The sequence below is a fragment of the Tyto alba genome, unplaced genomic scaffold, assembly GCF_018691265.1.
Source record: "Tyto alba isolate M040663 unplaced genomic scaffold, T.alba_DEE_v4.0 Super-Scaffold_18, whole genome shotgun sequence".
In the NCBI taxonomy this organism is placed as follows: Eukaryota; Metazoa; Chordata; class Aves; order Strigiformes; family Tytonidae; genus Tyto; species Tyto alba.
The window spans coordinates 11,584,971-11,726,107 of record NW_024881280.1 but is presented as its reverse complement, the minus strand read 5'-3'; the positions used below and the strand labels follow the sequence as shown (position 1 = coordinate 11,726,107).

At 44.2% G+C, this 141,137-nt stretch overlaps 4 protein-coding genes across 7 annotated transcripts in view; 3 read left to right on the top strand and 1 right to left on the bottom strand.

Moving 5' to 3' along the window:
• The window catches only part of GALNT16 (polypeptide N-acetylgalactosaminyltransferase 16), an 82,439-nt gene extending 37,279 nt beyond the window's left edge, over positions 1–45,160 (top strand). For both annotated transcript variants that reach the window (XM_032984673.2, XM_042791088.1), the window contains exons 2-15: positions 5,416–5,591; positions 8,545–8,643; positions 15,296–15,363; positions 17,815–17,880; positions 18,938–19,059; positions 21,123–21,210; positions 22,244–22,328; positions 23,369–23,472; positions 27,562–27,688; positions 28,653–28,745; positions 30,872–30,955; positions 31,982–32,123; positions 33,459–33,575; positions 41,305–45,160. In XM_032984673.2, the coding sequence (XP_032840564.2) occupies positions 5,416–5,591; positions 8,545–8,643; positions 15,296–15,363; positions 17,815–17,880; positions 18,938–19,059; positions 21,123–21,210; positions 22,244–22,328; positions 23,369–23,472; positions 27,562–27,688; positions 28,653–28,745; positions 30,872–30,955; positions 31,982–32,123; positions 33,459–33,575; positions 41,305–41,442 (1,509 nt within the window). In that variant the 3' untranslated portion in view covers positions 41,443–45,160. The remainder of the gene's footprint in view (positions 1–5,415; positions 5,592–8,544; positions 8,644–15,295; positions 15,364–17,814; positions 17,881–18,937; positions 19,060–21,122; positions 21,211–22,243; positions 22,329–23,368; positions 23,473–27,561; positions 27,689–28,652; positions 28,746–30,871; positions 30,956–31,981; positions 32,124–33,458; positions 33,576–41,304) is intronic.
• Positions 45,161–63,405: 18,245 nt separating this feature from the next.
• On the bottom strand, positions 63,406–71,453 carry ERH (ERH mRNA splicing and mitosis factor). Its single transcript, XM_032984706.2, has 4 exons — positions 71,330–71,453; positions 67,714–67,801; positions 66,491–66,611; positions 63,406–63,900 (listed from the first exon to the last, which is right to left on the bottom strand). Exons 1-4 carry the CDS (start codon positions 71,330–71,332, stop codon positions 63,798–63,800), a joined length of 315 nt encoding a protein of 104 aa, XP_032840597.1. The 5' UTR covers positions 71,333–71,453; the 3' UTR covers positions 63,406–63,797.
• A 191-nt stretch (positions 71,454–71,644) lies between these two features.
• SLC39A9 (solute carrier family 39 member 9) lies at positions 71,645–94,487 on the top strand. The gene is made up of 7 exons (XM_042790593.1): positions 71,645–72,152; positions 77,425–77,533; positions 82,406–82,597; positions 84,952–85,020; positions 86,234–86,319; positions 88,234–88,368; positions 90,089–94,487. The coding sequence occupies exons 1-7, from the start codon at positions 72,057–72,059 to the stop codon at positions 90,317–90,319; spliced, it is 918 nt and encodes a 305-aa protein (XP_042646527.1). The 5' UTR covers positions 71,645–72,056; the 3' UTR covers positions 90,320–94,487.
• A 10,175-nt stretch (positions 94,488–104,662) lies between these two features.
• Positions 104,663–136,229, top strand: PLEKHD1 (pleckstrin homology and coiled-coil domain containing D1). 3 transcript variants are annotated; one of them, XR_004405969.2, is made up of 14 exons: positions 104,808–105,402; positions 114,134–114,227; positions 115,135–115,224; positions 115,759–115,835; positions 120,719–120,810; positions 124,139–124,191; positions 126,157–126,251; positions 127,084–127,177; positions 128,574–128,752; positions 129,489–129,621; positions 130,805–130,949; positions 132,974–133,123; positions 133,728–134,554; positions 134,677–136,229. XR_004405969.2 is itself a non-coding variant. In XM_032984783.2 (13 exons), exons 3-13 carry the CDS (start codon positions 115,186–115,188, stop codon positions 133,886–133,888), a joined length of 1,218 nt encoding a protein of 405 aa, XP_032840674.2. In that variant the 5' UTR covers positions 104,663–104,759; positions 114,134–114,422; positions 115,135–115,185; the 3' UTR covers positions 133,889–136,229. The 3 variants fall into 3 exon arrangements, 2 of the variants coding, with proteins under 2 accessions (XP_032840674.2, XP_032840672.2); XM_032984783.2 differs by lacking the exon at positions 104,808–105,402 and adding an exon at positions 104,663–104,759 and having other exon boundaries at positions 114,134–114,422; positions 133,728–136,229; XM_032984781.2 differs by having other exon boundaries at positions 133,728–136,229.
• Positions 136,230–141,137: the final 4,908 nt, after the last annotated feature.

Below are 141,137 nucleotides of genomic sequence, written 5' to 3'. Positions count from 1 at the left end.
ATGGAGGGAGCCCACAGAGAAGAATTTCACACCACGAGGGCCTCAGCAGCTCCAGTGTGGTTTACAGAGGTGGCTTGGCCCTGACCTTTGCTCTGAGGGAAGAGAATTTGCTCAGCCAGCAAGGTTGTATCTCAATCCTATGGGCTGAAGCTGGCATTAAACCAGTTCAGAGGGGAATCCTTTGCTGGGGGGCAGGGGAGAGGTTGGACCTGCAGGGCTGGTGGGAGGAAAGTGCTGGTAGGGTTGGGGGTCATGTCAGGGGCAGTATGTGAGGCTGTGGCAGCAGGATAAATCAAAGGGGGGCCTTGGAGGGAGGGAAGGTTTGGTGAGGTTTTTACTCCCTGGCTGGCTTTGTGTCCATATTAATCAATTAGACCTTCCTGGTCAGTTAGTCCTTCCAGGGAAAGACACTTACTGGGAATGGCTTGTGATTGATGCTTTTCTGTCCAGGGATTTGACAGAGCTGATACAATCATAAAAATGAGCTTAAAACAAAAGAGAAGCATAGCAGCCCCTAGTTTCTTTTGTTGTACTAATGCTAAACACTTGTAAGAAAGATAGGCAAGAGCTGCCAAGTGTACATCCTGTCACAGAAAACTGCTGTTGGACTAACTTCACAGTAACTGTAAGATGATTTAATTGCACTTACCTTTGAGAGTTTTGCATACCTTACTCTAGTTAAGTAATGATTCCTTATGACCCTTGAAGTATGGTTATCCTTTTTGAATTTGGCCAAGCCTGCTGTTGAAAAAAAAATATCTTGGGACCCTGAAGTCCCCCACTGCTCTGGTTTTAGTGGCTGTTTATATGATGTTGGAGCTGGTGTGCCTGTGGCTGGTGGCAGACAATGACAATGTACAAAGGTGAGTTGCATTGCCTGTAATTGCCTTGCTATTTCACAAGTGATCAGGCCTAGAAGATTATCATTGTGCTTGTTGAGAAGTTTTCATTGATGTGCATGGCATTAATTTATTTCCCTTATTTGCTTGCTTACAAAATTAATTTCACTACTTAAATAGTTTCTGGTCTCTTGAACCATGTCAAAATGCAAAGAATGTGCTTTCAACAGCAGAAGAGTATCTTGGTCCATTCTGCCACAGAAAGGGAAAAGCATATGTGCAAATGAGAAATGGTGAAATGAGGTTAGAAGGTTCACAGTATTTTCTGAAATTTTGGTATGCAAATTGTGTTGGAGGTCTCAGCAATGTTTGGGACAAACCTTAATTTGTGTAAACTACTTTCTTAATCCTGAATCTAGACACTTACATTTCCAGTGCCTATTCATCTTTATTTCTGCTTTCATGCTGCAAATGTTTTTGGTCCATCACAGAGCATCAGTCAGAAGGAACTGAGCTCTTCTGCTCCCATAACTCCTCTCACTTGTAGTTCCAGCCTCAGGCCTGGGGATACAGGGTGTGTAACTACTTAAAGGACTTACTGGTATGAACTGTCCTGTTGACGTGGTAAAAGTCTTGACTCTGCACTCAGCTGTACATACTGTGCCTTTAATATAACTAAAGCTCATATGTGCTGATAGTGACTTCTTCCTGAAGTGAGAGGTGTTAATGTAAAGGGAGGGGAAAGAGGGGGTGGACGTCAGTCCGCCCTCCTCAGAGGGTTTGCCAGGGGACTGACTATTTCATTGAGAACCTGTGCTGCTCCTGTCAGTATGTTTTGAATTAACAGTGATAAATGTCTTGTAGTCAAACATCTATATTTTAGGAAAAGAATCTGATAAATCAAGAGAACCCTTAGAGATAAGATTTATATTCACTTTGCCAGGCTTGTTCATACCTGTCTGGGTTCCACTCAGGATGTTTCCTCTCCCTTTTTGATCCAACTTTGCTGTTGTGTGTTTTTTAATGAGCTGGGGATTTTCTGAGGAGCTGATACCTTGCTGTTTCTTCCATGTTTTGTATCAACACAGACCTGGTGAACTGGAGAGGTCTGTGGTGCCCTTATTGAATTGCATTTATTGTTTTTAGACATTTTTTCTTCCCCATGTGTTGAGAGAATTTTGAATTCTAATCCTGTTCCCCAACGTGTCTGACATTTTTGCTGGATTTCTTATGGATTTGACCAACATGCTCTGTGTCAGTATCCAAGGTACTTATGAAAATACTGAATATCCAGAACAAACCCCTAAGACCCGCTCTCACTATAGCCCCTCTGCTCTGACAGTGACATTCCAACCAGCTTTACCCATTCTGCAGTAGTTTTGTCTAGACTATTATTTCTGATAGCTTGCTAATGACGTTTTACCAGCCCCTACCAAAAACCTTACTGAAGTCATGATGTCTCTCCTGCTTCTCCACACCTTTAAGACTGATTACTCCATCACAGGAGAAAATTAAGTTGGTCTGATATAATGTGGTCTTGGCAAATCTCAGTTGGCTCCTGTTTATTATCTTGTTACCTATTTGGTGCTCATAGATCATTGTTTGATTGTTGATTATCTGTGGATTAGCTGTCTTTCTGGAAGCTGAAACCAGGCCCTCTGAGCTATCGTCCCCTGAATCATCCCTTTTTCCTGTTTGAAGAGAGCATAAGGAGATATTGGCTGAGATAAAAATGAGAAATGTTCTCAAATGACAATTAGTTCCCAGTGCTTTTTTACCGCTTTAAAAATTTTATGTATAAGTAATGTGAGAACTGTGGTATCTAGAGGAATTACCCCTAGTAGTTCAAGTTTAAATGTGCCATGACGTTGAGGGCACTAATGGGCCTTCCTGTCCCTGCCCATTCCCCGGGGCTCCCCGGACCCTGCCCACAGCCCAGAACTCCATGTCAGCCCCCTGGGCCATAACCCAGGACCCCAGGGGCTCTCAGCCCCTGCCCCAGCCTTACTGCAGCTCCCCACAGCCCTGCCCTTCCCCGGGTGGACACACATCATGAACTGGTCCCAGAGAGGCTGCCCAGGGCTGGGGCTGCCCCCGTGTCCCCCTCCTGCTCCACTCCTGGGATGGTCCCTGGCTGCCAGGTCCTGCCCTGAGCCCCCAGCCCTCGCGGTGCCCTGACAAAATGGCTCCTGAAGACTTGTTGCTGCTTTCAGCATTTTGCAAGACGTTCCTGGCAGTATAAACCAAAACCAGATGTTGCTTTTTCCAGGGTTTGGAGACAGAGATAAGTAGCAAAGGCCAAGTGACCTGAAAATATTTAAAGGTGCGTGATAAGCCAGGCTTCTGCTACAAATCAGTGTTGTTTTCTAGGGCAAAAGCAAAAAGAGAAATGGAAGCTGAGCTTGACAAAACATCTAGGATGAATTAAAGGAGGCAAACACCTCAATTTTTAGATGTACAAAAGTAATTACTTTTCTTGTCATACTGAAAATATAATTTCAAGAGAGAGCCTAGGGAGCAGGCTGTGAAACCAGCCGTACAGAAAACTGAGCGGTTGCTGTAGCCCAGCGACGTGCCCAGCCAGTGCTGTGGGGGGTGGCAGGGGGACAGGGAGCCGGTGGCATCCCTTGCAGAGGGGTGACATAGCAGGGCAGGATGCTCACTGCCTGGAAGGATGGCATGGAGGCAGATTTATCTGCCCAAGCGTGCCTATGTGAGTCCTGCATTAGGGTAAATCTATGTGCAGCAGCTTAGTTGAGCAGTGGTTGAATAAGTTTATGTTGAAAATAGTGGCGCTTTTCTTTTTTTCTCCCCTATGAAAAGAAATATCCCTCATTTTTCTACAAGAAGAAAGGGAAATCTGAGCATCAGGATGACCTTGGCTGTATTAAGCATAATTTTATGGGCCACCTTCTTTTTTTTCTTTCCTCACTACATCCATCTTCTCTCTAAATGGAATAGTCCTAACCTTTAACTTCTCTTCATTCTCCAGTAACTTCCTTCCAGAGACTGGTTTGACAAAACTTGTTCTCTGGCCAAGGCTGCTGAGCTGCCACTGATTTTGTATAATGTGTTCACGACGGATTCAGTTTTCCCTGTCCCATTTCCAGTGCACTTGATTTACTATATTTCCCATCTCTGTGGACCGAGTGCAGGGTTTCATTGAGTTGTCCACGGGCACGCTCAGATCTGTAACACGAGTGGTCATGGTTTGTTTGAAACCTGTCAATGTGCATGAGTAGTTCAATTTGTTTCTTCTAATGTTCATTACCTTGCACTTGTCTACGCTGATTTTCATTTGCCATCATGTTACCCAGCTGTCTAGTTCTCCTAGGGCTGCCTGCACTGCAGGGTAGCCTTTCTCAGAGAAAGGTGCAGAGATATTTATTCTTCTAAGCACTCTCCTGCTTGAGGAATTTGCAGTGGTGCTGGGTTTCTTGAATTGTTTCCCAACCCATTAAAAGGGCTCAACCAAAACGCTGTGTGATATTGGGGACCAGTCGCTGGTCTCTTGCTCTCTAAGACTCCTAGAAGGAGCCTTATAGCAGAGAGAGAAACGTGATCAAGCCTAGTATTAGCAGGTATCCAAACTTGAGAAGGATCTCAAGAATGGGGGATTGTCCAGTGCTTTGGATGGGATATGGATGTGCCAGAATTTGCTTTTTCAAGCAGTTTTAGGGAGCTCCAGCACTCCTTTGTACAAGACTGGGAGCATTTATAGCTTCTTCATGATTTGGTCTATAAAATGACTACCATAGACAATTTATTAAACTATTTTTATTGTATAAACAATCCTTACTGCTTTATTAGCCAATATTTTACAGTTTCTATGTTGTTTCCAACCAAAATCTCATATCTAAGAGTTCAGGACGGGCTAGAACAGTGCCTGTCCTCTCTCTTAGTGGCCCTAGTGAATGGTCTTCAGGTGCTGGGATTGCACTGACTCTCTGGCCTAGGAAAGCTAGAGGAAAATTAGGAGAGGAGAGGGATGGCCCAGGTATTTTAACTCTTGTGTGGGACCATGGACAGTTAGGTGCAGCTTCCAACTTTATCACAGACTTCTGTGAATACTGGGCAAAGCTGGGCAAGGCACAGCAGGGAGCCTGCTAAATCAGCTCGCTCTGTGTTTGTATGGGATAGTGATTGTGGAAAGGCTGAAACTGTTTTTCTTCAAAATACTGTGTTTCAGCCACATTGGCTGGAGACTGCTCTCAAACTGGCCTTGCCTGAAAGGGTTTCCAAATGGCAGCAGTGTAGCACATCGTGTGTAACAAGCGCTAAAGGGAATTTGGCTCTGCCTGTGCTATCAAGAAGGGGCAGCTTTCATCCCAAGCTCAGGTGGTAAGGATAGCAAGGCCTACAATTTTCCTCAGAGAAAGCAATTATAACACTCTATCTGTGAGGGTTTCCTGCTTTCTTTTCCAAGCTCTTGCCTGTCTTGCCTCCCTTCATACCTGAGCCACTTCCAGATGTGTGGCAAACAACCTGCCGTAATGTACACGTCTGAACTTATTACCAGTGTATAAACATGAGTCAGCTACTCTCCCTGATGCTCTGATGCTTCTCTCTGCCTTAGATGACAAGGACTCCCCAAGGAGAGAAGAACAGCCGGAGGAGTTTTGACGAAAAGGCTTACTTGTCCTCAAAGCTGCTGAAGGCTGGAGAAGACCCCTACCGCCAGCATGCTTTTAATCAGCTAGAGAGTGACAAACTCAGCAGCGACCGGCCCATTCGGGACACCAGGCACTACAGGTACCCTGCAGCCCTTGCCCCAACCCATGGCTGCTGCTTGGTGTGGGGAGGTCACTGCCCTCCTGTGTTGTCCTGCAATGTTGACAAAGGATGGTTTGGGTTTTTCTTTGCCAGCATCGGTCCATTACTTCACTGTATTTCATGGTTAATCTGGAAAGGTCTCAAATGTGAGGAGACCCTTGACTAATTCAGCCCCAGCTTGTTGCTTTTCTAGCAATCTCTTCTCCCAGGTCCAAGCATCATCTTGTTGTTTCAGTACAGCCCCTCCATTGCAGCTCAAATTGCTCATCTGGCAGATTTTCCACAACTCCCCTCACATTCATGGCTTCTCTTAGTGACCCTCTGTCCTGGCTATGAGGTAAGCCATTGTTGCAGCCTTACTTTATTCTGGTGTTCCTCACCTGCTGTGCCCTGGCTGTCTGAAGCTGGTTTGGTGCCTTCTTTCCAGACTGAGGCATTACAGTTTGGATGAAGACTGCTGGGGCAGGGATGAAACTAATGTGCAAATAAAGTGAAAATTTCATGGCTTGCAAAATGCTCATCGTTCTGTCCTTGTTTCATTGCGGCTGAATTTATTCTGCTGACTAAACTCATCCTTAAATTGCTAGTAGTGCTCAAGTAACTATTTTGTATTGTCTGGAGTACAAAAAGATAACGTGCCTTGAGAACTGTAGGTTCGATAGTGATAGGATAGTGTAAAACAGCCTACTTCAGTGGATAAAAATCAGAAGCAAACCAACCATGTTTGAAATGCTTGTCTATCTGGGCTGGAACCTAGACCCTACGCAAGGTTGCAAAGCAACATTTCACAGCTGCTGGGAACAGGAAACCAGACATCTAACTTGACTGAAACTGTAAAAGGGATGTCTGGAGACATGGAGCTTTGTGAGCCTGCCAGCACTGACAGCCATCAGGGTGCTTTGTAAATGCAAGCAGTTGGGATCTTGGTTGTGAGATCAAAGTCTTGTGCTCCTGTTCCCCAATATGGTATTTGGGATTGGCTTGCTAGTGACTCAGAGGCAGCAGTGCCATGTCCTGCGTTAATGACAAGTCTCCCTGCCATGCAGGATGGGTGTTTTCTGTTAATCTGCTGTCATGTTCTGGCCTAAAACCAGCTCACTTCAAAGGTGAATTATTGTTTATTTTGATCTGTGGTAGAATGCAGAGCATGCTTTTTGTGAAAAGCCTCATCTATGCACTTCAGTCTGAAGAACAACATGTATGTGATTCCCTGGAAATGCATGGCCATTTCAGCCCCAGCTTTGCAAGGATTCCCTTCAGCAATGGGGAGTCCAAAGTAGTGTATAATCAGAGCAGATAAACCTATCTCTATGTTTCTCCCCTTTGCAGGGTTGGCAGTTTGGGAATGAGGGAGCTGTGTCTGAGTAGCTTTTAACAATATTGAAATGGTTGCTGGGATGGCAATTTAGGATGAGGACTTATTTCAGCTGATACAAGTTAGATTGTGGTTTAAGGAGAGCCCATCCTTGTGTCACAGATGGACCTGGCTCCCTGATTAAGGAGTAGGGGGTCAATAGGTTACTAATGTCACTTTTTCTTCAGGCACCCAAGCAGAGCTTGGACATACTTGACTCCGCATCCTACAAGCTCCCTCTGACCTAGCATGTAGCTGTATTTTTGATCCAAAGCAAAGAAAGGGCCGACTTTTAAGCACAAACTTGTATCGTCTTCTGTGATGCTGTAATAATGCTGAGATCTTGGGAAGACTTTCCCAAATAACACATACCCCAGCATCTTCTGCTTTTCCACTTCCTGATGCCTTAATACATTTTATATGCATTACATCATAGAGTTATTTTGAAACAGTAATAAATGTGGTATGTCTCCTGTCTGGTCTCAGGTTTTCCACTTTAGTCTTTATCAAGGTTTCTTTATATGTTTGAAAATTGCTATAAGAAGCTGCTGTCTTCTTAATAAAATATTGGAGTGAAAAAGTCACAAACCAGTAGGATTGACTGTGATGATAAAAACAGTAACAGTTTAGTGATAGCCATAAAAGAATAGTAAGTAAATGTGGAAGTACAAGTAGTGGCTGTAAGAACTGAATTGTATTCCATCCCAGGAGGGACTCAGTCTATGAGCGGCCTTGAGTTGTTAAAAACACTAGGCCACAATTTCAGGTGTGAGCTCTTCATTGGGCAGAGAATTAGTACAGACTCACTGCTGTTTGACACTGGTTGGAGATTAAGGTGGCAGACACCCTGGAGGAGCAGATCAGCCCAAATCTGCCATTCCTAGTATCTGCCAGAATTGGATCCAGGATTCAGATCTGTGAGATGTTCTCCTCCAAGAATCCTTGTACTCCACAGGGTATGAGCAGCCCTGGTGAAAGTTGATCCTGCGTTAATCCTTGATTCTGAGTATGAGAATGAATATATGTACCTAACATTACAAATTCAGATGAGAAGATGGGAGGAATCGCTTTCCATTGCCAATTGAGGTATTAGCGTTGAACCTCAGCAGCTCCCTGATGAGGATCACAGCCCTATCCAGTGTTTTCCTTTCTGTAAAGCCCAATGTCCAAAGAGTTTGAAGTGCTTTATACAGCGATGCCTGGTTGTACCAGCTCTGTGTATCCTTAGCATGTGTATGTCCTATGCATGAATAAACAAGATTTTACATGAATCACAGGCGAACCCAGTGCACAGTGTTGAAACTTTCTTCCTCATAAAAGCCATATGCCCTCCTCAGCATGCAGCATTGTGAGTTTAGGTATTACAGCCTCAAAACTTTGCCTTACAACAGGCACAGTTTTTTAAGCTCTGCCAACCTTGGTGCAGGGGCTGCTGAGGCCTCCCTTGCTGCAGCTTAACTATGCTGTTTTCTGATTTTAGCATATTGTTCTCTTCTCTTTCAGAAATTCTAAGTACATTGCTGCAGTGGCTGCTGCTGGGTGATGTTTGGCTTACACTTCTGCTCTCCCGTGTTGCAGGTGCACTTCTGTACGATATGACACAGACTTGCCAGCTACCAGCCTCATCATCACCTTCCACAACGAGGCACGCTCTACCCTGCTCCGCACGGTGAAGAGGTGAGTTCAGCAAAGGGTGCTGGGCCCAAACAGTGGTGCCTGGAAGGGCACTGGTGGACGGTTAGGCATTTTCCAGCAGTTAAACAATCAGGGTGGCTGCATGTGATCTGCCCCTCAAGTTGGCTCACTAGGACAGGTCAGGGGCTTGGATTGGCAGTGTGGGTGTATCTTCAAAACCAGAAAATATCTGCACTTAGCCACTAGATAGCCTCTGTGAGGGGGGAATCATCAGCCAGCAGGAAAGAGGCTGTTGGGCCTGCATCCACATGTGGGAACAGTCAATATAAGCTTGTTTTGGAAGAGTGAGAGGGGGGCAAAGGGGACACAGTGTGTTGCTAGATGCAGCTGAGGGATGGGGCTTGGGAGGGACTGTGTTCCACAAATGGGAATAAGCAGCCAGCTCCCTGCTAGGGCACATGTTACAGGAGCTGGGGCTGGCTCAGTGAGGGCAGCGGGCACAGCTCTCAAGTCTTTCAAGCAGAAGGTGATGAACTCAAAGTCTTGTGGAGACCGAGCTCTGTGGTCTGAGCAGGTGCTCAGAGTCACTTGCTGGTAAACAGCTGCTGAACCTGATGGCCTACCAAATCCTCCCTGGGGCTTTGCACACAGACCCTGCTGAACCTGCAGGATGCTTGCGATCTTGTACCAATGTCTCCTCATATCTGAGTATCAGCAGTGGCCACGTCTAAGCAAGTAAATAGGTGACACAGGGCCTGTCAGCATCCCCAAGCAGATGGAAGCATAGAGTTATCTGTACCACAAAGCAATGTTCCAGCTGCTACATCACCCCTCCTTCCGTCACCCCTGCAGAACCCAGGAAGGTTCTTTTCATTTTAGTTTTTACACAGAAAATGCCCTCTGCCCTCTCTGACTTAAGTCATTTCTCAAAGGATCTCTGAAGCCTGCAAGCAGGTCCAGGAACAGCCTGTGGAGGCTGAAGGAACAGTGAATTGTCCGGGTAGAAGGTTCAGCTGATAGTATGACTAGCTGGAATGCATTATTCATCATCTCACTACTTCTTCCCCTGACAGGTCCTGTAGGCTTAGAGAAATGTGCTCTGTGAATAAATATCAGGCTTTTTCAAGTTGGCCTCATGGCTAGAAGGCTGGGTTTCTGTCTGCCAGGTTTGGTGCTACTGTGTTTCCAGAGACCTGTATATATAGCATTAACACATTTTGCCTTTTTACCTCTGTCATTTCCTTTTCATTTGAACCATAAAATGAGTTCTGCAGAGCCACTGTTCAGAAAATGAGCAGATTTGTTTGGAGCCACGGTGCTGCTAGGGCAACGAGAGGAGATTTTTACCAATTACGTCATATGTCAGACAATGAATGGTTAGGTGCTCAGAAACCATGGTAGTAGGATCCTTAAGAAAATCTCAAGGCACCTAATCAAATAGCCAGATGCCTTGATAGTTAAAACGAAGAGAAAATGACATTCAGAGCAACAGTAACTCATAGAGAGAGGAATTGATATCCAGATCCTATAGAGGTGATGTCTACTAATGAGATGAGTGATGCCAATGTGTTAACGGGCCAGGCTGCCCAAAGCAAGGTCAACTAGAGTAGGTTGCTCAGGGCTGTGCCTGGTCAGTTTTTAGTACCTCCAAGGATGGAGACCCTGCAACCTCTATGAGAGGTCTCTTCTCAAGGCTAAACAAACCCAGCTCTTTCAGCTTCACCTCATACATCTGATTCTCCAGTCCCTTTATTATCTCGGTGGTCCGTCACTGGACCTGCTTCAGCATGTCCCACTTTTTCTTGTCCTGGGAAGCCCAGAACTGGACACAGCACTCAAGATGTGGTATTACCCATCTCTCAGATGTGGTCTCTTGCAACCCAGAGCCCACAACAAAGACCTTGAAAAATGGATGACCCATCTGTTCAAATTGGTCCCTGCAATCCTGCTGCCACTGGAGGAGCGCTGTTGTGAGGAACTGGCTGCGCTCTGCTGTGAATGGTGGGGTGGATGGCATTTCCTCCCAGACCTCTGGCTACAGATGGAGTCTTCATTGCCAGATAGTTCACAGCCAGTGCATATGATTGATTTATTCCTTGCTTACATCAAAAGGCAGAAGTGTCCATGATTTATCCCTGTCTGATGAGGGATCCTAAAGGCCAAGTTTTTCTTGGTCTCTACAGTATTTGCACTGTCACACAACCAAGCATTGTCTGGTAGCCTTGCCTTTGAGGCACGGGAATTTTGGCGACTATACACAGGGGTGAAGGCTCAGGTCATGGCTGCACTGTTAGAAGAGGCATAGAGCTAAGTCCCACTTGCAGGCTGACAGTGATGTTATAGAAGGAGTTGAAGATTTCACAGTGCTCTTAAAGGCCTCTCTATAACCTGAGAGTCCTGTGTTTCAGCAAAACACATCTGAACGTGCCAGGCTGAGTTACTGCTGTGAGTGTAATTGTTGCTCAATTCGCATACACAGTCAGTGCACCAAATACTGTGCAATTACTTTGTAGCACTTTGGGAGAAGTCAAGTATCAAAGGGACAGGACTGTTCTTTTCAGTTGGGTTTATGACCTGACTATGAGACTGCAGAGGACCACAGTGATTTTAGGCAACAGGAGGCATAAGATTGCACTGACTGCTTACCTGCTGACGAGCCAGGCTTGTAGTCTGTCATTATTTTTATATCCGTAAGAGATTTCTTAAGCCAGGTAGGGTGTGATTATTTAGATAATTAGAATTAACCATTTAGGATGCACCTGGTGGAAGTTAAACATGATTCCATTGTTATTATGGGCCTTTTCCCAAGTTTAGTTATCATAATTACACTATGGGGATGCTATAAGAGAAGTGGGGGTGGAAGGGGACAACTGATGGAAATGAGCAGTACTAAAAGCAAAATTTTCTATGGCTGAAAACTTTTTTTAGAGGACCAGTCTTTAGAGGTGAGTAGAATATGTACTACCAGTTGAAGTTTTCATACCTGAGATCTTTGCAAGCCTGGCTGTTGAGTGACTGAATTTGCTTCCTCAAAAAACCAGCTGTAAAATGTGGGAAAATCTAGGAAAAACTATATTTAAAAGGTACTGGGATTGAACTGATCTGCAATTAAAACTAGAGGGAGCCTAAATGTGCTCCCCTGAGCCAGATACAGTCTTACTGTGTTATTCTGACATCTCTGCAAGGTAACTCAGCTACGTGGCAATGCTGGTACCAAAAAGTCTTGGGAAGTGACCCAGGGATGAGACTCCTGCATTACGGTTTATTTCAGGGTAATCTAAACATGGCAGCTGTAGGGGCCAGATCCTGATCTGCAGACCCTTTTTGCTAACCCCACCGGCACGTGTGCACACACGGACTTGCACAAGCACCTCTGGCAGCTCAGCAGTTACCTGCTGCCCTTGGGATCTCTGCTGCTGGATGGAAGCAACAGGAGTGATGAGCTGTTGCTGCCACTTGAGAATAGGAGAAATGTTTGTGTATGAGGGAGGGGAGGAAATAGAGGAGTGACTGTGGGGAGGAATAACTTCTTCCCTCTAGCACCCTGTCACTTGTCCCTCCTGGTCCCCAGAGGCAGCATGAGCTGCATGCCTGCCTGCTGCTGTGGGCTCTGGCCATTTTCCTCCTCTGCCCTATGTAAAGGCAACAGGTAGCTGGACCTGCTGCCCAGCCTGCAAGCTGCCAGAGCAACCAGGCCAGCACACCAACAGGCAATGCTGCCCCAAAGCCTACTGGTCCCATGCAGGGAGTTCCTCAGACGAATTTTGTTCATTTGTTTTCAGTGTAGAGAGAGGCAAGTGGTTAAAAATATCCAGCAAGAGACTAAGAAGGGGAGTAGGGGGGAAAAAATGGGAAATGGGCTATCCACCAGAACCCGTGAACATGCCAGTTCAAATGGCTTGTTGCTGACATCCTCGGTCCTGCAGGAGATGAGTGTCAGTCAAGAACTGCTTGCCTGCATGATATATCTTCCTCAGCAGGACATAACTGTCACTCTCAAACCAGTTACTTGCTTAGCATCCTGCTCTCCTTCAGAAATAACTGTCACTCAAAAGTCATTTTGCATGATTGATGTCTGTGCCTTAATTAATTATTAAGCGATACCACCACTTCTGCTGCAGTGACCATTCTTGCAGAAGGGAAAATCAACTGCTTTGTTGTCTGGTCCCTTTCTTTCTCTTTATTTCTGATTTCAGTCAGTATTGTAGGGACTGTCTGGTTTTGGTGCAAATACAAAGGTGAATAGCCAGGCTTTGAGTCAATGGACTTGAACAGCCGTCAGTGGTTCAGTGCCTATGCAGAGATCCTGTATGAATTTTGATTAAAAGGATTCTGTTGTAATGTTAGAGCATTTGGTATAGCAACTCATTACAATGACGTTTTAAATAATGGAAAAATAAGATACTATTTTAGAGCAAAGGAAAAAAATTATGCTCCTCAGCTAACATCTGGAATAAATGAGATTATCTGTAAACTGATGAGGGATGGACATAGCAGAGGAGAGAAACTCATTGGCAATGCTGATGTGGTATTATGCAACAGAGAATGACACTGATACTAAAAGAAGAAGGAAGCTGTGAGGAAAGACAAAGGATGTAGGGAATCCATGAGGTGAGGAGAGAGCAGTCTGTGTTTCTACTATAGAAGGCAATTGTCATTTGGATTTTGGAATCCTAATGATACATTTTGTGCCTAAAAGTAATTGACTGTCATGCCAATCTCTGAATCTCACTGAAGGGAAATACTAGGATTACTGTGTTCTGTGTTAAAAAGACAAGCAAGACAAAGTGCAAAAAAAAATTAAATACATTTCCCAAGGATCCACAGCAGATTATTGCAGAGCCAGGAGAAGAATTGGGCATTGAACAATGAGCTGTGAACTCCTTGAAGAGTGTTTTCTCTTGCTGGGGAATTGGTAGACAGGTGAGGAAAACAAAGTGATTGCTTATTTTTTCTCAGTTATGTTGAGTTGGAAGACCTGAGAATTTTGGAGAAAATGTGAGCATTGCTAATAGTGGGGGAAGGTGTAGAATACCATTTTACAGCCATTATACTGCAGGATGGAACCTGTCTGGATTGGCTGTGTTTTGCTTTGGGTTTGTACAGACAAGAATTTCAGTGCAGGGCAACCTTGTCTGTAAAATATGCAGATGATGACTATGCTGGGAGAAGCTGCACTTATAAATGCAAAGAGCAACATCCTGCACCTCCCACCCCACCATGCTAGAGGATCCAGAGAGGTACGAGCCAAGAGAAGCAAACACGATTCAGCTTTGAAAAATGCAAGCTCAGTCATCTAGGGACATATAAACTCAAAGTACAAATGCTCTCAGAGACATACAAAGCAGCATAAATTTGAAATAGAGTGGGATGTGGTACTGAGCAGCAAAGCAGTTAGGATTTTGCTGTGTGAGACAGCAGAAAACTCTTCCAAACTGAGGAAACTTTGGCTCTGTATGCAAAGCCATCAGTGATGCTACTTAGCAAGATGGTAATTTATTTCTCTACAGCTCCATTCCTGGGAGTATGGGATTATTCTCATTGTCAGTTTCCTGTATAAAACAAAAAAAGCAAGAAAAAAAAAAAAATAATAATAATAATAAAAAGCCAGCAATCTTTCTCCAGAATTGCTCAAAATCAGAGGAGCAGGTGCCACTGAAATGAGATGGGTTGCTAGAACTAGGAGGACAGTGTTTACCTCTGGTTTTAATATTAAAATTTGCATAATTGTCTTCTTTATTGGGGTGCCTCTAAGTGTTACTGAGCAGTCTTGTTGAAGGCAATGAGGACCTGCCTGTGCATAGAGGCATTGGAGGAGTCTCAAAGGGGGAATATGCTGTGTGATTGTAGTAAGGACAGGGGAGGGACTTGAAGAAGTTTGTGGAAAATTAGTTCAAGCATTTCAAATAAATGAGAGGGACAAAGAGGTCTGAATCAAACTGCTCTGACTCCAGGGTACCAGAGAGCACTGACTTCAGAGGAGGGCAGAAGCTTTTATCTTTCCTCCTTGTGTGTGAAACCCGCTGTGTCCTGCAGGCACAAACCCACTGCAGTCTCAGGGCTATTACAGGTATGGTGCAATGAGCCTGAGGAAAAGGGGGTGCTCTCAGCAAGCGTGGGGCTGATTTGCAAGAAAGACAAGTAACAAGCAAAAGAGAGAAAAAACCCATCCAAATCCAGAATATTGCCAAAGCAAATTGCCTTTCTCCCAAAGAAGGGAATCGGTGAGACGTCCCCAGCAGGCCTCATCTGTGGCATTGAGACAGGCCTCCTTGTTGGGATAAGCAGCAGCTCTCTTTCCACTGCCCAGCAGTGATGAGCTTTGCCCAGAGCCTGGCAGAGGGGAACGGCTGCCTTGGGCCAGGTGGTGCTCTCCTCTTTGCCTCTCTGTTTACAGGCAGAGAGCGCGCCAGCATCCTTTGCTAGCTGCCCCCAGGCATGTCCTGCAGTCAGCTTCCTGGCCGTGGCCCCCTGTAAAGTCTGGCTGAGATGCCATATCTCTCTGAGATATTCCTGCTTGCAGTTTGGTTCCTGCCAATGAACCCTGGTACAAGGGCAAGGTTGCCTCTTCCACATTACTGGAGTTTGGTATTCCTGCTGTAATGCATAGCATGGCAGATTTGTATCAGTCCTACCATTGTTGTTGTTATGGCAGCTCACAAAGATTTTCTTCTTCCTCCCTGGGTTCCTGCAGCGTCCTGAACCGCACCCCTCCCAGCCTCATCCAGGAGATCATTTTGGTAGATGACTTCAGCTCAGATCGTAAGTATGGACCTATTTCCCTTTCACTTATCTCTTCCCTTCTGTTTTCCCGCTTTTTGTTTGCTCTGTGCAGTCCCCCTCCCTCACAGAGATTCCCTCTTGTCTGCACGCAAGAGGCAAAGAAAAGGGAGGAAGTTTTTCTGTGTTTGATTTACATCCATGCATGGCAGAGGCCAGAGCTGCTTCTTTTTTTTCTTTTCATTGGGTCTTCCCTTTCTGTCAGCTTGGCAGTTTTGGCCAGGTTGCCAGAGGTCTCTGTCTAGTTTCATTATCCACCATTCTGTGAGCTGTTTAGCACAGATATGTATGTGGCAACGGTGTACATGGGCAGAGTGGGTAATTACAAATCAAGAGAGAACAAGAGGATGCCATGGAACCTACAGAAAATTGTTGCCTGGGGTGCTGCAGTCAGGCTGGGGTGAGACTGTCTGCCTGCCTCAGTGTGCCTGGGATCCCAGGTGTCCCCATTGAAAACCATGAAGTGTAATTGTGTTGGGCAGCACCATACCTTCTGCAGCTTGGCACAGGGATAGAGTGTCTTCTGCATGAGTTCCACCAGATCTGCAGACTGGAGGCTATGGACATTTTCCATCTGTACAGTTGCTTTTGCCTCTGGTTGTTGTATATCAGTGGTGAGGTGGTGGGGACAGAAGACTTGCTTCTCCCATGACGTGTGCTAGATTCAAGAACAATCTAGTCATGTGCTACTTATAATCATTGATAATTACTCCTTCAGAACACTTTACAGATAGCTGAGAATGCCCACCTTGGCCTGCTGAGGTAAGGAAGCATTGCTCTTTTTTTTTGCAGCTAAATACTTATGTAGCTTCGGCCAAAACAAAATTTTAATGGTGGATGCTGAGATTAGGGTTTTAAGTTTCTAAAGGCCTTAGAGTGTGATTTGGATAAGGACTGAGTTGCGGCCAGCTGTTGGAGTTGGGTGTTTCTGAGCATTTCCAACAAATGATTCTAAGTGTTCCACATTCAGCACCTAAATATTCAATTCTCAATGGCCAAATTGTTCCAGATCAACACTGATGGATCTCTGGGACCTGTCCTGCTCAGGGCTCAACCAGAAACTCCCACTTAAGCTCCAAGGCAAATAAAAAGATTTTTAAAAAGCTCCATCCTATGATAGCTCTCAGTTTTTAAGTGGCAGCTGGGTATTTGTAGATACAGCTACTCCCGTGAGGCACCTGCAAGGAGGCACTTTATCACGTTTGAGGTCTGACACTGCTTTAATATCCGCCTTGGTTTCTCCAAAGATACAGGCAGTCTGTCAGCTCTGGCAAGAAGTTACAGTCAGAGTGACGTGCTCCACTGTTGGAGAGTGAATGACTTAATAAGGTTTTTCATACCTGAAGTTGTGACTTGGCCATGATGAGAGTGTTGCCCTCCTATAGCAGATGTCCAACAAAATCTTGATACTCTGCAATTAAGAGCACCTGCCACTTCACTCGGGTGATGCAGCAGCTGTCAAAGTGCCCACACAAGAGCCGTATTTCTGGTGAAATGTGGCCTTGAGAATGGAAAACCCTGCGCCGGAACATGCCGAGAGATGCACTTTGGCTGATGGTCTTTGCGTTTTCCCGAGAGTGCTCAGTCTGCAGGAGGACGACAGCGGGAAAGGAGGGGTGTGAAACATGAAAATGAACATGGAATAAACATGGAAACTGAGGTGAACTTTGTGGAGTAAGGAAAAAGAGCAAGTTAGGAATAGTTATTCCTATGGCCTCTGCTAGGACAGGAATAGAGAACTAAAGACCCAGAGCTCATAGGTACAGCTGGGCTGGAGCTGGTATCTGTTCCTCTCCCTCATCTTCCCTGGGCAATGTAAATGAGGGATGCTGTGAGCTTCTGGCAAGCTGCCAGCAGGGCCCTCGTTTAGGCATCATCCATGTGTTAATGTAATGGTGTCTCCGAGGAAGCAGGTCACATCCCTGTGGCCTTTATTAAAGAAAACCAAGCAGAAACTGCCCCGAGAATGAATGTTGGGAAATGCCCAGATGAGCCGCTGAAGGCAAAGAGTGCGGATGAGATCACTTTATATGACAAGGCTCTCTTTTACTTGACACTTTGGTGATTTGCAGCCCTGGCTCCCTGCGGTCCCTCCGTTTCATCAGTGCTCGGTGCCACATTGCCAGCGCATGCCCTGTTGCTCTTGTTCAATGCTGAGCACGGGCGAAGGCCTGGCTGCTCAGAGGATCAGGAAACATAGGCTCAGCTGTCCGAGGAGGTCAGCAACCAAGCACTGCTCATCTGTGTGCTCTTTAGACAACAGGATTAAGGCCATCAGGCTGATTAATGTGATGTTAAGTGAAAGCAGAATTTCCCCTCCCATAGAGAAGCAGGAGAACAGTTAATTGGAGCTCTCTGTTGAAGCCAACTAATTCATGCATGTGTGCCAAATGTGGTTTTTTGTTTTTTTTTTTTTTTTTTTCCTTCCCTAAGCTGAGGACTGCCAGCTCCTTACCAAGGTCCCAAAGGTCAAGTGTCTACGAAACACCCGTCGAGAAGGTGGGTATGGAAAGCTTTGTAGCTACAAAGATTTTGCAGATTTTCCCACATGGCCTTGTTTTCCTGCCAGCTTCTTACATGTTGTTTCTTATAGTTGCAGTTTGTTTTTTCCGTATAAGGATTTGGTATCCTAGTTTGGAGGCTCTGTGGAAGGAGAACCTGGCTTATCAGCTCTCAGGATTCAGGGCTCTCACTTCATACTTTAAATAATGAGAAGTGGTGTTCAGAGGCCCTAGCTAGAACAAGCACTGCATTTTAAGATATTTATGAATATTGATGCAGATGTAAGTCCTGTCCTTTTAAAATCAGTGTACAAAATAACAAGCCATCTAGGAGATATGGGAAAAGGAAAAACAATCATATATCTATCATAAAGAGATACAATTAAGGAACGTTTTTTCTCATATATCTCCTATGTGCATAAATGGTAATGCTGACTTTCCCAGCTGCTCTTTAGTTTGACTCACATATGCTGGCTTATTTTTAAAGCTGTCAGTGCACAGCAGACCTGGAGCAAGGATCTGGAAGGGGAGATGGGAATCACTGCTTAGTTCACAAAGAGCATCCCAGGTAGTGGAGTAGTCTATAAGAAAGTAAGGAGACATCTGAGAGCCAAGTTGATAGCTCTGACTGCAGGGCAGAATAAAGGGCGAATGGGAATAAAGCAGATAAGCAGTAAGAAAGGCAACAAGCAGAGAATAGAGCTTGGTCTCGTGGAATTGGTGAGAGAGTCGGCAGGGTGCTCTAATGGGATAGACACTGAGCAGGCAGCAGCAAGGTACCTGTGGGGAGGGCTGAAAAGGAAAGGGGGGTGTCACTGCAGCAGGAACCAGATGAAAGCTCAGTGGCATGGACAGGAGTGACAGGTGAGGGCATTCTGAGCTGACAGCATCCCCCGGGGGATGCCCTGCTAAAGCTGCTCTCTGCTCCTGGTGTGATATAGGAGAACCACCCGCTCTTCCCCTGTAGTGGCCACACTAAGTATTTTTTCTGAAGGAGGCTCAGCTGTTTCCCTTCTTAACCTTCCTGCTCCTCTGCTGTCCTTTCCTCATTGCAGGGCTCATTCGCTCTCGGGTGCGAGGAGCTGAAGTGGCTACCGCTGACATCCTCACCTTCTTGGACAGTCACTGTGAAGTCAACAGCGAGTGGCTGCAGCCAATGCTTCAGAGAGTAAAAGAGGTGAGCACGGTGCTCCCTTCTGGGATGGATGGAGCTGCCCTGTCTTGTGCTGGTGGATCCTCTGCCCTCACATGCCATCAGCAGCACTGGCCAGGACAAAGCCTGCCCAGATACTCCTCCTCTCAGGTGGGCTGTTACAGAGGAAGGTGCAGCCTGAGCTATTTGGGCAAGAGATCCCTGATGGGCTTCCATGTTCTCCCTCCAGTGTGGCAGGGCAGGAGGTTCTGAGTGATGGGATGCAATGGTGAACACTTGAACCACCAATTTGTACCTCATGTCTTCTGCAGGTGCTGTGCTTCCTAGTCCTGTCCACCCATACATAGGATAGCCACTTTGGCAGCATGCACTGTGCAACTTTTCCATGATTGCCATCTCCCTTCTTGCTGCTGGACCCTCCTCTGTGCCTTGTCACTGCCAAAATTTGCCTTCCATTAGAGCTCCTGCTGAACTGCCAACACACACCACCTGCATGCAGGTGGCTTCCTAGCACAGAGGAGCTGCCTGTGAGTGCAGGGATGTCCCTTTGCTGGTTCATTTGACAAAGGATTGATGTGAGGCTGGTAGAGTGAAAATGAGACAGAAATATTAGCAGCTGTCACCCTGACTGCACTGTAGGGCTGGAGGGGGAGGCATACAGCTCCACTGTAAGAGCAAACTGGGGAGAGGTGATGGGAGAGGTCATAGCCGTGTTTCCAAATGGCTGTGATTGATCCCCTCCTCTGAAAGGAGGATCCCATGGAGTAATGGGCCCCAGGAGGAGGGGTGGAGGCTCTAATGCTGCCTTGTATTCATGTCTGGTTGGCTTAATATGAAGGAGTGTAAGAAGGTGAAACTTCATGATTGATGGCTTAAAAGCTTCTGCTTTTTATTTCTGCTCAATAAATCCTCCATCTCAGAAGCTCATAAATGTTTACTTTACTACTGCTCTTTAAATCAAGCTGCAGCAGCAGCAGCATAGAGATCCCTAAGCAGAAGGGACCTCTCTAGTTTATTCAGGGAGGGATCTAAGTTGCAGAAGCTTGGGTGCTGACTCCAGTATTATTATCTGGTGAGCAGATTTCAAGTCAGCCTATTTCTGACCTACTTCCTACATTTCTCATTTGCATCCTAGTTCAGATTTCAGTCTTACCCTACCCAGTCCTAGCATTGACTGGTTGGAGCAGTGGCTGGAGCACCAGGATGACAGATGGGTGCTGGGGGGGGCTCAGGCTGGGCAGACTTACTCTAGCTATGCAGCCATCGCAGCACAGAGGGCAATAAATACGAAAGATAGCTCTCACCTAGGATGTGCCATACTGGCCAAGTGTGCTACAGCAGGAGGAACTATTGCAAGGCACAAAATAAAGTTTTGATAGGAAAAGCATGGAGGCTGGCAGCTGTATGATAACAAGATGCTGTTTCTGGCATTGTCAGCTCTCTGTTTCATCATATTTTTCAGCTGTCACAAGACTGTCTTTAATGCCTTGCCTGATGACATTGAAAAATCATTATAATCTCAACTTCTACTTACAAAAAGGATTGCAAAAGAAAACTAAATATCTATACAACTTAATGCCAATAGAGTACCCCCAGTATCTTAATACTATAATTTTTTTTCAGTTTGTACTATGACTCTGAAGTGCGGAGTCTTGATTGATAGTACTTGTTAGGAAGAGGCTTTATTAGGGGGTCGATGATTTCTAGGCTGATGATAATGAGTTAATTCAAGGATTGCAGAGCAGAAGGTATGCTGTCAGTAGATGTCAAAAGCAAGCACAAAACCTTTGGGACAGTGATTCATGCCCTGTGACTTGGGCGGGAAATAAAGAGCTGTTTTTTAGCAGCACCCTTGGGTGTTGGAGTCCCAGGCTCCATTCCCACATCCACGGCGTGCTGCTCACTAGTACCCACCATCCCCGTGCTTGCATGTAGTGGCCATGGGTCCTTTGCTCAGCTACCAGAACTGTGCTGGAGAAGCCAGACAAAGATTTACTTGTGCAGCCTTGTGTTTTCTGATCTCTGGCAGCTTTGCCAGACATTCAAGAAAAGCCTGACTCCTTTTTCCCTTTCTCTCTCTCCCTCAGGATTATACCCGAGTAGTGAGTCCAATCATTGATGTTATCAGCCTGGATAATTTTGCCTACCTGGCAGCATCAGCAGATCTGAGGGGAGGTGGGTATAATGAATGACTCGTGTAAGTTAGGCCTGAGGGATGATGCATGAAAAATAATTGATGTTCTTTTCAATTTTCCAAGAAAACAGATTGATGGATGATGTTTCCTGATGGGTTGTCTGTCTTTTCCCTGCAACTTGCAAATTCGGATATTTTTCAGAGTTAAAACCCAAGTAGTGTTTTCCTCTTGAGCTTGTATCACTGTCACAACATTTTGCAACTTCAGGGCTTAGTTAACTGATTAAGCATATCACCATGCCCTCCCAGTGCTACATGTGCACTGGAGTCTGACAGGCACTTCCCTTTGCTGGTCCGATCTGCCAGGCTATCTCATGGCATCTTCTAAAAAGCAGTTTCACCTCTCTCCTCACAGCTGAACCCCCTGCAGCTGTTCCTGTGGTCACCCACAGTGCTGGCTGCTCTTCTCCCTCTTCTGTGACTGGGGTTCACTGCCGTACTGCTTGCCTGCCAAAGGCTACTCATTCTGTGACTACCCTTAACCATGGTATAACATTAGTGACTATGCTGTGCTCAACTATCCACCACTGGCCAAATAAATGGTAGCCTTGAAAGGGATGATGGTTACAATGATCTGCAGGCTTTTATTCCCAAAATACATCACAGCCCCCAAAATCCTTTGATTAAAGCCTCATAACTTTGGCAGACAGGGAAGTGTAAGACAGACTGGCCAAAATGCAATTACGTCTCACACAACACTCTCCTGAAGATGTGGAGTGGAACTGAGCAGACGTCTGTAATACTAAGGGATGAGGATGCCCAGACAGAACTTAGTGACTTCTACATTAGGATAGACTCTTGACATTTTGGGTAGACTGTGAGGGAGGTTAGGGAAGGAAAGTAGGAATAACCTGATGGAGTAAAGATGGAGACTATCTCTGAAGCTAGTAGAAAAACAATAACAAACCCCATTTGATCTGTTGTTTTTTTGTGTTTTTTTTGTTTGTTTGTTTGGGGTTTTTTTGTTTGTTTGTTTGTTTTTTTGTTTTGTTTTTTGTTTTTTTTACTTCTCAGGGTTTGACTGGAGCCTTCACTTTAAGTGGGAACAGATTCCTATAGAGCAGAAGATGTCCAGAACAGACCCAACTCAGTCTATAAGGTAGCTGTCTCTGATGGACTGCGTACAGTCTTCCAAATGCCTTTACTAAGCCTTCACCTGTATGGCAAGGAGTGCGCAGGGACACCCTTGTTGAGGACAAAATGCCACAGTGTTCACTTGATGATTACAAACTCTTTATGTTGTTTTCTGATTTCGTTGAGGTCTATACCCTAATTCTGAGAGTATTACTCTTGAATATTGTAAGAATAGCAATTATATACTATCATAGGCTTGTAGGCATGACACCTCTACAGGTCACCTCTTCTATATATTCACTTCTGTGGTCTCCCTCTCTCAACATTCTGAATGCCTCAGAAATCCCTTTTTTGGAGGGTTTTTAATTCCCTCCACCTTCCAGGTGAAGAATTAAAGAATGAAGCAGCTAAACAGTCACCCAGCAAGTGTAAAGCAGACCTGTGACCTGAATCTTGCCTAGTAATTTAGCTACAGAATTATCCTCTCCTCCAAAATATGCATGTCCATGGACAAAACCGCCTCTGTTGGCTAGAACAGTTATTGCCAGCCTTGGTGTTGTATACATGGCTCTGAGGAATGTAGAATGTGACAAATCCTGATATAAAAAGTCACAGAGCTTGTCTGTATAGACACACAACTCCCTGTTTGTAAAATAGCAGTATCATCCAATCCCTCTGTGTTAGTTTGTGAGCCTCTGTTTTGTAGTCCAGAAGCAACCAGCTTGCTAACAGCAGAGCACTACATGCAGCAGTCTCTCCCACAGTGTCTAGTTGGTGAACACAGTCACCAGACGGTGCGCCTGTCATTCCTGCACACTCTGCATATTTGTATAAATGCAAAAGACACAGCATTACTCATGTAGTGCTTGCAGGATCATCTAACAAAGGCAGGAGGATGATCCAGGGAGGGGGATCTCAGAAGGTTCGCGTCACAGCTCTACTATTTTTCTCTTTTAGATGAGATAGGATTTCTCAGGCCTGGAAAAAATGGCCCCTCTCTGAAATGCAAATGGTGGTACTAAATATATGTGCGATTATTTTGTGTGGGCTTGTGTTCTTTTCCAGAACCCCTGTCATAGCAGGAGGCATCTTTGTGATTGACAAGTCCTGGTTTAACCACCTGGGAAAATATGATACTCAAATGGACATCTGGGGAGGAGAAAATTTTGGTAAGTTTAGGACATTTCAGGGGAATGACACACTAATGCAGAACCACTTCCCAGTCTTCATTGCCCACCAGAACTCTCCTTCTGAGAGATCTGATCTGCATGTCAATAGCAGGCTAGGGACATGGTCAGGCAGTCTCCGTCTCAGTCAGAACTGTATCGCTGTCAGCTTTGTCCAAAGTAAATGGAGGGTTTTTGAGATCAGGACTATTGCTTTTTTACAGGCATATGCACTATTATACAGGTGCTTCCACAGTACGAGAAAGAAAGAGGAACCTCCTGATATTTAAGTTGTTGCTTGTTTTTGGAGACTATTCCTCCAGTCCTTCACATGACAGTCTGTGCTGACCCAGCTCTGAAGTGGATGGTCACTCCTACTCTCTCTTCTTATACCTCTACCTCTTTCCCAGATAAGTCTGAATTGCTCTTGCAGCTTGATAGGTCAGAACAATATTTATTTTCCTAATAAAACAAGGCTCTTTTTAAGTGGAATTTGAGTACAAATAGATTCAGAATGCAAACATTTAAAAGCAGATTAGGGCATCACAAACGTCTGAAGAATTCAGAGGCCCAGGATAGCCTGTCCACTCAAGTGCTGTTATCTTGTAGGGCATGGTGCTTAAACCAAACTCCTTGCACTTAGTGGTGGCACAGATGTTCCAGGCATCTCTTTTTGCCTGGTGTGAAGGGATGCTGCAATGTCACCAGGTGTTAGTGACAAAAGGAAGAAGAGTATTGAAAAGAGGTTCACAGAAACTCTAGTGTTTGGGGCATTCATTTAGAAATGATGCAGGTGGAGCCTTGCTCTGTTGTGCAGTCAACTTAAATAGACATCTCTGTAGCTAACACTGCCAAAAAATTATTCTGTTTCTACAGCTTCCATAAATGTCACAGATTACTAAATAATACCCTTTAAAGATTAATTTATATGGTATTTTCTAGCACCTGGAGGACTGATTAGAAAGAAATACATAGTTAGGAAGAGGAAACTTTTATATCTCTGAGCACAGCTGGGAGAGCTGCCTCTTTCTGAAATGGTCTCTGAAACCAGGAGATAATGTTTTTGGCTGATAACAGAATATTGAGGTATCACTTATCTGAAAACAAAATATCTAATAAGGAGTGCTCGTGTTCTCTGTTTTCCAAGGTCTTGCTCCAGTTTGATGGTATTCATGATATTAAGAAGAGATATTAAATAGGGCTAGCACTGGGCTCTCAGCAGTGCTAGTAGCATCATCTGAGCACAGTAGGCAGAAGTAACAGGCAGCCTTTTCCCGGGCATGAAGATCCCCCCTCGTGTGTCCCTCAGACTCCTCTGCACAGCCACACTCAGCTCCTTGCTGTCACTAGCCCTGCTCCAGCTGCAGAGCCAGCCACTTGGCCATCCTTCTAGCCTCTGAGCTGCAACTGTGTAAAAGCTGTAAACCTCAAAGCTGGAGAAAGAACATTTCTTTAGGCTTTTGGTTATCTGCTTCTGCCCACCTGGGAGCCCAGTGTTGTTGTTTGGTGTGTATGTCAGTACTTGGTGCTAAGCAGAGCTCTCTGCCGTAAGTGGGAGTGAATTACGTGCACACCCCCAGCCCTTCTTGCACGTAGGGCTGATCAAAACCTCCACAGAATTACTACATTCTTTCTCCTTCAGATTGCTCTTTTAAAGCCTGGCAGTTGCTGGGCTGGGCTGTGTGGGACCGAGCCAGGTGTACAGGGCTTGCCAGTTTTGCCTATTTGCCTTTTTGTGTGGTTTCCCTGTAAATTTGTTGTCACCCATCACTTGTCTTCTATCCTGCACCTCCACTCCTCACTTAAGAGGGCAAAGCTAAGTGCCCAACGCTCTGTTTAATGGGGCCTGTCCCTGAGCCCATCCCCACACCACTGCTGTGATGATGGCAATAGGAAGGTACTTTAAAAACAAAACAGACTACTCTTCTTTTTCAAAGCTAACTTTTGTTCAGCTCTTCAGCATAACATGGGTCAACAAATCAACCAGTGGCTCCTACATCAAGTCTGTTACTGTTGCATGGCAGAGGCGTAGAAACCAACCTGTATTTGACAACAAATAGTACTAATTTTCCTTGAAGTATTCAGAATGGTTAATTTTTGGAAACTTTTTTCCTCTGAGGAAACAGGATAAAAGAATGTATGGGAAGGGCACAGAGCTAGACAAGCTCTACACATACAGCAGGTACACAGAAATGATCAGGCGGCAATTACCAGCTGCCTAAATATTCTTCCAGCTGGATGTGAGCTGGTAAACCTCTTTTTTTCCACTGTGATGGGGAAAAGCCACAGTGATTAAGTCATTTAAAACACATGTGGACTAGGTCACATCCTGGAAAATATACAGCAGAACATTCTCCTATGCTTTCTATCAGAGGATGGATGAAAGTCCTTAATAAGCTATGTTTGATCTCCATTTTCTCTTCTGTGCCCAAAATCTGCATTCTTTTGTCCCTTCTTTAAAGAATTCTGTCATTTACAAACCTGGACATGCAGTCTGTGTGTTTAGGATACCAGTATGGCATGAGGGATCCTCTCATGGGAAATGGACGTGACTTTAAGTTACACGTGCTAGATTGAGAGTTTTGTTTTTGTTATAGGCTGGAGTGAATCAGAACCTCATTCCAGGAGAGCAAATGCCAACTGGCCACACCATTGGACAGAAACTAATGTCTTGGCCTTTTTTTTTTTTATTATTATTTATTTTGAAAACCCTTCCTCTCTTCAATGCTGAAACTCCCTGTTGAAAAGTGAAAATAATAAGCTCTAGGAAAGAGTCAAGGAGAAACAAGAGCTAATAAGAAATGACACAAAATACAATCTAATAAAATGGGGTTTTTACTTAGAAGCCAGATTAAATGCACCATTTTCCCAGCAAAAACCACACTGTTTAAACAGCCTTTCCCAGGAGCTAGAAAGGAAAGCTATAGAGAAAGATGAAGATTGGGAGGATGTTAGTGTGTGTACATGCTTTGAAACAGCCATTAGATCTGGATACAGAATTTCTGATTAATTTCTAAACATCAGAGCCCCATAATTGAGGCATTACTGGAGGGAGATCCCAGTAAAGTAAAATTTTTGAAATAATCAGTCTACACAACCTGAAACCCTTTTGGTAAGGACTACCAAACTATCCAGCTAATTTTCATTTTCCTTCTTCCTTCTTCTCACTGCCAAATGAAATGCAAGTAGAAAACCCCTCTGGTGTGGCAGTGATTAAATTTGCGAGGACAGACCCGTAAGCTTGAGTGAGGTCGCATCTCTTCTGTGATGCAAATAAGCTCCTGTACATCAAAGCTCTATGTTCTTCTAATCTTCTAACAAAATTCTGAATTTAGCTTCAGGACCAGCTGGATTTCTTCAAGTAGCAGAGTTCTCTCCATGTGTTTATAGTCACACTATTATACTGAGTTCTGTTCTCAGTAGCTCCCCCAGAAGAGGCAACCGGTGACAAACTGTAACGCAGTTATCGATTTTTTTTTTTTTTTTTTTTTATTATTAACAGAGCCAAGCAGAGAAACTAAAAAAGATACTATTGTGTGGATAACATGGAGGTATGAGAGAGAGGACTCTGCTCTAGACATTGACTCACTTCCTATGTCCTCATCTTGTTCTCTTCTTTTTCCTTGTCTCCTAAACTCCATTTCTTCCTCACATTATTTGCTTTACCCAGTGAATTCTTCTTCGTTTTCTTCCATCCATCTGCAGGACTGGAGAGTTATGGAAGTCCAAAATAAGGTTGGTGTGGGGGTGACCTCAGTCTGTTGCCAAATGCCATCCTGAAGGCCTGACAGCAACCAAAAGAACCTCATCAAAGGGAAAGTTGTCTCACTGAAATGCTTGGGGGGCCAAAGAGGAGAGCAGGACTGGAGAAGGCTAGGAAGTCTCTGAGCCACAGGGGTTGCCTCCATTTTAACAAAAGGAGGACAGTTTTTCTGCTCACACTGTGTGTGGCATTGCTTTTTCTGGTTTTGCTGTTGCAGGCAATGCATCTAGAGCAGAGGGGCAGGGCTTTTGGGTACACTGCTGAAGTTGCCTGCCTTGGAAATGCTGCTGATCTGCCTGCAGCTCTATGACTCCTGGTGTCTCTTCCAGAGCTCTCCTTCCGAGTGTGGATGTGCGGCGGCAGCTTGGAGATCGTTCCCTGCAGTCGAGTGGGACACGTGTTCAGGAAGCGCCATCCCTATGACTTCCCCGAGGGCAATGCACTGACTTACATCAAGTAAGTTTTGGGTAGTTCCAGTAGCAGCCAGGTCACCTTGATGTTGGGCATGTCTAAATAAGCCTGAATTCTTTGTTGTCTTTCTACCTGATGACATTGGAGAACAGCTTGTGGCTGAGCATCTGTTCTCAAGGGAAGGATGAGATGCTGTTTTCTGTGAACAAAACCTGTTCCCTTCTCTGTTGTTTGTATTAGTGTGTCTTGTTCTTCATCGGTCTGCAATGGAGAGGGGGGAGTGGTGCGCCAGAGACAGACCATGGCCATTTGTGGATACTGCCCTGTGACAAGTGCCTGTGTATCAGCAGTCCTTAGTCATCTCTGTTGTCTTTGAACTGCTTTTGAGTCCAGACATCCTACTGAGCTGTATGTGCTCAGAGACAAGCCCTAAGGACAACTTCCACTGCAGGAAAGATGGGAGGAAAAAAAAGACGAGACAAAGTGCTTCACAGTGAGAGTGATTAATCACTGGTGCAGGGCCCCAGAGAGGTGGTGAAATCTCCATCCTCGGAGATTTCAAAACTCGACCTGACGAGACCCTGAACAAAATGACCTAACCTGAAGCTAGTCTGCTTTGGGCAGGAGGTTGGACCAGGTGATACCTAGAGTGCTTTCCAAGCTGAATTATTCCATGGCATTATTCTAATCTGGGGAAAGGGATACCGTAAGGTAGGTTGATGGCGACAGTCAGTCCAGATGTCTCTGCAGAGGGAGCATGTGTGAAAGAATCATGGTAAACTATGACTGTTAAAATTTTAATTTCTGAACTGAAGCATCCTTGCAAGGCTTTGTAGACTTAACGCATTCAATCTATATCCATCCATACTGCCCACTGTGTTTTATGTTTGGGACTGTCCCCCACACCCTCCCGGCAGACAGGCCTTGGATCTGCCCACCCAGTGCCTGCTCGCTGGGAGGGCACGTTCTCCAGCAGCACTCAGCAAAACATTTCCTCATACTCATGCAGGAACACCAAGCGTACAGCAGAGGTGTGGATGGATGAATACAAGCAGTACTACTATGAGGCCAGGCCATCTGCCATTGGGAAGTCATTTGGGAGGTAAGTTGCCCCCAAACCTCGGTAGGAGTGTTCTGTGAAGCCCCTTGCTAGCCAGAAATAGTTTCTGGATCTTCTCTGGGACTAAGTGTGGGAAACAGAGATGCTCTGAATGGCTGGCTTGCCAGGGAGGTTGCAGCTGGAGTGTCAGGCTAACAAGGTTTGCTTCTAATTCACTTGATTTTTTCCCCCAGTAATCCTGGATAAATCTTTGGTTAGCAAAAGGCTGAAGGGATCTATAATGAAATTAAAAGGCCAGACATTTTAAGTGGATAGATTAGAATATTTTCTAACACAGAATGCAGCTGCTCTGGAAGTGTGAGATATGTAGTTCCTAGAGCTTGATCCAAAGTTCCTGTGTGGATTCAGAATTCCAGGACAAGCACAGCTAGCTCACACATGGGGGAGGTTGCACTTGGTGCACTCCCTTCTTCTCTAATGGGTGAGTGGGTGGTTTGCCTGGTTTGTAGGGCAGGAGAGAGCATGGTCAATGGTGAGACGTCTCATTTAGAAACACAGTCTGGTTGTGGCTTGTCTCCAGCACCTGCTGAGCCCACTTCTGTGCAGAATTGTACTCCTAACAGCACCTCTGCTAAAGCTGTCTCCAGGCCACATGGGATTCACTGTTCTGGGTTTAAGAGTTCTATGTGACCCAGAAATCAGTGATGGACGCCAAAACCTGGGATGAGGGAAGAGCTTGCTCTCTGTGCTAACAAACCCCTAATACTTCCAAATAAACGTAAAAAATCCTGGGAGTGGTGTATATCTGTGGGTTATATCTGCCTATGAACAATTTGTATCAGCATAAGAACTCGGCAAATGTGTGCACTGGGCAGTGATGCATCTCCTTATTTGATGATGAACAGTTTTGGTCTGACCCACACATACATTTTTTTGTCGTACATTGTGCTTTATCATCATGATGCATTACGTATTTTTGTACAAATAGCTTTGCCTACCTAATTTATCTGTCCTTGAGCTGACTGCAGCAGCTGGGCTGAGGCCAAATAGCAAGTAACCCTGCTGCTTGTGAAGGAAACTGGACTATTGCATATTGGACATGGATATATTGCTCGTGTTTTAGGGACAAAACCTGCAGATCTTGTTCATGCAGACTTCCTAGTGGTTTTACTGGCAACACTGGCTGAATAAGAGCTGGAACAGAGCTGTAGGATTTGCTTTCAGGCAATTTCTTGACCTGTTGTAACAGCCCTGCGAACCTGCATTAAATCTAGATTTTAAAATTCAAATTACTCTGACACCATCACTGCCAACTGGACCTAACATGGACTCTCCTTCCCCACAATACTGACATGAATATAGGATCTAAGTACATTCTTCTGAGGTATGGGCAGTACAGAGGCCTCTGTGGGCTGAGGATGGCAAGGAGCATGGGTGCAGTTGAAAGCCCTTCCCAACACACAAATGTAGTGTTATAGCTTGAAGAGGAAAGTCTCTAGTGTCACTGCTCAGTAGGACTGCTTGAGGGAGGTCCTCTTCTTCAGCCAGCTAAAGCCAAGCAAATCAATAGTGGGAGGACTGCTGCAGCAGACAGTTACTGAGACAGTAATTTCCCCTTATACTCCTCCCCTTTCCAAAAAACTGCTTAAGAGCAAATAATTATGTTCTGTAGGTCTGAAACCCAACCTGAGCTTAGAGCTGCTGCCATGAACTAGAGATGTGCTCTAGCACACACGGATTAACTGTTTGTATATAGCTGAGCACAGATACTTTCTAGGCTTTTTCAGGAACTGATCGTTGTGCAAGTTTCATGGTATGCCTCTATAGAGGCATCCAGAGGCAGAAACACTTTCCTGGTCCTACAGTAGTTTTACTGCAATGGATTACTGAACACTGTAGGACCTGGGCCCTGCCATCATTCTGAGCCACAGGAAGTGCAAGAATTGCTCTCTGAAGGTGTTTATGTCTTCCTTTTCTATTTCCTGCCACTTGCCTCTCTCCTTTTCACCTCAGGTCACTGCTAGTGCTCTGAATCCAGCAACAACTACGTGGGAGAATGAGTAATGGGAAAAAGTCGTATAGTCTCCCTCAAACCTCCTGGCCAATCTTCATTGTTCCCCTCCCTCCTGTTCACTACCTTATCCTCAACAACCTGCCTGTGTTTCCAGTGTTGCAGACCGAGTGGAGCAGCGACGCAAACTGAACTGTAAATCCTTCCAGTGGTATCTGGAGAACGTCTACCCCGAGCTCAAGTGAGTCAGTTCTCCGCTTGTAGAAATCTCTGAAGGATCTGGGAGGTGGGTCACAATGAGAAGCTGAGCCTTGGTGGCAGCAGGCAAAAGAGAGACTTATGCTTGGAAAAGGCTTTCCTCAGTTGTTTTTGGTGAGAAACCTCCTGTGATTTCTTGGCTTGTATCATCACAACTCTGCAAAAGGTTTGTTGCTCATGCCCCTGAGAGCCCTCTGCTCTGCCCCACACAGCTGTGTCTCAGAGGTGTGAAACAGTGGTGTTTTCGGAGGTGTGGGGTGTAGACATGTGCCAGAGCACTGCATCCCTCCCAGTAACGGCTTAATCTCTGCCTGTTGGATGCTCTGCCTGGAGGTAGTTGGGCCAAGTAGAGCCGGACAGCCTCACTGCAGGGGTGCGGGTGGTTCAGAGCAAGCTCCAGTGAATGTCAGAACTAGCTGTGGCTGTGGCTTCCCCTGCCCCGGGTCACGATGCAGCAGTGTCGTGTCATTGCTCTGCTGGGAGGTAGCCTGGGTAGAGCTGTGTTGTTAGCACTTGCTAGCTAACACACCCTGGCAACACATCTTTACATCTCAGTCAAGCAAAGTCTATAGCTAACATGAGTCGAGGCTAAAACATCCAGCTGTACAGATCTTTCCTGTATTGCTACCAGTGAGACAGTGAATATGTGCTAGCACTGCAGGGAAGACTCTGGAAGAGGGGGAGGCAGAAGAAGGGTAAGTCAGTGTAGGTATGGTTTTTTTTACTGGCAATGGCCTCTGTCAGAAGAGACATCACACTAAACTGCTTGGAGTATACCTAAAGATCCTGTTATGCCTTCTGAAACAAAAGGGTGCCAGCCCTCTGACCAAGTTCTCCCCTAAATTTTGCCTCCTCCAAACATTTCCAGTAGATAGCATGATATTATTCATTTTCTGTCAAATAAAGGGGACTGTGTTTCAGTCAGGGACCAGTTATGCCCTTATAAATGTGAAAATGCTTTGGACATTTCTGTGTATGAAATGCCATACAACTGTCATTTTACTTCAAGGATTCCTGAAAAGGAGTTGATTCCAGGAATAATTAAACAAGGAGGAAACTGCCTGGAGTCTCGGGCACAAGATACCACAGGGAATACGTTGGCTGGCGTCGGAAACTGTAAAGGGACAGTGAACAATCCACCTGTCACTCAGGTAAGGCAGGCTTCAGTTTGGTGCTTTGCTTCTGCCCTTATTACCCGAGAATGAAGAGGCATCTCTGGCCTTGGTGGGTTTGTACAGAGGCGAATGAAGGAAGAATTTGTCCCTGTCAATGATTTTAATAGTAAGCAGAAAAAGAAACTGTGCCCATCTCAGAGCTCTGTTGGGTCAACAGACCCAGCAGGTAGGCATAGAGTAGGAAGGTTTTCATCACTCAAAGGCAACAGGTAGCACTTGAATGCTCAAGGGTGTGACTAGTCTGTGCAGCAGGTGTGTGACCAGGGCTTGAGTCATGTAGCTGTTCCCACTCAGACTGTTGCTTGTGTGTGCTCTGCTTCATAGTCCAACCCATGAGAACCAGTCCTGGTGTGTGCTTGGCAAGTACCCTGGCACATGGGTAAGAGATTTTCATAGGATCAGAAACGTTCCTTGTTCTGTCACTTCAGCTGTAGCTGCAGATGGCTTGAATTGTGCTGTTTTACTGACAGAGTTTAAATAGCCAAGACCCCAGCTGCAGTAATTTGGTGCAGCTCTCCTAACTGCAGTGGAGCTGTGCTGGTTTATGCCAGCTGAAGATCTGCACTTGGACTCTTGGTGACTGAAAGCGGCAGGAAAGCAGCTTGAGAAAGTTAAGGGTCACAGTAGGATATTTTATGCCAGAAAATACAGATTCTCATCTGTTAACTGTTGGAAACTAGATTGCAGCCAGCATTCAACATGCCATTTAATCTGACTCATTGTTCCATGTCATTACCATTTGAAATTTCTGAAACTTACTGCATTTTGTATTTCTTCCCTGGGGAAAGTATAAATATAATAGTTGATTGGGTCGGGTAGTGAGAGGGAAAGATGAAGTGGCTTGTGTTTTATGTGTGCTGGTGATGCATGTTAGCCCATGGATATGTTTGCACGTGTTTTGCTTTGCTTGACAATCTATAGGTCCCGGATACCTATTACAGAACATGTCTGCTATGTAAAATATGCAGAAGCAGTTGCATATTGTGTAAATCAGGGCTTGGGGTCCCCTCTGGTTCCTAGGCCCAAATCTGTAAAGCTGCAGAGCAGGGGGTTGTATGGGATACAAAGTTAATCAGGCAGCTCAGATGGTCAGGAGAGCCAGATGCAAGCTTTGAAATAGTCATGATGCACCAAGACTGAGCATAAACTTCTGATCAGGTGAAGACTGCTGCCATAGTCTTCCCAGGGAGCCTTTGGTAAGAGCTGAACAAAGGATACAGGTTTTTGAAATATCTGACAGAAAAAACTCTTTCTCTCTCATCTGATCACTGTTATGATCCTAATGGAACCTTTCTTTTTCTTATGCCAAAGGAGTGGGTGTTCAGTGACCCTTTAATTAGACAGCAGGACAAGTGTCTTTCCATTACCTCCTTTTCTACTGGCTCTCAAATCACACTGGAAGCCTGCAATCAAAAAGATGGCAGACAGGTAGGTAACTGTGCACCTGTTTTTAATCCCTTCATTGCCACATGCCATTGTTCCTACATCAGTGCAGCCTGCAGGGGCAAACCTTGTACTATTGAGGTGTATAAAAGTCCCTTCCATCTTCTGCATCTCCCTCTGGCGTGTGTCATAAGCTTGGATGTATGAGATTGCCTGCCACTAAAGCGGGGAGTGCAGGCCACACTAGTGCGTGGGTGTTTGCTCTGCCAGTGCCCTTGGCAGCGTGGTCAGCTCCAGCTCAGTAGCACCCCGACCTTGCTCCTTGGATACGTTTATGCCCAGCCAGATCGGTGCGTGGAGGGAGCACAGCGTCAGAGAGGAGGTAGATAAGCAGCAAATGCTTTGAGGTCCCCAAGGGAAGGGCACTGTGTACTGTCATTTGTTTACATATTTAGAGGTGAGAGATCTGTGTTCTTTGTGCTGTCTTTGGACATGTGAACAGACCTTTAAAACTGAGTGCATTTGAGAAACAGTGAGTGACATAAAGCACCATATGTTCCACCCAAACTGCTCCCTGAGGAAAAAAACACAGCAGCAGTGTTCCCAATGAAATGCAGTGTTCCCAACAAAACTCAGCGCTGTGACTCTTACGCTGTTTCCAAGATTTGCATCCTGATCTGTCAGGACACTTAAGTCGTTTTGCCTTACAGCACTAGGTAAGAGATGGCCCCTGCAATGCCCAGGGTGTCCTCACAGAGATGTGTCTTTTTATCAGAACTGGGAAAAACACAACAGGTGACAATGCAGCACTGGCAGATGGTGAACTGATCTTGTTTCATCCCTAGTTTCTGTGCTTCCCTCTATATCAAGTGAGAACAAATTTTCTGTCATCTAAGTCTATACTGACTGTGTTTTCTAACAAACCTTTTGTTTTGATAGCCCAAAGGTAGGAAACGGCTCAGCTTGCTGTCAGTCCTCAGCACCATCCACTTTTGTCAGTACTTTTTAATGCTACACAAATCTCCGGATTTATTTCTTCCTGAAAGAAAGCACTGAAATCCAGTCTTGCCCATTTATGGAAAGCCTGTGTAGACTTTCCTCTGGAGGGCTGGTTAATGTAGAAATGTCTTGAAGAGTTGTGACCATGAATACACTGGCAAAACTCTTGAGTTCAGATTAGCCTTGCAAGACTATCACAGGCGGGCTGTGCTTGCCTGCTCCTTTTTCTTGTTGGTAATCACTCACCCCCTGCTGTGTAATTAGGTCACTTAGCTTCACCGTAGGTGCCTTGCAGCATTTTCCTCCCTGGCAGGAAAGAGGACTCTAGCAGCTGCCAAAATCAGCTGCTTTTGCCCAACTCCCCTGTCATGGAAGGACAGGGGTTCCCTGAAGGGGGGTGGAGTCCAAGCTCTATTAGCCAGAAGAGAGATTAATCCACACTAACGTAAGCAGGCTCATTCTGTTGCTGGAATAGAATTTATTGAGCCTTGATGTGTTGATTATATACAGGCTCGTTATAAAGACATGCACTCACACTTAAGGATGTGAGATGTTGTTTTCCATTACCTTGTGTGAACAAACTGCACTTAAATCAAAGACTTGACCTAGCAGATGATTTAGCCAGCTGACTAAGCAAGGATTTTGTTTAAGCATTTCAAATAATTGGAGACTGATTTGAATCACAGCTGCCATTCCAAACAGCCTTGTGGTTGAAGAGATGAAGTGGGAGAAGTGCATTTGAATTTTTAATGTAATTTGGGTTTAAATGCTCTGAAATGTTGGGGTTTTTGGAAGTCACAAACTCACATTTCAGATTTCTACTTATAAAGCCAGTTCTACATGCAATGCTCAAGTTTGTTGTGTTCTTGAGGAATGTTGTTATGGTCCCTTCCTTCCATAAACACAACAGTAATTGTTGTTAATACTGAAATTGGATTTTAATTAGCTAGAAGTCAGTTGTCTTTGCAAACTATCCCATTCTCTCTCCTCCTGATATTTGGGAGGTTGAGTTTCAAAGAGACTGCCACTGCTGTAGAAACATTAAAGTGTGAAATGAAAGAACAAAACTGGAGGCAACAACTTCCCTTAGTTGCCCTACAACTTGCTTGTCTCCCCATGGGTACTCACAGCCCAAAGTAGGAGTGGTGGGGGGAGAGCAGTGTTTTCAAACTGCGTATGGGTGTAGCCACTCCTCAGCTCAAGTGGCTTCTCAGAAAGTCGGAGGAGCTGAGCGGGAGTAGAGGAAGGGGAGCTGAGCTACTTCAGAGAGGTGGAGGTGACAAGCAAGAGCCCCAAGGAGGTGGTCTGAATGGAAGGAGGTGAGCCTGGGCAACATGCATCACACATACAATATCCTAACAGGAGATGGTAGCATGATGAAAGCCCAGCTTTGAATATCTCTGGCATCACTGTCATCAGAGGTCTGTGCTGGAAGATGTTTGGACTTTTCTGGATCTAGATTTCATGTCTATGAGTGATGCACAGCCAAGATTTCTGACAAAAGATGGGGCACATGATGGCTTCATTTTTTGATGTCACCAGAGTATATTGGTTAGGACTTTATGACAGTACCATACAGCTCCTAAAGCTGCTTTCTGCTTTCAGACATACAGAATCTGTGCCCATGCTACACAGCTGTTGTGCATTAAGCATGTCTACGGGGCAGATAATTTTGTTGTTATTTGAATGCTAACAACAGTCCATCTAACATATACGTAATTCTCTAGTGGAGGCTTTACAGTATTATGAGCTGTGTCTAAAGTATTACCTCAACATAAGTCTAGAACTTTGCAAGTAGGAAGATATGAGGCAATAGTAAAAATTTAGACAGTTCTTGGTTCTGTCAGACTATTCTCTTTTGGGTTGAAAGGAGCCAGGAACAAAATCTATTTGGCACTGTGATCCTGTTGATCATTCAACAGCAACAGCTGGCACCGCTAGCAGAAGACCAGCCAAGAGCTATTCTGCATAATCAGAACTAGATTTCAAACCAGATGGATGTTATCCATAATGTTATTTGGAGAATAACATTTTTTAGTTGAATGAACAATAAATTATTGCCTTTAGCTTTGGTTTTGGCTCTGTCTGACGGTGGGAGTGGCATTTTAATTTGTATTGTAGTGAGGACAAATAGAAGGCAAAGTGAGAGTCAGACACTAAAACAAGAAAATGAAAATGAGAAACATTGGCACAGTATTTCCCAACAGAACAAGAGGCATGCTGAGAAATCCTATTAAACAGCCATATTTCATTAAAATGCACTGAAGGAATGTGACCCCAGCCTGAAAATGAGGACACCAAGTTTTCTTGTGAGACAAACAGTATTTGAAGTTTTGTGTGCCTTTGGATGTGATTGGGAAATTTTTCCCACCTTGCTTCTCAGTGTATCATACTACCTGAAGTGCAGACAGATGCAACTTTATACAGACTATCATCAAAGAGAAAGTGTAGAAGAAACCTGTCTGTTCTGGAAGCACCTGACTTTGTCTTCATGGCAATAAGTAGGTAAAACAATACTGGCAGTATGCCATAACTTGAAAGCAATTTTCAGGAGACAAGAGTTTCTCTCAGTTGTGATTCTTAGTTTTACAAATTTAAGTACTCAAAGAGTGACAGTACTTGCTGGATGCTGGTGTGAACGTTTCTGTCACACTCTGTCTGCTCATATATTTAAAATTTAGTGCTTGTCATCTTCAACACCAGCTTCAGGCTGCCCATGGTTCTGCAAATACATTCAATCACAACTTGCATCATCCTTGGCTATTCCATTTACCAGCTGTCTATACACTTCTGTCCAAAGCATCTCAGTCCTAAGGAACAAAATCTGCTCTTCTCAGCTGTGTTTCCTGAGCTTGGCCATCTCCACTATGTTTTCAGGTTTACAAGGCTATTGTTAATATCTTGAGATAAACCCTAGGCTGATTGGATTGCTGGGGGTTAAAAGAAAACTTTTGATTACCCTGAAAAATTACACTAGTGTAAATACCTTGAGCTCTTGTATATATTGAGTAGAAAAGGACTGGCTATTCTGACTTTTCTCTTAGTAACTGCACATGGAGTGCTTCTATCCAGCCACCTCAGAGTACTTTGCAATGATAGATAATAAAGATGGAGAGAGTGCTTTACAAAAACGTGGGGAAATTTTTGCTTGACATTGAGGAAGAGGATCCAGACACAATATTTCAAAGAAAATATGGATTCTTTTTTTTGTAATCTCCACTCCAAACCTGCTGTGACCAGTAAATTGTATTACCTCCATCTGCACAAGAAAGGGAGACCAAGGAGCATTTTCAAGCCAAAATTTTTCAGACTGTGCAATGCTTATATCTTCCAAAAGCTTTCCTTCCAAGTACAGGCTAGTCATAATGTCTGGGTGTAGAAGAGAGGACTGTAATATTTGGCTGTGTATTCTGGAGGTGTCTGCTCTGTTTGTTTGTTTTTCCTAAAGATGGGCATCATCACTGTACTTTAAAAGTTAGCTGTTCAGGCTCCCCTTGTGCTCTGTGGGGAAAGCTGGGGCCCTCCCAGAAGGTGCTTGTACTTTGGACCCCTCCATAAGTATGTCACCAAGTGACTAGTTTAGTTGCCCAGCTCTGAGGTGGCTGATGGTGGGAGATGAGCATTCTATCTCCTGTTTCCACCCATTCCTACTGCCCACCCTCCTCAGGAATATGAGATGTGTCCCTGCAGGGTTAGGTGTTGGGCTGTGCTTGGTAATCCTGTGGTCTGGCAGTCAGGTTGAGGGGTCTTGTGGAAGATTCAGGTGGAGTCAGGAGAGTTGCTCTGGTATCTCACAAAGGGCAGCAAAGCACCATTTCTGACCAGAAAGGGCAGAATCCATCATTCTGAAAATACCACTTCCATGTGAGATGAGGAGCCCTGCTTTGTTTTTTACTGTCAGTATGCTTTATAATAGCTCCATACATGGCACCTCCCTGCAGCCCAGATGAGCCTTATATTCAACTCTGTCACCTTCTCAGTGTTCCTTCTCCCCCTTCTCTATTCTTGCCCCACTTTCTTTTGAACATAAGGATCTGGGGTGACTTGAAATGCTGGACTTTCTAGTGATGTGATTAATTTGGTATAGTTTGCTAGCAGCAGAAAATATGCTCTGGTGAGTGATGGTATCTTGCTGTGTCTGTTGCTGTAGACTCTCCCTACAGACATCACAGTGGGTACCTGCTCAGCAGGGAGAGAAGACACAGCAGCAGGTCTCTGATCTGGAGGAATAATATGAGTCGGTCTCCCTGTGGTGCTAGTTTTCTCCTGAATAGTTAGGGGGGAGAAGAAAACCGGTGTCTCTTTGTAATTACCCTTGTCCTCCATCTCAAATCTCCTAACAGCATAGTGCTTTACAGCAGGGTCTTCTGTTGAGCTACAGTGTGTGGGAGAGGAGGCTGACAGGCATTCTGTAGCACATGCACAGGGAAAGGTGAAGGAAGAGGCTGGGAATTCACAAGTACAGAGAGGCAGGGGGAGGGTGGGGCCGGCGCTGTTTAACATCTTTGTTGATGACATGGACAGTGGGATCGATGCATCCTCATCCTCGGCAAGTTTGCCGACAACATTGAGCTGTGTCATGTGGTGACACGCTGGAGGGCAGGGATGCCATCCAGAGGGAGCTGGGCAGGTTGGAGAGGTGGGACCGTGCAAACCTCATGAAATTCAACGAGGCTAAGGGTGAGGTCCTGCCCATGGGTCGGGGCAAACCCAAGCACAAATCCAGGCTGGGCGATGAGTGGATTGAGAGCAGCCCTGCGGAGAAGGACTTCGGGGTAGTAGTGGATGGAAAACTATGTGGCAGCAATGTGCACTCACAGTCCAGAAAGCCAACCGTATCCTGGGCTACATCAAGGGAAGTGTGACCAGCAGGTCAAGGGAGGTGATTTTCCCCTTCTACTCTGCTCTCGTGAGACCACCCCCTGCAGTGCTGGGTCCGGCTCTGGGGCCCCCAGCATAAGAAGGACACGAACCAGCTCGAGTGGCGCCAGAGGAGGACATGAAGATGCTCGGGGGGCTGGAGCACCTCCCCTGTGAGGCCAGTCTGAGAGAGTTGGGGTTGTTCAGCCTGGAGAAGAGAAGGCTCCCAGGAGACCTTATAGCGGCCTTCCAGTACTTAAAGTGGGCTACAGGAAACCTGGGGAAGGAATTTTTATCAGGGGGTGTACTGATAGGATGAGGGGTACTGGTTTTAAACTGAAAGTGGATAGATTTAGATTAGATATAAGGAAGAAATACTTCCCTGTGAGGGTGGTGAGGCGCTGGCCCAGGGTGCCCAGAGCAGCTGTGGCTGCCCCCTCCCTGGCAGGGTTCAAGGCCAGGTTGGACGGGGCTGGGAGCACCCTGGGCTGGGGGAAGGGGGCCCTGACTGTGGCAGGGGGGTTGGAACTAGGTGATTTTTAAGATCCCTTCCAACCCAAACCGTTCTGTGATTCCATGATAACCAGCACACAGATTTGGAGGAGAGCTGCCAGCAATATGTGAATATAAATGGATGTCTTGATCAACACAGCGTGTGGCAATCTGTTTACTGTGTTACCTAAGAATTAAAATGTTGGTAGGTTTTGACATTGTCCAGATATTGCAGGAATTCTTTTATTCCCTTTGCATATAGTTTCTGCAATGTCCTTGAGGTCCATCAATGTTTTCAAGCTGTTTCTTTTTCTTCATCAGTCTTATGTGTTAGCCAAAACATTCTCATATTATTCCTAAGTTGTTTAGTGACTGAGCATCCAGACCCTGATTCCAACTGGGTCATCTGTGTGACTGAAAAGAGTGATGGGAAAATCCCCAGAGCCTGGAGAACTTAATCCAATAACCTGCTGATCTCGGCTGTGTCCCATTGGAAGGAAATGGCACAGCCTCACCTGGGAGATCCTAAGTCTACAGACTAATTTCTACTTTTTTTCTCTTTACTATCAGCCACAATGGTCCCAGTTCTTTCCAACAGGGATGGCAGGTACAACCCCTTCCCAGCAGAATTTGAAATTCAAGGTTAGGTCATATGTTTTGTGTCCTGAAAAGCAGCACAACCAAAGTGGGCCTCTAGGAAAGGGGTGTGGGGGGGACCTTGTGGAAATGCTCTGAGGGGAGCTGGCCCAGAGGACAGCACTGCAGAAAGCAGAGCAACATGTACTGAGAAGCTGTCAAATGAACACTTATAAACTGAAATGTTGTCAGGGCAGATATGATTATGAAGAAGAGCTAGCTGAGAAGGGTGCAGAGCTATAAAGAGCTTTCAGTGTGGTGCTGATAAAAATCTTGAATTTGATGAGAGAATAGATGAGGGGACGTGGAAGAGAGATAGATACGATCTAGTCAAGCAGCAAGAAGTGTGATTTTTGCTTTCTGTGGATAGATTGCTTTCCATGTTGGGAGAGCTTTCATTGTTTTGTTTTCTATGGATTGAAAGAAACCATAGAAGGGTTTCAAGTTTTGACAGGTATCTGGGTGTCTAGAGATGCAGGACAAAGAATGGCAAGGAAATTGTGAATATAATGTGCTCTTGAAAATTACACTATTTGCTGATATTTGTGTTGTTTGCCTTCTAGCTGCTTCTGAATATCTAGCCCTGTAATTCAGCTAAATTCAAACTCCAGATATTGTTAATACAGGAAACCAGTGCTTTGGAGATGCTGCCCATACCCAGATGTTCAGTCTCCCCAGTTGCTGGAGTTTACTTGATGTTTATGCTCAGCCTTTCTCCTTCAGCTTGGAGGCACAGTTCCATGGTGAAATAGAAGTAACAGCATGTTTCTCCTCTGTCTTCTCACAGAAGTGGAAGATGAAAGGGAATTTCATTCAACACTTTGTCAGTGGTCTCTGCCTGGAAAACCAGACTGGGAGAGTGGTGACCAACCCTTGCCAAGCAGGTGTACCTGGCCAACAGTGGGAGCTGCTACAAGCAACATGATGGTAGCACAGAGATCTCCTTGTTTCTTTGTGCATGAGACTTTGGGAACAGAGGGGGATTGGGAAGGGAGGAATGGTTTTGTATGTCTGACCCTAAATGTTTTCATTGTGCCCATGAGCAAGCCACCATTTCAGCTGAGCACTTGATGTTTTTGAGCTTTTCAGAGAAGAAGCTGGGGGTGAGAGAGGTATGAGGAAAGCTGTTGAAATCTTCCCATCTGTTGTCTTAAGTTCTCCTTTGTAGCTGATGCCCATGTACAGCTGCACCCAGAGAGGCGGGAGGACCCAGCACATACTCAGAGTGACCAGAGCTGCCTTGCAGCTCTCCCCATCTGTTCCTTTCTCTGCATCCGAAGTCCATGACCTACAGCCCAACAGCTTAAATGATGCTTGTACAAACATTGGTAGCTCTTTGGCTTCCCTGGCTTTTTGCTTTAACATCGTGCATCATTTATGCATGTGTGTGTCTCAGTGAGGACTGGCCAGAAGAAGAGTCATCATGATGAGCGGCGGGGCTGGGAAAGAACTAGCAGACTCTGGGGGCAGGTTTGTTACCAATTCATGGTGGGCCCATTCCTTCCTCTGTTCACAGTAGCTGCCCCGCATCCAGGTGGGCTGAGGTTGGCACAGTGCTGACAAGAGAGATGGAAAAGGGGCAATCTGTTTTGGTAGCATTACCAGGAATTGTTTTGGGAACTATTCAATTCTTGTTTCCAGTTTTTTACGGGGGGAAGGCCAGCCCTGCCTCCACGAGCGACCCAAGCCTGCAGGCAGCCCAGCTGGACCTGGGTTCAGGGTACCACACTCCTGCTGAGCTGGTCAGAGATGGGTGCTGTCAGGAAAGCTGGGACTGTGCTCTGGCTGCTCTTCCTGGTGCTGCCAGACACAGCCGGCTGCACCCCACACCCGAGGGGAGGCACAGAGCTGCGTGGGCAGCGCACACCGATAGTCCCACTGCGCTTGGCTTAGGCCTGTGGCAGGAGCCCAGTCAGTTCCCCACAGTGAGAGGCAGAAGGGGACAGCCCCTAGGTCATCACAGGCTTCTTGCTGCTGGCTGGGCAGGAGCACAGCCCTCTGGCAGGCACTCCGGCTCTGCGTGGCCCTTGTCAACATAGCCTGGCAGGACAAGCCACACAATCCTTGTCTATTTTCCCCCTCTCTCTCAAAAAGAGGAGGCGAGAAGACCTGGGGCAGCTCCACTTGCAATGTCCAGCTCTCCTCCCCGTGGACACCTTGGGGAGGTTGGCTGGTGAAGCTGAAACCGCCCCCTGCACAAATGCTGCCACAGTACAGGCCTGCCCCAAGAGATGTCTCCTTTGTCTTCTGGAAATACCAAAGACAGCTGGTGTCACTAGCTAGAACCCCAGTCCTACTCACAGTTACAAGTCAGCTGTAGCTGAGTGTGGCTTTTCAGACCTGCCAGGGGAAGCTTACCTATTCAAATTAAAAAAAAAAACAAATTCCCCACAAACTTAACTTCTCCTACTAGATCTGTTAAATTTTCCTTGTCGAGCTAGGTTTTGTAAACCAAACCTCCAGTCCAAGAGCCTGGCAGGGGAACCAGATGGTGAGGCCACCTTTGGTAGACAATTGCTTGCCTGGATTCTTTCTGATCTGGTGTAGAAGAAACAGGACGTTCATTTGGATTCTGAACAGCTGGCTGATTTTGATCATGTTTGTATCCCATTTGAATTATTTCTTCTAGCTCAGTGTTAGCCCTAATAGTTGACAAAAGAACAGATGCTGTTCTTCATAGGTTGCATGTGCTCAGAAGTGCTTGTGTGAGGCTTGGATGGTTTGTCTTCTGTTCTTGTTTCTTTTATTTAAAAAATTAAATCAGTCGTGTGGCAGGAGCTCTTTTCCTGCTTCCCCCTTCACTTTGACATCAGCTCACCATCTCGACACTGATTAACCAGATGAATAACCTGCCTGCACTGTGACAACCCAGGAGGCAGTTCCCTCTGGTCCCAAGCTTACAGCATGGGGCAGGTGCTTTTCTGTGTGGGAATGGGGGCACTGACTCTGCAGATTCCTCTTTGCCTATATAGAGATGCTTTGGGCCTGAACCACTGAGGCCAAGAAAGAGCAGAGAATGAAAGAAAATAGTCTAAGAATGGAAAGAGGGCAGGGCAGACAAGACCCATCAGGAGGAGAGATGCCATCCTACTAGCAATTTCTTTTTTAAACAAGAATATGCAGGAGATGATACTTCCGGAACAGCATCATGAGGCAGTAGGAGACAGGAACAGTCAAGTTCTCACATATCTGGCTTGAAAAAATTTGATGTAAAGACAGACAAAAGGCCATTGAGCAGGTACTATATATAAGCTCTGTATACAACGAAATGCTAAAGGATTATGTATTTTCATCAAAATGCATCCTAAGTAGACCATCTGAGCGTCCCCTATTTCACTCTCCAGCAGCTTAAGGGTGGCAGCTAACAGCATGTTCACTCCTCCACCAGGTACTGCTTCCTTCCTCCTGGCTCCCACTGTGTGTGTGCAGCTTTCTTGCAGTTCCTTCTTTATAACCATGCTGGGACTAGGACCCAGCTCCTCTACAAACAATTCTCCTGACTGCTGCAGACCACAGAAGCTCTGCTTATAACCAGTCTCCAAGCTCTGGGCCAGCCCTAGTTCAAAGGGCTCTTGTCAGCCCGCTGGCTACTGCCCTTGACTTTGTGCTTGGCTCCAGTGTTGGAGGTTACCAACCGCTCCCAGAGCAGAGGTACCTGTACAAGCTGTGTTGATTTGTGCCTCTCTACTGCTCCCCACCTGGCAGAGTGGGAACTGGCATCGCTTTGGGGCTGTGAGCTGGGGCAGCTGAATATTGAACACTCTACTTTTTCAGGTGCCCTGGCCTGGGGGAAGAAAGGGAAAGGTGGGCATATGATAGATATCAAAAACTTAAATTGCACCTGGTGTTAGGGATTACCGAAGCCCTAACTCTACATGGTTTTAGACATGTTCTCCTGAGGTCACTTCCCCACTGCTTACTCTGCTGTCAGCTAAAATACTGCTCACAGGACCTTCCTGTGGGCCCCATGCAGACCTTCCCCCATATCATCTTCTGGAAGCCATTGGTTTCCAATGGATTTTAGCAGTTGCTGGTAAGGAGGTGCATGACAAAAGGCTGCTTTCAAGTGTGGGCAAACTAAACTTCTCCTCAGAATAAACAAAGTCTTGTCCAAATTCATTATTAGTATACTATCCTTGCACTGAAGGGAAGGAGGAATGATGTTATCTGTGGTTTTTTTTCCCCCCCGAGGTTCACGCAGTGCCATGTTTTGGAACAGCATTCCAGTGGGGTTTTTTAAAACAAGCTGACTGAGCCCTCAAATTTGGCCCAGTGATTTGTTTCTCTAATGGTCAGAACAAGCAGCTGCTCTGCTCACCCTTGTTTTCCTGTTTACTTTAAACAGCCCCCTAGACTGTCAAGACAGAGCATTTGCATTGGTAATACCTTTTAAGAAAGCTGTTATTGTATCAGATCGTCCAATGTAATTTCATGCACGGTGAACCAGTTGAGGTTTATTTAAGAGGAGCTGAAACTACTGTTGTACAGAAATCAATTTCAAAAGGTTTATTTTCCCCACTCACTTCTAAGTTGCACTTTGCCAGATGTAATTTATGTAGAGCCCAGATTTGTTTTCTCTTTTCTTGAAGAAAGCATGTGCCAGAATCTGTTTAATGCCTGGAATAAAATCCACTTTGAAACAAGTGTTTCAGCCTGTTTTTATTCCCCCTTACTTCCCATTGAAAAAGACCCTCCCTCCTTTCTTGCCTGGTCCCTGTCTCTGTGTCTCGTTGGGTTGGTCCCCCAGACATTCACACCCCTGTTTTTTGCATGGGTTCCTGGGTTGCTTCTGGAGGGATATTCCAGGAGCTGTCAGAGATTTCTAGGATACAATGGCATATCAATTGAAAACGTCTGAAGAAGCCTTCCTCAGCTGGCAAGGCAGGAAAGTATCCTTTCTGACAAAAATTAAGAACAGCTAATGGACTGGCTTTTACATGCTGAAAGAAATAGCTGCAGATGGGGGGAATTAATTCTTCCTGTTAGTTCCTCCTTGATCTTTTCCTCAGGCTATCAGACTGCTCTTCCTTACTAAGCCTCCCAAAGGTCTTTCTTCTGCCTGTAGCTTGAGGGCAGGGAAGCATCAGCACCCACAGATACCTCCAAGCGTGCACATTGTTGAGCCTCAAATACTGTGACTCCCCAAGTAGGCTGGTAAACTTTCCTAATCATACTTCATTAAAAAAAAAGGCCCAGCCTACAATGTCAATTTGGAGACTTTGAGTTTAAAATCAGGGCTTAACACTGCCTGCTAGTTCACTCACAGAGGCTTTTTCAAACTAGGATCAGCTGGGTCTGACTCTACAGAAAGCAGCTGTGCCAGAGCTTCTGTCTAGGGAAGGTGGGTGAAGGTGTGCTGGAAGTTAGCTGGGGGCGGGAACCAGAGCTTCCCCATGCTGCCTGGTAATGGATCTGGTGTTTGAGTGCTGTGGGAACTCGATAAAAAGGGAAAGACTTGGGGCTTTCTTGCTTGGTGCTGCTTCTGTAGCAGGACGTCAGCTGGGCTGTGTCCCTGGAGTCCTGCCATGTACACCCTGAGGGATGACCACCAATGTGCCTTAGAAGCCAGGAGATTCTCAGGCTGTAACGATGGCTGGGAAGGCTTTAATTAATCCTGTCTAGGAAAATTAAATACTGATCTGAAGACCCAAACTGGGTGGGGGGAAAGGAGAAATGAGCAAGGGATGGGTCCCTCTTTTAGGAGGTTAGGGTCAGACATACAGTAATCTGGCACATAAATGACATAAAGGAGTTTGGAATAGAAACAGTTGCAGCAAAGGGGACTAGAACCAAGTGTGGGGAAAATCATAGGGGAGTAAGTTATTTGCAGGAGTTTAATAAACATAGAAATACCACATTCACAGTGGTTACATAGTTGGGTCAAATTTGGTAAATGCTTTGTCTCAAAAGGCAAATCAAGTGTTGTTTGGATTTATTGGATTTGGGTTTTTTAAAATACTCAGTTAATTTTAGCACTCACAAAGCAGATTATTTTCTTGGAAACAGCAGCGTTTTCCAGGCTACATTCAGTAAGAAAGCTAAGTACTAGGAGATCTCCTTTTTCAGCAGCCTGTTAAAAGGGTCTTGCTTGATACAGAGAGTTATGTATCTCTTCACTCTCAAAACGCTCTGCTGTTGGGCTGCAGGGTGTGTTGAGGTGGATATTTCTATCCCTCTAATTGGACCTCCGGCATTTTAGAAGTACACACGAAGTGCAGAAGCGCCTGGAAACCTGCTCTTCTCTTGGGCAAGCATCCTGACACACTTCTTGCATCCTTTATCTTTCGGTCTCATACTTCATGGCCAACTCTTGGGTTTGCATGGCAAGGTTTTGGTAGCGGGTGGTTTCTGTGAGAAGCTGCTAGAAGCTTCCTCCATGTCTGACAGAGCTAGTGCAGTGCCAGAGCCAAGGCCAAGCCCATCGGTGATGGTGGTAGCGCCTCTGCAATAACATATTTAAGAAGGGGAATAAACCCCTTCAGCTGAAGAGAGGAGTGAGTGTATGTGAGAGCAACTCTGAAGACGTCAAGGTCAGTGAAGAAGGGGAAGGAGGTGCTCCAGGTGATGGAGCAGAGATTCCCCTGCAGCCCATGGGAAAGACCATGGTGAGAGGGCAGGCCGTCCCCCTGCACCCATGGAGGTCCACAGTGGAGCAGATACTCACCTGCAGCCCATGGAGGACCTCACACCAGAGCAGGTCATGCCCCACGGAGGCTGTGACCTAGTGGGAAGCCCGCAGTGGAGCAGTGTCCTGGCAGGACCTGTGGCCCCGTGGAGAGAGGAGCCCACGCTGGAGCAGGTTTGCTGGCAGGACTTGTGACCCTGCAGGGGACCCACGCTGGAGCAGTCTGGTCCTGAAGGACTGCACCCCAGGTGAGGGACCCACGCTGGAGCAGTATGTGGGGGGCTGTCTCCCATGGGAGGGACCGCACGCTGAAGCAGGGAAGGCATGTGAGGAGTCTTCCCCCTGAGGAGGAAAGAGTGGCAGAGACAACATGTGATGAACTGACTACAACCCCTGTTCCCTGTAGGAGGAGGTAGAGGATTCGGGAATAAAGTTAAGCCCAGGAAGAAGGGATGGGTGGGAGGGAGGTGTTTTAAGATTTGTTTTATCTCTCATTATCCCACTCTGATTTGGTTGGCAATAAGTTAATTTTCCCAAGTTGAGGCTGGTTTGTCCATGACGGCAACTGGTGAACAATCTCCCTGTCCTTCTCTTAATCCATGAGCCTTTTGTTATAGTCTCTCTCCCCCGTCCTGCTGAGGAGGAGAGTGATAAAGAGGCTTTGGTGGGCACCCAGCATCCAGCCAGGGTCAACCCACCACATCAACACAGCTAAAGAGCTCCTGTATCCCTCCCTCTTAAGGGGCCTAAGTTTCATTCCTTCATGGTGACCTGTGAATATTTTAAACAGAAACAAAGAAGAGAACTGCAAATGTAGAAATTAGATGTTTAGATCTACCCGAAACAAACCCTGTTTTCAGTGCATTTGTTTTGCTGCTATGGTAGCAGAAAATCAGCGCACTGCCCTGTGAAAATCAACGGGGTGTTTGCAGCATGCTGGGCTTCCAGCTCTGTTTCTCCAGAGAACTCTGTGCCCACGTGTGGGCTGGAGGCATTGCCCCTCCGCTGCTCTCCCAGCTTGGGTGCAAGGTAGCAGGGCTGTCATCCGCATTTCTAGGGCTTTGTTTCTGTCAGGTGTTTTGCAAACACCTGTGATAGAGTCCAGAGCTGTGGCAAAAATGTTTCTGCACTGCCGAGTGTTGCTGCTGGGCAATGGGAGGCTGGGTACAGGGGGCTGGAAAGTGAACAACCTTTTGCTTTTTTGACTGATTTGCATCTGTTTGAGAAATGCTGCTGAAATGCTGCTTAAATCTCACCAGTGACTGACCAGTAATTAAACCCAGGTCAGAATGAGGTAATATTTCTGTGCTGGAAATGGCACTGGGTAAGTGTTCAGACCTACCTGTTTTTAAGACAGGGACATCCCATCTTAATAGATATAGAGGCTTCTGCTTGATATTATCAATGAAATTTGTGGTTTACAAATCTGAGTCATTATAATAAATCCAGCTTCATCTGTACTGCATGGTGCAAAAGAAAAAAAAAAAAAAGTAACAAAATAATCCACTTGGGACAAAATTGTGTTTTAATGTGATTTTGGTGGAAATCAGCGTATCTGGTTTTGATTTCTGTGGAAACTGGTACAGCAACACTGCTTACCACTGCCTGCAGTGGGGTTGAGCTTGGCAGTAACAGCAGCAGTGCACGGGGTGATGTAGCTGCCCAGTGACTAGGAGGATGCTCAAATTCATGAGCATGAGCTGGACAAAATGGGGTCACTGACCCAAAAAGCCACCCCTGGGTCCCTCCGCACCTCCTGGTCTGTCTCAACTTTCTTTCCCTAAGGGTTCTTCTCCGTGAATTCTGGGGTCGAAGCCCAGAGTTGCTTTGCCTTTTCCCCATCTCTGTCTCAGTTGATGGGTGGATCTCAGTGTCACCTTCCCTGCAGCAGCCCAAGCTTCCTCTGAGAGTGGTGGCTGCTGACTCCTGGGGTGGTCATGAGCTCTCACAGGCCTCACCCCAGCTCTCAAGGTCCCTCTTCACCCCATGCCCTGGCATGTCACATCACTGGCCTGTGGGGCTGCTGTGGGGTTATTTAGTTTTAACCTGTAGGACCTGCTGCTGTCTGCTAATGGCTTCCCTTCAGCAGCTGAGTGATTAGAACTGGACCTTCAGTATAGCTGTATTTTGAAGGTGACCACAAAGGTCTCAAAGAAGTGGGGCAGCTGCATACAAAGTAGACAAAACAGCTTATTTGAAGAGGTGACATCTTTTGATAGTTCACCAGTGCTTGTGTGAATTTCTCTACCCACCAAATCACCTTGTTTCTCAGTCCTCCCAACATATAATGAGGGCAAACCAGAAGTCATGTCAATGCTGCTATATTTTGATGGCAATGCTTTGGATTTTGCCCTTGCTAAAGAGAAGCAACGTTGTTCCCAGTACCGTGGCAAGAAGAAAAGCAGTGGAAGGGAAATTGCTGAAATAGATATGAGGACACTCAAATGTGGTCATAGTTTCCAGAGTAGAAAAAATGGGAATAGCTGATGAGTGCCTTTCAGCTCGATCAGTAGTAGAGCAACAGGATAAAGACGAAAGGGGTGTGAAAGGAGCAGGAGTCTTGCTGTGATGTCTGGGGGAGTTTCTAAGACAAGACTGTGGGTCAGGCCCAGAGGACAATGTAGGTCTGTCTCTTATTTCCAGTGCCTGATGCCCTCAGCCCTTCTGCAAGCTTCTGCTCCAGGGAACAGCTTGGCCTGTGATGGGAGAATGGTGCTCAGGCTGGGACTTTCAAGCCTGGCTCCCACCAGTAAGATGTTACACAGCCGGCAGCAGGGCTGCACGGGTGTGAGGGTGTCTGTATCTCGAGCTGCAGCAGAAGTGGGGCTCCAGGGTGAGCTGAGGCTGATGTCCCAGCCCAGATGTTGGAGCCTGTTGCACTCACCTGCTTCTCTCCTGAGTCTTGTTTCTCAGGATCTCATCAAGGATCAGACAGCCCAAGGCTGGCCAGGCCTGAACTAGGAGATCTTTTCCACCTCTCATCCCAGTGACTCCTTAGACACAAGAGCCACAAGTGCTACAGCAGGAAATTCAGTGGAGAACACATAATGGGGTACCAAGGGACAGAGCAAAAAGGATGTGTTCTGCTGTCAGCTGTGATCCTCAGTGACTGCAGACCAGTCACATCAGCTCCCAGTACTCCCTTCCCTTCTCTGAACTGGGAATGGTTCCATCTAGCTGCCACATGAAGTGAACTTCAGCCACCTTAGAAAAACACTTTCTCCAAGGGAAAGAGGAACCATTCTTGTCATTGGTGTTTCCTAATCCATCTTCTCCTGACAGTTGTTTAATTCTTTGTGGAGCTTTTTCTTTGCTCGATCAATCTCCGTGTTTGCTGTGCTCGCAACGCAGCATGAGAGAAGCAAGCCCTCCCTCGGGCACGGGGCTCAGCGGGTCGTCGCAACGTGGCCGGAGCTGCCCAGAGCTCGGGGGGGCTGCACAAGCTGCCTGAGCCCCCCTGCTGATGCCGGGGCAGTTTGTCCGTGCTGGTCCCCTTGCTGTGCTGGCTGCAGTGGTGACTACCCTGCGCCTACATGTCCTGCCTTGCCTGCCCAGCCACGCAGGAAAGCAAGGGTGTCATTCTTTCCCTATTTAGTCTCTGTGTGTTTTGCCATCATCTTCACTCACAACCGCTTTTCTCATTTCTGGTCTTAAAGCAGACTTTATGGGTGAGGAGATGGAACAGGGAAACATTTTTCTTAGCAAAAAATGATGGTGGGCTTTCTCCTCATTGCTGCATTTTCCCTTCTCTTTTTGTGGGGTCGTGAGGGGTGTCATTCATTAGTGCGTACACTTGTCAGATTTGGGAAATGGAATCAGTCTGAATCATTGTTCCTGCCTGGGTTAAATTTCTGATGGTGCATTTTAATACTGTTGGCTCCAAGAAATGCAAGTGGCTGTGAGAATGCTGCCTGTCAGCAGTCGCTGGCACTGTGGTAGAAGCAGCAGTAGAAAGCTGGTGACACTGAGGGCTAGGGGGGAGCTCAGTGGTTATCCTGATTGATTCTTCTTCAGCAACAGACACAGGGAAAGTGCTAATATAACATTTAAATCTTGAAGTGGCTACAAGGAATGAGAGAAATACAGCTAATGCTTGAAGTGGTTCTGCTGTCTGTCGTGGCAGTGTTCAGGAGATGCTCTGTACAGATCCTCCCTTGGTGTCCAGCATCACTGCTCTTCCCCTTTGAAACACCCTGCCTAGCTCAGGTTGTTAATCTGCAATACTGCTCAATAATACACCGATACTTCTCCCCATTAAAATGAGCTTAATGGCAGCTGCTGTGTAGATGAATGCTTGACTATGTGGGCTTCATAATATCATCTGGACTGCCTCTGCTGCTGAACATGTTGCAGGGCACAAAGGGTGTAAATGGTGTTTCATCAACTCAGCCATAGAGGGACTCCTTTGAGTCAGAAATTTTTTTTCTAGGTAACTTCTCAGATTTTTGAGGAAAAGTAGCTAATTATAGCAGAGGTTTGATTCCAAATTGCTGCATTTGCTCAGCCTGGTGTATTAGGTGTGCAGGCTGCTTTGTCCTTTTGGCCAGCCCTGAACAGTTTTAAATGGTCCCCTAGACCAGGCTTACTGGCCCAGGCTAGCGCAGTGCAGCCTGACTGTGGGCTGAGATATTCAGCTGCTGCGGGAGAGTTCAGTCCCTCACTAAGCAATTGCTCTTACCTCCTGCCATATGTGGGATTTTCACGGGATCCTTCACCTTCAAGAGTTTTGTTCAGGCTAAATTACAGCCTGTGAGAGCTGATGATGCTGCAGCCATAAATATCTGTTGATGAAAACGGGCATTAAAAATGCGACAGATGTAGCTGAGTCTAAAAGCATGCCAAAGGGTCTTCTGCTCGGGGTTAAATTACAGATTGTGAATGCTCGGGCTGGTTCTTTCACAGCTCCTCTCAAGGCTTCAGTACAGCATGTTTAATCTTTTGTATTTTAACTCCCTTAAATGCTATTGTGCAAGATTTGTTGTGTGCAGGTTTTTGTTTTTTTTTTTTTTTTAACTAGAGGCTACACGCTGTTGACAAGGACAACCAAATGATGTCAAAGTCCCTGTAATTATCCCAAGCTGAAGTGTCACCTCTGCTTTCTGTCTGAGTAGATGAAAGCAATGTTCGAAGAGACCCACTTAATACCGGAGCATTTTTCAAGGCAATCAACTGCTCCAAGCTCTTTTCCCCCTAAGCAATCTAAATGCTAAATAGATCTTTAAAATAATTACCATATCTAAGACGAGGAGCCATTTTCCCCAGCAAACACCTGATGCTCATTAGCAATATTTAACGTGTCACACATCACCTCTGTTTACTCAAAACTTTTTTGGCAGGAGTTTGTCAGGTGTTTGCAAGTGCTGAATCTATGCTGAAGAGCTTGGTGAAGCATCTTGAGCATAAATATTTTGTCTTGAGAGAGAAGGGGTATGGATTTCTGCAAAACTCTTCCCTTTTTCCCCTTCCCAGCTTCATTTTGATCTTATTAAAACTAAAGTGCCGGTGAACAACACCAACCTGGCACCAGCCTAAGCCAGGTCCCCAAATCAGAGATGAGCTTAGCATTGAGGGGCAGGGTGGTAGAAAAGCTGGCTTCAACTTGTCTTTTCAGCTTCTTTTTCCCAGGTCAGAACAGGACACAGCTGGGTCACTGGCAGCTGCTTGCAGCATCCAAGAGCCCTTGGCAGGGCCCGCAGCTACCAGCATGGCCGTAGCCCTTTTACCCAGGACCATCTGTAGCCCGTGCCGAACTATGAACCCCTTGGGTCTGCTGCAGGGCTGTTATAGCAGCTTTCCCATGAAAAGCAGAGCCTCCTTCTAGGGGAAATTCATAGGAGTGGTCTGCTTGCTGCACCTCATACGGCTGTCAGGAATCACTCTCACCCTTGTACCAATGCAATATATTAATGAAGGAAAAGACCCTCTGGGAAATTGAGTTTGCTAAAGATGGGGTCATTCTTAGTTCTGTCTGCTAAAGCTGCTCTACTTACACCTTGCATGGTAATAAAGCTTAATTTGGACAAAGAATGTATGATTCTAGCCTAGTGGTTCAAGAGCTTTCTGTCTCTGGAGCAAGGCCTGGAGCCTGAGATTGCTTCAGGAATTACTTTGCATATTTATTCTGTAACTATTTAATTTCAAGTTCATAAACAGCCTTTGGAGCAGTGCCTGGAATGCAGGACCTTCCTGCCATGCAAATGCCCCAGCTGCTCCTAGAAAACTGTAATTGCTTTCCCTCTGGTGCAGGTCATCCTCAGATATTCCATACCATGGATTTCAAAAGAACCTCACCATAAGACATTCAGTGTTTTGCCCTCTAATCCCTCCTGCCAGCCCCAGACAAGCCTATACAGCTTGGTGAGATAGAGAAAGCAGTGGCTGTTCTTTTATTTTTGCATTTATTTGCAGTGGCTGTGCTCTGAGAAGGCTTACCAAATCAAGGGAAATAGGGGAACACCTTGTCTGTGAGCTCCCTTAGCACTTACTCACAGAAATGGTCTGAACACAGCTGAGACTAAAGCACTTCTGGGTGCATGTTGGAGCAGATCCTGAATTGTGAAGACTGAGACATACATGTTTGAGGTGAATCCAGCTTTGAACAACAGCTGAATAGAAGCTTTCTGGATTCCCATGTGAGATCTAATGATTCAAATCCCACTTACACCCTTTGGATGTAGGCTTCTGGACACCATATATCATGTGGGGAACAGCCTGGAAAAGAGTCTGAAATCATCTGGCTTTGAGCCCTATATTTTGACTAGGATGCCATACATCCCTCTTAATGCACACTTCTCACAGTTCTTATTCAAATGTCTCATTTGAATAATGTGTGTTTCATTGCCACAGGGGTTCTTTGTCCCGTAATATACTGCAAAGAAGGCTGAAGGTCTTGAGTTAGTGGAGCTCATAGGATACTTTCATGGGTGTGATGCACATGGTAATGCTATCATCTGTGACCTCTGTGAACTCAGAGCCTGCAGACACCATGTCCATTAGTAAAACAGATTTAAAAATCTCAAAGGGCTTTTTTTTGGTGTTGCTCAGAGGAAAAGCAAGCACTGCTGTAGAAATTTCCTCTGAATTAGATAGTAATAAAACCTGACCCAGAGGACTATGAGCATGTGTGAGAAGGGTTATCTGGGGGTTCTCCCTCATACTGCAGGGCCTCCACCAGCTGATCTGTTCAATCACATCTTAATCTGACCATAATCCCAGCAAGCTAATGAAAGGAAACCAGCAGGAAAGGCTCAGCACCTGCTGTAGCAATGAGTGACCAAGCAGATCATGAAAGCTGTAAAAGGCTTTACAGGGATCAATATTCTCTGTGCTCTCATTTTTAATTGGGCTTTATTGCAGGGCTCTGATTCATGTAGTTCACTAAATGGACTCAGATGGAGTCTCTATAACAGAGTTCATACTCCTAGGGCATAGGATCAAAATAGCAGCAGCAAGCAATTGCCAAGGCCCTTAGAACTCATCTGGAGAAGTAATTGCAAGACTGATGAAGCATTAGACTTCAAAGAAGCATGGATGTGGCTAAATCAGTACTATTAATTGCATTTAAGTTTACAAAAAAAGTTATCTGCCATGTTTAGAGTCACTTTAAAAACCACTTAGTGTCATGACATAGATATTTCGACTAATTTGTAGTACCGCTTGCATTCTGGGCAAGTATTTTCTGGGTCTTCGTGAAGCCCATGGGTGAACAGATTTTAAACAGTAGCTGTATCAGCTAGAGTTACATCATCTCCAGTTCTCATTCTCATGACACCAGGTCCAAAACATCAAATTTGTAGAAATAATGAGGAAAATATATAGAGAAAGATGCTACCTGTTGTAACTCCTTGTCTACATTAGGTCTGCATAGATGCTTTCATGTTCCCTACAAAACATCTGTGGAAAACATTAGTCAAGTAAGAAAAAACCCAACATAGTGTGCTTATGTGTATCTGACCAGAGAAGAGTGCTACCTAGTCCATTAGCCTCTTTCTGTCAGTGACCCACACTAAGTGTCATGGGGAAAATGTAAGAACAGGGCAATAGCATGGTACTATAACACTCCCAGGGCCTTCAGTAAATTCTGATGCATTAACATCCTGAGCCAGGACTGGATAGCATCCTTATATTTAACAACCTTTGATAGATTTCTCATTATGAGGCTTATCTAAGTAAATAGGAAGAGGGATGTGTTTCAATTCTCAGGGGACCTTCTGCATTAACTAATTAGCACTACTTATTACTAGTTAGGGTGAGTGTCAATTTCTGATGTAAGGTAGGACAAGAGCCATCAGTTAGGTCAGTACATGTGTGAGGGGGGAAAGGGGGAATTGGACCAAAGTGCTCAGCAGGTACTGGGCTGGGACCTGCATTTTGCTTTTACGTTGATTCAGGAACCAAAAGAGCGACTGAGCAAGTAACACAGGTGTTTCTTTCAATCTGAATTATGTGTCAAACACCTTTGAGGCTGAACCTCCATTCTCCCTGCAACTAGATTTAAGTGATATTGAACGTCTAATGACAGCATGACTGGAATTAGTAATGAATTTTCTACAGAAAGAGTTTAAACGGAGAAGTCAGATTTATGGAGCTCAAAATATTTTACTTGAGGTGTGTTGGGGGTCAGGAGGTTGATAAGAACTCTACTGGCTGCTGTTCCCCTATGGGAGGAATGTGGGGCTCTGAGATGCCTAGGCTTCCTGTACCTAGGGAGAACGGGGTCTGAGGAGTAAGACAGGTAGAAGCCAGTGTCCTGAGCAGAGAGCTGCCTAGGTTATGCAATATGCTAACAAGATGATTAGTCCACTAATTAGAAGATGAAGGGAGGTGCCTATTTTTCCTTGGGATTTTCAGAAGGGAAATACTTCCTGGAGCAATGGCTGACCTGATTTGCGTGCCTTTCTGCCAAGAAACAGAACAACACGGTTTTGTGGTTATTGTAGCCCCTGCTCTACTCAGTTCAGACAGCCTTTGAGTCCTGCAGAATATCTCTGGTGAGTGTCTTCATTTATATCAATGGCTTGGTTATTCTCGTGTGTCTCTTTCTTAAGCTTTCTAGCTGAAGTTGTTTCATTTTGTATGAATAGCGAGTGCTTTTACATGGAGATGACAGAGGAAAGGGGTAGAGTGTACGCTGAGTGATCACTGAAGAATCAGGCATGTTGTAAACACAGAAAAAAGCACATGTAATTTTAGGAGAAAATAAATGATTCATTCTTGGTTAAGACTAGGGAGATATCATTACCACAGTATGAAAGATTGGTAAACTTCATTTAGAGCTGCCTGTGCCCAGAATGATAACTATCTTAAAAGACAAATTTAGACAGGGAAAGCTGCATAAAACTGCTGGGGTGAGCAGGAAACAAAGCAACTTGTTGCATGAAAAGAAACTATTAATCACAGGTTACTAATTTAGCAAAACTGAGATGGGGAATGATTGCTTTTCCTGGGAGATGAGGGGTGAAGTACATGGAGAAATAATAGAAAAAGGTGCTACTGACACAAAATGGATAGAGATTGAAATTAAACTCACTTGGCCCGGAATCTAGAAGGGTACTAATGAGCTGAGAAGTGTGTTCTGGAACAGCATTACAAGCCAGGCAAGGGAAGTTGCATTGGTTTGGCACTAGCTAAACTTCTGGAGATGGCAGGGATGGAAAAGAAACAATTCTGGATTTATGCACTTCTTTGAAGAGGAGACTTGAATGCTGACCCTGCTTGCTGCGCTCTGGTTACGTCTTGGTGTTTCTGCTACATTCCAGTGTTACAGTGGAATAGATGTACAAGCTAGGAATTCCCTCAGAGATCAAGTTAAAGTATTGAGAGAGAAAAGATTTCTTTTTTTTTATTTATTTTATTTTCTTCCCTCCCCCCTTCCTGCTCAGAACCTGAGAGTAGGCATAGCAAAAAATGAAACATGGAGCAAGGTTTATTTCTAGTAACTCTGACTTTCCTCTTCCACCTGCAAGTACCTTTCTGTGTTAGGATGCCTTTGCCTCCCAGTGAGATTAGCAGGGGGTGTTGGAGTGAAGGCAGGAGCATGGGCGTGATTGCTTTTCTCTCCATTGTCATGCATGGCCTGTTTCTTACCTTTCTCCTTCATTTTCTCCCCTGGCATTTTGCAATGTCCTTGAGCATTCCCTATCAGTACATTGCAGATTTCTGAGGCCTTTTATTTATCAGATTTGTTGTGGGGGTTTTTTTGTTTGTGTTTTTTTTTTTTTTTGTTTTTTGTTTTTTTTTTTTTAATTTGTTGATGGCTGGAAAGGCTTGTGGGGTGTGCAAGTATGGGGGTGGGGAATAGGGGAATTGCATCTGGGTGGCAGGTCTGATGACCTCTCACGACTAAACCTCTATGACAAGGCATTATTCTCTGTGTCCCATGTGAACCTTAATTTGTTCAAAGAGAATATCCGAACAAGCTCAAATCTGACCATTCTGCACACTGTCTTTGTCAATGGGGATTAGCTGCACTTTCTGTAGCCTACCCAATACTACTGTTGTGTCCTGCAAACCCACTCATGGGTACTTGACGCCTGCCATTTGCAGCGCTGTCCTAGGCGGCCTGGGGAAACACAGAGTTCAAATGTGTGCATGGAATTGGTCAGAGTAGGAATTCAAAGCTTAGGTTTCTCATTTTTCGTGATATCGGGTGTTCTTGTAGTGAGTCAAATAAAATGATAGATAATTTAGGTTGGAAGAAAGCTCCAGAAGTCATCTAGCTAAACCCTGCTCAGAACAGGTCTAACCAAATCAGGTTACACAGTGCTGTGTCCAGTCAGGTCTTCAACATCTCCAAGGATGGATATTCCCCAACATCTCAAGGCAACAGGTTTGTGTTGAGTGTGTGTGAAACCAATCCCCTAGGTAACTAAGAAGGTAATAATTTAAATTTAGGAGCCTATTTCCTGCACGGTCAATGGAGCAATGCAGAAGCTGTCTGAGTAGTAATTAAATACACTAGATGGAAGCACTGGTGCATTAGAGATCCGGACCATACAAGTGTCTCATTTAGCCAGTGGTAGAGTCCAGAAACAGCCCCTAAGTACACAATCCAATTTTTCTCTTCTCTGGGTCTTGTTGATTTACATGACACAAAGGCAAGGCATGCAGCAGCTGCACAGAGTTCCAGAAGCTGTGTGTGTGTCACTGACGGCTGGTGCTAAGGTGACAGTAACAGTCTGAGTTGGAAGGACTACAGAGACACTGCAGGGGTTGCAGCAGCAGATCAGCTAGGGTGTGTGCAAAAGCAGTAACAAAAATCCCTGCTAATGCTTCACCAGGGGTGGCACTGAGCTGAGATATGCAGCGTGCAAGTTTACTTCTTTTTCAAATATAAACTCAGCACAAATATTAGGAATAAAATCCATAAATTGGAGCTGTGCCCAAACCTCATCTAGATAAACTGTCCATACAGGCATAGTTCATATTACAGTAATGAGAAAACTAATTGCTAGAATCCAATGTTTCCCTATAACAAATCCAGATGGGTCTGTCTAATTCTTTTCAGACACAGTGAGGATGAAGCATATATTAACAGGTCAGAATAGAGAGCTGCCTTGTACTATGCAAACCCAAACATCTCCATTCAGTGTATTTCAGTGGCAAATGAATTCCCAGGCTATTTCAGTGAATGGTACATTATATTCAGCCAACAGTAAGTAACATTGTAGCAGACAACATACTTGGTGTAGAAAACCTGGGAGAATTGACTACTATTGCAGAGCTCTAAAATAATTTTCTATTTCAGCAGACTTGCTCTTGCAGTTTATGTATAGCTAGTACACGTTATTTATCACTTTATCTTGAGACAAATACTGATATTCACAGACTTCAAGGGGAAGTGGGTACCTAAGATGAGTCGCTCAGATGATCAGTGAGGCTGAGAATCTCAGACTCGGTCACTAGCCTCTGCCATACCCTGTCTCCTGATGGAGAATTGCTAAATTATGCTCCCCAACCTGCCAAATACTTCCCTCCCCCCCATGATAATGGTAAGAGAAATTGTAACTTACTTGTTTTAATGCTCTCCAGGGTCTAGCAGACACTTAACAGTTTCATGGCTGTTGAAAAACTGGAGCTTGAAATTACTTTATACTTGTAATCCAGCTACCCTTCATTTTTTTCTGTTTATTAGCTTTCTTGATGGATTGTTTGAGTTTCCAACATAGCTGAGTTTCAGTACAATCAGGCTGTTACTCAGTGGGAATTGCAAATGTACATAACTGTTTATGTACTCTAAAGCAAAGTAAATTTTAAGAAGCATCCTTGCTCTCAGTGCATCACGAACTAGCACATTGCTTGGCATGTGGTAGAGGTCACAACCAGCAACTTTGCAACTTTCTTACCAATTTCTAATGCAAGTGAAAAATATGGTGGTTCTTCCAACTTAAAAATTGCTATGAGTGGTCAAGTCTCTGCTTGTAAACAGGCTTTTCTAAAGCACATATATTAGGTACTAACAAAGACAACAAGATGGTCTGGGCTACCACTTACTCTTTTTCCTTGCTGTACGTGACAGCGGTGTTAAGCATGGGAACAGACTGATGAAATGATGGGGATGCTGCTTTCCTCCTGTGCTTGTGATGTATTATAATGGATGTCATGATTTCAGTCTATTAAAGGAATGTGATGATGGAAGAAACGGTGTAGACAAGTATTTTAACTACCTAGCTTATTCCACCCTTAAAGCAGGAATACAAATTGAATTTTGCTTTTCACAGTCCCCCTTCAGCATACTGAAGCAGGCTGCAGAGTGGGGTTCCTGTACGAGAGTGATCCTGTTATTATCATGGTGTCAAATACAACTCAAATTCTAATCCTAGCAGGGTTAGCCCCTGCCCCAGTGCATTACTGACTGGCAGAAGCATGCAGTGGTAGATAAACCGGTCCTTTATATATATGCTGTTTTCATCTACCATGCTTGACCTTGTTCTCAAAGCCTCAAATGAGTAGTTGGGTTTTTTGTTTGTTTGGTGGTGTTTTGTGTGTGGTTTTTGTTTGGTTTTGTTTTTTTTTTTTTTTTTAAGTGACCAGCTATTCTGCTGACTGGCAGTCTTTTCTCCCCTTCCCCACAACACCCACTGTCTCTTCTGTACATAGCATGAAGGAACATCATGCCTTTCAACAGCAGTGAACTGTTAGATCAGCTCAGTCATCTCACAAAACTTCACCTTCCTATTTACTTAGTGAATTGTCATGCCAAGAAATGAGTTGCACCATTCTGATCATGCCTCAACTTGAAATCGGTAGCAGGCAGTCCAGAGGCTGCGCGAAGACTTGCCTATTCCATGATTAGAAAAGACACAGCATGGTTCATGGCTCCACAAGCCAAGCAGAAGTCAGGCAGGCACCTGCTCTGTACTCCTGGCAAATGGATGAGGGCTCATACATCTCGCTGGACTGAGGCTAGGCTGGCTTAATGGACTCGCTTTAAAATAAAAAAGAGTAAGTATTTTCACACTTGGAAAGACTAGGTCTCGGGATTCCCCTCTTCATGCCTGTTTTTACCATACTGTACCACTCTCCCTCAGAAACAGCCAATTTACTTTATCATTTATTCCCACGCTGTAGCAGGCATGACCAGCACTGCTACTCGCACCTATCCCTTACGCAGGAAGCACCAGACAACCTGCCCCAGGCAAAGCATGCATGGGACGGCAGATTCTTTTCTGACATAATTTCTGTAATTGTGCAATTTGTTTATGGCTTTACTGGCAAAATGCTGCTGCTGAACCTCACTTCTAAAGTAGCTGAGCTTTGGCAAATGCTTGGTATCTCTTAGGAGGAGTGCTGTCTTATGCCTCTAAGAACAGGCGCAACTGGAGATCAAGTCCTAAATGCCCTGCTTCCATCCGTTACCGGAAAGGAGCCAAGCAGCAAACTGGAGAGTAAGTCCTCACCTGCCCTGCTAGAGCAGCCTGCATTAATGGAGTACCAGCCTACTAGCACATTCTGTTTCCGAGTGCTCATAACCCTCTTTACTGTATTTCTGAAGGCAGTGATTAGTTGGAGAAAGCCTTCCAGATTCTTCTTTCTAACCAGTCGCACATCAGGTAGATGCTGCAGCACTTTTTTTTTCCTTCCAGTGTATTCAGTCAGCTGCTTAGTTGAGCAACAAATCTGCTGTTTCATGAATAGTTAATCAAGGAAAAGGAAATTTTAAAGGAATATGGAGAACAGCAGCTCAAGAACGATGCACTAGAGAGTTTTAACTGGTAGTTTGTTTCATTGGAAAAAAAAAAAAAGAGACTTGTAGCTGGGCGACAAGGGGGAGAGATGATGCTCAAACCCCTTCTCTTAAAGTGGTCTATTGACTGTGTTTTTATATCAGCAGAAGGCTGGGTCTGGCTCCAAAGGTATAAAAGGAACAATTACCTGCATTTTCTAATTCTGCAAATACTTCCAATTGCTGATATGACCACAGAAGTAAAAAAAAAAAAAAGTGAATTAACATTGAAGTCACTGCTTGTTTACCTTCTACTTTCCAAAAAATGTACCTTCACAATGCCCCTTTCATAAAGCAGAAATGTTTATTACCACCTGCTTTAAAGTACCTTCTTCCCATTTTCTGCTCTGAGAGATTCATATTTTGTACACTTTTACTGCTTTTAGTTTACACAGTTCTTATACCAGAGCCAAAACCAAGAGAAAGGAAGATTGTATTTTTTTTTTTTAATCGGACTAAACTATAGGTTATCTTTGAAGGAAGAATTATGTTCCATGTTCCTGATTACTATAGATTCAGCATGTTCCTTGTGCTTTTCACAATAAGGAAAGACCCCACATTGCCGGTTTTCCTTATGCTGAAAACAAGCTCACAGAATGAGGAAAATATTTATAATGCAGTAGGAAGTGAGAAGGGATGTTTATTTGGCTTCACTTAAAGACTGTAAAATCACATCCTACTTAGCAACTTGAATGATCCACCAAGAGAATATTGGAATTATTACCAAAAAAAGAGTAAATATTTACCAGAAGTTAACCTCAGACATGTTAGGAAAGAACATGTTATTTTATTATTTGCTATACAGGAGGATAAGCTGTATCAGGTGTTTAAATAACATTGCTGATATTAAACTTGAATGTTATTATATGGGGCAAGAGTGAATTCTGTAAGTTTTACTGTGTCAAGCTGCATTTGGACATAAAATGTCTATACAGAAGTATTTACAGTTTTAAGTAATCTTAAATGGATTAATATACTGTTGACCTGCTATGTTTTGAAAATCACTATTTATTATAAGGGAAGCATGTTTTGATGTTAGCAGATTGAATTGATTCCTGGTCACTACAACCGTAGAGCTAGTAGGTCTAATCTCCAATCTGTATTTGTGTTGAGAAAAAAGTTTAACACCCCCTCCCACTAGCTTTCTAAGAATTTCTCTCTCCAGTAATTTGATGCCAAGTCTTCAGCAGTTCTTACTTACCACTTAAGTGAAACTACTTTAATTAAGCTTTACCACAGGCAGTCAATTTGACCTCAGATTCTTTTAAGCCAATCCATTTGCTGTGAGGTCCATCAGAAACTATTGATGTGTATTAGGAAGTTAAGTGCACTGGAAAGAATTACATTCCTCTGTTAATCCTGGAACTGCTCCTGGCTGAGTATACCTATAGACTCTAAGACTCAAATCTGTGCCTACAGTAAGCAAACTCTGGACTAATGCAAAAGCACAAAGTACCAAGCCAGCCTTCTTTTCTACCTGCTGTATTTCTTGGTCTAATGTGTCCTCCAATTCAAACTTCTTCAGTACAGCAAAATTATGAAGACATCAGCTTTCAAGACATTCAGGTGCAGATGGAACTTTGTGCTGTGTGCAGATAGTTAAGTCCTTATCCTCTTGAAAAGGGAAAATGTAGTTTGGGCCAGATCCCCATCAAACCAATTTGCTTTGCCTATTCCTTTCTCAGGGGAAGGTTGGAAGTAAACTAATTCATGAGGTCTGTGATATGATACATTCAGCCTGCTCTTACCCACCACCTATTTCAGAGCAGACACCTTTACCTGAATATAAATGCCTTGTAGAAAGATCAAGTTTAACATGCAAGAGGGTTGCTGTGTTTCCCAAAGATCGCCAGGAAAGACAGTAGTCAAGACTAGGCCAGAAAAGTTAACTCAGCAGGCCAGAATTTGAGCCATTCTGTAATGCAGCAAACAACTGTTGGTTCAGTTCACATAAACTTTCAAGCCCTGTTCCTTGTCAAACAGGTAAGAAAGACTTTTAATAATTTGTTTAGCAAAAAACACAAAATTCAGCACTCAAGTTTAACTAAAGGGTAGTTTTTTATTCCCCATTATGACAGTCTCAAGGACATAACTAAATGTTGGAAACCCCACAGAAGGGCACATACAGTGAATGTGGCGAAGTAGAATGTGAACAGCCCCAGGGGTTCAAATAAGGTAGGACCATTAGCTAACCAGAGGAAAAAAAACAAATTAAAACTCTGCTGAAGATGTTGCACTTTCTTCTCCATTTACACTGAAAAAAAGTCAAATCCAACAAAATCTTTGCATCTCTAACAATACATTCAGTCCTGGCTAAAGAGTTTAACAAGATGGCAACAGGATGACTATAATACAAAACGTTCACTACTACACTCTGTACACACCTGTTGTCCAAGCCCTCCCCCAAACCCATGTAATGATGGTGCCCCCATTATTTGCTTGCTTGCTGGGCCTGCCTGCGGAGGAGGACGTAGATCTTCTCCTTTATCCAGTCTTTATTGTATGGTTGGTATGTCTGAGTATCAGCACGGTAACTAGAGAGAAAAAAAGAATTAATGTACTATCAGTCTGCCCTGCAGGAAGTTTACCAGAAGAGCTTCCCAAACAAGTGTCCTCAAGCATATGAGGCAGAAAGTTGTGTACAGAACACAAGTAATATCAGTAGATGGGAATTGCCACTTAGCAAACAGATTTATCCTGATCCCTAAAAACCAGTTACCCAGCAGATCAGTAAGAACCTGAAATAAAACTAGATGCTCCAAGGACTGAGTGACTGGATCACAGTGCATTCACATTTTAGTTCATGAATATAATTACTTATGAGAGACAACAAATAGAGCACCTTAATGTTCTGGAGCTCAGAATGAAGAGTAGTTCTACCAGGAAACTATCTAATTTGTCTTAATGAGCCAAACACTTCTTCAACACTACTTCATGCAAGTGTTCCACTTCTGTTTGGAATTTTTAGAAAATGAATAATTTTCTAAAATGAACAATTTTCCAGCAGCAAAGGTAGGCTCATAGATGGATGACAGAGGATTCTTGCTAGTTCGCAGTGAGGGCAAGCTTATGTCTAACAAACAAGGACCCTTCATACAAATCAAACTGAAATCAAGAACCCACAGACTCATTTTCTCTGCTACTCCCAGATAGTTGATAAAAGTAGTCCACTAGCAAGATTTCTTTCCGGGGCCAAAGAACTCAGTTACTCAAGACATTGCTGAATTGAAGCAGAATTAAACTGAAAAATTAAATCAAATCATGTGAAGTTATCTGTGTAGATTCACACCCTCCTTTCCCCCTTAAAGTTGAATGTTTTATTGATGAACGTGGTACTTTCAGTGAATGCTTCAAGAACTACTGAAGTCCTGGTCAGTTTTTAAATCTTGGTACAGATATTTCTAATCAGGTAAGAAGGGTGAGATTGTCATTGGTAACAAGCTAAGTAAAAATCCAGAGATAACTTAATCCAGAACGATTTACAGTCCTTACCTGAAGAAAAAACTCTAAGCATATAGTTTCTAAGAAAGCTTTGTTATTTAAACCCCAGCATGACTGGTTCAAGGCCATATAGAGTTTAGGTATATACTGATACAGTAGTAGTTAGTAGTAGTTCCAGTGCAGTAAAAGAAATGTTAGTTTCAGGAAAAAGCTACTGATTTCTGCTCCCACCCCAATCCGTTCACAATGCTACACTGCAAAACCAGACAGCAAGTACTTTAGGAATCTCCATGAACACAAGACATGTCTGGTACACTACGTGCTACGTGTGCCATCTGGTGGAAAACTGTAAGCTGAAGTAGAATTTGGCATGACACTGAGTTTACCAGCCTCATTATGAAAGGCACAAGACTGTACTAGGAAACAGCTGCTACTTCCTACTAGCTTCAGTCTGTTAAATAAAGTGTGTCTTTCAAACTGCATCAGCCCAGCTCTATGATACCTGAAGATCAAATGTGTCAGAGCATCTAGGGACAAGGCAACTCTGCAGAAACTGTAATCCTGTTTTACTTATTCTACTGAAAAGTTTGGTAAATGGCATTTGTAATAAGTCACTATCAGTAACATAGATTCTGTATGTACATCAGAATGCAAAGGAAAGCAATCTGATGCTCAGGTTTGCTTTAAATAGCTTTTCATTTTAAACTGGAATTAACTGACAAAGGCTGTTCACTGTGCAGCTACGTAAGTACTTGCACTGGGGTTTCAGACAGAGCAGTACAGCTGCAGGAATGTCCACACCTGATACTGGCTTAGAAAGAGTTTCTGGAATTTTGAGACTTGAAAGTCAAGTACTATGTCTTGTTATTTGAATATGACATTTGTATCCTTATTCCTACAGAATATCTGCAAAGGTGATACCACTGTCATATCAAACCATTACCTTGAAATTTATGGTATGGGAAATACGATCTGGATGAATTGGTTTAGTTACAATGTTGAGCTATGTTCTGAATAGTCAAATTTAGCATTTGATTTCACAATGCAGTCAGGCTGGAAGGTCACAAGGCCACCTTTGCTTGCCCACAACTTTAATACACAGATGAGAACTGGAGATAATGTATTCAGAAGAACACTTAAAACAACTGGCTAGGACTCCCTGGAGGACTGATCTGTTCCTCAATCACTTCATTAGGATTTACAGAAACTTCCACCTTGCTGTATCTTGATCAAAATAAACAGTTGGCTGCAATGCAATTCTGTAGACTTCTACCGTACCACTAGTACAGCCCTCAGCAGAATAAGAATCATTCTGCCTCCTTAAGAATTAGACCAACTGCACAAAGGCAGATACAGCCCCAACTTAAACAGATTCTAGCATTAATAAGATACATAGCTGTATTAAACTGTTGGACTTCAGGATTTGAAATGCTGGGAGCTTCAAGGTGTCTAAATTCCTAGTGAACTATCAATTTCTAAGCTTTCTTTAGAGATTCTTTATTTCAGTGCAGGTAATTGGAGTGGGCAACGTGGCATGCCAGCTGCAATACTGTTGCCTTACAAACAGTTATTGCAAAAACCACCCAAACCCTTGCCAGATTTCACATAAAACATGTAAGAGTTTAGATTGAAGACTTCTCACTTCTGTAACTCACTGAACTAGACTGGTACAACTGGACTTACACAAGACAGCTGAGGTCTGCCAAGTCATCAATGAAGTCAAACAACTGGCTGATATCGTATGTAATGGATGGACTGTTGGGATTCATTCTCTTCAGGTGCTCTTCATACATTTTACAGACTCCTACAAAGAAACAAGATTAACAATGAAATATTAAAAAAACCCAACAACTGTATTTGCTGAAACTTCTTCAGCTATTGAACCACAGATACCAGGAAAGTTTAGAGATGACTACCATTAAAACAAAGACATAAACTTCTTACTCAAATTCTGTGGAGTTGAAATGCTGCTGTTCTAGCTATTTGCATTGAAACATAATGCTATAAAATCACGGAAAGAAGCATTATCATCGTCTAGAGGAAAAAGTTTTGATTCTGTCAAAGATGTAAATTTCCATGCAATAAACTCTAACAGAAACCTGAAATCCCTTCAAATAATTTTAAGACAGCAACTGCAACATATATTCCTACTGTACAAACACCTAAGAAAGAGAAGAACTAACGTCAAATAAAGCTACTCAAATCTTGTGAGAAAGATCATTCTTGATGAAAGAGTCAAACATGAGCTACTTAGGTAAAAGTGACAGCACAAGTCTGCATATGAATTTGAATCAGTTTTATTTAAGCTAGCCCATAAATAATTCAGATACATTTCAGGAATATAACATTAAAGTCAACATAGAGGCTTTATCTGGTGTTTGTTATGCTTTTGTTTGCCTTGCAAAACTTCCTGGAATTAGAATTTTTAATGTTAAGTGAACTTCCACATTTCAACCATACAGCTGTGTAATTTCAGTCTTCCTTTCAAGCTCACTATGTGTGTCAAAGTCTTGCAGGATTTTTTCTCTAGCATGCATGCTATAAGGCTGCACATTATGTATCAGTTGCACACGTAATTTTATATATTATTTCCAGTAGCAATCTTTCCTTTAAGTGGCTAGCATAAAAATTAGTGAGAGTTAGGCAATATTGCCTACTCACGCAAATTGAATGTGGCTTAATCTAGTTATAGAGACAGTTCATATAAATAGAAGTTTTAGAAACAATGAATAACTATTTTTTTGGTTTGCCAAGACATTACTAAACTAAAAGCATGAGAAATTTTTGCATTTTTTTGTGAATTACCTTAGGAAAACATGAATAGCTACTTATTTTCTTACTAAGTTTGGGAATATGTCAAAAATGGGGCTTGAATAACAGTTTTTGACTACCACATCTGCACCTACCTTCCATGCACTCATTCACCGATTCATAATCAGCGTATGTTCTGCCTTCTGGCCTCTTGGTAGGCTGGACAAGTAGAATTGTGTGAGACTGAAAAACAAAACAAACACCATGAAAACAGGTTACCTGCAAAATCTACATGATGATTTGTTTGAATTAAGTTATCTGAATGAAGGACTACAAAGAAGCTTAATATTAAAACAATTAACTAGCAATCAAGGACACAGACATTTTCCAAATAGTATTTACTGTTCATATAAGTGTTGCTAATTTTTGTTTCCAATCAGTCTTAGCAAACCTTATGTAACTTTAAAATGTGTAAAATCACCAGTAAAGCAGCTACTGTGTTGAATAAAATACCATGGAAATAGTAGTTTCTATTTAAACACGAAAGATCAATGTATAAAAGTTATACCATTAGTGCATTTACTTAAAAGAATGGAAGCTGTTAGTAAGGTTTTGAATATCCCAATTAAAGAGCAAGGAGGGAGTCCAACTTAACTTCACTGTCAGTCTCACCATAAAGATTTTAACAGAAATAGCTATTTTGAGTTATTCACTTGAATTCAAGGGAACGCAAATTATAAAACAAATCTGCACTCAGCATTCAAGATTATTTCCTGTGAAACAGATGCACCAATTCTTCATACTTTGGAGAGTCTAATGAAACAGTAATTATGGCACAGATAACTGTTCCAAATGTCACTCTGTAAACTTGTTCTTCTGCAGGGAAGACTTAGACGATTGTATGGCTTGTGGCTTGCATTATTTTTGTAATATTTTTCACTTGGCTACAGAAAGTGATTTGAGCAAACACTCGAGATTTTTGAAGTGTACACAATCTGTGATCTGATTAACAGGTTACAAAGCACAGAAAGTTTGCAAGCACGCTACAAAACACCATTTCCAGTGCTGCTAATTGGATCCAACATTTTCAGTGCTAATATATGAGGTGAGCACACAACATGTAATATTCATGAAGGCAACTGCAGAGTAAGACACACTGGAAACAAATACCAAAGCATATTATTGCGTTTAAATTAATCAGCTGCTGAAAGAAAAAATCCTGACCCATGCTTTGGACGTATCAGTGAAGATACCAGTTCAGTGTTCACCAAAGGCAGTGACAGAAAAGAAAAATGGCAAATGTTAGGATTTACAAGGAACATTTAAGAAAACATGACAAATTTTTATACCATGGTTGCTAGTATTCCTATGCCTGGAATAGTCTTTGGCTCTTTAAATTCTGACTCAAATAACATGGTAGATTCAGAGAAGCCCAGGAAAAAGTTAGAGAGAAACAAAAGCAGCAATGCTTTTCCCAAACAAATTGAAAAAGAGGGGAATTCAGAAGCTACACACCGTAACAAAAATCACACAAAGGAGACTAGAGCATTTAGGTCCACTTTCATGTATGCCCGAGGACGCTAAGATTTGAAAGGAATTCCCCAAGGCGTGGCTGGTATCTGGCTGTTCCTAAGGGCACTGTACTTACATAGGTGCATTTTAACCAGGTAATCCAACTGACTGCCAAAGTTTATTATAAAACATTTTTTCCAGCACTATCACTTTTATTTGCTGGTCACTGATGAAAAAGCTTGGTTCCAGGACTTGCAACTCTGACTTCCTGGGAGCATTTCACAAAGGATCTCTTATTAACAAGAACGGACAAGATGTGTCAGCCAGTTCAGTCAGTGTGTTCTAAATAAAGTTGTGTTATTTTGGCATTGGAATGTCTTGCAGACTCTATTTGTGGTGTCTGATTACATATGCATATTTCTCTTTCAACTGAATTAAGTATTAAAAAAAAGTTGTGTTTGACAAAACGTAGGAGAGCATAGATAAAACTGAACTGACCAGGAGTTACAGGACTGTATCATAATTTGAGTAAAGTTTTATTTGGTCTCTCAGGATCTTGCTGGGGAATCATTTTAGGGGTTCTGGTTATTCCTCCCATTCTTTGAGTGTTAAATGAATGTATATAATCTGAAATCATCCCAATAATCAGATTACAGAAGAAAAATATCAGTGAACCAGACATGTAAACCAGTTCTTTAAGAATTTTAGAGTGGACGTTCTTTGGGCTTCTAACTTTAAACCATTTACCACTTCAGATACTTTACAATACCCCTACCAGATACTGGCGTGGAAATTATTAATGCCATTGGGACCATCCATATTGTAGAATTAATCGCATTACATCTCAAAGATTTCTTTGGGAACTTCCCATTACTTTACCTTAAGGGGAAAAAGATAATAAATTGTTTGATTTGATAAAATTACTCCTCCTCTCCTACCACATAAGAACAAAAAAAGTGACGAGTTCAGAACCCTGAGAGAAGTTTCCTCCAACTATTACCTCCCCTACTGAATACGTACCTGGGGACAGGGCAAAAATCAGTGTGATTTAATAACTACTGTGCTTTCCTATAGATATAAAGCTTATAGTTAGGAAAACCAAAGCGAGGGAAGATCCGTAAAACCCAATATAGACTGATTCTGATTATATTATATCTATATTTTGATGCATATGTTGGGGTTTTTTTTGCATTTTCTTAAAAAAGCACAGCTGTACTGGCTGCTGTTAAGCAGGACACTGAATGAGATACCACATGGTTTATATTATACCCATTTTGAACTTCTAGACGACACTTTTGAAAGTGTTCCCATTACTGAAGACACAACCCTGCAAAAACGGTTAAGGTGGTGCTGACAGCCAGCCCAGGACTTTGGAGCCAGGCAGCACCTGCTCAAAGAGGCTTCCACCCATTGTAGTCTATTCAACAATAAAGCTAAAAAAAAAAAAAAAAGGAAGGTAAACCAAGTACTGGAAGAATAAGATGTGCAGTGATGCAAATATTGGTATACTGCACACACCTAAACACTTTTCAGTAACTTCTGCTGGGCAGAAACAGTGGTTTAAGTGCCACCTCTCACTGTGGACAACAGTGGACAGGGCTTGCAGCTGCTGCTCGCCCTCGCTGAGGCTAACTGCTTTTGGGCAAGCGCCAGCCAGATGTGGAACTGCTGCAAGCTCAGCAGCAGTTGTCCTTCCACGGCAGGGCAGCTTCCTTCAGCATATTCAAATGTATTGGATGAATGCAACAAGCGATTGTGCTTGCTCCAGCCTTTGTGCTTCAGCACGCCGTCCCAGCAGCCCACCGGCGCAAGCTACCGCCCTTCCCGCCCCGCTCGGAGGTCTGGGGAGGAGCGGGGAAGGCAGCACGGGCACAAACGGCTGCGATTCACACCGATCAGCCGCCTGAGGCCGGCACAGGGGCCGGGCCCGCGGAGCCGCGCTACCCCAGGCGCCCTGGCCAGCCCGCTCCGCGCCAGGAAGCCTCCACCCTTCCCCCCCCCCCCCCCCCCCCGTCACCAACCGGCCATTGTGCCGGGGCGGCTCCGGTGGGGCCGCTGCACCGCCAGCACGTGCCGCCCCCCCCGCCCATCCCCGGGCCCGGAGCGGCGGCCGCGGCCTTCCTCCCTCCGCTACCCCGCCGCGCCTTCCCGCCGGCGCCCGCCCCTCACGCCCGAGGAGAGGAGGGGAGGGGAGGGGGAGCGGCCCGGGCGGCGGCGGGGCGCGGGGAGGGGGCGGCGGGCCCTTCCCGCCCCGCTCACCATCACGGCTCCCGCTCCTCAGCACCGCCGCGGAGAAGAGGCGCGCGACGATTTCAACCCCCACAACCCCCCGCGCCCGCCGGAAGCGCCGCGCTAACGGCCCCGGCCATTGAGCTGGCCGCGCTCCGCCGCGCTGAGGATGCCGGGAGCGCCCGGCCGCGCCAGGCTCAGTTGGTGGAGGGGGCGGCCATCTTTGATGAGGGAGCCTCTCCACTCCCCGCACGCCATCTTGAAGCCGGGAAGCTTTTTTTTTTTTTTTTTTTTTTTTTTTGGGGTGGGGGTGGGGATGTGGTGGGATGCGCCCCGGAAGGGGAAGTGCTGGTCCACAGAGGTGCCACTTGGCCGCTGAGGCTGCGGGTGGCGGTGGGTGGCTCGCGTACCGGCCCTCACGGGTCCTTCGCGCCTTCCCCCCGCGGCCGGTTCGGGCCCTGAGGCCGCCGCGGCGCCCGCTGCTCCGCGCTGTGGGCGGAAGGGCTCGGTGGGGCCGGTCCCGCTGCCGCAGGGGAGGGCCGGGCCTGCCCCTCTGCTCTGACCCGGGGCCGGGCCGCTGCTGCCCGCCCCTCTGCAGCGGGACGGGGGCCGAGCAGGCCGGAGTCGCCGGGCGAGGGAGACATGGCTGAAAGGCTTTCCTGGGAGCTGGGTGTTTGCACGGGTTAAGGCGTGCGGGACGAGGTGGGGAAAGTTGCTTTTGAATTTCGCTTGAAGGGACTGGACAGAAAGCGACGAAATGGATGACTTCCGCTCCATCTGCCTGCTGTCTCTGGCCATGCTGGTCGCCTGTTATGTGGCAGGAATTATCCCCTTGGCAGTTAATTTTTCCGAGGTAAGACAGCGTCGCCAAACTGCTCGTTGGGTGCTAAGGGAGAAACTAGACGGAGAGATCTACCAGGAGGAGTTCGTGCTGTCCCCTGGCTAGTATAGCAGTGCTGCTAGGGGTAATGTAGTGACATAAAAATATTTTTAAGGAAATTGTCAGTGCGATACTGATTTTCATTCAGAATTGCAGTTTAAAATTATGCTTGTGTATAAAAGCTAGATTTGAGCCAAGTGTCTCAGCTACAGATTAAGCAAAGTCTTAGAAGGACATAAGAGGAAATGGACATGGTTAGTCTTACAAGCTTGTGTCAGAAGCTACTGAAGTCAGAGATTAACTGTTGATATGTGTCAATGGACTGTCCCATTAGGGCTTTTAAAAGCAATTCTGAGAACATTCTCAGAAAACTTTGTCTTGGTTCCCAATTTTATTCACAGCTTGTGCTGCTGAAAATTAAACTTTAGCTCTTTGATTACAACACAACTTCAAGTTATGTTGTTGTCCCATGTAACTCAAGGCATTCTTTTGGATACGTAGGGTATTGTTAAAGGAGAGAAAGACTTTCATAGATTGACTGAGTTTCCAGGCAATACAGAAGGTCAAAAGTAAATGTATTTGGGTGCTTCTAAGAAATGATTGTTGAGACAGTGGTGATTGTTACAGTCTCTGGAAGTCTAATGTCCTCTGACGCCCAAGGGGTTTTTCTCTTTCTGTATGATGACTTGTATAGAGGTGTGGTGTAATGAGAGTTTAGTTCCTCTAACGTAGTAAGAGCTCTCTTATGAGAGGTTTCCCGTTTCTGCTGGGAGCAGTGCCGCTTTTGGAAAGCCAAGTGCTGGAAGAGAGCTGTGTCTTGTTCTTCTGTCAAGTCACAGAGCTGGTCGCACCTGTCCTTTGGTCCCACTGTTGCTAGGAGGCTCGGGAGCAGCAGACCCTGAGCAGCATGGAAGGAAAGGCCGTTCATTTGGGTAACAGAACGGTTCTACTAAATAGATTGAAACATGATAACATATTTACATAAATATCATCATAGTTCTGTTTTGCCAGCGCTTCATCTGATGCTTTGATGGACCTTCCCTTATGTCTTCAGTGCTATTTCTTCCACTGTCTTGCTCTTCAACATTCACTTTTGCCTTGAAGCATACAAAGGATTTTCTTGCAAATCTGCTAAGAACGCTGCCTAGCATGCTGACATTGTCTCTTTTTAAATTTAATTTTGCATTTCCTCATGTATAGACTTGATAGTCGCCTGTTGTCTCTGACTTTCTATTCAGTGTTGTTTGAAGGTAGAGTTCTTGATCTGTGTTTATGTGGTTTGTTTATATGTAGTTGAATCAGCAGGCTCATAAACCTTTTGGGGCTCCCAACAGCTGCAGGAATACAGATGTGTTGTGGATCCAAAACCAGCACTCTGCATAAGCAGTAGTCATGTACTTAGTAGCCTTTTGCGTGTGCAGTATGTTGCCAACAGTTCACACATGCACAATCAAGTTTATTGTGGTATCTTAAACTCTCAGAAATTATTGACTCAGACTTACACTTGATTTAAATTAAATATTTAAAATATCCACATGCTGTACTGGTTTAAAAAAGAGGAGCAGAATCTCTCTGCAAATTATGTGCAAATACTAACTAATCCTGGAAGTGTCTAGTAAGAAGTTAGAATTGGTTTGTGTGAAACGATTGCTTAGGGCTCTGCAGCAAGGCCAATTTCAAACCGAAATGACTGTTTGGACTGTGCATTCTATGGTTTGCAAAAAGTTTTGCAGTTGGCCTTAGTGAGCAAAAACACCTCTTCCCACTGGCCACTTACAATGGATAAACAGAAACCAAAAATGAATGCTTTACATAATATACCTCAGATGCTGGAGAACAACAAAATTATTCATTAGTGTTAATACATTCCTTCAGATGATGATTTTTTTTTTTTTTTCCCGTGGAACCTATTGGTTGTGTTCTGATTTCATGCTAGTTTCTATTTTTTTAATTAGATTTGGATATTCTTGAAAGTTTAAAATTCCAGCAAAGCCAGGTATGACTAAACATTGATGGTAAAAAGGTATAGACTGAACAGAGCTTCACTTTATTTCTCTATGCAGATGTACCCTTTTAGCATAATCCTAATTTACAGTACTCTGCTCCAAATTTGGTCTGGAAACAACACTATACCAGTTCTTGAGGCTCTCTCTTAAACCATAGTCAAAATGCAAAAAAAAAAAAACATCGAGTTCTAGCAGTTTGAATGTTTTGCTGGTATAATGGAGGCAGGTGGTGTTGGCTGGACTGGGACTGTGTGCTGCTGAAAGTAAGTGTGAGTTTTTGATAGGTCCTAGTAAGAGTTTCAATGACATGCAGATTTAAACCAAATACTGAGCAGTGGAACAGGTTGCTAATTTGAGGAATTTAAGATTTTTTTCCATGCATTTTTTAGCACTATTTACTGTGTTGCTCTTGTTTTCTGACAAGAGACACCCAAGTGTTTTTGTAACTGAAATGGTTTGATTTCTTTGATAAAACTAGATGACTTTTGCCCGTCTGGGTAGGCTGCAATTATTAGATTGCAGTATTTTGTACTGAAAAGGAGATGGAGACTTATCTTGAAATAGTAACTTGTTAGCACGTATTATTTTCATGGATCTTTAAAATTCACAGATGCCCAAATGAGAAAGCAAGCAGTACTCTGCGTTTGCAGTTGTAATAAAACAGTGCTGCTTCTGATGCTTTTTTTTCCCCTGTGTTTATGTACGTAAAAGAGATTATAGTACTGCAGTATAAAAATAATCTTGTTTTTCCTTGTAAAATGCTGTATTTTTGCAAAATGAGTTTATGAACAGCGGGTGTTGAAGATTCTCTTTTCATGTAGATTGCCATTGTATAAGAATTTATCAAGTATAATTGTTATACATGCCAGTATACAGTGCATGTTTGTGGAAACTTTACAGGTGTTTTCATCTCTTACATATTACTATTTGAATTTCCCCCAGTAATGCTGTAATTGTTTCCTTATGGTCACATTTGGCTTGCTTTCAGAAAGCTAATTTTGCATCTCTCTAGAGCCTCCTATTAATTCTGTACAAGTATTAACCTATTTTGGTGAGGTTAAGCAACTTGTGTCATTATAGTGCATGAAGGAGAAAGGATGGCATAAGGATATGCAAAAAGTGTTTTCCCGTTAGTCTAACACTGACTTCTGTCTCCAGGTCCTCAGTAGTTAACATTAGTATTTTGGTAGCACCCAGACATCTTACTGTGAATGGAAGGTGATCGTGATTCTGCCACAAAATGTATGCTACACGGTTGTTACGAAGATTTAAACTCCTGTGGTTGCTACATGTGATATAGAGGCTCTTACAGAGATGATGGGAAGCAGCCTCTGCAAGTTGTCATATTCTAGAGTCTATTAGATGTTTATATAATTGTATTTTCAGTACCTGGCTTTGACTTTAGCCTGCCAATGTTGTAGTCACAAGGAAGCAAAAAGTAGTAGGCAAGCTGTTCTTATATTGATAAAACAGGATTTAGTTGGTTTGGGAGAAGTGAAGGAGGGGTAATATCCCTCTAAGCTCTTTGCCCAAGAGGAGCATATTGCTAGGAAGATAACGCTTACTAATAGTGGCAAGTACTTATAAACTCTTTATGTGTGTGGTTTTTAATATTGGTGTAGAAATTCTTCCTTAAATATGAATCAAACTATTTTTCTTTACTATACCATAAAAATCATTAGGCTTATGTTGTTGTTTTGTTTTGGTTTTTTTGTTAGAGTTTAATTGCAAATTTGCAATATTTTTATTACAAATCTATTTGAAAACCTGTCTTTGCAGAGGGGAGAGGGGATTGCCATGGTCTATAATTGCAGGGAGAGTGGAATATCATTTTATATTGTCTTAAATGCCTTTACACTGTTTAACTCCTTTTTAAAATGCTACTGGAAGGCTTATAAATTATAAAAATGATAAGCACTGTTCTTCATTCATGCATCTTCTAATCAGAATAAAAAGAATGACATCAAATTTATGTTAGTACCATTATCAGTTTGGTGCAGTTCCCTCATTCAGACTCTCATTTGAGTAAACCCTTTTAAATTATTTTTATAATTCTGGTTTTGGAGCTATTTTAGGAATTCAGTCCCTTCTGCCATATTTTGTACCTACCTGGCATTCTGGAAGTGCTGTGATACTACGGTTCTAAAACTTCACCTGGCACGTTTTTTTTTCTTTTAATACAGGGAACACAGTATCAGATCTTTCAAATAATAATAATATTAAATATCTTTCTCCTAAACTACTTTTTTGTGGACAGTTTTATATTTTTAAAGAAAGTCTGTTCTTTAGTGATACCCTATTAAATAGAAGGCCATTGAAGATTGGCGGTTTTAGGGACAAGCTTCTGCACAAGAGTGGCTGTTTGGTTTAGAGACTGTTCATCTACCATATATAACAGTCTTATAACAGCTTAACTCCATTTCTTCTGTCTTTAAACTTGTAGGTGAAAGTAGAGCTCCTGCTGCTTTTCTCTCTTAAATCTTCCTGCTCTTTCTGTAGTCCTAAAACTTTTCATAGTCTTTTTCTGTGTTATATAATTATAGCTGATTTAGCAGTTACATTTGTACTTGACCAGCATATTTGTATCTGTAGATGTATTTACATTATTGGTACTCTTGTCTTTTTGTTTTTTGCGTTGATAATTTAGGTTTTTTTCTTGTATTTTCTTTTATTATTCAGATTGGCTTTTGGGGGGAACAGACAATTTATCTTGTGGTGTGCCATACATAGCAGAGATTTTAGGGACCTAGCATGTTTAAGTATGATTTCTATTAGGAAGGCTGTATTTGTAAACATTGTAAAAATTGAGATAAAGCATAGAGTGGCAAACATACTTCAAAATTCAGTCACTTTCAATCTTCTTTTGTCTCTGCAGGCCTTACAGTTTGAGGCCCTAGAGGATGAATTAGACCCCAATAATCATTAGTGCCAAATATAGCAATTGTTGCTATTTTCAAGTATGTTCTTTTTCATTTCTTGTTTCATGTTAACAGTCAAATGCGTCATCTTTTAGCTTTCATTTCCTACTTCAGTTGGTTGCACTGGGCACAATATGTTCACTTTTCAGAAAGCTAATTGTTAGGAGTGTGTACTGAGGCTCTTCAATAAAAATCAGCAAGAGGTTTTATGGGTCATGCTCTTCCCCACCCTCTCCCTCTGCCCCAACCTCTGTTAATGAAGAAGAGTAAAGAAAGCGTTTTCATTCTTAAGGATGATACTTCTTTTGTACTTGTTTGCAGGAGAGATTAAAGTTGGTGACTGTTCTGGGTGCTGGGCTGCTGTGCGGAACTGCTTTGGCTGTCATTGTGCCAGAAGGAGTACATGCACTTTATGAAGACATTTTGGAGGGTAAGAACCAAACCCAGATGGCCTTGTTCAATATAACTTAGCTCATGGTGTTATGATATACTGGGGCTTGTTTCTAGGACTTCTAACATGAGGCTGGTGGAAAGGTTTCACAGCAACATGACACAAAGCTGGCATAGAATCACAAAACTGCCATAGGCATGATATTGCATGTTTATGGTGCTTTGACAGAGGGATGTGATCAGGCTGTGGATCGATGACTTTTGCTGGGTGATCCGGTTATCTGCAGGTCCAGGTACTGTACTGTTCATGGAACCACAGACTTTTATGCCAGGTCATGTGTAGTGTTCCTTATTCTGGGGAGAGTTAAAGTTTAACTTTCACTGGAACATCAAAGGAGGTACAAGGATGCCTTTGGCAGAGAATGAAATTGTGGACTATTTGCTGTTGCTTTTTGTAGTTTAGATTGCTTCTTATTAAAGCAATTGCAGGAAGTGTTTTATAGGTCTATATGTACTTGCCCTTATAGAAATTTCCTCCTTTGAAACTGAAGAACATCTTGGAATTAAGTTACCTTAATATACTTGGCTGAAAACTATAAAAGGCTAATTCAGAGAGTAGGAGGCATTTCTTTCTTGGGTGGTGGTGTCTGTTACATAGAGATATCCGTGCGTGGTTCCAAGTTTGAGCATCCAGCTCTAGTCTGCTGTTGCTGGTCTTCAAAACCTCACAGCCTCTGATGAATAGTTGAAAGCTAACAGTGATTATATGTCCTGTAGGGGCGTGTGTGTGAAGCACATCTTCTACCCAAAAGTCTTAGTAAACCTCAATTTGAGGTTAAGACATTACTTTAAATAGTCAGGGCTCATTACCTCTGTCTGGAGTTCACTTTAAATCTTGCTTTAGCTTGGAGTCTCGTGCTATGACATTACCGTTGGATGTGTGAGATTTTTCCAGTATGTTCAGAATCCAAAATTTGTCTGAACGTAAACAACTTAGTGGTCACAGGAGAAAGGACTGTAAAGTTGAGGCTGTAAAGAACTTTGCAAGCATCTGATGTACCATTGTTACTAATCTGGGACTGAGAGATAACTATAATACTCTGCTTTTCTTGTACTACTGTTTTTTTCTTGTTCCTACACTGTTTTAAATTTATTTTTAGTAATATGCTTTAATTTATCCTGTTTTAGTTTCCACTAAATCTATGTTGCTCTGTTTAGAAATAAAGTAAATAGAAGATAATATATAAAATCATCTTTTATCAAGAAGCGAAAGAACCTCTGGTTATGCTTTTATACTCTACTGTAATTTGTGCACTCTAGTGTAGGATGTCTCTAATGAGCTGTAGTTGTGGATTTGTTCTCCATTCAATTTTAATTCTAAGTAGACTAAATTTTTCTTGTAATGATATGGCTATCAGTAAATACAATTGCTGTGAACGTTTGCATTTTATTTTTTTTTCAACTAAATGGGGCTTACTGCTTAAGTGTAAAATCTATAGCCTGTTATTTAGAGCTATATGCTCTATAACTTAAAGTTTAGTATGTGGTAAAAAGAAGCATTTCTGATTACTGTAGTAGTGATATCAGAAGTGTTCACCTAGGAAAAAATAACTTGTTCTGTGAATGAATTCAGACTCCATACTGTATTGTGTCTAAAGCCAGTCTGTCTGTAAAGACTTTTTTGTATTGCAAAGAGGCAAAATTCATGGGTATTATAGATTTAACTGCAAAAAATATTTCTAATGTTTCTCTTACAAAAGTAGGATATTCAAAGTTAAACTTAAGATTCTGAGAACTTAAAAGCTTTCAGTGTTTTTTTTTTTTTCTTTTTTGCAAATTCATCCATTTATGTAATTAAACTTAGAAGGGTGCCTAAGGGAACATTGAGGTAAATTTATGTAATGGGGGAAAAAAAAAAAAAAGAGGTCTTTGTTTTCCCAGTTCCAAATGTAATTTAACTGTGAGACTGGTTGCTTGTTACCAAAACAGGTGTTTATTGCTTGTACAAAAGTCTTTTACTGTTGTATTTTCCCACAGGCCACAAAATAAATAACTTCTAATTTTTGACCTTGTAGGCTGAGAGCAAATTGCATATCATGATTCAGGTTATTATTTGATCATAAACCTATGTATGTGTGTAGTGAAACTGTTTGACTGTTACCAGCAAATAAAATTCCTTTGGTGACTTCAGTCCTTTATTTTAACTGGTGGATCTTCATAACTGCTGTCGGATTGCCCTGAGTTACCCACTATGTATGGCTTGAAATGATCTGAGTCAAAGTTAACTTTAATATAGATTGCGAGAGTCTTGAGTGGTCTAAAGTTATTTTCTTGATCAATCTTGTTCAGCAAAGATATGTTTGTGAAACTTGTCAAGGGCTACCAAGCCTGTTCCGATGTGCTTTGTGCCTACGTTTTGTACAGTGGGATGGATGTACAATTGCGTCTTATCCAAGAAGATGACTTGCTAGAGTAAGTCAAGTTTTTGCTGTTTGTGTCTAAAACTTCAGAAGAGTAGTCATCAACCAAAAGACCTCCTCAAAATGACAGAAGTTATACTTTTGTCACTTAAGTCACAGATGTTGTGAAGGCCCTAATGTATGCTGTGCTCCATTTTGTTTGTTGCCATTCTTTTTTTTTTTTTTTTCCCCATAAAGCTAGGTGGATGAAAGTTGCACCATCACTCACTTTAAAAAAAAAAAAAAAATCTAGAATGAACTTTAAAAATACAAGGTTGAAACAAAGTTGCTAGTCCTCTTAGGGTTAGATGTGGTAAAAATGAAAGTAAGATCAGTAACATTCATAGAATCACAGACTGGTTTGGGTTGGAAGGGACCTTAAACATCACCTAGCTCCAACCCCCCTGCCCCGGGCAGGGCCCCCTTCCCCCAGCCCAGGGTGCTCCCAGCCCCGTCCAACCTGGCCTTGAACCCTTCCAGGGAGGGGGCAGCCACAGCTGCTCTGGGCACCCTGGGCCAGCGCCTCACCACCCGCACAGTGAGGAATTCCTTTCTTATATCTAATCTAAACCTACCCTCTTTCAGTTTAAAACTGTTACCTCCCATCCTATCACTACACCCCCTGATAAAGTCCCTCCTCATCTTTCCTGTCACCTGCTTTAAGTACTGTCAGGCTCCTAGAAGGTCTCCCTGGAGCCTTCTCTTCTCCAGGCTGAACAACCTCAACTCTCAGCCTGACCTCATAAGGGAGGTGCTGCAGCTCCCTGATCATCTTCATGTCCTCCTCTGGCCCTGCTTGAGCAGGTTCATGTCCTTCTTATGCTGGGGGCCCCAGAGCTGGACACAGCACTGCAGGAGGGTCTCATGAGAGTAGAGTAAGAGGGGAGAATCATGTCCCCCAACCTGCTGGCCACACTTGCTGCAGCCCAGGGCACGGTTGGCTTTCTGGACTGTGAGTGCACGTTGCTGGCTCACAGTCAGTTTTCCATCCACTGCTACCTCCAAGTCCTTCTCCACAGGGCCGTTCTCAATTCACTCATCGCCCAGCCTGGATTTGTGCTTGGGTTTGCCCCAACCCATGGGCAGGACCTCACCCTTAGCCTCATTGAACTTCATGAGGTTTGCATGGTCCCACCTCTCCAACCTGCCCAGGTCCCTCTGGATGGCATCCCTGCCCTCCAGCATGTTGACTGCTGTGCACAGCTTGGTGTCATTGGTAAACTCGCTGAGGGTTCACTCGATCCCACTGTCTGTGTCATCAACAAAGATGTTAAACAGCGCCAGCCCCAGCGCTGACCCCTGAGGAATGCCACTCGTCACTGGTCTTCACTTGGACATTGAACCACTGACCACAACTCTTTGAGTGCAACAGCAGAGACAATTCCTTATCCACTGAGTCATCCATCTGTCAAATCCATCTTTCTTCAATTTAGAGACAAGGATGCCATGCAGGACAGTGTGAAAAGCTTTATACAAGTCCAAATAGATGATGTCAGTTGCTCTTCCCTTATCCACCAGTGCTGTAACCCTGTTGAAGGCCACCAAATTTATCAGGCGTGGTTTTCCCTTAGCAAAACCATGTCACCAGCCACCTCCTTATTTTTCATCTTGGCTTTCTGGAGGTCATTGTAGGTAAAGAGTTGAGAGTGTTTTTAAATTATGAACTGTGCACCCAGTACAGCATTTTACAACATGGAAACTTAATTAAAAACCTGTCCGGCCATCTTCTTTCCCCTTCTTAGATTTTAGCTTAATTTGAAGCTCTCTTAATTTGGGGTAGCTTAGTGAGTCAAGATAAATGTCTTGGGCAGGGTATGGAATTAAAGCCTATGTAGGAAAAGGAAACAACCACACAATATTCAACCACAGGACTTTGGGTTTCTAGAATGGTACTGACGTTTGTAGGACAGTGTGCTGATTTAACTGTTGTTCTAGTGTGTATCATTGGACTTTATCAATGCTAATTTGTTTAACTAGAGACTGATTCTTTGATATATAAAGTTAATAATCTTAAAGATTGCTTTAGATCTCTTGGTAGATGGAACCTATTTTATCTCCGTAGCCTGTATTTTCTCACTTAAATTAAGATTATGACTTAACTGTTTGGCAGCATCACTGAATACAGACAGAACTGGCAACTTCAGTTAAAAAAGGGATTAATCAGCAATTTTTATCAATCTATTTGTATTTAAAATGCAGTATTTAAACAAAGTAGCTTATCAAGTATTAATGCTTTCTTTGCTTTTCCATACTGAAGATGTATGAGTAGAGTCCAACCAGACATATATGTGCTTCCCTAAGAAAATGGTCTAAGACAGGTCTAAGTCATGTTAAAAGAGGGCTTTTGTGTATTGTCCCAGACAGTATAAAGAATGCTTTTGGCAAAGGAGGAGAAAAGTGACCATGTCATGTTTAGTCCCCTGTCTCCTAATCTTTTTGCTTGCCTGTCACAGGGAAGCATCACCCGGCGAGTGAGATGCAGCATGTGATTGAGTCTGAGAAGGTAGTGGAGGTCCCGGTTGTACACGAGTATGGCCATGACCATTCCAGGTTGCATGCCTACATTGGTGTATCCCTTGTCCTCGGCTTTGTCTTCATGCTGTTGGTGGATCAGATAGGCAGCTCTCATGTGCACTCTACAGATGGTAAGTAAAAATTCACTTTCATTAGACTTGCTAAATAGTCTTAATTAGCAAGTTGCAATTTTTTTGAATGCTACTGGGATTTAATTTGACCAGTCATGTCTAGAGTTTCAGTAGGTACCTTACAAACATAAAGCAAGTTCTGTGTAAAATGTCTGTGCCGGAAATCTGTCCAGGAATTCAGCATCATTTGAGAGCTTGCTTCACTAACATGAAATAACTGTGAGAGCACATATGCTTTGGGAGTGGAGGGTGACTTGATGCTTGAGTTATGGTCTGTTTTACAGTATCACCTGTAGGGGATTTCTTTGGCTTTCCAAAAAACTTCTGGTTAGTCTTATCTACATTTGTTTTTCCTACTTAATGGTCATACATGCGGGTAAAATTTGCAAAGAATTAAAAGTTATTTAAAGTAAGACTGCAAGAATTACTAGATGTAAGCTCTGCTTCTTTACTGTAACTGCACAGCTGGACACCCATGCTATTCTAGAGCCTCACTTACTCCAAAACATTGCCTGATTAGTTCAAAGATTTCTCAACTTCATCGCGAGCCTCTAAAAATGCCTACAACTGCCTTTGTTTCCTGCCTGTGGCTTCACGCTCAGACTGTAGCTTGAAATACACCAAAAATGTTTTGCCATCTGAAAAGGTATTTTATTGCTACTGGCTGCTTGTTTTCTCCCACACAATCTCCTCTAATAGTGGAATTTGGCCCCCCAAAATTAGGGAATTGATCTTGAAGGAAAAGTGAAACATACACACACAAAGTAGGGGGGATATGTTTTGGTTGGATCCTTGGTAGTTCACAGTGCAGCTGCGCAAATGTTTGGATGGGTTTAGTGTGGTGGGACAGATGGGAGGCCAGCGCAGGGGCTGTGTCACCTTTGTGCTCCTGGAGAAGCGTAAATGGAGGCACAGCCATTGCTAGCTGCTTTTCAGAGCTTTCCAAAGGAAACAGTGGCAGTGAGGATGACAAGGGGATGCAAGTGAGCAACTGACAGAAGACTCCATGGTTTGTACAGGTTATGACCCTTTTCTGTGTCTGATCAGAGCATATACCAGGAGAAAATTGACTATGGTCGGTGTTAGAGATACACTAAAATAGGATATTAAGTAAAGTTTTATCTAGTCTGTACCTCAGTCAGAGGAACTGTAGTACTATTTTTGTAATGTAATTTAAAGCTACTGAAGAAAAACATTTTTTCTCATTTGAACCAGTGTCTGGTAGTTTTGTTATCTCCCAAGCGGCTAGATTTTAGTCTGTCTAAACTAGAAAAATTCTGTAGGCCAGAGTGGAAGTATGAAATCAAATGTGACTCTCTGAGTATGTTTAGTTCTGGTCAGTCCAAAACAAATCTAAAGGAAATGTTCTTTGTGAGTATCTCCTCCAATTTGACATTCAGCCTATGCAATTAATTGCTCAAATCAGCTCCCCTTGATTGAGAAGATCAGTCTGACTGAAGAGACTACAGTAGTTTTTAGCCAGCTCACTTCCCTGATCAGACTCACTGGGCAAATATGTGAGTGCCTGGGCATGAAGAGGGAGGACAGACAGGAGGAAAGGAACAGGCAGGAGGACTGGACTTTCCATTTTGGTGGCAGTGAAGACTTAAAGTAGCTGTGTAAGTGTGCTTGCAGTCAGCTTTCTGACCAGTACTATAATTAATTATTGTCTCAACTGTTTGGAATTTAACAGTTGAATAATAAGATGTTTCTATACTTGTATAGGATTTATCTGCCCTGTTCATTGCAGTGATTCTTTGTAACAGTTTTGTATTGCCCTGTTGTGCTGTGCAATGAGCTAACCTGGAAATGTCCTCAGTAGTTATCAAACAGTTGCGGTCAAAACACAGGATCGCAAGCAGCACTGGCTTCATTTCTCCTCTGGGGTGTATAAGGTTGGAGGGAAATCTTTGCAGCTGCTGCCATGACAGGTAGAATTTATTGCTTACTAGGAATTGCCAGGGAATCAGTGCAACAGAGACTGTTCTAGATGGTCACCTGAATGAAAATGCCAACACTGAACTGTGTGGGGAAAAATAATCCTGACTCTCCAGCAGGTCTGGATTCTGGGGATACAGCATAGAACTGTTGGTTTCAGGAGGCTAAAAACATCTGCTTCTGCCTATATCAGTGATCCTGTAAATTACAAATAATTGTCTGTGATCCTGTGCCTTGTTTGTTGGCAGAACTTCAGGTGATTTTAAGGTATCAGACTACTTTATAGTAAATCTAATGCAGAAATAAAAAAGTTGGTAGTTGTGAATATAACATGTGCAGTGATAATTACAATTTTTCTTCCAGCATAATTTATGTATTTGTTCTCTTTATCCTAACTTTCCTCATGACCATTTCAGATCCAGAAGCTGCAAGATCAGGCAACTCCAAAATCACCACAACACTGGGACTAGTAGTCCATGCTGCAGGTAATGTGGGACCTATTGTTGGCACTTGACAAGGACTTACTTTGCTGTATGGCTCAGCTTTAGATGTGATAGAAACACTTGGGATTTGTTTTTGAAGGTGGCTTTTTAATACCAAAAAAAAAAAAAAAAAAAGGAAAAAAAAGGCAGGGTGAGGAGAACTAAGGATCTTCCCCAAAAACTTACTGGGAAAACATACTCCAGTGCTCAGAATGTTCCATGGAGTTTTATTTGGGTAGAGAATTTTCACTTGTCTATTTTCCCTGTCCAAAATGTTGTATGATGCTCACTCTCTGCCTCTTCAATTTCTTTGGTGGCTGCTTCAGCTGCTAAATGTCAATACATGCTAAAACATTCAATAAGTAGTATGAAACACTTTTGGATTTGTTTGTCAGTTGACCTGTGTTTTTAAAAATAATACTACGTTTAAAAAAATACCTTGTGGAAAAAAGGACCTTATAGGGTGGAGTGCAAAGATTTGACTGAAACGTATTTGGGCTGAGTTTCAAGGACTGAAAGTTGTGAATGTGTTGCGGTCAACCCATGTTCATGTTGTAGTTCTTCACTATATATGTGTAGTATAAATATCATGCTTTTTTAATGTCTTCTGCTGAAGGTTATTGTCTAGTTAAGTCATAAGGTGTTGATCAAAAAGATATTTTTTTCACTAAACAAAATGTCTATATATTAAAGATTGATATAGCATCCATTTTCTATTTAATTTAGACAATATATTTAAGTTAAATGGTGGAAAAAAGTAGTATTTACAGTAGTAAATATTTGTAGCACTACTTATTGTGGTACACATTTGCAAATTCATTTAAAGGTTAATAATTAAAATTCTTTTAATGATTAGAATCTAAAGCATTTTTTTTTTTAATTTGAACACAAAGCCATTTCTAATCCAGAACACTAAAATAACTAAGCTTGTTACCTGGTTTTAATTTGTCAGAATGTGTCAATACTGAATAGATACTCAGTATGTTTTTTATGGTCTTGGGAAATACGAGACAGCTCCTGTTGAAGGTTGTCTGATGTCCTGAAATTGTTGTGGCTTAACAAAGGGAAGTGAATCCTGTGTTGGGTTGGTATTGTTAATGGCATTTTGAGTAACAGGGCTTCTAAAATCAACGTTTTGTACTGTCAGCCATAGAGGGGGTGGGAAGGATGAAACTGGTGTGGAGGAATAATCTCTGAATTTGCACTCCTGTTTCAGCTGACGGTGTTGCATTGGGTGCAGCAGCTTCTACTTCTCAGACTAGTGTCCAGTTGATAGTGTTTGTTGCGATTATGTTGCACAAGGTAAGTCATCATCCAAAAAAATCTTACTTGTTCTTTAAAAGACTGTTAAAGCATACAGAAATTGCTAAAGATCTTAAGTTTCTTTAGTGATATAATATGGAAATGTGTAATGCCATTGAAATGAGCAGGGTGGTAGTGCAGCTTCAAGGACCTAAAAGCACTGGTATGGTGGGTGACAGCATAGCAGATGATGGATGTTCAGTCTGAATGGAGTACGAACGTGAGAGAATTCTGACTGCCTGCTGCCTACCTTGGTTGCAATGGTTGGGAAAAGTCTCTCAAAAGTAGGGAGAGAAGAATAGCTTATGAAGAAATCTGGTAGCTTCACACTGACTTTTTCTGAAGCTAGTGTGGTGTTGTGTGTGTTTGGGTTTTTTAAAAAACAAACAAAAAACCTCAGGATTTACTGCTCTAAGAGATGTATTCAGAGAAGTTCTAGAGGGTGAAACATGAAAGTATATGCTAGTGTATTCAAGGAGGAAAACCAGTTTTATGCTGATTACAACAGTTTTTTCGTTCTGTGGTGTTAAGAAAATGGGAAGGATGTTTTGAAGCCACTTAATACCAGAATACAACTTCTGGTTACCTCTGTTATTGTACTAGCTTCAACAGCAGTCATATGTTATTTTTGCAAGAAGAAAATGTAAACGCTTTTCTGATGGTAACAAGCAAACAATGGCTCTTGAAGATAGGAAGATCTCTTTAATGTTTGTGCAAACATATCTATTAGCTATATAGGTTCTAAACATACATGTGCAGATGCATATTTGACTTATGGTAGCACATGCTACCATATAGTACAGTAGTTAGTCATACATTCATCCAAAATCTTGTTTGCATAATTGCATGTTCAAAATGTTAGGAAATCCAGATCTTTTCTTCACTGTTCATACAGGAAATTGTGGTTTACACAACCCTCTCCAAAGGTGGCAAAGTCTATGTCACATCTTGCTGTGAAGCTTAGTTTATGGCTATTGCTAAGCAAAATTTGCTTTTATTATTTGTAATGTTCAAATTACCTGAGTTCTGAAATGGTACAATTTTAGAAGAGGAAAATTTCTCGTATGAAAGATTATCAAAAAATATTTGGTATTGAAAGAGAAATGTATTCCTTCACTTGTCTTTTTTATTTTTCTGGTCTTCTGGTCTTCCTGATTGACGCTTTTGTCTTTCTCAACTTTTTTCATTCACTCATGGTTTCCTTTGTCTATGTTTTTTTAAAAAAAAATATTCTGTCTATAAAAAATGCTCAATATATTTTAGTTTATCTTATCTCAAAAATGTCAGGATGGACTGCTATTGTCTATGCAAGCAAAAAAATATAGCAAATTCCGTGAGTAATAGGACAGCTATGCCTTGTGGATAAGAAATTGGATGCCAGCAGAGGGAGAAGGAAGTATTTGTTTGCTTCCCAGTGGGAACAGAAATGAAACTGAATGATGAACTAATCAAGAGCTGTTTGGTCTTTTCACATGGAGGCTGACAGCTCTCTATCTTAGGGAATTTTTTCCCCTTCCATGTTAATTGTAGAATTTTTCTGCTATAGATTAAGAAACTGTCCATCTAGGGATGTGTAGTAGTATCAGGACAAAAAAAAAAGAAAGTACATGAGTTAGTGGAGACTTAGGCATTATAGCAATGACTCAACCCATAATGAACATTTTGGTATTTATAATGACTACACAAATATGTGTACTCTGATAGCCAGAACACGAGCTTCCATTAGGTACTGTTATTAAGGTAGGGCAATCACCAGAATTGTACTGATTTGGGTTAACTGCAACATACTAATGCTCTCCCTAAATTTCTTCCAGTTCAGTGAATTTCAATGTAGTAAGTCATATTTCAACTTTATCTCAGATTTCAGGGGATTTTAAAAGGTATTGTATTACTAATGAATATTGTTTTTCACAGGCACCAGCTGCCTTTGGCCTGGTTTCCTTCCTGATGCACGCTGGGCTGGAACGGAATCGAATTAGAAAACACTTGCTGGTCTTTGCGTTAGCAGCACCTGTTATGTCAATGGTGACATACTTGGGGCTAAGCAAGGTAGGTCTGTGATGTTTTTCTCTCCAAAACGTAGCTCATTGGTGGAGTTTGGGAAAATGAATATCATACAAGTTTTGTAGAACGTAACTCCAAACAGCTTGAAAAATGTAGCAGAATGGAGATAAAAAGAAAGCTATACGAATGTGTGAAACAAAAAATAACCTATGCTTTCCATCAGAACCAGTGATAGAACTCCTCTATAGAGTTCTGCATGGCTTTTTTTAGAAGGCTGATTTCTGTCTTCTCCTTTCTGCTGCTCCCTGCTGAGAACAATTTACTCATATACCAGGTTTTATCTGATGACTATATAACTGAGTAATTTTCAGTGTTGCTGCATGCATTATGGTTTCAATATGCAGGTAGAAAATAACGTTTGCTAGTTTCCCCTGCCATCCCACAATTGGTCCTGTATGTTCAAAGTCTTTTTCACGCTGTGGCAGAAGTTGAATCCTCAGCTAAAACAGCCTTTTTGTCTCCCGTACTCCTTAAAGCATAGTCTTGTCTTGGCTCTATACAACAAATGGCCTGTGAAATGGGCCACTGCACGAGTTTATCATCTCTGTTCAAATTAAATGTTTCTGCTTCTCATAGCATTTCCAGTGACACTCCTGTATTTCTAACTGCTGTGGGCCATGCTAGTGACACACTATGGTGTTGTGTTGTAAAGAATCTAACGTGATCTCATGGAACTCAAGGCATGAGAGGAAAGATTAAGTAAATGATCTGGACTGATCGCTTTACTTGCTGGAAAGGGGTTATATTTGATATTGCAGTACAAGAGACAGTAGAAGGGGTTGGGTTTGTAGATAGAAATGGGAATGCTGTTTGAGCATTCTTTTGATGTAGGCTCACTAAGAGTTGGTTTTGCATTTTGCAGTTCAGAAGGAACAGAGCGTTGTTACAGTGATTACATTGTTCCAGAGCAGATCTAGCTCCACTCTGGACAAATAACCTGAGATTATGCCAGAGAACCGACATCACACTTGAGTTGGAAATTGTTCAAGAAGCATTTTGAAACTGATGTGTGATGTGTTGCATTTGATTACATTTAATGATGTGTAACACGATCGTAATCCTAGTATGAATGTGAAGAGGAAATCAGTTTTGAACCAGAAGATGCATTTCTTTAGGGAGCTTGCATGGAAATTCTGGGAAAGTTTTGGGTCCTTACTTGTACATACAAATGAAATATTGAATGAATGATGATTTGGGACTTAAATCTAGCAAATGTTGCTCTGACCAACAGGGGACTAGATATTTAAACCCTAACATCTTATTTGAACTCTTTGTTTAGGAAAAACAAACAAACAAACAAAAACCTCAGTCTTGAATGTCCTTCCTAAAGTTTGTTACTTTGCAATCTGAACTTTTTTTTTTTTTCCAAAGCACATTTTGTCATTCTGACATTTTATATGTTGCTGAGATGTGCTTCTGCAGAATCAGTGACTTTTTTCTTCTGTAAAGGTTCCTATAAGTCTGAAGTGAGTTAACTAGGATCAGAGGTGCCTTTCTGCCCCCCCTCATCACCTTTAGAATGCCAGTTGCAACATGTAAGATGCAAGACACAAAACATCACATTAAACCATTGTCTGTTTGAGAGAACGAGAGTTGATAGAAATCCTCCTGTGTTTGGACACTTACAGAATTTTTAAATTACTGATTAAAGAGCTTCTGCTTATCCTCATTTTTTTTTTTAACCCTTTCCTTATTGCCATTTCAGAGCAGCAAAGAAGCCCTTTCAGAAGTCAATGCCACCGGAGTTGCTATGCTGTTTTCTGCTGGGACTTTTCTTTATGTTGCCACAGTTCACGTCCTCCCAGAAGTAGGAGGAATTGCTCATAGCCACAAACCTGAATCAACTGGAGGAAAAGGACTCAGTCGTCTGGAGGTGGCAGCCCTAGTATTAGGATGCCTTATTCCTCTAGTTTTGTCCATTGGACACCATCACTAAACGCTCGAATTTCACCGTTCTCCTCAATCTGACACGAGCAGTCAATGTTGGCTGCTCCCTTTATCATTGTCTCTTACCATCATCCATCCCATCCACTTTATGGAGTTCAGAGGGAACCTTGATTGCAAAATGAGGAATACTGGCAAAGTTTTTAGTGTAGCAAAATGTACTTTGGCAGCCGGACGAAATTCTATGTAACTTTATTTTCTGGAGACATTTGCTATTTTAATTGTTACTTCTGGCCCTATTCTCAGGGAAGATGGCATTTGGAGTTTAAGGTGAGCGGGAAAGAACACAGCGACTCCTCGCGAAATTGCAGTCACCAAAGTATCCAGCGATTCAGCTTTCACAGCTGAGAGTGAAAACAAAGGATGGCTGCCTTCTGAGCGGTTGAAGTCTTACTAATGAAGGAGGGATCTCCCTCATCAGTTCTCTGTTGTCCTGACAACGCAACTGGTCCTTGTGATGTTTGTCACTAATTGTATTGCAAAAATGGGCTGCATTCTGAACTCTGGATAACACTGCTGTTGTCACAGAAGTGTCACTGATAGGAAGGAAATGATGTAGACACTGTAGGATTAGAGTATGAGATCAGCTGGTCAAGAAAGCATAAATGAATTTTGCAGTTTAGTCCATTATTTAAGACAAAGGATTGAAGCAAGGGGAACAGTGTTTTGATTGTTCATGCAATTGTTCAGAAATTTTAAAAAGGCAGTGTTTCTTGGGGGGTGGTCTTCTGCCAAGTCAGTAAAGCATAGGCACCAAAAATGTTAGCAGGTATTGGGTACTGTGATTAGACTACTGCTGCTGTTGAGAGATACACCCATAGTGTCCTTTGAAATCGAGCTGTTCTGGGCTCTGAGGAGTAGGAATCTGATGGAGACAGCTGTTGAAGGACCAGAGAACTTCACTAGCTCACTGAGCTGCTGAAATCAGTGAGGGTGTGTGGTGCTGTTTTAATTAAATAAGAGGTTAACTAAACAAAATGTTTAGTTTAATATTTATGCTGCAGATAGAGTACAAAGTGTTTCTAAAGCAGTTATAAACAAAAAAACCCAACAAACAAAAATCCAAACTGGTGTGTTCCCAGTGGACCTGTTAGGCATTTTGCTTTTCTTTTGGGAATTGTGCATTCGCCTCTTACGGATAAGCATTGGTTTTGGTGAATCTACTGGAGGACTTACTGCCAACTACTGATGTCTCTCACTACAGAAGAGTGATAAAAGATCCCTCCCTTTCCAAGGCACAACCTTCTCTTGTCAGGCGCCATTTCTCTTATGCAAAATATATGATACTCTAAGAACTGTAGTGCATTTAAAGGTCAGGAATGCTTGATGTGCACAGACTCAACATAAAATTCTTTCTTTAGGGGAAAACGTTTTGATGCCGTACCCTTTTTAAGCTATACTCTGTCTGCACTTTTTAAAGATAACATTGCCAAATATATTTTTCTTTTGATTTTTTTTTTTTTGAAACAGATTTTCAAGGCTTGAAATACCTTCTTAACTGAAGTGCTTTTTGTTTCCATTTGAATGAATGTGTCTGTGTTTCATGACATTTATTACTTATACTACACAGGCCATTGTGCCTCTTCTTTACATTTTTGTCATTGTCCTGTTTGTCTACTATGTAATGATGAGTATGTCCTGGCTCTTGGACTAGTGATTGCTTTGCCTGTTGGCTTGGTAACAGTACAGGTGTATCCCAGGATTGAAACTAGTATTGAACCCCAGGAGTGCTTGTTCATTGTGTGTTTTACTATATAAAACTGATGCAAAATTATTAGAAATCATATTTTCCCATACAACAGTCTTTCCAGATAGAATTAGTGTATCGGGCCTAAACAAGCATTTTTGACATTAGACCTTCAAAAATAAATTCTGTTCTGAAAAGCCACTGCAAAATTAGTGATATGGATGAGATCTTCTCCTGCACGTTCGTAAACTTTTTTTTTTACAACAGACATATGCAACTAGTAAGTTACCTGTTTAAAAAGTTCAGTGTTACAGGCTACTGACAGATGCAAATGATACACAGGGATCTTTAGACCACAGCTCCCAGTGTTCTTCCTTGATAATCTTACTATTTTGTCTTGCTTGATCTTCCCACACAACTGTTTCCAAAAGCCAGAGAGTTTGCAAGATCTGCAGCAGAAACAGGCGATAGCTTAGTGCAGCACCACATGCTTATGTTTTGTAAAACAGTAAGGGTTTTTCTTTCTTTAACCTATCACCATCACTTGCGCACACACCCCACCCCACTAGTTAAGCCGGCACCCTGACTGCCTTCCACTTCAGCCTCATTCTGAGTGGAACAGCAGCAGCGGTTTAGGGAGGTGGGTAGGTAAGGTCCCATTTCAAGCCTTTTGTTCTGGTGTTGCAGCAGGTGGATGGTACCTTTGTAAGTGGATCAGTGTGTATTGATGAGGATGTGGCAGCCAGCCTTTTCACTGCTGACATAACTCCTGGCGTGTTAATCGTAAGAGGTGCCACCGCTGAGAGGTCTTGCCGTCTTTGTTTTCTCCTGCCCCTCATACCATGTTTCCAGTTTCTGGGGCAGCCACCAAAAATGCTAATACTCCGTTCAATGATTCATGAATTGTAGAGGCCAAGTTATAGCAGCAGGTGAGGGATTTTAAATGGAAACATTTGCAACATAAAATTGGCACCAAAATTCTGATAACACATACTTTTCCTTTTGGCACTTGCTTAAGTGATAGAAGACTTCTGTGATTTTTAGGGGTTTTTTCCTACCCATTTAGAACTAGCAACAGCATTTTCTTTTGGATGTCTCTGTTATCTCTGTGTTGAACTATTTTAAATTCTGTAGCTGAAACTGCAGTGACTAAGGAAGCTTTTGGTTATGTGATAAGAAGAATGTAAAATTTTAAATGATCAAACCTTTCCAAATTGCCAGTTCTGTGGGGAGGATTATTTTCTCGGGGCAGAGTATTTTAATGAGTTAAATAAAATGGTCCATTTTATCACAGCCCTTTTTTTTTTTTTTTTTTTTTTTTTAATCTATCTCCCCATCTGTCAGTAAATCCAAGCACTGCATGTGGTCAGGGCCATCTGGTATCATTTTCTACTCCTCAGGGGACCCTGGTGCAAACAAATTCCTCTTGCTCTCCCTGTACTAGCCGTCTCTGCCTGTTCTCTACTGTGGGGTAGGTGGCAGCAGGTCTAGCAGGTAACACTTTTACCAAGTGCCAGGCATGTCCCCCTTTCCTCCTGTAAATCCCTCTAGGAAATCTATAATCTTCTCATCAGCTGTTTTTTTCAGTTAATGATTTCTTAATTGGCAGTAGGGATTGGACTGAAGCTGTTTCTGTTGATCCCAGTGTGTTCAGGTACTTTCCCTACTGCTCTAATTCCTCTAATGTTCCTTATATAAAGAAGGAAAATACTTCTTTTTCAGCACCTGATGACAGATGCAGAAACTGCACTGACACTTAAGGGAGGATGGCAGAGCTGTCACACCAAGATGGGAATTTTTGATAGTTGTGGCACGTCAGATGGCTGGGTGTTTAACACACAAACCGGCTGTGAACCATTTCCAGGTGGATTGTGTAAAAGGCTAATCTTATACAAGAGACCCGGGAAAACTACGGTGTTTATTCAGGACCTAGTTCAGAACCTTCAAGGAGCTTTTGACAATAGCAGATGAGTCCATGTGGTATCAGCTGTATGCAGAATGAGAGAGATGCTGTGGAATAAATATTGCTGCTGCTCTCTTCCTGTTCTGTGCTGGGACTTGGGAAGAAGAGGAGGGAAGTGTATTTGTATTCTTTTGGGGGTGGAGGGAGGAGGAGTGGTTGCAGTATGGTGGGGAAGTTTATGATGAATTTCAGATTCTTTGATTAATTTCAGACTTCTGTTCACCTCAAACTTATTTTAAAAATAAACTTTTTTTTTTTTTCTTACCGTCCTTTTATTACATCTCTTAGCAGCCTTGGTTTTCCAGGGAAAAACATTGCGTGGTCATTGCTGTTTACCTGACTCCATGTATGGAACTGTAATTTTAATGTCTCTTTTTCCAGACCATTTGTACACAAAATCATTCCATGAATGGCTGCCTTATAATTTTTCCACTTTAATTGTGAATGGTTAAAATAATGTTGCTGTTTTCAATTTGTTTTATTATATTAAATTTTTACTAGGTGCAGTGCTTCGGAGTTGGCTTGTCATTTATTGCATGGGGTTTTGTGACGGCTCCAACAAAGAGAAATGACAGTCTTAAAAATGGGATGCAAGCAGTGCAGACAGTACATTTTATTTTTGTGTAAGTGTTTGCTGGTTTTTTTTTTAGGATGTCTGAGCACCTCCTGGAAATGTGAAGTGTGAAACTGCATGTTGGGAGCCAGTCTAGCAGGTTGATTTGGACATGGGTATGATGAGGTTTAGAGGTATAAATACAGAAATGATTTGCGAGCTCTGCTTGAGAGGCATTTGACAACTTCTGTCTCCCACAGAGTGTTTAGGAGTTGGCATCACCCTGAAGCTAGCTCTTCCCCCACCCCCAGGGAAATCTCTGAAGCTTACAAGGCAGAGACCTCCTTGGAGGGCCATAAGGAGAGGACTGGCTCAAGATTGCTCCAGGCCACTGTTAAAAGGCTGGGGGACATGATGGGGCTAAAGAAAATTGAGAGCACGGGATGGAGTGAAAACAATCTTGTCAGCCCCAAACCCGAAATGCAAGCACTCAGTCCCTCCAGTCTTTTTGGAGACCTTGTGGCAAAGTAGCTTTTCCTGTATATTTGTGTGTCTGTGTGATTTGGATTAAAAGTCAACTTTAAATACGCTTGTTAAGGTGTAAAAAAAAAAAAAAAAAAACCCTAGCCTGCTTTTTGTTCCTGTGTTATGGGGAAAACTGCTGGTGAAATCTTTCTTGCCCCTGTTCTGTGGTTTGATTTTTCTTTTTTTCCTCCCATCTTGCTGTTTCCAGGCACTGAGTCACAGCTCAGCTTCCCTTGTGACTGCCCCGTGATCCTACTGCTTACCTGTTTGCAGCTCTCGGGCCTTCACTACTGGCACAGGCTTCCTGGAAGACAGCTGGCCTTCTTCCTGCAGTGTTCGATGAAAGGAAAGCCTGTGCTAAGCCACAGCTACCCAAGTTTTCTCTCAAATGCTAGTTGTGGTGGTCATTGTAACTGAGAGCGGATTGTGTTCTTGCTGTGAAGAAAAATTGTCTTCACGGGCTTCTGAATTTATCTGGAAGGGTTTTATTGGCCTCTGACATAATTTTGAGTTACAAAGAATAGTTGGAAATTAAATTTTATCAGTGGTCTCTAAGAGGCACTCAGTCAGGGGATATGAGGAGAGCTTTGAAAATTAATTCTGTCTTGTTATCTGAGCAAAAACTTGCAGAACAGTCCTTTTTTCCCCCTATAGGATACTTTAGGCCATATTTTCAGGGTTTGCAGGTTTTATTAAAAGACTGTCAAAAAAAATCCAGTGAGTTGCACATTGTTTGCTGTGATTGTGCAAACTTTTCATATAAAACACTGAATTTCCTTTTTTTCTTTTAAAGATGCAACTTTAAAAAGAATGGCCACAGTTAGACATCTGTGACTAAGAACATTACCAAATTTGGTTGGGACTGGATTTAAGATTTTTAAAGCAGATATAGGGCACAAATAAATGAATAAATTGAAGGAGCAAATGCTGTGTAAAATCCAGAAAGGTGTTAGTTTCTTGCCAAAGCGTGGCCTGTTGTGTGTCTGCTTTTAGGGGTTTGTAGAAGAGAATCAGTACCACTGCAGCATCGTATAGCTACTGCCAGGATTTAGGGCAAGGATGAGGATCAGAGTGGGATCCTTGGAATGATGAAGTTGACTGTCACAAGGCAGTCCCTAAGGAGGGAGGTTCCTGCGTGGGCTTTTCAGATATGTCTGTAGATCTGTGGGTTTTGCAAGGCAGTGGTCTGGAACTCCGTCACTTGACCTTACATGATAAAACTATCAGCTGGAGCCATTCCATTCTGGAAATGTGAATGGTTTAAAGCAATCTCGGAGGGTGAGGCAACCCCTGAAGCAGGTTGCGGAGCGGTAGTTAAGGACTTGCCTTCAGCTCCCGGTACGGGGATGGTACCTGACTGTGCCAATTTATTCAGCACGTGATGGGAAGGCGCTGACGGAATGCAGCCTCCAGCCCTGGTTGCAGAGTGGTGGAGACTGGAAGGGATCTCTGGAGGTCACCTGGGCCAAGCCCCCTGCTCCAGCAGGGCCACCCAGAGCTGGTTGCCCAGGACCGTGTCAGGACGGCTTTTGTGTATCTCCAAGGTGGGAGACTCCACAACCTCCCTGGGCACCCTGTGCCGGTGCTCAGTAATGCTCACAGTACAAAAGTGCTCAGAGGGAATCTCCTGTGTTCCAGTGTGTGCCCATCGCCTCCAGCCCTGTCACTGGGCATCACTGAAAAGAGCCTGGCTCCATCCTCTTTGCACCCTCCTTTAAAGTATTTCTATACCCTATAGCTGCCACCAGGACACGGTTCATAGACATTCTTGCTCCCCATACTCTTCAGCTGCCCTGTAAGCAGGGCTGGGTTTCAGACATACATTTTCAGGAAAGAGGAAGGGGAATGATGCTGCTATAGGATGGGTGATGTGTGCATTCCTGAACTTCATGCATGTGTTTAAGAGATACCCTTGATGGAGATGATTTATTTGCAACCCATTAAGAAAAGGATTTATGTTTTTCTCCTGTAGTTGCTATCTACAGACTTGTCTAAGATCCTGTCCCTTTAACACTTAGTGTTTTAGCTATTTCACTCAAGCAGTAAGCAATCATCTCAGCTAATTGTTTACTTGTGATTCTTCTGGTAGCTCATAGAACTTGTGTGGTTGGGGAAAAGTGTAATCTCTTTATACTGACAATATGATCACGAGAGAATATGATTAATATAAAGTCAGTAGAACTGAAACAAATGACAGTGTTGCTATTATAGCTAGTACAGGCAAGACAGTAAGGATGGGAAGCCAGTATTCTGCCAGATAGGCTCTTGTTTTTTTGGCAAGTAAAATTCAGTTTTAAAGGTGAAGCATTATGCACTATATTATCATTCTTTTAGTGTGTTTAATAAAATTGTCGCCTTGGTAACTGGAGTCTTAACCACTGCAATCTATTGTAGATCCTTTTGGAGACTTGAGGAAGTGCTTTGGGTACACTTATGTTATAAGGACTACCACTAAAAACTTAAATATTGAGGAGCTGTGGTGTTGCAGGCTTCCTGATGATGGCTGTAGAGTGTTCCTTCATTTGCTGAGGAAAAAAAAATTTTCAGCGGCATTTTTATCAGAGGCTCATTAGGGATGAGCACAGCAGTGAGAAGATGAGCTGTCATCTATTGTTCCATTTTACAAATTAAGCCATTCTTCTACTGATATGTTCGAACCTTATCCAAATATCCCTGCAGGCAGAATTGCACAACATTCCACCCTCCTTATCACAGCACTTCTCCCTCTTGTCTGAGATGTCTAGAGATTAACAAACCCTTACAGTGGATGGGGGGATTAAGAAAAAGGCCTCATTCAGAAAATTTGTAGAATAAAAGTAAGCTGTATCATGCTGTCTGACACCAAAGCTGTATAGTATTTAGAAAATCTAAAAGCAGAGGTGAAATTATTAGAAAGGGGAAAAATGCTGTGTCTCTAGCCCAGCCAGTGTCTGAAGTGGTAATTACTTTGATATATGATCATCCCTGTGTTGGAGTTTGTGGAAGTTAATGGGCTTCTGTTGTCTGAAGAAATACTTTAAATGAGATACTCATGGTTGTATTGGGCTGAAGAGGGCTGCTAAAAACCCTGTTTACAAGCATTAGTACTAATCTGAATGATTTACTGTGACACCTCTTTGTCAGGCTTTGTCTTGCTTGCTTCCAGAGGGTGAAGCTGTAAGCAGAATGAGTTGCATTTTAGGACTGCAGTGGATTTCCCATGTTCTGTGTTTTCTCTTTGCCAGAGAAGCTGAAGGACGATGGATCTTGAACAAAACTTTGTACTCCTGGTATCTGCTCTGTGCAGATGCTTCATGTGACCGTGATTTGGTGCACACGAAAGGCTAAGCAATGGGTCTGGTGGGGGGAGTTTTTCCATGCTTATCCCTGCAGCCTGGACTTCAGCAGCATGAAAGAGGCCTCATCTACAAAAGCTGTATGGCAGCATGGCTAACAGGAGGGTAGATGGGGACAAGGGAGGGAGGAGATTTGCAGAGAACAATGTTTTCTGTGTCCTTTTTTTGCCAGGCACTTTATCTTTCATATGGTTGATGGCTCTCCTCAACACACAGAGTTTGCAGTAGAGCTGTCGTGATCTGCTGTCATAGATGACACCAGTAGATCTTTTTGCCTCTGTATTTAGGTAACCACTTGAGAATGTGGATAGGAAGGAGGCAAGAAGTATGTCTTGTTCCTGCACTATGTATGTACATGGCAGGAGCCCTGACCTCGCAGTGACTGGCTGTGAGCAGCACCAGGGAAGAGAGAAACTTGGGAGTGGAGGCAGCTGCGGATTACAGCTGAGGGGTAGCAGAATGTATAGGTGAAGGGTGTGAAGAACATTGGTGTTGTGGTCCCAGCAGTTTCCACTCCTGAATTATAGTTCTAATTGTAGTGTCCTTAGCTTTTTAAGGCCTCGCCTTCAATGATCATGGTGATGGTAGGGTAAAGGGAACACTGAATGTGTGCGCAAGAGCAGTTATGGTCTCTGTGTGCGTTTGCTGGACACTCTATGGATTTGAGATTAAATAAAAACATGGTTTAGCCAATCCTCTTTTCTGGGTATGTATTTATTGTTTAAAAGTTAAGCCTGTGACTTCGTTCCCTCCTTTGACCAGAGGGAACAAAGTGGATAGAAATTAGTGGACTGCAATCAATATCTAAACTTCTGCAGTTGAGAAACACCTTGTAGAAAGTAGTCCTGCACCTAACCCTGTTTTAGAAACTTGAAGTGAGAGTTCAGATCTACTGACTAGTTTTGAAACACCTAAGAAGTATACTTCTCTGGAGGGGGCAGCCATCAGCCATGGATCTCATTTACTTCTTGCTGGGCTGTTTTGTCAGATCTTAAGTGTTGATTGTGCTCCAATTGTTTGCCTGTGTTAATATGTAGACGTGTTACATTTTTTCATCTGTTACTCTGCCAAGGAAACTAACAAATCCTTCTCTTCTGCAGGATTTTTTTTTGGCTGGCCATTGAACCCAAACTACTGCATGGGTGTATGTATTCTTGTGATGTCCTGGATTTATTTTCAGTGTCATAGGTGAGGAACTTTGGCTGAGAGAAATCAAGTTACATGCTTAAGTCCGGTAGGGACATCATTTGGGCTGGAAACTAAGCCCCGATATACTGAACTTTGCTTCCATACCCTCATTACAAATACAACATCTTTTCTGTGCTCAAAAATAACAGGACTGAGAAAGCAATTGCACCATGAAACTCTGTGGTGACCCCCAGAATGACAGCTCTAAAACTTAGAGATCTATTTGCTAGATCTCTGACTGTCCTGGCACCACAGGGTGCAAAGGGCAAGAAAGTCTTGAAAAATTGCTGAGCTGGCCTTTGTGTAGCCTGTGCTACTCATGTGGCAGGAGTGTGTGTGTGTGTCATAGGTAGTCTGCGACTTGACTTCTGTGTTTTCTGTGCAGAAAACTTTCAGCAGAGCTGGATAAACCATTGATGCTGAGCTGTGTCACCTGGTAAAACCATGTCCTTGATTATTTTCTACTGTTACTGCTGTCACATTTGGGATTGGGTTGAATAATGTTGGTCACAAGCAGGTAAGACGTAGATAAAATGAAATGCTCTAGGAAAGGTATAGAGAAATGCAGGTCATGTGCATGCTAAGCAACAAGCTTACCAGATCTGAACACTGCTATAAAACCTTCTTGGGGAAAGGTTTGTTCTTCCCTGGCCCTGTGTGTGGAGGTTTGGCTGCCCTCGGTGAGGAGGAGTGCTCCCAGGGCCGCTGTGCCCTCCCACAGCCTCAGAAATGGGATTTGGGCTGGGATTTGGCCGGCCAGGGCAGCCCGAGCAGTGGGGTGGTGGAAGGGGAGGAAGGGAAGGGAGCGTCTGCTGGTGGGTTCATAATCTGAGGGAAGAAAGCAAGTAGATCTGCATTTATTTGCTGCTGTTGAACAATCTGCTGGTTGGAAGCAGCCTATATAACTATTCCAGTACCAAGCATTTTCTGTTCACGTAAGCCATGTGATCTCTTCGTGGTATTTGGGCTTGATGGGGGGAAAAACTGGGGTGTTGTAGGAAGCCCATGGTCTAACTTCTGGAGGAAATTTTTTCAAATGTAGCTGACTGATATATTCTAAAGTCCCTAAAACATGTCTGTTTAGCAGAAACTGTTTTGTTTTGTTTTTTTGTAAAAAAACCCAAAACACCAGAGCAAATGAGTCTTCTTCCAGAAGTGATCTCACAGTAGGATTAAAAAAAAAAAAAAACAAACAAACAAACAAAAAAAAACAACCCAAACAAAAAAAGACATGATCTCTTTTAGATGCTGAGAGAAATGGCCATTGTCTGTGGTGTTACTCCCTGAGGAAGCCACCCACCAAAAGCCAGGCTGTGAGTCCGCAAGACTACTGGGCTGGCTGCTTGCTATCAAATCCCTTTGCTTCAGTAAACTGGCATCTTACTTTCTGTCCTCCTGTAAGTCTCCTGAAGTGGTGCTATATCCACAGCTAATAATTTGACTAATACGAGTCATGGGCCATCCAACATGGATCTGGGTGGGTTTGAAGGGCTGGTGGAGGGCTTTGTCTAGAACAGGGCACTAAGACCACATGATTTTCACTAGAGGGTGATGTCACATGGGGTAATAAACCTACACAGATTCTTCACTTTAATGCCCATTTGCTGAATCACTTTTCTTTGAGCTCTGCAGGAGAGTTCTGACTTCCCATCTGACACTAAAAATTTCATCACGTGCAAAAGCAACAATCTGTCAATGGAGCACACTAGAGAAGGATTGATGGCTGTTGCTTTTGTTCTATTTAAAATAGCCTCTGCACACAACTGTACATCTGCGAAGCTGAAACATCATTTTGATACGTACATGTGACATTTATCTTTGCAAGAATGATATATCATAAATGAAATCTATGCTGGACTTTCTTTTTATTTCTCCACATTGTTCCAGGTACCTGCTGATACCTCCTATAATTGCTAATGCTTCTCTGGGTTGAAAATGGCTACAGAGCCTATCAGAAGCTGTAAGAGGAACAGGAATCCATACTGGAAGGCAAGATCATAATCTTTCCAACTCTGCAGCAGCTCTGATCCAGATCTCAATTTCCTGGCCCCAGTCCAAGGATTAGTTTGTTCTTTTCTGCATAAAGTACTATTGTAAGGCTGCCCAGAACATAAAGGTATAACTTTTCATTTAAAAAAAAAAAAACCTACAAAACCAAAAAACAAGCCTCCTCATCAGCTGCAGTTAGCCACTATGTATATCCTTAAACTGAAAGGGAGCTTCTTCCAGCTGTGGGGTGGCCTGTGATGATGGAGTGTTACTTCTGTACTAGTTTGCCCTGCTCTCTGCTTCAAAGGTTTTTTTCAAGCAAAATTTTATTGGCTTGATGGGTAGGAAAAATAGGGACAACGTATTAGCTAAATAATCCCTGTATCAGCATAGCCTGTCTCTCTGCAGGAAGGTTTTCTGAGTAAATCTCCAGTGCTTTCTCTCCAGAATGTACAGCTGCATTTCCCCTACAAGCCAACAAGAATGAAACATCCAAGTAATGGCTTTTTGCCTGTGCTGCTCTTGTTGCAAGGCAATTCTACAGCCCTTTTCCTATGACAGTTACACACCTTCTCATTTATTCATGGCCATTAGGCCAATTCAGATTGTTGCAAGCATCAACTTTTGCCAACTTTTCCCTCAAGAGGGGGAAGAATGCCTGAAACTAGACAGCAATCAAATTTTCCCCTTCATGCTCAATTGAACAAGTGATGTCCTTTTAGTGTCCTGTCATGCTATGGGTTAGCTATACCTGTGATCATGCCTCAAGCTTTTTTCTGCATCTCTTCAGGGCCAGGGAATCTATTTGGCTAGAACTGTACAGAAGCGATCATGTGTAGGTCTGGTATAAGGGCTTATGTCTGCCTTCACTTCTAATGCAGACCGTAACTTGCTTTTTTTTTTTTTTTTTTTTTTTTTTTCCACTGGTGTAACACAATTGTCCTGCAAAGGTCTTGTATACTTGAATCTCCCTCCTCTGCTGTTATTAAGTTATGAGCTCCCAAATTAAATACAAATTGGTTATTTCTGTATAAATGTTTATGTGCTTTTGGGTTGTTAGGTTTCACCAAGAGCTTACAGCAAAACGAAGCCCGCTTGTGCTTTCCTAAAGTTTTCCATCCCCTGGAATCTAGAGAAGGCACTTCTGCAGGACCCAACTCCCTTTACTCACCCTGTGGTGGACCCTTTTCTCCTGGCCAGGTTTTATGACATTGTTCTCTTGATCCCAGAGTTCCTGGCCAGTTGGAAGTAAGTTTTGCATCTGACAGAAGTGACACTGAAGAACGTTTAAGCTGGCCCTTCTGCCGTCCCCTTCTGTATGCAAGAGGCAAGTTGCTTAGACCTGTTGTGTTGTTCTCCTGCTCCTTACTTCAGACAGACAGGGCCCCAATTTATTTAGATTAGTACACACTTAAATGTTAACACAACCGCTGTTATTACAACTTATTTTGTCCAAGCACCAGCAGTTACAGAATTCACCCCAGTGTTATTTACTGCCCTACTATTGCTGGCTCCTGCCCATATTTAACTCTTGATCACTTGACAAAAGCAAGTTGTTCTTTCCCTCCCCTGGAGCTGCCCACTGTAAAGAATTTCCTGTGACTACTCAGTCCCTTGCTTGTCCTAGAGATGTCCAGAGGAAAAAATATCTTAGTTTTTTGATGTTCAAAGGTAGGGACCTCTTTTCTCTCTTGGTCTGTGCAAGATAAAAGTAAAGAAGCAAAGGATGAAAAACCTACTTTTCCTCACTGCAGGTCACTGCTATCAGATCTTTGCATTGCTGGTGCTGTACAATGACAGGGGCACTGCATCATTCTTACACAGGATATCTGTGGCTTTTCAGTGCACATTTATAATTTAAGGTGGTGCTGTTGGGCCCAGAATCCTTTTTACCCTTTGTGCACTGTAATTCCAGGGAAACTTTTCCCTTTCCTGGTTACAAGTAGTATTTTCTTCTTAGTGCAGTGTTTGGAATGGTCACTACAGAATTACTACATCTCTTCTGCAGTCCAGTGTTGTATTTCAAGAGCTGGGGCTCAGGTGAGATGGAGGCAGTGTTTGCTGATCTCCCCTCTTCCCCACTCTCCCTTAATGTCACTCTGAGATGGGCTTTGGTGCTGCTCGGGACATGCCCTGCCTGGAACCAAAAGGCCAGTCAAAGCTAGGGTGAGAGAAAGTAACAAAGCATTGAGTTTGACTCTCTCATCTAGCGATCAATAGTGTTTTTTATCACGGACCTGCATCTATAATTTCTCTAATACCAAATGCAGACTGTGAGCTTGAGGCGGGCAGTCTGTGTTTTCTCTGCTTAAGATGCTTTGCAAGTGCCTGTGACAGTAAAAAGCTAAGTGAGCCTGTGCCCAGTGCTGTGATCCAGCCTATGGCAGGTCCCAGGTTTCTAATCTCCAGGAATGAGAAAGCACTGTGTGTCTGCAGTGTGTCGCTTCTGATTAACTGCATTGGGAAGGGCTGACATTTACAACATCAAAATCGATACACATAGGATGGCACAGGTTAAAACAGGAGCAGATGCCTCACAGCATGTGTCTGCACTAGTTATACAACGCTCCAAAACTCCAGATGCTTTACCAAGCACAGTGCAGGCAGTTCTTCCCCAAATCCTAGTCCTAGGGGGAAGGCAGGATGTAGGAAGGAACAACGTGATGCCGATGTGCTTTCCTGTGGCCATTAAAAAAGACAGGGTTTTTTTTTTTTTTTTTGCAGGACTGTGTTTGTATGTCTGCAGGGAGGGCGGGTTTCAAGAGGGGAACCAGAATACAAAGCTTGTTGTGGGAGTACCAAACTGGAGATGAATGGGGACTCACCTGAGCTGTGTTATGCATTCCTATGTCTCTGTGCTGTGGCCAAGGAGCTGGTACCTAAGAGGCAGGGCAGAGGCAGTGCTTGCCCCATCTCCAAGATGCTGCAAGGCACAGAGACAGGCAGAATTGTATGCTCTAACTGATCAGCAATGGCCCTTTAAGGCTGAGCAAGGCGTGCAGGGTGGACACTGCCCAGTCCAAACCCGGCAGCCACGTGAACTGTACCCGGGTGGGCAGTGCCAGGCTGGCACAGCAAAAGCCTCCCGAGGGCAGAGGGAATCTGATTGAACTTGCCTCCTCCCACCCACCCTGCTCCCTTTTTCCTCGGGACAAATGAGAAGAACCTGTCTCCAAGCACAAGATTTTAGAGGTATGTGTCAGAGTAAGAGATACCTGACAGTAAAACATCCATCTTGCCCTGATTTCTGCCTGAGGTGCTGCAGTGTCGAGTGAAATAATCTTCCAAGCTGTCTCTGGTGCGGAGGTATTCTGACTCACGTTATTGCTGGGAGCTTTCTCTCTGGTGAGCTCTTTCTGCCTCTGTGTTCCTGATCTCTGGCTCTCTTCGCTCTTTTTTTTTTTTTTCTTTTTTCTTTTTTATTTTTTCCTTTTCCTTGGGCTGGGATGTGTGCTGTCTGTAATGCATCAGGAAGTAATATGCAATGAGGAAACTCTCATCATCTCTGCATCAGGGAGAGAATTATTGACTGAGTACTGAGCAGTCAAGTTATTGATTCAAACCATAGCCCAGTCTCTCCGTCTGCCGCTTGGAGTGGCTGGTTACATCCTTCTGGTTTATTGCATTTAATCGGATTCCCTGACCTGCTGCACAGAGGGGCAGAGTTAGAACCAGATCCATCTGCAATGTTTGCTTCAAAATCCAGTTCCGTATCCCCTTCTCCGTCCATGGAGCAGGCAGATTCAGATGCTCTGGACATCAGCACCAAAGTGCAGCTGTACGGCGTGCTCTGGAAGAGACCCTTCGGGAGGCAGTCGGCCAAATGGTCCAGGAGGTAAGGCACAGCCGCTGAGGGGAGCTCAGGTGAAATGCAAAGCCTAAGGGTGCTGGGGTAAGTCAGCACCTGAGTACTTGGCTCTTCAAGTGCAGCTAGCTAGGCAGAGCCGAGGGGTGAAACTTTGAGCGTAGCTTCCCTGCTGTTCTGAGTCTGCTTTACACACGTGGCACCCCATTGTGCTTGCTTCTTTATCCACCCAGCCCCTGTGATACGTGCACTTCAGGGTGGGAATGAGGACTAGCTGCCTCCTCTGGATAATTGTCTCTACGATCATTTCATGAAAGAGAAAGAGTTAGCTTATATATTTTGCCCCCGGACTTCTTGACTTTGTTCATTAGCTCTTGTTAAAGCTCTTTGAGCCCTTCGGGTGTGAGATGGCTCAGCTGCACTGGCTGTGCGTGTGGGACTGTGTGTGCGGTGCGCAGGGGTTTGCGGACCAGCACCGGTACTGGTACCGCTGTGCTGCGTGGCAGTGATGGCAAATGAGGGATTTCTTCCCCTGGGGGAAGGTGGCTCTGAATTCTCTCCCATCTGCTGCTAGGGAGTTGTGAACTGCTGTGTGTTGTGTACCAGCAGCCAGGAAGTTTGGAGCTGGAAAGCATTTGCTATAACCTTTTACCAAGGATGGAAGCAGGTTCTATACTACTGAAGTGATGGGTCAGTCTGAGGTTTAAAGTTGGTGTAGTTTCTTTATGCAAATCGGTGAATCTCACAGGAGGTTGTCAAATGATGAGACATGACTCTTTATGGATGGGTATTTGCATAGAAACATGGTACAGCTCCTTCTCGTTGCTCACTAGGGGTACATGATCCAATGGATTAAGCCTTCCAGCATTCCTGGATGGCAGATGAATGTCACTGCTGATAGACATCATTGGCAAATGATTCAATTAGACGACTAGCAGCCAAGAAACTTTTATTTTCACCCTACCACTGCCAGAGATATGTTTTGTGACTCAGGATTTGTTGTCATGGTCTATTCAAGAAGAACAGTAGTACTTACCTGCCTTCATTAATTTGGTATCTGCAGATGAAAAAGTCTGCCAGAAAAGCAAAGTAATGTTGTTCTCCTCCCCCTCTCACCTTTCCACTGGGGAAAGGCACAAATGAGTCATTAACAAAAGGCAGCACAGGGAGCCTGAGCTACCTCTGGAACTGAAAGGCAGTTTTGTAGCCTTTGTAGCATAGTGTGTCTCAAGGCTTTTCAGAAGAATAAGTTAACTGCACATGAGCAATGTGTCTCAGCTGCCTCCGGTATGTCGCTTTTGTGGGTACCATTTTGCTGGAGTCTGCAGTGTAGACACAGCACATCAAACCCATTTCTAGACCAAACTTTCCCAGTTTTGCTCTGTGTAGTAACCACAGTGCTGTCCAGTCTAAACCTGTGAAGATGGCATGGCCTGAAAAATAGTTAAATGCTGCTTGGGAAGTAGTTTTTTATTTGTAGCCATCTTTGACCTGCATGTAGGTTTTATTTAACACCACACCACCACCAACCCAATCCCTCAAGCCCCCTCCCCTCCCCCCCCCCCCCCCCCCCCCCTCCGAAAACAGTGGCCTTTTTTCACACAGGAGAGAATTTGTCCTGATGTTCCTTACTCAGCTCCCAAACATTGATATCTGAATGAATTATGTCTGGAAACTAATGTGACTGTGTTATGGAAAAGAAGTGGACAGAATAACGGTGGGGAAGGTAATTTGCCATGGAGGAGACGTTCTTAAAAGGGTTTCTTATTCCTAATCAAAATTTCTTGCAGGCGAATGGCCTCTCCGTGTTCTCTCTGTCATTATTTATTTAGTGCTGTTCTATTCCTAGAAGTCACCCCCATCTTCAGAAAGTGGTAAATATTTTAGTGATAGCGGGTGGGAAGAGACGGGGAGGTGGCCTTGGGGCAGGGATGATGTGAAAGGTTAGCTGCGAGCAGGGCAGCTGAGGGGCCTGGGGGATCAGAGACAGGTCAGTGGGAGGTGAACACAGGGAATCCGTTGGGTTTGGAAGGAAGGGGCTTCCAGACTAAAAGAACTGTAGCAGGGGAAATGATGACATTTTTTATCACAGGAGAGATTTGCTTTAAAGTAAAAAATCTTGCATGCTATTGTAAGTCAGTCATTATGGGGAGATAAGGAGCAATTAATCCATTTCCCCCACTTACCCGCCATGCCTAAAAAGACACTGCTGGTCAACTGCATTATTTTTCAAAAAGGAGAAGAGATGATTCCCCCTCCAGTTAAATTAAGAGAAAAAATTGACTAATGCTGGATACAGTTGAGGATCTGATCTCTGAGCAATGTCAATTTTGTCCTGAAACCTTGAATTACTACTATCTATTTGGTATTTACAGGTAGTACCTTTGCGGTGAAGTAATTTTGCACTGGACAATAGTACTATTCCCTGTTCCAAGCTACAGGACGTAAACCAGCACATAATGGGAGGATTGGTCACATCAGGGCATCAGCCATGCAGATGGGTCTGCGTGGCCGTTGAGGGATGTGTGGTACTTACTGGCTTGACCCCATTTGTTTGGCTGTAGCAACAGTGCTGCTGGAGATGCTGAGAAGAAAAGAAAGTGTTTAAGGGAAGGATGGAGGCTAACTGGATAACGGACCAAGGAAAAAAGTCCAGGCACGGTGTCCAGTGCTTTGGCGATTGAAACCCCAGGTGTGGGGATTTCGCGGCAATAGAGGTTATGCAGGGAGGGATAGCAGAGCCTTATTTCAGGCAGGGCTGGCATCTGATGGCACCCGTGAGGACAGCAAGGCTTCATGTGAGGCATCTGTCTGGAGCACTTGCAGTCTTTTCCCTTGCCCACACAACGGTCTGTCCTGCGACCGAAGCATTTGTGTGCTGCCTCGGGTGGGCTGGGTGCTTCTGGCACTGGACCAACGGGGCTGTGTTCATCTGCCAGGGCTGACAGCTGAGCGTGCTGCCTGTCAGAACTTTATGTTGAAATGCCATTAGCAGAAACCTAGTTCCTGCCTCTCCAAGAGAAGTTCTATTCCTAATGGTAGATTTTTTTTCCTTGTAAAGTAACATCCCTCCAAGAGAGATGCAGCCATCTTCTGAGTTTACTGGTGCTTTTGACCAGTCTAAGCTTGGCTCACCGCTGGACTGGCTTTGGAAAATCAGATTCTCAGCCCTTGACTTATGGTCCTCCTCTGCCCACCAAACTGCATCCCATTTTTCCTTCCAAATAACAAGCAGTGTAGTCTTTTCTTTACTGCAGAAGTTGTACTGGTAACAGCATCAGTCTGGAATGAAGTGCACAAGGTACGTACCTGCCCTGGATGTGGCGTGAATGGGGCCCTGTAGCTTTGCAGCTAGGAGGTGGCACATCCTTCTCTGCTGTGAATAATCCCAGCCCCATGCAGAAATGTTAGGCTCTAAGCTGACTGTCACCATTCAAGTGTGAGACTGGGGCTAGGGGGGGACTGTCCCAGGAGGGCATTTGCTCAGAGTTAGAAAAGCAAGGTGGAACATGAGGAATTGAAAAGAGTAGAGAACAAAGCACAAAATATGCTTATACCTCTGCATAAATCCATCAGAGATGCCAGGTTGCTGCTGGAAGGAGGGAAATACAGCACAGTTAAGAGAGAAATTTTATCTATTCTTGGGCCAGTCCTGGCTGTGGCACTGCAAAGCATGCATGTAACCTTGTTTTCCAGCAGAGTGGCTACCAACAGTCACTGGATGTGGTCACAGGATAGATGGAAAGGACAATTGTTTAGGACTGTTTTCTGCTCTAAAAAATCTAGAAAGCCCACAGCTGCAGAGCAGCGTGTGTGCGTGCAGCACAGGGGCAGCAGGAGCTGCTGAGGCAGCGGGGCTGAGAGTCAGGCAGACTGTGTGCTTCCCTCTCGTCCTTATAAACTTCCCGCCGGGCTGGTTGTGGTCGGGAGCCACCCGCCTCCTCCCGCTCCCTGCCCGGCTGGGCCCTGTTCCAGCTGCCGGGCGCCGGGGCGGGAGCCAGGCAGGAAAGCCTGGAGCTGTCAGGAGAGGAAAAGTGAGGGACAGGTACTGGTCGTGGCTGAGCTGACATGCTCATGAAGATCATTTGCCCATCATTTTCCTGAGCTGTCCCCGTGGAGAGAGAACTGGGCTGATCCTGTAACTGGGATTTGCTGCCCGTGCTCCTGGACCGGTGCCCAGAAAACCACCACTGGAAGGAAGGACGAGGGAGACTGCTGCAGTTTTATATTATAAATATTTAACATGGGCCATTGTCACTTCAAAAACTTTTACAAAGATTAGATAATTGATCACGTTAGCCCTCTGTGACACAAAGAAAGCACTTTATCCACAGAGATCAGGTATCTCTACTTGTCCAGTATAGAGCTGTTGTGTCTAATCTTGGCAGATGGTGTCTCTGGCTTTACATCTGAGTCACTCAGATTTTTACTCTTCCTCTGCTATTCCAGTATAACTACACTGTGGTTTCAGTGGTGTCTTAGTGCAGTATCTAGCAAGAGGGGATGGGTGACTCAAAAGAGTTGACCATGTGTGTATGGCTCTTGCATTACTTGTGCTGCATGTGGAGTGTGCGTGGTTGTACCAGGTCTTCTCACGTCTCGCCTTTGCTGACACTCCACGCTTTTTGAATCCTGCTCTCTTTTAAAATAATTTTTGGTTTCTTGTTTGTACCCAAAATCTTCCTCTGTCTTTCCAGCACTCACTTTTCTTCTGCTGGCACATCTGTGCCTAATTCAGATATGTGTTCAGTGTCTCCAGCCTCCTAATCCTAACTGGGTGTCTCCCCCCATTCTCTCTCCCTTGGTCACCTTTTCCCTTTCTGCTCTTGCTCACCTGGCTGCTGCTTCAGTCTCCAACTTGCTCTTGAGTCTTGTAACTCTTTCTCTTCTACTCCTTCACTTCATCCCTCTTTCCATTGTGCTGCATCAATTGTCCTTGTATTGTTGTATGGAGACTTTGTCCTGAAAGTTGAAGTTAAAATGATGATCTTGGTTGCTTAGGTGTTGCCTTCTAGGTAAGGATAGAAGAGGGCGTATAATCTGAGCATGAATACATTATGTCCATCAGCTAAACAGATTTTCAGTGTTTTTCCTAACATTTTTTTTTTGTTTTTCCTTATTTCCCCCCCCTTTCTTTTTTTTTTTTTTTTCCCATTTATTTGTTTTGCTGTGGGGTTTTTTTTGTTGTTGTTTTTATTATTTTTTAAATTCTTATTTCATATATTTACATTCCAAATCCCCACAGATTCTCTCCACATCTGTGAGGTCATGGATCTAAAAGTTCATTAATCTGTCAGACACATCAATCCTCAGAGATCTGTGCTATGCTTTGTTCTTGGTTTTGATTTAGTTTTGGTTTCCACTGGAGCATAATCTATAATATGGGGGTTATCAGAAGCACCGAGCAGACAAAAAGTGTGTAACAAACTAAAGCCTGGCTTTAACTGGGGGTTAACATTTAGATTAAAGATCACACATTGTTAAAGATCAGTAGCTTTACCTGTCTTGCAATGTGTTCCTGAGGTTGTTTAGACTGAAAAGACTATTGAAAATGTTGAATAGACTTCCTCCACTTCATGTGGTGTGTTGCTTTTATTCATTAGTTTCATATTTGTGCCTACAATATCTGGTTCACTCTGAGCCCCTGGACCAAGCACAGGCCATTGGTCAGGCAGGACTGTTCTTTAAAGATGTTATTTCTGTATTTATTGTGCAGATGAGATAACATGTCCCTCAAAAAAAATCAACTCCTTGTGGAACTAAACATTAGAGACGTAAAGTGAAGATGCAGCTACTTGTAAGAAAACTTTTTTATAGAGTTAATGAGAAGAGGTGGGAGGAAAAATGAACGAGGAAGACACAAGGTTGCTGCTCACAGAAGTGATGTGGACAGGAGGAACCAGAAACAAGCCCTGCCGGCTCTGTGGAGGTCACTCCATTATCTGCCTTGGCCAGGATCAGCTCTGAGCCTGCTGCAGGGGTCATGGCTGCCTTTGCCATTAATGCAAATATATCTGAAAATAACAATCCTTGTTTCACACAGAGGTGAGACCTTGATGAATCCACTCCATCAGTAATGTGTCCCACAGAGATGTGCCTAATGCATCTGCTACAAATGGGCTGGTGTCTCAAAATTGTGTGAGCAGTTCAGCCCCCTGCTTCTCTGGGATGCTCCTTCCCATCCGGGCCTCCTGTCATGAGGAAACTGTTCTGGGCCGCAATCTGTGACGCTGGCAAGAGATTTTGGATGGAGATTTCCACAACAGGGAAAACCAGTTGTGCCCCACGGACAGCCCATCTCCCTGTCCAACTTAGGCACCTCTCACAGTCACACAGAAGGAGCATGGACAGCCACTACAGGGGGGTCACGCACTGCTTTCCCAGCTGAGGGGACATTAGATGCAGCTCCTCTGGGACATGCACTGGGATACGAGTTCGGGCTGGAAGGGAGGTGGTGCCCTGAGTGGAAGGTGAATAGCCGTTGCTCCTACTCAGATGCCTTGCTGGGCAGGCTGCGCTGTGAATGAGCACCTTTTTTGGTCCTTTACCAACTAAATGAGCTAAATGCAGAAGAGTGATTTTTTTTTTTTGCACTGAGTCATGCTGTTTTGCCAAGAGAAATTTTGCCAGGCTGTGGTCAGGAACAAGAGGTGAAGTTAGGCAGTCAACCATGATGTTCCCAGAGTATCAAATGAGAAGAAGTGTCCTGCTGAGGAAGCAAGCTCGCTGCTTCTCCCCACCTCTGATGTCATGAACAGGTATAGAGGAGTGGGCAAGGAGAAATAAAAATTTGGGGCACAATAATTGCTGCTGGTGTTTGTACATTCTGAAGACTTCTCGATGTAAATATGCATGCCTTCAAGGACGGTCACTTTTAAACATCTTGGAGCCAGTGCACAGGAGGTCCAGAGCTTGAACCTGATTCAGGCATTCAAATGTTTAGCTTTGTTGTGCATTTTTCAGTCCTTTTGTGAGCCCATGGCTCTTCTTTCCACAGCATGTGGCAACTCCATCTGTGTTGCCAGAGCCATGGCAGAAGAGCAAGAGATAGGGGCTGGTGGAAGTGGTAATGCTTTCCCTCAAGTATAATAATGATAATAATTATGAATAATATATTATAATGATACATATTATTTTATTATCATGATAATTCTCTACCAGCTTTGACTCCTTCAGCTGTAGGGAATTAACTGGTACCAGACTGCTGTGCTTGTCCGTACTGGAGGCAGCGCTTGGCTCCATCTGACAGACCCTCTGCCTCAGGAGTGGGCTGGGGTGGGATGGGCACCTGAGGTATTACAGTTGCTCTCGTGGATCAGCCCTCTCGGCCGGTAGCCCATCGCAAAGGGCAGCTTCAGAGGAAGGCTCAGGAATCCCCAGGCTGCACAACTGGAAGGCGCTGCCCGGAGAAGTCTCTCCCTGGTCCCTCTCGGGAGGATTTCTGCCCAGAAGCAGGAGGGTTTCCTGGGGATGTTGTCGTTATTCACAGAAGAGTCTTACCCTTTCCAGATTCCTCATGAACTCTTGTCCTCAGGACCACATGAAAATGATTTACAGAGCAGTGTTTCATGCAGTGTAAAAAGACATTCTTTATTAATTTTCAGCTTATTACCTTTCCTTTTCTTTCCAAGTCCTTTTTCTCATATCAGAAAATATGTACAGAACAGTGCTACACATTTTCTTTATCAGTTATTCTTTTGAAACATCCCTACTAAACTTGTCCCCGTTTTTTTTTTTGTTTTTTTTTTTTTTCAGCTGCTCTTCAGCATTTTTGAGTGCTGTGGAGATTTAGACTGAATTTAAGCTAAGTCAGATATCTCTCCTCTATACCACTGCCTGCAGGGTAAATGCAACCTCATTTTTCAAAGAGAAGAGAGCCTCTCCCAGGGCATTTTGAACATCCAAATAAGCTAAAAGTGGCACTCCTTTAGTCACAATTTTGAGGACACACTCCAGCAAATTAGAGGCTTGGTTTACAGAAGCTGTGATATTTTGTGGTTACTATACAATGCTCATCAGAGCATACCTAAGGTGAACTGAGCAGAACAAGGCACATTTTTATGTGATGCATATGAGAAAAAAAAAAAAAAATTCCTTTATATTTACAAAGGTCAATGACAGGAGATTTTGCCAGGACCTCTGCTTAAGCAAATCTCTAAAATTTATTTCTGTTTCTGCGTGCTTTCATAGTCAATCTTTTGCCTCAAGAGTCTCTTGGGGACTCTAGCCTGTGATTCTCCCTGCCATTCGACTCAGTGTTACAGTGGAAATACTTTCCTTTTGGCTTATGCTGAGATGGAAGGAAAGAGGGTGGCTGAGAGTAGATTGCAAAAATAAGCTTTTAGTTGCCCTTAGCCCGTGTGAGAGAGACCCTTAAAAAAAGGAGCAGCTCTCTTCCAAGATGTTGAATCCAGCGCATGGGCTTGGATAGAGTGCGCACAGGTCAAGATGCCAAAAGGCTTTGGCTGTTCTCCTGTCTTGGCCACAGACCTCAGTCCCATTCCCCTGTGAGTAAATGGTGCTATGGTTTACTTCAACACTGGTGCGTGCACACCGTGGTAAACTGCAAGCACAAAGCACTTGAACTTGGCACTTAGTGTTAAGCACTAGCTCTGGGATATGAGCAGAAGTGAGGCACCTCACCTGAGGCTTAATGGGAATTGTAAACTCTTTTGCTCAGAAAGCAGCTTTAGTTAGGTGGATATTTTCTTGTGCTGTGAAACACAACCTCTGTTCTAGTTTCCTTTTTCCTGTCTTAAAGGTTCTTCATCATTAAGGAAAGTTTCCTGCTCTACTATGCTGAGAGTGAGAAGAAGAGTTTTGAAAGCAATAAATACTTCAATATCCACCCCAAGGTGAGCAGCGCTTGCATGGGAGAAGGGGTTATTCTGTTTCTAGCTTCCCCTCCCTCAACAGGCTCAGCAAGTCAAGAAGACATAAGTCACAAACTTCTCACAGATCAAGGGAAGCCTCAAAAAAAGCAAGAATCACATCAGTACCTCTTCAGGCTCCTTAATGATTCAGCAGGCACATGACTTTTCTACTATCAGGTAAAAAAAATATAGTATTCCCTTGTTTTCATGACCTCCTAATCAACTAATCTGGTGGTTATGAGAACACTGCTGGCAAAGCCAGTGGTGGGGTGAACAGCTTTGGTTGCTGCTTGTTCCTAGCCTGCGGCCACAGCCAGCCCCTGTGAGCCCATGTGCCCCCAGCCCCCAGAAGCAGCCCCTGTTTCTCTGACACCTGGAGCTTTCTGAGTCTGCTTTTATCCTCTAGTCACTGGAAGCTGATGAAGCACACGTGCTTCCACAGGTCCTGATTTCAGCCGGCCTTGGTAGGGGCAGCAGGCCACCCATCCGTCACCACACAGCGCGTGTGGGGTGTTGACCTGATGGTGGTGACTAACGGATGCACAGACCCTCTCATGGTGTCACACTGTGACTCTGCAATGTGTGCCCCTGTTGGGAGATCACCTCCTCTTCGATAAAAGAGTTCCCACTCCCATGCTCTAGCTGGCAGCTTACCCTCCAAGCCGAATGCAGGAGACCTGTCTTTACCCCCTTTCAGATGCCACTTGGAGGTCTCCTGGTGGTGGTGGGAGTCTCACTGCTTTTCAGGAACCATGTGTATTGCCCCTCCGGGGATAGCCAAGGCCGGGCAGGGGCCTGCGAGTGACCAAGGGTTAAAGTTCAGCTACTGGTTAGTTAATAGTTATACTTGATTTTTCTGCCTGATTGGAGTACTCTGGTTTATTCTCAGGGTGTCATACCCCTAGGAGGCTGCATTGTGGAGCCCAAAGAAGAGCCCAACATGCCTTATGCCATAAAGATCTCTCATGAAGACTTCCATGTAAGTTGACTTATTTTCTTCTCAAAAAAATCCAAACACCACAGAACATTTTATTGCTGATGAGCAGAGCTGCACTGGCAGTCTTTCCCACCCCACCAATGTGTGTCTACCCTCTCTGGGCAGACTATCCTGAGAGAGGGTGGCTCAGCATCCCAAGTCCCCTCAAGGCTTTGCTGCTGTTGCTGCTTTGACAACCAACAGGGAAACTTGCTTTTTCTGACAGTAGGTCTTATGCTACCAGGAAACCAGTAGACAGATATTCAAGAGCCCTAGAGCTCATGTTTCTCTACCATTTTACTCCTACCATGATCGCTTGCCATGTACATCTCTTTCCAATGTGTGGTGGGCCTGGGGCACATTTGCTCCCACGTGATGCCTCCTGTGGAGGTGGAAGCCTGCAGTGGGCTCTCCTCCTACCATAGCTGTGCTAGATGTGTCCAGTTCATGCCTCAGGTTCACAGAGCTGCGTAAGGCACCAGCCTCTCTAATACGGGTGTTTTTTCCCCTCCCCTCCCTTCCCCTCCCCTCTTCTAGGGTAACATTGTTCTAGCAGCCGAATCAGAGTTTGAGCAGGCTCAGTGGCTGGAGATGCTACAGGAGTCTGGAAAAGTGTAAGCTGCTTTTTATTCCTTATTCTCTTTGATCTGCTCTGTAGATGCATAAAAGATAAAGAGGAAGAAGCCTGACTATGGGGAGGCAGACAAGCTCCCCAGGACTAGTGAGACTTTCACTTTCCTCCTGGACCCATCCTTTCTATAAACGAGAATGCTCTAAAACTGGCACAAAGATTCCCGCCTCAGTGTGCGGTGTGGTGTGCAGTATGGCTCTTTGCTAACAACCCCAGCTAACAACCCCAGGCTGTCGTCTGTCAAATGCTGGCGTACGGAGTGGCGTCCGCTGTCCTTCTCTTGTCTCAGAGAGGTGGGACCTGGGACTGAACGGGAGCTCTCCTGCTCCATTTTCTGTGGGAAGCAAGATCTGTGGGCTTGACAAAGGTGGGGGTCAGAAAACCTCCTGATGCTTCAGGTGCGTGAATTTGGGGTAAGGTAAGAGCAGAACAGGCAAGGCACGAAGCTAGCGAGCAGCTGCCCGTGTGTCTCTACAGCCTGCGGGTGAGCAGGGACCTCGGCAGCCTGACCCTGCTCTCCAGAGCAGTGCCGAGACGTCAGTAACAGCCCTGAAGCAGTTGTGTGACCGTGGGGTGTGCACCCCTTCTGCCCACACCCTAGGGCACTCAGGCCACGCAGCAGCGGGATTTGGCCTCTCAAGACAGTTTAATTCTGAAATGCGGAGGCAGGCTGAATCCCAGGGGAGGAGGTGTTAGCAAAGCGCTTCCAGCCCACCTACAGGGGTGAGAGGGTTTGACTGCCATATGCGTACAATATTGAGTTTATAGATTGCTGAGAATGCTGGGGAGATTTGCAGTTTGGTGGCCGCCAGCTCTGCAGTCCCTCAGCACCTGGGTGCCTGACAGTACAACGAGTAGCTGTCCTGCAAAACCAGAGCAGGCTCTTTCTAGATCTCAGCAGATGCAGGAAGAGGTAACATTCAAACAGGGATCTGACTATCCCAAGCCAGGTAGAAACTTCCAGAGTCTGTAGAGCAGAGCCTACTATTCAGCTATGAGGCTTGAAGCAATGAGCACTTTGCTCTTTCTGGCTGTGTTGCAATGTGTGTATGTGGTCTTTTGCGACTGTGGGGACAAAAGGTGCTCTTTCAGGCAAGTTTAACTTGTAATAGCAGTGTGTGCATGGTAAAGGCAGTATCTCGGTTAATTCCAATGTTGTGAGGATGCAAATCTTTATTTGTAGTTAATGAGGAGCACAGTGTTACAGTAGATCAGCCCAAGCCAAGCTCCGCGCTGCTGCAGTGAGCCTGGCTTTGATGCTGGAGCAAGCTGCTACCCCCCGGTACTGTATGAACTGCAATGCAAAGCCATCTGTTAAAGCTTCGTGGGATCATGAGCCCCATGGGACACAAGGCCCAAGGCAGAGGTGTGTCACCTACTCAGCACGAGCAGTCTTGACCACTGCAGAGGAGGAGGGACACAGATTTAGTCTTGTGTAATTAAGAGTTGTTTCTTTGATAACACAGGTCTGCACTTGCTTTCACCAATGTTAAACTTGGCTACAGCCAAGGGCAATAATTTTGGGGCCAAATTCATCTTTCAGGTGTGCATGGGAGGGAAGGAGCGTGGCTGTGCACAGCTCAGGAGGGGTTCTCACAAGCAAGGCCTGTGTGGCTGCTTATTTGTCAGTCAGCCTTTTCTCTAGTCCTTGCTTCAGTATTCCAGTGCTAGTGTTTAAAACAACAGCTAGATAGTGGCTGCTGTCATATAGCAGACTACCTGAAAATCTGCCCAAGACATCCCCTTCCCTCCCCTCTCTGCTTCTGTTCTCGCATCGGAGAGGGAGAGTGATGCAGCTTCAGTACCAGCCCAGTCAGTGCTGATGATAGCCTGCATGTGAGGAAAAGGACAGATTATGTGATTTACGTTAGCAGGGTCAGGTTGGGAGCTAGGCAGCAACCAGAAAGGCACAGCATGGGCCAGTAAATTGATCTGCAATGAATAGGAAAGTCAAAAGGGCACGGCTGAAATCTTCTAGGCAACCTGTTTCAGTGCTCTGTTGTTCCTAGATGGAGATTGTACTGCCAATGGTGCTGCAGCACTTACTGCTTATTGTGGTCATCCTACAGTCTCCCTCATAATTTAAAACCAACCAAAGGAAAAAAAAAAAAAAAAAAAAAAAAACAAAACAAAAAAACAAAAGACCACCAACAACAACAAAAACCCCCAACTCCATAGACTGAGATTTTGTTAAATAGGGGAAAGAGCTAAAAAATGAACCCAGGATGCGAAGTGTCCTCTATCCTCTCTCCTTTGTTTCAGATTTCTCTGCTGCCTCTTTACATCTGGGGCTGGGTGGTGTGTGTGTGCCTGCACAACTGCTTATTGCCTCCGCTATCACCGTGTGCTCAGTGATGCCTTCAGCTCTTCACTCCTTTCCAAGCCTCCCAGTTTGACAGGGAAAATGCTTCTTTATTGTGGAGGGGAGCTGGTGGTCTCTCCACCCTTCTAACATCTTGTGGCTTGGACTTATCACACTTTCCAGATCTTGAAAGCTTTGTGGAAATGCACAAAGCCCTGACTCTCAGCTGGCCAGGATCTCCTCCTACCGAGAGAGGCTTTTGCTGCTGCTGCTAGGGAAGAGGGGCACACACACTCTGTGTTCATAGCAGCATTCTCTGCACTGGTTAAAAGTAGACTTGGTGGGCAATGGTAAAAAAAAAAATCAGGTAACATAGTACATATGTCCCGTGTCCAGTGTCTTCAAAAACTGGTTGTGGATGCTCCCAAGAAAGGTAAAATGCAGGCAACGCTAGAGAGATGTTCCCAGTGTTGCAAAAGGACTAGAATGATGATTTTGAGCTGTATAGCAAATGGAGATACTATACAGTTTTGTTTTGTTTTTTGTTTGTTTGTTTGTTTGTTTTTTGTTTTTGTTGTTGTTGTTGGTTTGGGGTTTTTTTTTGTTTTTTTTTCCAGAAGTATATTATAAGGGCGCTTTCTACTTGTCCCAAGAGCATTCCTGACTCTGTGCTTTCCAGCACTTTAAGCAATGTGGCTTTTCCTGATAAAAACTCACTTGATAAGAGCTACAAAATAAAAAAAGCAGTTGCTCACCACTGTGTTGAAGTCATAGCTTGTACCTTCCTGCTGCTGCAGTTACCCACTGGCACTGGTTCCAGCAGATAAAAGGAATAAATGCTTAAATGCTATAGAGTGATACAGATGCATCTTCTAAGTTATACAGTAGTGAGTGTAGTAAAATCTGAGTTACAGACAGGGAAACATCTTGTTAAGCTAGGGAAAGGAGGGAGCACTGAAAAAGTGAATCTACTAAACAGACACCTTAAAGGCTACAGTTATTTTGAAACCCTCCAAGTAATCATATGTTAAACTCTGTCTTCCCCTCCACGCCCCTCCTTGAGATGTGTTTGCTGTTGGTTTCTCTGGAGTCAGGTTCATCCTGTATCAGAGAATATTAGTGGAAAAACACATTCACACACACTCATGTTCTCAGCCAAGATGAGGATGTCTACCTGTGGGCAAAACAGCACCTTTTTAATTAGCATTCTAATTTCCTCTGCACTTTAGAAATATCCTAGGTGTTCATTAGCTGAAAAGAAACCCAGTTGTCTGCAAAGAGCACAAGGCAGTGCTTGAGCTGCTGAAGCTATGAGCTGCCTCGTCCCTGGGGTGATGTGTGCTTAATGTATTTGTCTGGCTTTTGTAAGAGACAAAGTACAGGTTGCCTTGAAACTGTTTTATAAGATGTTACCAAGTTAACGGTTTCCAAAAAGCTACAATCGTAAATGGCTCACAAAGAGGCCTGGCACAGGAAGGCTTACAGGTATTTAATATTAATAAGGTCCCTTAGGATTTAACAAAGATGGTAGAATTTCCGGGCAGCAATAGCTGTTCCTGTATATGCATCTATATAAATAGATTGGGATGAGTTTTTACATAGGCATTTTATGTGTATAGTTTTTTTTTCTAATGGAACATGAATAGAAGTGAGCAACAAACTCCATTTCTGGTTGGTTTTGATTTGTGTGTCCTTGTCCTTGGTATTTAATATCTATATTAAAGCCTACCCTGCCCATCAACTCAATCAGTAACGGGCATCTGCTCCACAGGCCTTTTTTGCATTTTAGTTACAAAATGTGTTCAAGAGACCTTGAGATTCTCTGGCCAATGGTCCTACAATAACACAAAGTACTCTTTGAATATGCCTGCTTCCTTTAACTCTCCCTACTTGCCAGCATCTTGACTGGCCTTTATCTCTGGCTCTTCACCGTTTTTACAGGGAGAGGCACTTAACTCACAGCGTAGGGCCGGACACCAAATCCTTACAAGTTTAGCAGCAGATGGATGATTTCTTCTGGGATGGGTGATGGATCCCCAAAAGGCTGAAGATAGAAGGCTGTGGGAAGGAGTCAATAAATGGTTAATGTTTGAAGGGGAAGTGTGACTATAGCAGCAAAATATTGGAAAGGCTGCAGAAGACAGTGTCACTGACAAATGAGAAGTTAGTTGAGTTAAAAGCTAAAATCTGGTTCTAAAGTCTGTCAGGATCCGTTTAATGGGTTCCAGGTACATCCTGTTGCAGTTGGAGGTTGTGCATGTGCTGGGTTGGTCTGGAGAGCCCTTAAGGCTTAGTGAGAAATCTCCAAAACACTGGAAAAAAAATTTGAATGACTGTGTGCTGTTGATGTGGAGCTCCTGTGTTAAAAAACAATAAATAAAAAAAAAAATACTGAACGTCATGGAAATTTCTCCAATTCATTTGCAGAGAAAAATTTAGAGAATCACTGTCCCAACTGATGAGTCTGTGTGTTTGAATTCCATGGTGGATTGCTGAGTCCCCTGCCTTGCTCTGTGGGACACTTAGCTCTCTTACATTGTCTGCTTTGTGTCTGCTCTCCCTAGAACCTGGAAGAATGCCCAGCTGGGAGAAGCCATGATCGAGAGCCTGGAAGCCCAAGGACTGCAGCTGGCCAAGGAGAGACAGGAGTATTTAGGTGGGAAACTTTTACTTCCAAAAGCCATAAACCCCAAAAGAGCCATTTTGCTTTTCTGGAGTTGTCACTGTGGTCAAGCCAAGCAGCTACAGGTTTTTACTGCTGACTTTTACTGGATGAAGCTTTTGAGTGGTGCACAGCTGAAATTCAGGTTTTGAAGAGAGTCAAAACATGAAAATGTTAAGGTAGGATCTGGACAGCTGTGTGGAGTGTGAAAGGAAGATCGTGCTTTGGTTAGCATGCTGCAGTCCTGCAGCTCCTGACGGCCGGGCTGTACGAATGTTTGCTGCCCCTGAGAAGTTTGGATGTGCTGATTTCAACTACTCACCAGGCAAACAGTCAATACCTTTGTCTCCTTCAGTCACACAGGACTGGTATTTCTGAGGCTGATTGCAGCTTTTCATGCATGAGTTTTCCTCCTCTAGATGGTTTTTGGTTTGTTTTTGGTCTTACTCTACTTGGTCTTTGCATTTACTTACACTGTTCATATTGGAAGTGGGAGCATTTACATGGGCTTGTTTCAAGGGCCTAGTGGCAGTGGCTAATTTGTCATTGCTCTCTCCGCGGGCAATGGAGAGAAAGCAGTTACTTTAGATGAACATAGAATGATTTGGGTTGGAAGAGACTTCTGGAGGTTATCTAGTTCAATCCCCTACTCAGAAACCAGCCTCTGGATGGCAGTACTTTGGGTACTCTTGGCTGCCTTGGGAGGCCCAGTGGTTTCTTCCCCACATTGCTATAGCAAGAGCCAAAGGAGAGGAGCCTTTTTAACCTCCTAAATTAGAGCATTCCCCAAAGCGTGAGAGCCCTTCTGCCCTGGGCGCTGCTGGTCACATCTGTGAGCCCAGTGACTTGTCTGGACAATCACCTGCTTTAAAGACGCTAGGAGCAGCTTTGGGTGCTTCAGGTTGGTGATGCCTTGAGCAGGGGCTTGTGGTATCTGCTTTTAATCATCTGGAGGAATCTTGAAGAGCCTTTTGCATTTCTGCATCCATGGCGATCAGGGGTAGTCTCAGTATATAGTCTCACATGTAACAGGGATCATAATTCAAGTATCAAGGCATGTTCATTCTGGCCATCTAAGTGCCATTCACACACGTGAGCTGATGAATGGGCTCATATGTGAGGCAGGAGGGAGGAGCGCTTCCATGCCTGACAAAGGGATGGCAAGGAGTGCTGAGAGGAGGACCTGGAGAGACAGGAGGAAAATCAGAAGCAGGAAAGTTTTGTTGAAACATTATTTTGCAACCACCAGCGCGGACTAAAGAGCCTAAGAGACTAAAGAAGGCCACAGTACAATAAAAGACAAGGTGATGGAGGAATAGAAGAATACGCATTCTGTGGCAAACGGGTTATTTGGTGCGGAGCCGCGGATGAACGACACGCCGAGACAGGTTCAGTGTGAAAGATAGAGCATCAATCAATCTTTATTGGTCTGGGTGCATATATTTATACAGACAACGCTAATTATTATGCCTACTAGTCACTAGCTGATTGGCTTAAGCTCTAAAGGTCATGTTCATACGGTCCACCTACTTGCAGTTAGCTTACAGCACAAGCTTCTCATAACACTAAGTTTCTCATGCTACTATTTCTAATTCCTCTTGACTTGTTTTCGATACACAACAGTACCATAACACAATGTTTCTCAGACCACCGTTGCCATAACATTAGGTTTCTCAGACCACTATTCCGAATTCCTCTCAACCTGTTTTTGACACACCACGGTACACAAGGCCGAAGCATCCTTGACGTTCCTCATGTATCAGCAGCTGCGAGCAGCTGCAGGCAAACCCTTGTGAGGCCCAGCATCAGCAGCTAGAGCAGGCTCTGATCGTACAATTGCTCGGTGGACTCAGGACCCTTGTCTCTGAGCCATTCTCCAACAATTTGGAATATAAAATATGTATTTCATTGGGTTCTTTGTTCCGTGACAAGAACATTCAGAGCTGGTCAATTGTTACAGCTGGTTACTTTTGTTTGACATCAATTGTCTATTTATTCCTATATAGCTGCTGAGGCTTCTGCCTCATTAGCTTTACCTTCAATGATCTGTGTCCATCCTGTAGTTAAGCTTTGAGGTCAGGCACTGCTGCTGGCAGCAGGTCAAGGCTCTCTGGAGGAAGCAAACACTACTCTGAGGGATTCCCTGAAACCCCCCAGAGTTACCTTCCACCTGCCCCACACCCAGATGGGATCCAGGTTTCTCTCTCAGGCAGGGACTTTGCAGAAGCCTGTCAAGCCCAGGGCTTGGCCCCCCAGGAGGGGCAGAAGAGGGAAGGTGGGAGAGCCTCTGTGTAATTGCAGTGCAGTTGTGCTGGGTCCTGGCAAGGAGAAAGAGGACAAGAGTGGGAAGGAAAGACAATAGTGGTGGTCAGCAGAGTTTTGTTAATATAAGAGTATTGCTCTGGCACCAGGAGCCCTGCTCTGGGCAGGAGGTAGAGGTCTGCATTCCTCCTAGTAGTAGTAATTCTGCCAGCAGTAGTAATCTCTTCAGGTCCCCAGTACAAAGGGAACTGGTAGCATCCTCCTCTCCTGAAGACTTAATCATAAAGTGCTATAGTGAATCTGCCCCTGCTCACATGGGTGACAGAGCTGAGAACTAAACCCTAGGCTTAACTGTGAGGAATGTGTTTCTGTCTGGTTTCCTGTAAGTACGACTTAAGAGCTGCCTAAGGCAGAGCCTCTGTTCAAGGTTAGAGTGTAGCACGACGTAGGTGCACCAGGTCACTGTGGAAGGATCAGAGCAGAGTCTCTGGTGGGTGTGTGTCCTCGGTAGACAAGAGTAACAGATGTTGAGGGGAACTAACAGCTAGAAGTTTTGTGGCTAAGTTAGGGGATTGGCTTCTGGGCTTGGCTGGGACATCCCAAGGTGACAACAGGGAGCTGGCAGAGGTGCCCAGGGGAACGAGGGACAGGGGGGTGTACTGGGTGGGTAAGGATGGAGCAGTGTGTGACCCTGTGCACCCACTTAGCCTTTTTGTGCTTTTGCTTCCTCAAGCAGAGATAATTTTTCTGACTCAGCAACTAGAAGATTGTGAAGGTTAGTTTGCTAATGCTCTTTAAGAACATTGAAAGGATACCTTAGAAGGAGCACACAGCAATATGGTTGTTTCATTTGTTAAGTTATTTGGCAGGAGGGAAATTACAGAACATCCCATTAGTGTCATCTCAGCCTTTGGAGCCTCCCAGACAGATACACACAGAGCAACATGGAATGCTGCATTTTCAAGCTTCAAACGGTCGGTGTTTCATGCTCATAAATATCCCCAGGATATAAATTGCTTTTCTCTACATTTGGCCTTTGTGTACGTGTGTGTGTTTGCAGATAAGCTAATGGAAGAAACAGAAGAGCTCTGTCTGCAGAGGGAGCAAAAAGAGGTGAGTGTTCATCACCGGCCAGTTTCTTTCAACTTCCCTGAGGTAGGACTGGAAGGTTGGAAATTGTTGGTTTGAAGGCATGTCAGGGTTCAGGGAGGGAGGCTGTGGAGCTGAAAGAGTCTCCAGCCAACCTCTGGGCCCTGTGGATGAAGAGAGGAATGAAAGCCATGCCATGGGATGGCTCCTGGAGGTGTATCCCTGCTTCCTTTCCTGGGCATTTGCCACTCAGTGTGCTTGTGATTATGTCTCCAGGAGGACCAGGGAGGAAGATCACGTTAAATTCATATTCACTGGGTTGAACTATACACTTGTTACTTGGCAGATTCAAGAAGACTGTGACAATCAACTTGTCTGTCTCCACAGTTAGAAAGCAAATAAACAGACCTGACATTTTCAGATACTGTTGTGAGAAACAAGGAGCAGAAAAAAACAACACGGTTGGTTCTTTGGGCACACCAGAGGTGGGGAGAATAATAAACATTGCACTAGGAAAAACGCAAGAGAGCACTCCCTTAGATGTGACTATTATACCTTAATTTATCAAGTTTATTATTGTTTTCCAACTATTCCTAACTTATATTTGCTTAATATAATAAAAGTAGCTCATTCTCATATTTACACCAAATCTGTAACGTTTTATATAGCACCATCATAAAGTTACTGCAAGATAGCTTTGTAAATGGGTTGTCCTGTTGCACGGTAGGAAGGCCTGCATGGATGCAGACCACCACATTGCAATCTTGCAAACTGCCTCTTTTCCAGTTAATCCAAAATGACTGTCACCTGTCCCTAGCAAAAGGCAGCAGTGCTGGCCTAGGCTCCTCTGGCCTATGTCTTCCCTGCATACATTTCTGCAGAGCTGAAGTCCAAAGGTGGCTTGGCCACTCCTTTAGGGCTAAGCTACTTCTACCTTTGCAGGGAGACATTCCTTTTGGGTGAGGTAGCCTGCAGCACAACCCACAGCCATAGGGAGGGAAATGCCTTTGTCTAAAGACCCTGGAACAAATCTCTGCTCTTACAAAGCCACTCATGGTATCTCCATTGCCCACAAAGAGCAGATGGGGCCAGGTTAGTTTGAAGGAGTTTGGAACTAATGAAGAAATTAATATATAGGTCACTGAGCTGTGGCGGTCTGACCTGCTGTGAGCCTGAAGGCTTCAGAGCAATATGTTAGGAAAGCAGCTCGAACCGTGTATCTGCACCCCGGAGCAAGAGTCTTCTTAGGAATTTACCTGACATCAGTGCTGTTTTGTGACCTGCCTGGGCCTGCAGCAGTTCTGCCCAGCCGCTAAGGTTGCAAGGGCATCTGACTGGGAGCAGGACCCTCGCTGTACTGTGTCCCTGTCTCCCTCCATCTGCAGTAGGTTTCAGTACAGCTGCTTCCTCCAGTCTAAGGGAAGAGACCATTTCACTGCTTGAGGATAGCTTGTGGTATTCAGTGCTCTTTAAGCATGGCTTTATTAGCTCAAAGACAGCGACAGGCTGATTAAACTGTGTGAAGCTGTAAGTACACAATTCATGTTTTCCTGTCCCAGTGGGAATGAGAAGCAAGGCTGAGCTAGTGGAAATATTGCACTTCAGGCACTGAAGTGCTGGGGCTGTCACATTCCTGTCTGGGCTTTCTGGACCTGCACGTGTGGGTGCCTGGAAATGGTATGTGTATGTTGGGTCCAGCATTCCCAGGGAGCTTTGGTCCTTCTGTATATGCGCAGCAGAGCTGATCTGTGCAGGAAGCATGTCTGGGATTTCCAGGTGCCTGGTAACCTGGCTGGGACTTCTGGATGTCTGGAAATCCTCAACCAACCTCCAGTCCCTTCTAATTGCCCCTGGACAAACGTGTGGTGGAATCAGACACACCTGTGTTACATAGCTCAGGTTAAAAGTCCCAGGCATTGTTAACAGGGAAGCCTCTCCTAACTGTAAGTGTGCCAGCAGAATACATTCCTGTCTTCTCTTTTGGTCCAGGAACTTGAGCGTCTGAACCAGGTTCTGGAAGCAGAGAAGCACCGGTTTGAAGAGGTGGTACAGGAGCTGCGGCAGGAGCAGGAGCAGATCAGACGGTAAGGCGGCAAACTGCACAGGGCAGGAAAAGGGCATGAACTCCCACACCGGGCAGAAGTGCTGCTGCGGTGGTGAAGCAAAACAGTTAATGAAATTCACCTCTTTTGTGTGTGCAGGAAGGAGATAAATGCTATATTGACAAAACTATGAATGGTTGAGATCTGTTTACCTGCATTTGCTATCACTTGTGTGACCAATAGAATACAGCTTAGTTTCATTTTGCATTCAGAGGTCCAGCGACCTAATTGTCAAAGGGCTGGGACATAAGCAAACCCCAGATTAGCCAGGATAGCATGGCAATGGGCAGGTTCTAGAGGATTTCAGAGAGGCAATCAGTTTGATTGACTGACTAGCCATGTGGGCTCTAGACATCTGAATCTGCTTTTCCACCATCAGCTGAATGACACTGGGTGGATGATGAAGGTGCCTCACCAAGACTAATTTTGTCATTTTAAGCGTTACGCTATACAAAACATGAACAGCAAATGTATTTAGAAAGGGGACCATTTTTGTTTTCATAGACCTACATCTGCTTAGATATGACTGTCCTGCCTGAGCTCTTCCAGTTGCAGCTGTGGCCCTGCCCTTGTTAGAGAAGCACACTAACAGCTGGTTTTGGTTTGATGATCGGGAGGCACAGTGAAGCTCCTGGATGTCCGTAGTGGGTTCAAGGCACGATGCTTCCTGACAGGCTCTTGACTGCGCAGGGCTGCCCATAACAACCACCTGGTCCTGTGCTGAGAGATCCACAGCCTGTGCAGACTGAGCGCGGTCTGGGGGGGTGGGGGTAGTGTTCCCCTGCAACAGCTATCACCCTTTTTGCTTCTTCAGGGAGCTAGAGCTCACAGCCCGCTCCCTTAAAGGAGTGGAGGAAGAAAAGAAAGAGTTGCGAAGCCTGACACAGTCCTTACAGAAAGCCCTAGAGGTGAGTGACCACTTCTCCCCTCTGAGAGACAGCATGCTGGGAATGATCCATGAGAACTCATCAGGGCTGGAAGCAATGCTGTCTTGTGGAACATCCGCTAGTGCCGGAGTTAAGTCCTGTGTGGATAAGCAGGTTCATTCAGTAGCTGATATGAAGGCCAAAACCCCCTGCAGAAAAGGACTAGAAGTGACACAGAACCAAACTTTTCTCAGCAGCACCAGGTGATATGATGTAGGACGATAACTGTAACTTGCAGTTTGGGAAGCTCAGGTTGAACATTAGGGAGAGACTTTTCACCAGACAGGTAGGCAGGCAGTGGGGGAGGCTGAGGAACCTCTATCTTGGAAGGTTTTCACAACTCGACTGTAGAAAGCCACAGGTACAGCTGACCATATCTTGCTGTGTTGACAGACCAGCAGGAGGCTGGACTGGAGCCTACCAGAGGGTCCCTTCCAGCCAACATGGCTATAAGTCTGTGATAGCTTTCTGTTGGGGGGGGGGGGGGGGGGGGGGGTGTTGTTGTTGTTTTTTTTGTTTTGTTTTGTTTTGTTTTGTTTTGTTTTGTTTTGTTTTTTTTGTAACTGCAACTCCCTAAGTGCTGGTGGAAATTGGAACAGCAGAGAGGAATTGCTTATTCACAGGAGGGACCATGGTTCCCAGAGAATCATGTACCACATGGGAATTTAAGAAATGGAGTGTTGATGTATTAAACCCTTTCCTTACTTGGCATCACTCTGGTGGATTGGTGGGAACTGGCTTTTCTAAATATATATTGTTTGTGAAATTTCCACACAGCTGGCTTTTTGAAGCCTCAATGCCATCCTTAATGTTCGTGTCAGATCCTGCAACTTTGTCCAAAAATCTGTTGCTGATGTTCCTTTAAGCTCTTCTCCTTGCCCGCAGTTATGGGTATGAAAAAAAAAAAAAAGTGGAAAGCTAGGGAAGGACCATTCGTGCCCTAGTTGTACACCGGAACCAAACACTTCATGGGAAAACAGCATGATATGTCCTGTTGCCCCACCGTTAGAAGCACCACAGAGGGGATGCCTTTAGTTCACACCGAGGAGCAAGGTGAGGAGGGAAGGCGGGGAAGCTGCCAGCATTGGTGATGCGCTAGGGAAGCACAAGGCTCCAGTCCCTGAGCTGGGTCTTTACCAGTATGTCATGTCAAAGGAGCCTGAAGGTTCTCGCCCCCTTGAATAGTGAAGGCTATGGTGGAGGCTTGTTCTTCATGAGGCAGGTATGAAATGAAACCCAGATTTTCTTATTCTTGTTTTTAATTTGAATGAGGCATATGGATGTAAAGATGGAGGGACTCAATAGGGAGGAGCCAGGCAGGAACAGGAGCAGAAATGTTAAACTTAGCTGCTACTCACAATCTCTGCCCTTATTCAAGGAGCTCTCCCTGGAAAAGCAGCAAATGTTGGAGATGCTGGAAGAAAATGAGAGCCAGCACCCACCTCCAACCAGCCCTAGCAAGGAGCAAAGCCCCATCTGGGGACTGCACTGCAGCCTGCGACAGATTGAAGAGAAGATGCAGCAACTTCTGGGGGAGAAACTCCTGGCAGAGAAGAGGTGAAGTGGGAGTAGGGGTTCTTACGGTGTTGCCAGAGACAGGGGTGTGGGACAAGATGCTATCCAGTGTGAAGAGGGTGGTGGAAAAAGAGGTAGTTTTCTCCCTTGCAGGTGGGAGGCAACCAGAAAGGGTATGACTAAGTATTTCCAGGCTTAAAATCAGGATCGTTTTAATGCTGTTCCCCTATTTATCCTGAGACCTGCAGAGAGGCAAGATCCTTTATAATTTCTATTCTTGGGTGCAGTAAAGGGAGGAGGATGCTTCTGCCCTGCTCAGCCTTAGTGGTGCCAAATGATACTATCTGCTGACTTGCTTTTTGGTCGCCAACACAAGTCTGGAAGCTTGTCTGTTTCCCATGGCAAGAGTTCAGGTTACAAATGCTTCAGAGAGGACAGAGCGAGGCAGAGCAGCTGAACTACTTGCTGCTGCTTGGGCCTGATCCTTTCAAACAGGACACAGGCACGTGAATCCATTTGGTGTTCATGGACTTGTCCATAACAAGTGTTTGGTCCTCTTGGACCTCATCTGGGGGTTGAGAATGTTCCATTCAAGAACTGTCCACCTGGTTTTCTCCAGCAACGCCTGTGCTATTGAAGTGAAACCCAGACAGTGCTCCTGTTAGCGTCTCTGCCTGGGGCAGCCAGGTACTTAAGAGTACCCCGTCACGGTACTGAGCCCCTTCTTCCTGCATGTGTGGTGGGAATGGTCGTCTTCCTTTGTTGTGCTGTGCACCAGGATGAAGGAGAATGAGGAGCGGTCCCGAGCACTGGAGGAGGAGCGGGAGTTCTACTCTTCGCAGTCGCAAGCACTGCAGAGCTCGCTCTCGGAGCTGACTGCGGAGAAGCAGAAGACGGAGAGAGACCTCAAGGTATCCCCTGTGTATGTCACATATGGCTGTCCCCAGACCCAGAGTTCTTTCATTTTCCTTTTCAGTTCATCCCCTATCAAGTGGCAGACCTGGTTTGGTTTTGTTTTCATTTTGTGGTTGCAAATCTTCATTTGTTGTGCTTCGTATCATGGTAACATGTGAAGTTGCTGTGTTGTATCTATGTAGCACTACTATTTATTTTCTCATTTTGAGGTCTGATTAACCCATTCAGTAAAAGTAATTTCATTTGCTATTGTGAATGCATCATCTAAAACTGGAAGAAGGAAAGAAAAAATAGAGAAAGAGGAAAGAATAAAGATTATTTCAAAGAAATGCAAATATGGACATTGCAGAATTGAGCAGAAATCCTCCTCACTTGTGCACAGAGAATTGATGTTAAGATTTGTAAATCTTCAGGAACCTCTGCATGAAGTTGGGTTCAAAAGCAGAAGAATGCAAGTGAGGTACCAGCCCTCCTTCATTATGCCAGTAATGGAAGATACCTTAACCTACACGAAGGTAATCGGACAGATTACCTTTTTAAATCTAAATCATGTGAAGGTTATGTTGGCTGTTTGACACTCAATCTCCTTCTACAAATATTTTGTCCAAAAAAAACCTCAATTCTTCTTTTTCCTCCAAGATTTTCTTATCCTGTAAGCTTCCACTTGGCCAAACTAAAGCTAAGTTGACCTAAGATGGATTAGTTGTTTTCATTTGCTGAACTACTACTGATATTATCCTTTGTTCCTAACTTTTCTTGTAATTTGTTTCTGAAACTAAATACTGTACACCCCTTTGGTGGGAATTGACTGCCTTTATCTCAAGGCCTTCTCAGCTGGAAAGATGTCCTCCTGTTTCTGCTCAGCTGCAAGTACTTGCTTAAGCACAAATTCATGTGTTGAAATACAATCTCTGATTCTGCATGGTTCATACAATGAGGGGGAAGCTAGGAAAATGAAAGTTGGAGTAAAGGAGAATTACTAAAATAATCTGGACTTCAGATTCTGTCTGAAGATAAGAGAAACAACTCTTCTGTTGTCTTAGAATATTTCTATTTGTTTTCTCTACTGTTGTCTTTTTATTTTCATCTGCTTGGTTGGTCCCTCGCAGACCTTGTGAGTTAGCAGGTTGGTTATTGAGACGCAAGCTGGTTTTCAGCAATGCTTATTCTCTTCCTCAGGCTGAGGTGAAGGTGCGCATGGATCTGGAGAAGAGACTGAGAGAAGCTGAGGAAGCATTGCAGAGCTTGGAGCAAGGCTTAAATTATCTGGATTGCAACAAGGAGAAAGAGGAGAAGATGAAAGCAGATGTCAGTAACTTGAGAAGTAAGTCAGTCATCCATCCTCTCTACTGATGAGCAAGCTCTGAGAGGGAATATTTCTACCCATCTTCTGAGACACAAAAAGAAGTTCCCAAATTAGTAAAGCTGCACATAACATGCACTCCTAACTCCTTGTACATCAACCACACCTCCCTTTTGGGGAGCCAGATGTGCTATGTAGGCACTTGGCATCTTGCCCTCAAAGGAGGGAAAAATTATCCCAGCCTTCCCTGTTGGATGGAAGACAAATCTAGGGGAAGAGATGAGAAAATGCATTCCAAAATGTCAAACAGGAAAGCTGTGTCAGAGCCGTAAAGACTGAGTAGGTCTGAGTTATAAAGAGTCCTCTGATTCCTCTCAAGATAATCTTTTCTCAGCCTTGGTTCCAAGAACGTTAGCAGTTTAAGGAGAACCGTGGCTGCTGTAGCAATGTGCTGGTAGATGACCCAGCAGGATCCTTAATATGATCCTTTGGATCCTTGCTCAGAGCCGAATCACTGCATAAGCCCAGGACTGTAGTGCTGAGGTGACTGAAGTCCACAGGTCAGGTGTAAGACTTGGGTTCCTCACAGATTATCCCTGTTTCTTTGCCTTTTTTTTTTTTTTTTTTTCCTGTAAAATGGGGCATTACCCTAGCACCTGACTTGAGTCAGGTTTGGGAATTGACATTAGCAGCTTCAATTGGGTGAAGTCTTGTTTGCTTTCCATCCTCAAGTATAGGATATATCATATATATCCCCCACCTCAACAAGGAGAAGCTGGTATGAAGATGCTGTATCTGTGCAGATACGGCTTCATTTCAGTGAAAGGTGGTTGTATTGGACCAGTATAGAAAAGTCAAAAAGTCCTGTGGCATTCTGAACACTGTTAAGAATATGTATTTATGTAAGCATAAATACGTGTATATGGTTTTATATATATACACACATATTTAGAATTTGCATATATAAAAATGTGTAAATAAGATAGGTATTATTCAATAGTTTCTACATTAGATTTCTAAACTGAGACAAAAGGGCATGATTCCGAACTTTGTGCCAATGGCTCAGAGCCATGGTAAGAAAATAGAGCTGAAGTAGATGTGTTGAGCTCAGCATTCAACTAGAGCTGAGCCACCTGCACAGGGCAGAAGTGAGTAACCTCTGGCACTGAATGTCTCTTGACACTCATTTCCTACCTTAGATTTTGGGGGAAGTTTTCTTCAAAAGAGTAAAAATGTACAGATGAGCAAAACACTAAAAACACTAGAGAAAGTGAGGGACCAGTCATGTTTTCTTTAACATCAGTCCCAATCACAGATTGCCTCAGCCCTTCCGAGTGATTCCTGCAGCTCTGCCCTGCCCTTACATGTAAGAGTTAGGGTGCGTTAACACGTGAGCCCTGCGAGCAGCAAGGGACCAGCAACAGGCAGGAGGACAGCAAGACTGGAATGGCAGAATAAATACCTCTTAGACCAGAAGAGTGGAAATGGGCCAGGAAAAGCAGTTCGTGAGGCAGATTGGGACAGAACAACGTTGTCAGGGTTTGGACATGGGGCTCTGCGTGGAGCCTGTAACGTACGTATGTATGTGCTAATATTTGCTATGCTATTAAGCATGTGTATGGCCTGGGTGTGTGCCTGTGCCAGTGTTGCCAACACTTCCCTTTCCCCAGTTAGACTTGACTGGTTTTAGAAGTCCTTCAAAGAAAGTGAGATGTGCAAAGCTTCAGGACCCTCTGTTACAAGAGAATTGAGAAGTTTTATCTTGGCAGTTGAATCTTGAGCACTTGTGGGAATGATTGATGGGAAATGGATGGTTGCAGTTCTTTCCTAAGTATGCCTTTGTTGGGGACTGGAGGTTTTTGTCACTTTGAACTTGTTCATTCTGATAATATTCTGGAGCTTCGTGGACTGTTGTTTGTGAAGATCTGGGGAGGTGTTGAGCATCATTACCTGGCTCGGCCCATCAGTGAGTGCAGTCCCTTGTGACTGGTTCATCACTTGAAGTGTCTCTCCCGTCACTGCTCACAGCGGTGTCATCTTCTCAGAGTTCTTTGAAGAGTGCATCCGCAATGCTGAGCTGGAGGCCAAGATGCCCGTGATCATGAAGAACTCTGTGTACATCCACAAGGCTGCCACTCGTCGCATAAAGAGCTGTCGCTTCCACCGCCGGAGAGCCAGTGCTTCATGGAATGACTGTAGGTATTGGGCAGCTTCTTACTCTGTATCCTGCAGGAGCAGATATGTGCAGGTGGGGCTGACAGAGCAGTAGGGTCTGCAAATCTGGTTCATATTTCATATTCCCTACTAGTAGAATGGAGCTACAGAGAAACCTGGAGGTTCCTTACCCAGAGAGCAGGCACTGAGTCTGCATACTGGCTGCCTGTCTCTTCATGTATATTGAAAGGTAACTGCTGTGATGGTCCTGGGCCCCTAAAAAAGCGTGCCCAAGCCTGTCTTCATCCAAATGGTTAATCATAGACTGACTTGGGTTGGAAGGGACACCTGGACATTGTCCAATCCAATCCAGTGCTCAGAGTGGTTACCTGCAAGGTTAGATCAGGTTTTATGTAGAACCCTAAATCAGAGGCAGCTGTAAATAAGAAAAGGGTGTTTCCATGCTCTCAGCATTTTCCTCTTCTGAAAACAGTAAGGTGAAGCTGTTAGAGTGCAATGGTTAGCTCAACCCTTTTTGGGCTCTTAGTCGTGTTGATCGCATGGCTCATCTGCTCTCGCAATGCTTTGTCTTCAGTTGTGTTCCTGATGGAGAGTGCTGACCCTTCTATGCTGCTCTTGTTTCAGTGAAGCAGTCCCAATCCTTCATCTTCTCGCACGCAGAAGCTGAAAACATTGAGGAGCTGAAAGAAGCAGCCAAAAGACTGAGCCGGGACCAGCACTTCAGGGAAACTCTCTATCAAATCATGAGGTCGCAGAAGGATTCTGCTTCAGGAGATGAAAAGTGACTCTTGTTGGGAGGGGGATTTTGATCTCAACTTGCTTGATCTCAGCTCCGCAAAATTTACGCCATCGGGTGCTAGGGTTGGAAGGGAGATTTGCCTTTTGATGGGGAAAGTGGGGGAAAGTTGCGTGTAGGCAATCCCCTCAGTTAGTGGCTTTGCTTTAATTTGAATGCTTCCTGTAGCCTGGCAGACCTTCTCTGCTGATCACTCCAGATCTGTTTGCTTCAGCTGCTTATGTTAAGCCATGTTTTGCCAAGGTACCATGGTCAGTGTTAAAGTGAACCACAGACCATAGTTTAGGAAGTGCCTCTTCTTTCCTTTCCTGTCCAGTCTGTCTGCCAAACAGAAGTGCTTCTGAGAAAGCCCTTTATCAGTCTATGTTCCAGCTAGCATGACCTCCCCAGCTGGACACAGCTCACCCTGTTCTGCCTGATCCCATCTAGGAAATGGCTCGCTGCACACCCCCGGTCAACCAGCACTTTGATGGGGCATATTTCCTGAAGACTGCAGCAGCCCCAGCCTCCCCAGCACCGGCAATAATATCAGATACAGGGCAACCTCTCCATGCTACGTCATTTCAAACAAATGGTAGCAATACAATGTGAAGGCAACCTGAAAGTGCTGTGGATTTGGCTCCAGGGAGGATCATGTGCAGAGAAGAGCTTATAGGTAACTCAGGATCATTGATGCAAGCTGGAGGGAGGGTTGCATTTTGCTGACTGTAAGCAGAATGTTCTGGGGCCACCTTTGTATGTTTTTTGCACTGAGATATCTGGCTGTGTCATTTCCAGAAGGAGGATCAGAGCTATGTGCTGCAGAAGGTGTTATCTACAGGCAGATTCAGTGTGGAGGAGCCTTCGACTTGGCTCTGATGGCTTCATCCATTAGCTCCATAAAACAAGCTGGAGGACAGGTGGGTGAGGAGTGTCCAACAACAAAACTCACTGCCACCAGGAGAACTGAACATTGTCAGCAGCAAGCTGTCAGGGCGGTGGAGGTGGGGAGAGTCATCTCTGCATGTGATACAGTGAATAGCCTGCATCCAAGGCTTTGTACTGCTCTCTACCAGCCCTCTTAATTGCAATTCAGGCTGTCTTGGTGAAACTGGGACCTCTGGCAAGTCAAGGCTGGGTTGGGAGAGGTGCTGTGGACAGCCTATTCAGAGGTGGGCTCCTGGGTGGCCTCTGTCCTCTCCCAAGCACTCACCAGGTGGTTACTGTAGGGGAGGAGTTGCCCTGCATGTGGTCGTCTCATACGTTACAGGAGAAGAATCACTTTGTTGTGGAAACCTTGCAGCCTGGCCCACGTATTTTAAGCAAGCAGCTGGCTAATAGTTACGCATGCTTACAGAGCACAGGACAAGCACACTGAGTGATGCTATTATCCCTGTGGTATAAACTGGGAAACAAAGGAATGAAGTTAGTAGTAGAGGTACAGTTAGGGCTCAGGGGGTCTTAAGTGCATATTTACTGGGGCTTTCAGAGCTGAACCCCTCATCAGCACTGCTGTGTATTACATATGTCCAGTGACACTGGCGTAGCTGCTTACCTGTCCCATGCAGACTGTGACACTGTCCAGCCTCAGGCTTTGGCTTCTGGCTGCCTAAGTCATTCCCTACCCATTCAGTGCTGTTTCTAGGGAGAAGTCAGGGATGAGGCTGGGAAGGGAGCCCTGGCTTGCCAGCCAAGAGGAGAGGCGTTGATGCTGGGTGGAGGGAGCATACTGGGAGGGTGTGATGCTCCTGGAGGGAATCATTCTGATGTGACCAGAGGAAAAGCATTGAATGCACAGCCGGTACTTTCCATTTCATGTCAGTTACTGACCAGTATTCCTCTGCCAGGCAATGGGACATTTTATACAATCAGAGGGTCCAGCACTGAAGGCTGACATTTTTGTGATGACAGGTGATGCAGCAGGAAAAGAGAATTTGCATGTCTACTTAGCATACCAGATCCTTTCCTGCTTTTTCCACTTGTGCTTCTGTGCTAGAAAGCCACAAATGAATTCTGGCTCCTACAGGGCTGAAGGGCTGTGAGAGAGCAATACAGAGCGGGTTTTCCCCTTTACACTGTCCTTGCATCATTTCCTGGCTATTTTCCAGTTACAAGGTCTATATTATGTGATGCTGGAAGGGACAGAAAAAAGGACGGCCAGGGAACGTATCTGTAATTCAGGCAGTTAGGAAAATCACCCTGTAGCTTGTGAATGCTGCACCTTTGATCTATTACCATCAAAAGCCACAATAACAGACTTTACAGAAGTATTGTACTCAGGAGGTAGCTACATCAGGTCTTCATTTACTGTGCATATTGACAGCAATACATAAATAAAAGTTATGCTGACACTAGAGTGAATTCCTGCGTGTTCTTGATACACTGTCACTGAAATGATGTAAAATTGCCTCTGCACGAGCTGAGACAAATCATTGTGACATGCTCATTTACTGCCAGTGCACTTCCTCTGCTTCGCTGAGTTGTGTTACATGCTTAACATCACCTCTCAAAAGGACTGGCTGTATGTGAAATGCTTTCACCCTTGCTACCCACTTCCACTTTAAAAATGTGTATAAAGTTAAAGTCAGGATTTATCAAATCTAAAGAAGAAATCTCCCACTTGCTTACCTGAGGTCAGGGAGCATCTCTGTAAGCAGCAAGGCATGCCCTAAGCCACTTGCAGCAAGGCGCTTGCCATCAGTCCTTCCTTGCTGCAGATGCTGGTCCCTCCAAGGAATCTGCTACCCTCTAAGCTCCCCGGCAGTCAGCTTGGGGCTGGGTCTATGCACCATCGCATATTAATGAAGTGACTGTCTCCTTATTCTGTTTGCAAGGACATGGAATTACTGATTTCAATGTTATCTGTGTATTTTTAATGCAACACAGTAACAGGAAGGTGGTTTAGGGAGCAACCCACCTCTGTTCAAATAACGTCTATTAATAATCCTGGATTAGATTGCTTTCTCCTACTGGGAATCAGAGGAGGGTTCCCTAAATTGCTCCCGCATGTTTGAGGACAGGAAAAGGTATAGGATGTTTTGCACTGCTAAGATTTCCCTTCAGAAGTTGCAGAACCAGCTAGACTGGCTCTGAAAAGCCTGTGGCCATTCTTCCACCACCTCCACCTTGTAGCTGTCGTCTGGAAACTTCTCTTCCTTCTGAGGACCTTCCCCGTTGTGCCCTTCAGAGACACTTTAAGATGCACTTTCAATTGCAGACACTGCCAAACGTGAAGCCTGCTGATCCTCCTCTGTGTTGTCTTGCCTGCTTCTCACGGCGTGAACGGTGGCTCCCGCTAAGGTCAATGTAAGGGTTAATTTCATCCTCCGCATACCATGCACGAAGCCTCCAGGCTGTTTCAGTTCAGTGTAGAAGAGTGGTTCCTGACGGAGGGGGGCTCCCCTGGTGCTGGCTTTGCTCTTGCACCGAGGTAAATGGCAGGGAAAGGCAGGCAGCGCCTGCCCCGCAGCCTCCCACACCTGCTGCTTCTGCAGCAGAGAAAGGGGACGAGAAATGGAACCTACCCTTGGGGTCAGAACTCAGTAATAAAGGATAAAGGGCTGCTGGTGCGTGTTACGCGTTGCTGTGCACGGACCACAAGTAGCACAGGCTGGTGGCGATTTTCAGCTACGGAGTATGGCTTTTTTTTGAGCTCAAGATGGTAGGCAGGCTTTCCGCTTAGGACTTTAGTGTATCCCCTGGGAAATAAGATTATAGTTTTTAGCAGAAATAGTCTGTTTTGAATGCTTTTCAAGGCAGCCACTTTTCTGTGGTTACCAGAGGGACGGAAGATGGCTCATGTTGTGTCTAGGAAGGAGAAGTTTGCTTCCAGGAAGGTGGACATGCTCTGAAAGTTTTGTCCAAGGCTTAGCTTCAGGTGGGTCCTGGGGCTTGCCTGCACACGCAGCGCTCTGTTGTGCTGCTGTGACTGTGAAGCATGCTGTTATTTTTAGCATCTTCTACCTGATGCACTTGTCACAAGGGCAATTCTGCTGTTTTTTGGTTAGTCCATGCAGAATTTGTTATCCACCTAGTTTGAGTGTGGCCATGAATGGGAGAAATGACCAAGCCCGATGAACCAGCTGTAGTCTGTCACCCGAGGGCTGGGTCTGGGGTAGCCTGCTGGGGTGACAGTCACCATGAGTGGGGCCAGGTGGGACCATGACCTCGGCAACCACATGTGGTTTGTTGAACAACCTGCAGTGCCTTTCTGCCCACTGAGATGTCAGTCCTTCTATATTAAGTAACATTTACTTCTTACTGAAGGGTTAACTCCAAAGCCAAAATGGAAAAAGATCCAACTGAGTACCAGGTCAGGTCTGTGAGTCCTTTCTGCTTGCTTTTGCCACTGCTACTAAGTGCAGGCTATACCACAGTGCTGGAACCAACTTTTTTTTTTTTTTTTCCATGTTGCTAGATCTGGTGCTTCAGAATAAGGAAAATTATAAAGGCCATTTTGTGGGTGTAGCAAAGGCACCTTTTGCTAACTCAGAGGTGTTGCAATAAATAGCTTGGCAGGGTCATGTGTTCTTAATTTGCTGTATCATGAAAAGTGCAAATTTTGCATTGCTTAAAATAATAAGTGAATTCCACTTATCCTTGAGTTCTTCTTGACTGCACTGCTGCCTCAAACCTCTCGGTGGAAACCATCCAAGAGCAGAGGAACCAGTCCTTTCATAGAGCTGCTGCTCCCATTGGTTTCTATATCATTAATTCTGGGGGCAGGAGAGAATTCCAGTTTTTCTCCATATACCAACAGCTGCCTGCAGGAAATGCCAGCCCCTGCTCCTCCAGCATGAGAAAAACAGGTTCTGGTTTTTGTTGTTTTTTTTTTTTTTTGTTGTTGTTGTTCTAAGCTCTGCAAAATAGAAGTAAATTTTTTTGGCATCTTCATTTTAATAAGGGGGCTCGAAAATGAGCAGTTTATAGTGGGTTTGAGGAAACTGACTTGCTGCAATGGGATTAGGCCCTGTTCAAAAAAAAAAGGTGCTGGCGCTCTCAGCCTTGATGGAAGTATGGCTGGAGGCTTGTGTTAGTCATGGTGAAAGCACAGCCGCCAACAGGACGATAGCACGTATGGCAGAACTCTGCCTTGGGAATGGTTCACAAGTGCTCAAGGACCCTGGGTGACAGAGGTAGGCTGTGCTCTTAGGTTCACTCACCTCCGCAGCATGTGAGGCTGTGTGAAGAATTAAAACAATGCTGTGGCTTTTCTAGCAAGATAGACGAGCAGGCTTACTGCAAAGATTGCCAGAGAGAATGGTTTGTAACTCACTTGGGAATAGCCACTCCTTTAATTTCTTCTTTCCTCTCCTGATTCTGCCGGAGGCACAACACTCGTGCTTACTATGGATGAAGAGAAGGTGAGGAGGCTTCACCAGGAGTGAGGCTGAAAGGTAGGAGTGCAGCAGATGTGACTGAAAACTAGAGCACTGCTGACAGTGGGTTGGTGTATTTAAAAAACAAACAGAAGTGTGTGCTATGACAAGTGCGTCTTCATAGGCAAAAGATAGCTGTCCTATTCCTCATAAAGCAAAAGCCACCTCGGCTCCCACCCGGTGTCCAGTCCCAGCTGCTTAGAGGAAAGGGGTCTGCAGCTAAGACCCTCTTTTCTTCTCCCCGTCTTATTGCTGCTGAGCAGGACACAGTGAGAAAACACAGCAGAGCTCGCACTGGCGTGGCCCAGTGATCCCTCTGATCATGCGTGCAGTACTTCAGACACACTCCAACCCGTGAAGGGATGCAGGGAATAGCAGTGAAGCCAGGCACTCTCTTTTCTTTTTCTTTCTGCTCCTAAATTTCTCTTGTAGTTTCTCCCTGCACACAAATGCAGAACAGGTGTGGTTTAATGTGGAACTTGTTTTAGATCAAGAAAAACAATGTGCAGGCAGAGCTGGCTTCTGGCTTTCCTCCCTATGTAGGGGAAACATGGGCTTCAACATGAGGATAGAAAATTCTTGGTCATTCAAAGATAAATGGTAAAATAAGTGTGTTTATCACATGTGCCAAGCTCGGAAGAGGAGGAGTAGCAGGACACAGTGTATTCGAAGTCTGAAGCAAGCCTGCAGTAAGGGAAAATGAGTTTGTTTGGAGGAGATGTTTTAGCCCCTTTCTTTGGCTGATGTTGAAGGAGGTAGAAGAGAATGTGTCCACTAAGTTCACGTTCTCCTTTCAGCTTGTAGTTGGCACCTGGTGCTGGCATTGGATTACATTTGGTGGCTGCTTACTACCCAGAAAATCCCTCCAGCTGTGACCAACTGCTGCTGAGCAACAGCCTTGTTCAAAAGCCGTGCTGGTGGCTGTGGCTCCAGGGAGCACCCTCAGGCCTGTACGCAGCAAAGGACGTGCATGACACCCCTCCCGGCTAAACTCACGGGGGTTCAGTGTCATGGGAGCCCTTGGCTTCCCCTTGCAAACAGGCCCAAGCTCAGCTGGCAGCTCTGTGCTCGCAGCCAGGCACAGGGAGCCCTGTGCCCACTGCCTGAGCTGCTCCTGCATCCCAGCCCCCCCACCGCCCCTCGCCTGTTGGACCCCAGCATGCCAGGGCAGACCTCTGCCAGCAAGCTTTCATCTGGCAGCGTGGAAGGGATTTACCGAGCCAGCCTTAGGAAAGGCCATTGGGAACTGGCGTGGGAGCTGTCCTATTCACTTCCTGAAAGGAGAAGAGCATCTCCCTGCCCCTATAGCACTTTGCTATATGCACCCCGTTTGGCTCCCAGGTGCAGTGCAGGGGGAATCCAGAGTCTGGCTGTCAGAGGAGCTGCATGTGGCTCCGCTTCATTCCCAGACCAGGACAGGAGAGAAGGGGAAGGGAGAACCGTTGCTTTCCAAGGGAACTGGAAGCAAAGAGTAGACCTAGCAAAGAACAGATGTTGTGCATAGCACCCTGGAAAGGAATAAAGTGTCCTGATAATCTCCTTTTCCTTGCCCAGACAGGAGGGAACAGACTTGAAAGGTGTTTCTAGGCCTTGGTTGTGGTGCATTCCCTGTACCAGGAGTTTTGGTCCTGTCTGTACTTGAAGAGGATCACAAAGCTAGCAAATAAATATTGCTTTACATGAGGAACATCCTCTCCCTCCCTGCCCATCCAGCTCTCCCCAGCTCTGAGCCGGATTGCAAAGGGCAAGCTGGCTTCTCCTCACCTTCCCTTTCAGCCCAGTCCTTCAGCTTTCAGTTTGTTCTTCTTTGGTTAATTGTGGCTGTCTTCCTGAGGTGGAAATTCGCATCACCCCAGCAGGCTCCGTGGTGCCTGGGAGCGG

What these genes read in the sequence shown, in the direction of transcription:
- ERH (XM_032984706.2), bottom strand. An exon ending in GGTGAATGAGTGCATGGAAG is followed by an intron (nt 66,612 to 67,713) that starts GTAGGTGCAGAT and finishes GTTTCTTTGTAG; the next exon opens with GAGTCTGTAAAATGTATGAA. An exon ending in GCAGACCTCAGCTGTCTTGT is followed by an intron (nt 63,901 to 66,490) that starts GTAAGTCCAGTT and finishes TTTTCTCTCTAG; the next exon opens with TTACCGTGCTGATACTCAGA.
- SLC39A9 (XM_042790593.1), top strand. Translation starts at nt 72,057, where the DNA reads ATGGATGACTTCCGCTCCATCTGCCTGCTGTCTCTGGCCATGCTGGTC. An exon ending in TTGCGATTATGTTGCACAAG is followed by an intron (nt 86,320 to 88,233) that starts GTAAGTCATCAT and finishes TGTTTTTCACAG; the next exon opens with GCACCAGCTGCCTTTGGCCT. An exon ending in CATACTTGGGGCTAAGCAAG is followed by an intron (nt 88,369 to 90,088) that starts GTAGGTCTGTGA and finishes TTGCCATTTCAG; the next exon opens with AGCAGCAAAGAAGCCCTTTC.
- PLEKHD1 (XM_032984781.2), top strand. Translation starts at nt 105,254, where the DNA reads ATGTTTGCTTCAAAATCCAGTTCCGTATCCCCTTCTCCGTCCATGGAG. An exon ending in GGAGAGACAGGAGTATTTAG is followed by an intron (nt 120,811 to 124,138) that starts GTGGGAAACTTT and finishes GTGTGTTTGCAG; the next exon opens with ATAAGCTAATGGAAGAAACA. An exon ending in AAACTCCTGGCAGAGAAGAG is followed by an intron (nt 128,753 to 129,488) that starts GTGAAGTGGGAG and finishes GCTGTGCACCAG; the next exon opens with GATGAAGGAGAATGAGGAGC.